At 44.0% G+C, this 144,179-nt stretch overlaps 5 protein-coding genes across 5 annotated transcripts in view; 4 read left to right on the top strand and 1 right to left on the bottom strand.

Moving 5' to 3' along the window:
• Positions 1-15,748, top strand: part of SLC34A1 (solute carrier family 34 member 1) — an 18,497-nt gene extending 2,749 nt beyond the window's left edge. The window contains exons 4-11 of the mRNA XM_075273550.1: positions 156-267; positions 5,363-5,558; positions 6,445-6,540; positions 8,109-8,229; positions 8,442-8,609; positions 9,524-9,640; positions 14,975-15,099; positions 15,182-15,748. Coding sequence (XP_075129651.1) covers positions 156-267; positions 5,363-5,558; positions 6,445-6,540; positions 8,109-8,229; positions 8,442-8,609; positions 9,524-9,640; positions 14,975-15,099; positions 15,182-15,748 — 1,502 coding nt within the window. The remainder of the gene's footprint in view (positions 1-155; positions 268-5,362; positions 5,559-6,444; positions 6,541-8,108; positions 8,230-8,441; positions 8,610-9,523; positions 9,641-14,974; positions 15,100-15,181) is intronic.
• A 6,020-nt stretch (positions 15,749-21,768) lies between these two features.
• Positions 21,769-35,963, top strand: LOC142203089 (epithelial sodium channel subunit beta-like). Its single transcript, XM_075273548.1, has 11 exons — positions 21,769-22,214; positions 23,857-23,978; positions 25,464-25,627; positions 27,568-27,672; positions 28,251-28,371; positions 28,467-28,539; positions 28,809-28,866; positions 29,307-29,365; positions 32,887-32,962; positions 34,218-34,521; positions 35,929-35,963. Exons 1-11 carry the CDS (start codon positions 21,868-21,870, stop codon positions 35,961-35,963), a joined length of 1,464 nt encoding a protein of 487 aa, XP_075129649.1. The 5' UTR covers positions 21,769-21,867.
• Positions 35,964-51,070: 15,107 nt separating this feature from the next.
• LOC142205077 (alpha-2Db adrenergic receptor-like) lies at positions 51,071-52,933 on the top strand. The gene has a single exon (XM_075276430.1). It carries the CDS (start codon positions 51,422-51,424, stop codon positions 52,616-52,618), a length of 1,197 nt encoding a protein of 398 aa, XP_075132531.1. The 5' UTR covers positions 51,071-51,421; the 3' UTR covers positions 52,619-52,933.
• A 19,661-nt stretch (positions 52,934-72,594) lies between these two features.
• On the bottom strand, positions 72,595-91,615 carry F12 (coagulation factor XII). The gene is made up of 14 exons (XM_075276429.1): positions 91,556-91,615; positions 88,681-88,717; positions 88,468-88,567; positions 86,274-86,344; positions 84,117-84,224; positions 83,799-83,930; positions 82,251-82,355; positions 82,002-82,176; positions 80,856-80,953; positions 79,940-80,243; positions 79,290-79,426; positions 76,196-76,336; positions 75,941-76,089; positions 72,595-72,789 (listed from the first exon to the last, which is right to left on the bottom strand). The coding sequence occupies exons 1-14, from the start codon at positions 91,613-91,615 to the stop codon at positions 72,634-72,636; spliced, it is 1,773 nt and encodes a 590-aa protein (XP_075132530.1). The 3' UTR covers positions 72,595-72,633.
• Positions 91,616-100,701: 9,086 nt separating this feature from the next.
• GRK6 (G protein-coupled receptor kinase 6) lies at positions 100,702-132,729 on the top strand. The gene is made up of 17 exons (XM_075274998.1): positions 100,702-100,766; positions 101,191-101,587; positions 104,189-104,284; positions 106,392-106,504; positions 106,589-106,666; positions 115,122-115,222; positions 115,393-115,485; positions 117,265-117,328; positions 121,174-121,314; positions 122,465-122,655; positions 123,525-123,562; positions 123,923-124,012; positions 124,089-124,297; positions 127,572-127,709; positions 129,286-129,423; positions 129,505-129,639; positions 131,714-132,729. The coding sequence occupies exons 2-17, from the start codon at positions 101,536-101,538 to the stop codon at positions 131,762-131,764; spliced, it is 1,728 nt and encodes a 575-aa protein (XP_075131099.1). The 5' UTR covers positions 100,702-100,766; positions 101,191-101,535; the 3' UTR covers positions 131,765-132,729.
• The last annotated feature ends 11,450 nt before the right edge of the window (positions 132,730-144,179 follow it).

The following is a 144,179-nucleotide window of genomic DNA, read 5'->3' as shown; positions in this document are numbered from 1 at the left end:
TCCAGATGTCTCCGCTTTTTTAGCAGTCCATCTGCTCGTGGTTCTGATCCTCTGATGGATCCAGCACAGTTGTGAACATAGACTAAGAATGCTCGAAGGTAAAGTCGGAGTAGAATATCTGGGGATGTACAGCTACTATGTTTTTTATTTCCTAGTACTTGAAGTAAGGTCTGTCACCCCCATCATTATGGGCTCCAACATTGGCACTTCTGTCACAAACACCATTGTGGCGCTGATGCAAGCCGGAGATCGGGATGAGTTTAAGAGGTAAAAAGTTACATGGGGATTTATCTCTACAGAAAATAATTTTATTGAATATATCAATGATTTATTATGTAAGGTGAGGTGTGACAGGTAGAAAATCTCTAGAATTAAAACCAATTTACTAATTGCTCAACCTTATTGTGGTTAAAGAGGACCTTTCATGAGTTGGGGCGCATGCGGTTTTATATACCACTGAAAAGCCAACAGTGCCCCAAGTGAAGAGCTATCGGTGCCGGTACCGAAGCTCTTTACAGTCTGAAGGGTGTTCCTGACAGTCAGTCAGGAACGCCCTTCTCCACAGCAGCGCCTATAGCACTGTACAGTGTGAGCGGGGAGGAACGCGCCCCTCCCTCTTCTCACAGTGCTCGTCCATAGACGAGTATTATCAGGAGAGGAGGGGGTGTTCCTCCCCGCTCACACTGTACAGCGCTATAGACACTGCTGTTAGGAAGGGCGTTCCTGACTGACTGTCAGGAACGCCCTTCTGACTGTGAAGAGCTACAGTACCAGCACCGATAGCTCTTCACCTGGGGCACCGATCGTGAAAGCCGACAGTGCACTGAATTCAGCGGCTTTCCAGCGGTATATAAAACTGCATGTGCCCCAACTCATGAAAGGTCCTCTTTAAGGTAATCTGTGGGTCTACTTGGTTTATGGGCCAGATGGGAGCTGCACTCTCAATAATGATGCCAGTGCTTATGGGCCCCCTAAGGCTCCTGGGCCCCAATGTGAATGCACCCTCTGCACCCCCTCAAGTAAAGTTTAGGGTAGAAAAAAAACCACATGTTTAATTTTCTGTAGGGTTTTACGGTTTTGATGGTTGGCGATTATTTAATGGTACAAAAGGGGAGTTCCAGAGGATAGAAGAGGGGCAAGAAAAATATTGGGGTATCTAACGTGGATGTCATTGGCAGTGCACAGGTATGTCCGTCTATGAATTAGAAAAGATGGAGAAGAATTGGATAGGGTTTATTGGTTAGGGGGAGGAAACGTAACAATAATAATAATAATAATAAATAAAATATTGCCCCAAAATTCCAGCCATAAAATATAAAAAATGCTGTTATTACAGTAACTGGAGCAATATCTTGTTCTTAATGTTAATCTCGTCAGTAAAGGTGAAAAATGAAAAAAAAAAAAAAAACCAAAAAACCTAAATCCCGGGATTTATTATCCGAATGACTTAGCATCTACTTTTGCATATAGTTTCTCAGAAGTAGACGCCTGACAGATCTCTACGATGGGAAAGGGGCTGGTATTTATAGTATCACCCGAGTTACTCTCACTGCGGATTTAATAGGACTCATATGGATTTTCTTATCCTCAAACTTCAAACCATTTCCAGACTTTCAGTAAATCACGCAGCGACTGCTGTAACACCAACATATTAGAGAGCAGATCTCCGGCGCATCCTACAAATATTCCCATGAACACAGAAGCCCGATCACTTCTAGTGCACATTTTATAGGATTTCCATGTTCTATCCAAAGCAAGTCATCTTCATAAAACACAAAATATAACACTGGGGTTTTTTTTTTTTAGATGTGCGAGCCCTAAAGCGAAGCCCTTTGTGTGTCAATCCTACAGAACAATGTCTGTTATTGGTAGTAATTGTCTAGCGCTGACATATTTATTAGAGGTGGAAGTCGCCAAAAAGCTAGTTATGATGGAACAAATGAACTACTGTGTGCGATACATATCCTTCATTCGTTTCCCTTTAATTTGTTTAACCCCTTCCTGCCCTGCATTGTATCATCACACAATTCATGAGTAGATAGACTGGAAATATTAGGATATGGAGATGGCACATATAGTTGGCATCACATTGCAGTAGAATTATAGAGTAGCTGTAATTGTTAAGGTGGGTTCACACTATCGTTATATCAATGTCCGTTGCTGTCATCCCTAACAGGATGACGGCAATGGACATTAAACGACAGATGCAGAGAGCACCAGCCTCCTTATTTTAAGAAATAAATTCAGGATTTCTCAGAAAGGAGCCAAAGTTACAAAATACAATCACAGGTTGTCTGAACGTTTAGTTACATATAGAGATGAGCGAACAGTAAAATGTTCAATATTCGACTACTCTAATCGAATATCGAATCCTATTATACTCTATGGGGGAAAAATGCTCGTTTCAGGGGTAGGCAACATTTGATCAAATTACACTTACCAAGTCCATGAGTGAGGGTCGGGCTGGATCCTCCGAGAAGTCTTCTCTGCACAGCGTCCCCGCGGCATCTTCCGGCTCTGAATTCACTCTGCCAGGCATCGGGCCTGGGCAGAGCCGACTGCGCATGCCCGCACTACAAGAAAATGGCCGCTTACAGTCAAAGTGGCCATTTTCTTGTAGTGCAGGCATATACAGTCGGCTCTGCCCAGGCCCGACGTCTGGCAGAGTGAATTCAGAGCCGGAAGACGCCGCGGGGAAACCGCATGGAGAAGACTTCTAAAGGTAGGAGAAGAACCAGCGTTGATTGGCTGACTGTATAGCATTCGGCCAATCAATGCTGGTTCTGCATCGAACTTTTCCATTCGAATAGTGAGTGGTACTCGATCGAGTACGAGTATTTCGAATACCGTAGTATTCGATTGAATACCTACTCGATCGAATACTACTCGCTCATCTCTATTCATGAAGTGAGTGCGAACACCTTTAACAAGCAGATTGGAGTACTGTGTGTCCTCTGATGTGATACTGGCACATACATGTATTAGACTGAGCCAAAATAAATGACTTGTTACATTGGGAACAATTTTTGTTGTTTAAAAAATCATCCTAATCTTCAATAAATATTAATCTTTCTACATAGTTATACGTTTGGTCTAATATGGCAAGTAGAACAAGAACTTGACACCTAAATTGAGCCATCATGGTTGGGTTGTGATGAATTTGATGCATTCAGTTGTAATGGAGGTTTGTTCCTTCAGTAATATTATGTAATGCCAGTCTGGTTTCTCTGCAGTCGCCAGAATGTTATCATTATTAAGATTTGGAGACAACCCAGACCAGATATATTTACATGACAGAAAACCAGAGCGAGGGATTGCTTTGTATAAACATGTTTAGAACCCGGTGTAATAATGCTGTTGTTTGAGATTTCATGTCCAAGTGAAGTATATTATGGATATTAGTATATATATATATATATATATATATATATATATATATTTATATATATTAGTCTCTGGGGGATTTTTTTTTACTTATTGAATTATTTCTATAATCTGTTAATATAATAAACAGAATAATCTAATAGTTGTGTGTACAGCATAGATGTGTTCTTCGTATACCTATGGCTGAACATAACCAAATATATGTGACATGAAAGGACATGCTTAAGAATATAAGATAAGATAAGATAATCCTTTAATAGCCCCACCATGGGGAAATTCAGTGTGTTGGATAATACAGTAATATATTGCAAGACAGAACACATACAAGATCAGAATAGCAGATAGAAAGGATACTAGGAGTCAAAGCAACTAAGAAGAATAGAAAGACTTCAGGATCATTTAGTTCTCTGTGCGGAGTGATCTTTGCTTAGTCTGATGTAGATTATACAGCCTCACCGTGGTTGGGAGGACGGATCTCCGATAGCGCTCCTTCTCACACTTGGGGTGAAGCAGTCGGTCACTGACAGTACTGCCCAGTGCTATCACGGTCTCATACATGGGATGGGAGTTGTTCTTCAGCATGGATGTCACCATGGAATATTGGATTACTAAACCAAAGTTAAGATAAGGGTGGGCACATGTTTACCTGTTCAAGACCACAACAGGACCTGGCAAGGTTGTGCCAAAGCTGGAGTCACCTGCAGCTACATATTGAAGTTGTTGTAGTTCTCTGGGGGTTCCTCCCTTTGCCCACTACTGCATATTGCAAGCTTTGCTGGATCTCAAACACTGCACCATTTCAATGGAAGGCAAAAACATTAGTAGGATTACAACTAGAAGATTTGGCATTGTCTTTGGCTAAATATCTATATACATGTACTGTACTGTATGTCTAAATGGTAAGAAATAGTATAGTGGAGAAGAAATGGGACCTTAAGGCCATGGCCCCACGTTGCAAATCCCGTCGTGTGAACAAACCCTAAGACCTTCCCTTACATTTCTCATTCCTTTTGTGGCCACTCTTGCCTTTGGCCCAAAAAGCCGGAGCAAAATCTGCAACAAACAACGCTGCGTTTCCACAATGGCAAAGCACCATGAATAACCTTACTGGTACCACGCCAAGGCGCAGTCGCCAATGCCCCCGCTGCTTTTCTTCAATGTCAGAAGATTCATTTCACACTTTGGTTGCGTCTTATTTTCGTCACTGTGCCATTTTGTTCTTCTTTTAATAGTCTGTCCTCTTTATTTCTGGATTCTGTTGACACGGGTTCAAGTTTCCATAAAGAAATATTTTTTAGTTATTATTTGCTCCCGTTACTTGAGCTTCATCTTCAAGATACATTTTAATCTTATTAAATAACCACAAATGAAGGATAAATAAAGATGGGAGGATTTTTTTAATAAACGAATTCTGGAATATTTTAGCAAATTTCCTCCGCAGAATTTTTTGTTAAGAGCAAATAAGGACAAGTCAGATTTCAGGAAAGTTAAGATCAATCCTTTATATAGTTCTTCCTTTGTGCGGAGCTCAGGATATCCTCAAGATTGAGTTCAGCACTGGCAGGAGGTAATAATAGCGTATCTGTAATCTAACAACAGAAATCTTTACACCTGCTAAGTATTCCTTTGTACGAGCTAAGGAAACTTGACAATGACAAGACATGATCAGTATCAAAAATGGGTTCTTGCTTTGAAGAGAGTCTGACACCAGGAAACTCAATATCAAAGCCGCCAAAGTGCATTGTAGGGGACATTATGGGGAATCCATTATAACCGATGCACCAGTTCCAGTTTTTCCAAATGTAGAAATGAGAACCAAGTATAATGGGATCATGCACAAGACTCCAAGAGTGCACGTGCAAGAATTGAACAAGTCCTAGCTATGGGATAGGAAGGGGCTGTCGGGCGCTGGAAATCAAATTTACGTCACCAAATGTAACAAAACCGAATGCAATGAATGTGTTTGGATCTGTTTTAGGGCGTTTGCCGGGGCCACAGTCCACGACTGCTTCAACTGGCTATCTGTGCTGGTGTTACTACCACTAGAGGTGGCCACCGGTTACCTGAACTATATCACGGGTCTGGTTGTCGGCACCTTTAAGATTCAGAGTGGTCAAGATGCCCCAGCGTTGCTATCAGTCATCACAGAGCCATTGACCAAGGTGATCATTCAGGTAAGTTTGGTTTATTAAATCATTGAGGAAAATTGGAGGTGTGAAATATCTAAGATAAGATATGATAAGATAGTCCTTTAATAGTCCCACCATGGGGAAATTCTAGAAAATAAGATATCCTAACTAGAGATGAGCGAGTAGTATTCGATTGAGTAGGTATTCGATCGAATACTACGGTATTCGAAATACTCGTACTCGATCGAGTACCACTCGCTATTCGAATGGAAAAATTCGATGCAGAACCAGCGTTGATCGGCCGAATGCTATACAGTCGGCCAAACAACGCTGGTTCTTCTCCTACCTTTAGAAGTCTTCGTGCAGTGTCCCCGCGGCGTCTTCCGGCTCTGAATTCACTCTGCCAGGCATCGGGCCTGGGCAGAGCGGACTGCACATGCCCGCGCTACAAGAAAATGGCCGCTTTGACTATAAGTGACCATTTTCTTGTAGTGCGGGCATGCGCAGTTGGCTCTGCCCAGGCCCGATGCCTGGCAGAGTGAATTCAGAGCCGGAAGACACCGCGTGGACGCTGCACGGAGAAGACTTCTCGGAGAATCCAGCCCGACCCTCACTCGTGGACTTGGTAAGTTCTATTTGATCGAATGTTGCCTACCCCTGAAACGAGCATTTTCCCCCCATAGAGTATAATAGGATTCGATATTCGATTTGAGTAGTCAAATATTGCGGGCCTACTCGAAACGAATATCGAACCTCAAACATTTTACTGTTGTCTCATCTCTAATCCTAACCTTACTTTTTGGAATGCCGTCTATCTCTCGTAAAGATTGATGATCTTGATCGAGATTGAAGGATTTGCCCCCTTTATGTCTACATAGAGCTATATCCCCATTTACTATTTATATGTATGAATATATGTTTTTACTTCTAGCTGGACAAGACGGTTATCACTGGTATTGCCACTGGGAATGAGGGTTTCCGCAACAAGAGCTTGATCAAAATCTTCTGCCAAGAAAAGGTTCCACAGGTAAAGTGGTTGGTGAGAAATTGGCTTTATCAATATGTTAGATGTTGGGTACAAACCTAGAAAAGGTTCATATGGTTTTAAGGATCATTTCTGGTATCAGGTAATGTTAAGGCTAATGCCCCAAATTGTGGAATTGCAGCTTTTTTTTGGTTCAGATTTTGCAACTTTTGTGAGCCAAAGCTTAGAATGGCTACAAAAGGAACATATAGGAAGTGCTTATACTGATCCATTTTGCACAGTCCACTCCTTGGATTTTGCTCCCCTGCACGACACCACTGCATACAAAGGCAACAGTAACCAGCTAGCAATAGTAGTGCCCATAATGGGTGCCATGATATCAAATTTCCTTCTGCTAAGCACTTAGTAATAGTCTGGACAGGGACAGGAGTGTGTAATGAAGATGCTACCTGTGTCTGGATGGTGGATAAGGAAACTTTGAGAGCTGCTCATGCTTGTCTGTGTGTCAAACAATCCTCTTGTCTGGTGGTCTGTCTGTGCCTCCCAGAGCCGGTTCACCGTGCCCATGTCTCCTCACTTAATGACACTCCTAATAGCTAGGTTAGAACGGCCTAGATGGTGGGAAAGTTCAACAAACATAACCCTTTTAACATCTGTAAACATTGTGTGCGTTTTAGAGGTGTGGCTAACAGCTAACAATTTCTCACCGAGAGGTACACTACCCAAAAGTAGCCTCACACTTGGGGTGAAGCAGTCGGTCACTGACAGTGCTGCTCAGTGCTATCAAAGTCTCATGCATGGGATGGGAGTTGTTCTCCAGCATGGAGCTCACCATGGAATATTGGATTACTATACCAAAGTTAAGATAAGGGTGGGCACATGTTTACCTTGCAACTCAACAAGACCTGGCAAGGTTGTGCCAAAGCTGGAGTCACCTGCAGCTACATATTGAAGTTGTTGTAGTTCTCTGGGGGGTTCCTCCCTGTGCCCACTATTGGATATTGCAAGCTTTGCTGGATCTCAAACACTGCACCATTTCAATGGAAGGCAAAAACATTAGTAGGATTACAACTAGAAGATTTGGCATTTTAGAGGTGTGGCTAACAGCTAACAATTTCTCACCAAGAGGTACACTACCCAAAAGTAGCCTCTCCAGCATGGAGCTCACCTGCTGATTCTTTTATAGGTCAGCAGGTTAAGCACTTTTATGTTCCCTGGTGGCCAGACCCAGTGTAATGAGACCTTGCCTGTAGAGTTGAGCCGATCTTGAGATTTCAGGATCGATTTTAAAATCCGATTTCCGATCATTTTCCAACCGATCCCAATCGCGATTGTGAAATGTGCTCGATCGACGATCGGGATCCGATCTTTCCTGATCCTGATCGCTCAACCCTATTCATGATATATACATTAATAGGGTTGAGCCAATCTTGAGATAACCTCTGACCTCAATCCCGCCGGAAAAGATCGGGATCCCGATCGCTCAACCCTACTCGCCTGTCACATATCTATAGGAGCAATCTGACATACTGTATCTATCTGAGTCCTTATTTATATAATGTTCTTTACTGTCAGGTCTGCAATACCAGATTTTATCCATATTCCTGCAGGTATTATTCAACACTTCCTTGAAAGGACTTCAGCACTGTAACATCTCAGGGTTGTGCTGGCAGAACGGGAATATCGCAACGTCTGGAGACAACAATTCTGTCCTTGAAGGAGCAGAAAGATGTGAGTGAATAGTCAGTATTATATACTAGATAAGACAGCACTGTAAAGTTTTTTGGCAATAAGCCACACGTACCAGTTTCAACCCAGGAGGAACAAAGGAGTTGTTTGTTCTTCCCTGTATCATTGAGAGTTTTTTTTATCCAATTATATCATCAAAGCTGTTATATATTCCTACTAGAGCAAAAAAAAATTATAATACTTCTCATTTCCAGGTAATCATTTGTTTGTAAACTCACACCTACCTGACCTGGCCGTGGGACTGATCCTCCTGGCTGGATCACTTGTCACATTGTGTACGTGCCTAGTGTCCTTGGTTAAAATTCTCAACTCTGTCCTAAAGGGTCAGGTTGCCAAGGCCATCAAGAAAGTCATTAATACAGGTAAGGCGACCATAGCATGCAGTAACTATATTGGGAAGTAGAGAGAGCCTTCTGCCATACTTGCCAAATTTGGTGTCTAGATTCGTGGAAATTAAAATTTTTGGGTGGTCATACCTCTTCCTCACTCTCTTTTGGAGCTTGACAGCACATACATGCCTATATCACATAGGACAGGACCAAGAGCCTAGTGGATTCAATAGCATCGCTCCATGTCTGAAAGATTTGCCCAATTTTATGGGATTCTGGGAAATCATCCCTTTCTATAATAATATATATGGATTGAAAAGCGATTACCTTGGAAAACACGCAGACCCCATAGACTACAATGGGGTTTGCGTGGTTTTCGGTTGGTTTCCGCACAAAACTTGCAGGACTTTTCTCTCCGCATGTTCCATATGGAAACCACACGGACCCCATTATAGTCTATGGGGTCTGCATGTTTTCCCAGGTAACCACTTTTAATGTGTATAGGTTTCCATTCGGGGGGTCCCCAAGTGGACTCCCCAAACGGAAACCCGAACGCAGATGTGAATGGGGCCTAAGAGGGTCCTAAATTGTTGGAAAGTGTGCATGATACGTTGGCTAAACAAGTACTTAGCCTACCGCTACCTACTCCACCATAAATATGCAACCAAGAAGTATATGTGTACCCAATGTTGGAGGAAAGGAAGCCATTGCCAGAACCCTCTGGGGGCAGATTATCTCCCCAAGGACATTGTGCAGTCGAAACCAATTGCCCAATTCTTATCTTTCATGACCTCTGCCATCGCGGGAGAAGTGTAGAGCCCCAGAAATACAACATGGTTGTCTGTCCTATCAAAATTGTCAGGATCAGCAACAATCATATAATGTGTATGGTCAGCTATAGATGTGAGAGTTGCTATTACTAATTGCTGTCTGAACTTTAATAACAGATTTCCCATATCCATTCACATGGGTCACCGGATACTTAGCAATGGTTGTGGGCGCTGGCATGACATTCATTGTACAGAGCAGTTCTGTGTTTACCTCGGCCATTACACCTCTAATCGGTAAGTGACTTCTGACTTTTTTTATTATTTCAACTCCATCCAGTCCCCAGGCTGCTGATGCGGTCACCTCTCAGTAAGGCCCCTTGCAGACAAGGTGTCTGAACGATATGGCTGACCCACTCATTCGATGAATACGAGCCGAGTTTTGCAGCCTGGACTATCGGCCGGCACACGGGACCATGTAATTCACAGTTGTGTGCGTGAGCCGACAAAATATGATTGGGTCAGCGTGCTATCAAGGAAAAACCCAAATATCACAATGAACCACGCAACAGACGTCTGCAAAGGGCTTAAGTGAAACACAGATTCATTGAATTACTAGTCAAGCGGCAAGAATACGGCACACCAGTAATTATATCTAGCTGGAATGACTCGTGTTTCCATTACCAAGAAGGACGGCCAGTGAACTGGATGCAGCTATAGCCAATTCCAGGCACATCCTGTAGCACCATTCTAAGTATAGTCCACATGCACACAGGCCCTTCTTGAATATACGGGTTCCTTGTTGTATACTATTGCTTAAAATCAAGTTTCTACTAAAATAACTATTTGAATCACCCCCTACTAAAGAAGAATGCACTATCTTATGGTCTCCAGTATAAAGTGGGGAGAAGGAAAGGAGACAGGGTTAGTAGTACAACTTGAGCTCCTATGCCCCAGTGCAAAACCGGCAACAGGGCTCCCAAACTAACATACCAAGTCACCGTAAAAAAGTGGTTGGAGCCAATGCCAGCGCCAAATTCAATTTTGTAAAAAACATGTTACCAGATGTAGAGGAAGATGAACTTGGTGTAGGATGAGGTCTACAACCCATCATGGATCTGGAGGATCCTCCGTCACCACAGTCAATATGAATTCACCCATTTATCTGGCAGGGGGCTCTGGAGCCCTTCCAGGTCTACAACCTCTGTATCCTCTATATCCACAGTACATGATTTGGGATATTACCAGTTATTAAAAGTGGCATCTGTTGGATTACCCAATAATGGTGAATGGTCCGATTAATGGAACTATTGCCTACCAGTTTCTACATGACTGTAAAATGGTGTGTAACTATGGACATACACATTAGGTTCAGAATTGGGTATCATGGTGTATCTTAGTTTCCCTGCCTGCACAATAAGTAAAGGAAGTTTACTCGGTAACCTATGGCTTTGCTACAGCCTGTACCCTTGGCATGACGCCATGATCTGGGTGGTAAGGTGGTCTAGTTGAACAGGATATCATCTTTATTCCAATATCAGTACACGCTGTTCTGAGAACTGGGTTTGCTGGTCTTTACCTCAATGTTTTGGGACTCATTTACTGTCATTTGTTTCATTAAAACATACAATGGGGAAATAACTAGAAGACACGAAACAGCCCAGAATAATGTTGTCATGTACAATATAAAAGAATAGTCCACATTCTCTGTGAAGGAGGTCAATGAAACAAACGTACGACTGATCATTGGTTTCAAAATGAAGTCTGGGAGAACCGACTGTAACAAACAGCGAGTGTGACATTGGGGCATTCCCAAGGGTGCCCTCGAAATGGCCTCCACCCTTCACCCTTTGACCCTAGTATAGGAAGCTGCTGTATCTGCTGTAGGCCTACCAGATGGCTACCTCCCATAGTGGTTCCAATATAGGTACCAGCTGGCCCGGGGACAGAGAGATGCCAATGTATAGAACCAAGCATCAGGCAAGATAGTTGTCCAATGTGGACCAAACTCATGGGCCGATACCATTCAGAGTTGATGCAGGCAGCACAGGCAAGCCAAGGTCAATAACAGGAATCAGGCAGATCATGATGAACAGAGAAATAAAGAGTCGGAAATTAGGCTAATGGACGATACACGGGAAAATCACTCAGTACAAGACAAACCAGTTGATACCCTCACAAGAGCAAGCTAAACTAACCTTCATCCACAGAGTGCCCAGGAATAAGAAGTTTATATAGGATTGAGGAGTCGGAGATTGGCCCATGAAGAAGACAAGAGCAGGCAAAGGAGGAAATAAATAGGTTGATGTGGATACCAATGGGTTGGGCAGTGGGACGCAGTGAGGTGCAAGAGACGGAGACTACGAGCATTGTGGTAGTCATAACCTGCTAGGGTTACACAAACCTTCTGGATTATAGTGTTTGAGTTATCAGTGCTCCAAAAATATTTCACGCAAAATAACAGAAAATGTGATTATATAGATCTGACACAATATAGACAACATTAGAGCAAGTACTATACGTCTCCATAAATTCACAAACACGTTCATGTCCTCTGGGGCTACACATTATCTCACTCTTCAGTTTCAGCAGTTTTTGGAAGAAATCTGTCTTTTGTCACCCCAGGCAGATATACTAATCCTAGTAATGTAGAGTAGACAGTGTGAGATTTATCACAAGGGTTCACCTTGGAGGACACAACTAGACCTATTCTTTGATTTACTTTGCAAAGGGAATTTGTGGCATAATTTTGGCATAATTCCATTGCCTATCCCCTACGTTCCACCGTTGCCTATCCCCTACGTTCCACCTCTTTTGGCAATTATCTTCCTTTTTCTACTTCAGGACTTGTCTGATAAGGCTAAAAACTGTTTACACACATAAATAAAATGGCGCACAGAGTGTTGGGCAGATTCTTGGCACAAATTAAGGCTGAATTCTATTGCCTTTAGTTTAGTAAATCTGTCCTACAATCTTTGTAAATATATATTGGGCTCGGAAACTTGGTGGAACATCTTTGCCCGTCCGGGCTTTGGCGTCATCATCCGGTCGCATGCTGCGGCGCAGGAGACACGTTCGGCTGTGATTTCTTCTTTTGGGTTTGTTTTGCATTGTCTGAACACTGTCCTATTCCTTCACCTTGTTAATTGATTTCCCACCACACCCATCTCCTTCACCTTCATTTCTCTCTACTCCTCTATTAGTTAAACTTATTCTTGCTCTGTGATTGACAGCCTGCCTTCCTATCAAGTCCAGGGCGAGTTCTTCCTCCCTGTTTAGTCTTGGCCCACATTCACATTGGTGCTTGCTATTGCCTTGTGCGTGCTGGCTTTTTCTCTCACTCTTATTACTTATATTCTGATTCTTGACCTCTGGCTTTCCCTATTGACTTTTCTTTTGGATTCCGATTTTGACACTTCATTGCTCGACTGTTACTGACCCCTGGCTAGCTGACCTCCCTTTGTTGTTATTGTCCTGTCTGCGTTTTGTGTGCCACGTATATAGGTAGGGATCGTCTCCAAGTTGCCGCCTATTGCGTAGGATAGGGCCAGGCATGAGGAAGGGACAGTGGGGGGTTTCAGCTTAGGGCTCACTGTCTCTTGTGCTCCCTTCTCCCCAGGGTCCCTCTACGCACTGGGGAACTGCTGTGTGCACCTTCCTAACACTTGGACTGAGAACTAGATTTTGCCAGTGCAGGGATGTCACTAATAGTTTAACCATGGTACAAAGTACTGGGCCACCAGGTCACCAATAGGGGCATTTTGGCTGTCGTCATAATGGGTCACCATACCTGTCACATCCATGTTGGAACATTATGGAAAAAAGGGAATCAGTGCTCCCAACCACTGGCAGGACCCTATACCTCATTGAAGGATCAAGGGTACCCCCGTCCATTACTATGTGATCAGTTGTTTTGTGTCTTTGTCATGCTGAATATATGGCTTTTATATTTATGAGGGTAGTAAAAGCAAAAATTTGCAATAAGTCACATTTTTTTTGTCCTCTCCCCAGATCTCTATTTAGGTAAAATTTGTAGAATTTGAAAATTTTCCAAAATGCATTTTAAACAAAGCGTTAGTATAGATCCCAGCAGAAGATGGGGGAGGGGAGATACTGAGTTATAATACACTTGTATAAACAAGCTCGTAGACAGTCATATTACATTACTAAGGGAATATGACCAGAGCATGCCGGGGTTGTGACTTATATACTGCAGCTCAATATTCAGTCCCATCTGTTGCTCATAAAGGAGACAGGAAGAGACGAGGGACAGAGGAAATACTTCCTTCATTACATGGCTCAGAAATATCAACATGCAGTTACAGTTGTTTTTATTGAGTATTTGCATTGCAGTGTATGGCAGGATCCGTGAAAACAGGTAAAAAATAGAACATGACTTGTAACAGACCATCAAAATATTGGTCATGTGAATAAGCCCCATTCACACATGGCCGATATTCACTGTAGTGTGAATATAGGGATATTCAGCTTATGGCCTTCTTCCCTTACATAACATGATACTGGTATACACGGCTGGATAAGTCAGGAGCAGATAGGTACTGAGGAGTAGTAACCCGAGGTGCGGATTAAAGTGTAGATCAGTATTGAGGAGTCGAAACAGTCTGGGGAAGACAGTTCCAAGGAGCAGGAGACTGGAACAAGTCGCAATACTCAAGCAAAGGCTGTACTGCCTCATGGGTATAAATAGGCCCAAACAGAAATCAAGATAGCTTCACATTGGTACAGATTGGCCATCTTTGTTAAGGCAATTAAAACAGCAGCACCAGTGGTGAGGAGTGGAAGTGCAACAATATTTCAGAGTGAAAAAAATAGTGGCAACTAGTGGTAGATTAGCAAAGTACAGCAAAGTGCATGAAAAACACACTAGACTTGTAGGTGCTTTAAGGTGCAAGCAATATGGTAATATGGTGCATGCGGACTGGTGTATAGTTTACTACTCTGCACCAGGAACATAGGCAATGTTAGTAATAGCACAATCCCTGCAGTATTGACTGCTCAGGCCAGTGATTGGCTGCCGTGGCCAAGTTATGAGCCAATGATGTCATCACTGGAGAGCCAGAATAAGAAAAAAACAGAGGATCGGGGACCACTGCTGGGATGGCAAGGCAATGAAGAGGTTTTTTTCCTAAAAAATCATAGAGATGTGGTGCTCATGTCACTTAGCAGATCAGTAAGGCTGGTGTCCATCACATGACTACGACAGATGTATATCCAATGCAAGTAACCAACAAGGATTCAAGCAGGATGACTGCAAAGAGAGATCTTAAGAAATGAGACAAAAACTGGGAAAGAAAAATATTTTTCAGAAATAAAAAAAAAATCATATATTTGCTGCAACCGGAAGACCTGTTTATTTAATAGTCTTATGGTTAGTAAAGATAAGCCATAATTGTCCTCCTCGAGGGCCCAGAGCTCTTCCTCATCTGGGAATACGGTTTCGGATGCTACATTCCATTCTCGTTGCTCCTGTTCTGGGAATTTCTGTGCAGACCTTCTGCTTTGCTGTGCATTGTACTGCTGCTATTTTTATCTATATTACCATCACTGGCCAAAGGAATTTTGGGATTCTGCGAATTATTCTCAACCAGAGCACTTCCTTGTATATTCCAGGCATTGGTGTGATTAGCATTGAACGTGCATACCCCCTCACCCTGGGCTCTAACATTGGGACAACCACTACCGCAATCCTTGCAGCTTTAACAAGTCCAGGAGACAAACTGACTAACGCGTTTCAGGTGAGAGGTCTTCCAAAATCTTCAGAATTTCTTTCTGTTGTGGCATTATAACAATAATACATAAATGTCGATCTTTCCACAGATTGCCCTGTGCCACTTCTTCTTCAATATCTCTGGTATTTTGTTGTGGTATCCATTACCTTTCACCCGATTGCCTATTCAGATGGCAAAGACTCTCGGTAGGCGCACTGCCAAATATCGCTGGTTTGCTGTTCTCTATTTGACCATTTGCTTCTTGCTTCTACCATCATTAATCTTTGCCATTTCTATGGCTGGCTGGAAGGTTCTTGTCGGTGTCGGGGCACCGTTTGTTGGTCTATTGCTTTTCCTTGGAGCTGTGAATTTACTGCAAGTCTACAATCCACAATGGCTACCCATTCGACTTCAGACGTGGGATTTCCTCCCAATTTGGATGCACTCGCTGAAACCAATGGATAGGATGATTACCAGCGCCTCCCTTTGTTGTATCGATCACCAAACCTGCTCCAAGAAGAATGAGGATAGAGATTCTGTGCTTGGTGATGAAAGATCTCCCATGGATAAAGCAAAGATGGCATTTGACAACCCTTCCATATCTTATGTAGAAGAACTTTCCCTTTCCTTACAATCTTTACGGCAGTGTAATACCCAGAAGACTACACACCTCTAGTTTGGGTGATATGTATAAGCCACGTAAGAACCTCACCAGACTCTAAAGGGTTTCTATCATTAGAATTCCATTTTGTAACTAAGTACACGTCGGAATAACCTTAAGGAAGGCGATTCTTCTCTTACCTTTAGTATTCTCATCCGTGCCGCCCTTCCTGAAAAATATCTTCTTCCTTCCGTATGTAAATGAGTTTTCAGACAGCACTGGGGGAGTCCTCTGAAAACTCTCCAGTAGCGCCTCCATCTTCTTCTCCGCCTCTTCTCCTGCCTCACCGTCGCGTTTTCCTCCAAAAGCGCAGACTGCGCATGTCCATCAGCCATTTTCCTCAGACCAAATGGGAAAGACCACAGATAATGGCTGACGGATACGCACAGTCAGTGCAGTCGGCCATTTTCCTGTGGCCGAAAGAGAGAGGAAGAAGAAATTTCTCAGGAATGGTGGTGCAGACCAGAATATCTTTCTTAAGAATGATAGAATCCCTTTAATACGGATCATCCCGACAAACTTCTCTAGAGATCTCTAGAGATCTCTTTTGATTATCTTTTATGCAATGGATACATGATAGATAGAGATAGATAGATGGATAGATATTAGATAGATAGATAGATAGATAGAGTAATAGATAGATAGATAGATAGATAGATAGATAGATAATAGATAGATAGATAGATAGATAGATATAGGAGATAGATAGATAGATAGATAGATAGATAGATAGATAGATAGATAGATAGATAGATAGATAGATAGATAGGAGATAGATAGATAGATAGATAGATAGATAGGAGATAGATAGATAGATAGATAGATAGATGATAGATAGATAGATAGATAGATAGATAGATAGATAGATAGAAGATAGATAGATAGATAGATAGATAGATAGATAGAAGATAGATAGATAGATAGATAGATAGATAGATAGATAGATAGATATATGATAGAGTATTATATTATTGTATTACTGTATTTAACATATCTTGTACAAACTATTAAATGGCTTTTGTATGTTTCTTGACATAAGGACCTTCACAAACCCTTGTCAGACTGGGAGATTAAACACGCCACTCTTTGCATAGTATTAACTAGGTACAAGGCTTATGGACAGGAAGCGATTGGCTCATTGGGGGAAATACCAGTCTCAGCTGGATTAACACAGAATATAGTAATTACAGTGAGGACGCCAGGTAAGCTCGGTGAAGGTGTAGGAGGCTGCCGGCTACTTTATTCCTCAATGCAAAGATATTCTTCAGAACAGGATCCTTATTTCCCGAGAACCGGGCTCCATAGCGCCTGTAACGCTGAGCTATTCCCTCCATTCAAATGCAATGGAAACAAATGCAAAGATATTTCACTTATTCAAATGCTCTGGTTCTGATTGTGAATATTCTATTAGGTTATTCTATTATGACCAATTCTTTCATATTATGACAGTGCTCACATTCAATTCACCAATAGAATTTTTCGGACTATAAGACGCACTTTTTTTCCCCCAAATTTCGGAGGAAAATGAGGGTGCGTCTTATAGTCTGAATGTGGGTTTGCAGCATGGCCGCGCTACTGCCACCGCTGGTTTTCTTCAGCGGCAGTAGCGCGGCAATCCGCAGGCCCCGGCAGCTAAGACAGTCCCCGGCATCTGCTGTAATAGACCGGCGGATGCCGGGGAGTGTCTTAGCTGCCGGGGCCTGCAGATTGCCGCGATACTGCCACCGCTGGTTTTCTTCAGCGGCAGGAGTGTGACAATACTGCAGGCCCCGGCAGCTAAGACACTCCCCGGCATCCGCCGGCCTATTACAGCAGATGCCGGGGACTGTCTTAGCTGCCGGGGCCTGCGGATTGCCGCGCTACTGCTGCTGAAGAAAACCAGCGGTGGCAGTAGCGCGGTCATGCTGCAAACCCACTGCTCCTCCGCAGGTCCCGACAGTTAGTTAGCCCCCCCCCCCGGCCCCATACCTTTAGTGATGCAGGCCGGCTCCTGCACGGCGAGGCCGCAGGAGCCGGCCTGTTCCGATGACAGCCGGGAGCCTAATGAAGGCTCCCAGGCCTGTCATAGATATATATTACTATCGCGGCTGGTCTATGACCCTCCGCGATAGTAATGTATAGAATCTCCCATAGACGGCAATACACTTGTATTGCCGTCTATGGGACTTGCAATCAAATGATTGCAGGTTCAAGCCCCCTAGGCGGGGGATATTAAAATAGTAAAAAAAAAAAAAAAAAAAAAAAAAAAACACTTAAAAAAAATATAATAAAAAATAAAATAAATAAAAGTTCACCTCCTTTCCCTAGAATACATATAACAGTATAACATTACTGTGAAACATATACATTAGGTATCCCTGTGTCTGAAAATGCCCGGTCTACACCTGGCCCCACAAAAAAAACGCCCTATACATCCCCGTACAGCTGCAGGGTCACCTGTCAATGTGGCCTTGCAGCTGTTCCAAAACTACAACTCCCATATATTAAATATTTTACCATTTTTTGCCTGAAAATTTTTTTTCCCTATTTTTCTCCTCTAAAACCTGGGTGCGTCTTATAGTCCAGTGCGTCTTATAGTCTGAAAAATACGGTAATCTAATACTAATAATCCCATTATGACCTTAAGATCAGATTCTCTCTGCCAGTAGTTATCATTCCTATCAGCCCGTGTAATGTAATATTTATTGCTCATTTCCACTCGTCGTGGTCACCATATATATAAGAAGTAGGTTACAGCACACAGAAGCCATAGTCTGCTGACAGCATCTACAATGGATGTGCCCGGCCCTGGAAAACTACCGTACCGATAGCGCTCCAATCTGAATGTATTCCGTTTCCCTGCTGCTTTATATATGTATATATGACAGAGCTTATCTTCTCTCCTTCTATAGGAGGCTGTTCTTGCATTGATTTTTTTTTTGTCTGTTTCTAAGAACAGCATGCTATACAAGGAGAGAAGTTTAGCCTTGTCATATATAGATTGCAAAGCAGCGAAAAATGATGTCATCCTTGGAGAGACAGCGAGAGTAAGGCCTCATGCAAAGAGAGTCCAATTTTTTTAACTGAATGCAGTCCGTTATGATGTCATCTGAGTGCATTCTTTCCTCCATTGATTTCAATAGGGGCAAACGTTTGCCCGGGGCCCCCTCGCTAGAGCAAATTCTTGATAGTGGCAGTTACAGGTGCTGCAGCGATAACTCTGATACTTGAAAGGGGTACAGCTTTAGTACCCACAACTGCAGTTATCAAGAGTGCGGTGAGTGAGCAGCGCAGCGCCAGGCATGTAAACAATACTGGAATAGTATTATGCACTCCACAGCGGCCCATACACAACATTATGTGCTCCACAGTGGCCTGCACAAAGCATTATGCGCTCCAAAGAGGTCCCACATTGCATTATGCACTCCACAGCGGCCCCACAAAGTATTATGCACTCCATTGAAGCCCCACACAGCATTTTGCGCTCCACATCGACCCCCAAAGAGTATGATGATCTCACAGTATTAAGAGCCTTGGGGTCTCCTCAGACTCCAGAGTATAATAATCAGAGGCTCAGGGAAGTGATTAAAAATAACAAACACTTACACTCACCTTGCCTTACTTTTCCTCTGCATCCTCGCTCTGCTTTTGTCTTGCGACCAAGGTCCTGTGCTCCAGGCGTCACCGCTGGCACCTGTGATTGGTCCTCAGCAGTCAGCGTGATGACGTCATTACACTGGCCCACCCATGTGACCACTGGGACCAATCACGCTCCTGCAGTGAGGTCTGGTGCACATAACCTCAGAAACCGGCCGGAAAAGCCCTGGCGTGGATAGTGAGCCCAGGACAGGTGAGTATACATAATTTTTTTTACTTTTAGTCACAAACCCTAGGCTGGCATAGCAGCTGGGATGTATAGAGGTTGGGGAATGCCTGGTTCCCTGACCATTATCATCGTGGTCTGGGGCCTCAGACATTTCCAGTTGGCTTCAGGCCCCGTACCCCTCCGACCACAGTCATTACGCCACTGAATAGGGGGTTCCGTTTAATGCTATTCCATTCCGAATACATGGATCAGAATAGGATTTGCTCTATAATTATCAGAACGAAATAAAGCATCAGAAACCCCCTTGGAAGAGCCTCAGGCTACACACTGGGTCACGTACATGAGGCCTTACTCTCAGTGTCTCTCCTAGGGGTCATATCAGAATTTATTCTGTTTTTCACTTCCACAAATCTATATATAGGATGCTGTTCTCAGGGCTTGTTCACATCTGCGCCCGGTCTCCGTTCTGCAGTTTTCCGTTTCCTGCACAAAACAGAGGCAGGAGACGGAAAGCTGTAGGACTCTTTCACACCTATTCATTTGAATGGGCTTGAAAGGTGTCCGGCCGTGAGCGCCGGTGAGCGTTTTATGCTCTCTGCCGCGAAACCGTTTTTTTAAAATCGGACACAGAGTCGGACATGCAGTACTCTGTGTCCGGTTTAAAAAACCGGTTTCGTGGCGGAGAGCATAAAACGCTCACCACCGCTCACTGTCGGACCCACTCTGACAGCTTTCAGTCTTCTGCATGCAAGTTTTTGATTTTCTGGTATCTCTGAATTGTGAAGCAAGGGATAGACTGAAAATGCAAGATTTCACAAAAAGGAGCCAAAATGTGTTAATAAAGTATATTAGAAAATGTATTAATGGCACAAATACTGCCCGAAAATCAAAAGTTGTCCAATAGTTTATTTGGCGAAGCTTTAATTTTCAGTATCGTATTGTAAACACCTAGGCAATAGTCCTTGGTGCTTGTGTTTAGGCTACCGCTAGGACTTATGTGACAACTAGCCTCATATGGATGCACAATAAATCCTCCTTACATTAATGACTGTATAAATCCTATCCACGTTGGATTGGGAATCAGGATACTTTGAGTCCAACAGAAGAAACGACTTGTGTATAGAACAATGGACACATCAACTATAACTACATCGGAGTCTCCATTATAACTGTTCCATAGTTAACATCATGAACAAAAACTACCTCAAAAAGTAACATAATGGTATGTGATCTGTCCTGCTGGTACCTTCAATAGTGTTGTTTGCACTGATCCTCGTAGACGCTCTTGTAAGTTTATTCTGTTAAGAATGGGCCCAGTCTTCTTGCCATTGGGCCATTGGCCGATCATCTTGTCCTCATTACTCCAATCTCTAACGAACGCAGGACTATGTTTTAACGAAATAGGGCTTGGATAATACACTGTCTACCAATAAGTATTTGGACCCCTGCGGTAGAATAGAAAAACAACATTTCTTCCTATCCAATAGTTGGTAGACCCCAGCAGATGCTTCCTTATGGATGGTATTGATGGACACAATACTTCCGGATGCCTGGTGACACTCCTGGTGTATGTGAGCCATCGGTTGGGTGCGGTTTCTCTGGCCAGCACTCGTCGGTCTCTATCTCCCAGTTTCGGAGGTCTGCCGACTTGGGGCACTGTTCACCTTCCACTTCGTAATGACATGGGCCATTGTCGATTTTGGGTAATTCAGTTCGCTTGCTATGTCCCAACCATTTCTGACTATACAAATACTCTACCACTAATACCAACAGAAAGGAATAAGCCAGCACTTCAACCAAGTGTAGGATTCATTCCCCTATAGTTTACAACGTTATATTTCAGTTCCTCAATGGATCCATTGTCAAAAAAATTGCACAACACATAACATAATTTAATATTCTATGCAAAAATAATGCGATATAGAAAACAGGTTGAAAAAAAAGCGCTAAGCTTCTACATCTCAAATCCCCGTGCTAGGACTTCTCCAAACTCAGCTTTCTTTAGTCTTAATTGCTCGTCTACTAATTAACAGTAGGATGTCGTCTCCTGAGATGGCGCAGACATCAATTAACATAGATGGGCTATATAAAGCACCTGACTGTACATTTTATCATTCCTGTTACTGGACCCAGTTGCACATAGGAGATGAATGCTTGACACTTTAACCTTGGCACAGTCATGGGGTGGCAGCAGAGGACTACATTACGCTCGATTTGCAGCCGGACTCTTCGTCACACTAGTGCTCATGGCGTGCCTAACATCATCCATTCACAGAACCGATGGAGGAGCTGTTGTTGGGCGGCCTTTGTGTTCCTTGTACTGGGCTGCATGATATGGCAATGCAGTCAGCTCACCGCCACGTATATGCGATACCCCACACAAGAGAAGGTCACCCTTGTGAACAGTGCCCGGCTTCCATTCCCAGCCATAACTTTTTGCAATCTTAACCGTGCTCGCAAGTCCCAGCTTAATTCATCCAGATACAAGACTCTAAATGACCAGCTGCCATTGATGTCAGATCATGAAAAGGAAAAGGATGTGCTCAGTAATACAAGGGAAAGGAACTTTGCTTTTGCCATGTCTCAGCTAAGTACCCAGGAGCAGATGGCACTAGGACACCGGCTAGAAGACATGCTGATTTCCTGCGTCTTCCATGATGTCTCCTGCAATGAAAGGTCAGCACACTAAAAATAAAGCTTCATCTTGGAACTGCTTAGAATATAGAATAGGTTGCTATTGGATCTGCTTCCTTATAGAATGCCAATAATAACTTTCCTGCAAAGATTTTAGAAACCCGCACAGATTCCCTGCAGTCTTGTCAGCAAACTACGCTGCATGATATTCATGAAAGGTTTGTTGCTAGAGTCACTTTAGTACTTGAGTTATACTATCTTGTTACTAATATTATAAAGCCGGTGCCACATGTGGTATAGTCATAGCGGGAACCCGTCAATGTATTGCTGCAGGGTTGGACCATTGCAATGTAAAAATTGAATGTCTCATTCTAGTGTATGGAACTAAGCCATTGTTTCCCAATGGATCTGTCAGGATGGGTTCACAACTGTATTGGAGTTTCCATTTTGGGAGTCTGTTGATTAGACCACCATTAGACCACCAAAGATTGCCAAGTCCACATTTTTCATTTTTCATTTTAAAAGAATGGCCACCGATGAATCCCATTATAGTCAATGGGTTCCATTGGGGCGCCGTTGGTGTCTGATGGACCAGATCAAGGTCACACTGGTGAAAATGTGAATATAGAGGGCAGTATATTATAACTACAGAGCTGTAGAGCTAGAATACCAAGGGCACAAACAAATCTTGCCCTGTCCTGCACCTAGCTGCTCTCAAAGAGTATCAGGCGGATAGTATACACCTTGTATAGTATGAGTCCTGCTGTATTCACGAGCAGAGCACTGACACTGCCTCCCCCGCCTATCATAGAACCCATAACAGGCTGCTGTTACAAGGGGCGACCAGATTCATAGTATGAGCTCAATGTATTCTCTCCACATGTTTCCTGCGGAAACTGAACGAAAACCACATGGACCCCATTATAGTCTATAGGGTACACGGGTTTCCTTAGGTAACTGCTTTTCAAACGTATAGATTTCCAATCAGGGGGTCCCCAAGTGGATTCCACAAACGGAATACCGAATGCAGATGTGAACCAGGCTCAAGATTATAAGTAGGGTTGAGCGATCGGGATCGGAAAAGATTGGATTCCGATCCCATTATTTTTTTGGCGGGATGGAGGTCTCACATTAGTGCCCACAATTTTTGGCTACTGGCCAATCATTGTGGGAAAAGCTAAGAACATTGTTTGCTTTTCCCACAATGATTGGCCAGTAGCCAAGCATTGTGGGAACTAACGTGAGACCTCAATCCCGCCAAAAAATATTGGGATCGGAATCCGATCTTTTCCAATCCTGATCGCTCAACCCCAATTATAAGTCCACCTTAATTCATAGGGTCATTACCCTTGTACGTTAAAATACTCATGCAACTAGCTATGTGAACGTTGGAATAAGAGCAAAAACATGACAAATGCCATACAGCTTCCTTGTCCAGGTAAATGTCCTATAAATACTGAGTATTTCACGATACACAATGACATATTTTTGAAGTATGCCACTGTTGATTTCTTCTTATTGACTTTGTATCCTCTGCCAGATCCCTTTAAGGCATTAGGTCTGTTTACGACCGGATTCTGCCATATTACATTCACCCTTGCGTGTATGGTGTACGTACTTTAATATGTTGATGTTAGATCATAAAATGCACTATTCCTATAAAGGTCTATGTCCTCTTTTTCAGTTTCTTTACTCCTTTCTTGAACCCCAAGCTTGGCAACTGTTATACTTTCAATGGTCCAAGAAATCAAACTGCAAGAAAGGAAGAAGAAGTCCTAAATGCCACCAAGGCTGGATTTAGCTATGGTGATGTCATAAGGTTTATTTTTCCTGTATAGCTTGTATTCATTAATCTGTTTCAATGAATGTAGGATTAGAAGATCAGGGGTATTCTAGGTCATTGGAATAAGATTATCCTATAAATTGTATGCAGAATAGAGATGAACGAGTAGTATTCGATCGAGTAGGTGTTCGATCGAATACTACGGTATTCGAAATACTTGTACTCGATCGAATACTACTAGCTGTTCGAAGTTAAGATTCGATGCAGAACCAGCATTGATTGGCAGGATGCTATACAGTCGGCCAATCAACGCTGGTTCTTCTCCTACCTTTAGCAGTCTTCTCCCTGCGCAGCGTCCCCGCGTCCTCTTCCGGCTCTGCATTCACTCTGCCAGGCATTGGGCCTGGGCAGAGCCGACTGCGTATGTCCGCACTACAGTGTAAGCCGCCATTTTCTTGTAGCGCGGGCATGCGCAGTCGGCTCTGCCTAGGCCCGATGCCTAGCAGAGTGAATTCAAGGCCGGAAGAGGACGCGGGGACGCTGCGCAGGGAGAAGAATCCAGACCAACCCTCACTCATGGACTTGGTAAGTAGAATTTGATCGAATGTGGCGTACCCCTGAAACGAGCATTTCCCCCATTGACTATAATGGGGTTCGAAACCTGTTCAAACAGTTGAACAGTGAGCGGCTGTTCAATTCGGATTTCGAACCTCAAACATTTTAGTGTTTGCTCATCTCTAATGCAGAAGAATGAGTGATAGGATCAAGTCGTTAGGTCTGCTAGAACTCCAACTACTCAAGTACAGAACTATCCAAGCCCAATGGTTCCCAGCAGACAAAGGACTCCCAGAACCCACCCATTGGCCTGTGATGGGCTAGAGCTGTACCAAGTGTGAGGGGAACAAGACAGTGGGGAAAACCAAACAGGGAAATACAATAAGGAGAGCTGCAAAACCATACATACATTTAACATAAAATACATAGACAGAACATACACATCCAGAGAAATTAAAAGCAGGAGCACTCTGGGATGCTGCATATATAAAAATCTTTTATTCAAATCTAAGGGACATTAAAGGGATTCTCCCATCTCCCTCTCTCAGTTTGCCTGCTTTCTTCTTACTTCCTGTATTCTTCAACAAGCTGGTGGGCAGGCTTACACTTTTTGATGGAAAGGACACTATGAAGTACCTCTTTGGTACAGATTGCCTTTACCATGAGAAATTATTTATTATGATTACTAGAGATCTAATATAAATGCATATCAAGTAATAGGCACAGCAAATGTATATTACATTACACCGGTTTAGAGAGAAAACACAAATGAGCAGAATAATTTCACATGGCGGGTACACAACACTTGTTTTTAAAACAATGTATTTAGGAAAACTAAATTAGCCATTTGGATAGGACTTTGTTTTATATGTCTGCAATATGTGTTCTACAGTCCTAAATAGTCATCAACCCAATCTAGCAACATATACTGACTGCACGTTATTTACTGACAGGTCTGACAATGGAGCTTTTTATTGAGCAACATGAATACATTAGTAGCCTGAGCACAGCTGCTGGACTGAGGGTGGTCCTGCATGGACAAGGAAAGATGCCATTCCCTGAAGACGAGGGAGTAAATGTCCCCCCAGGTCAGGAGTCAGACATTGGTGTAGTGAAGGTATGATATGCTAAAAAATTCTCTAAGAGGGGTTGCAAACTGTGTTCCAACCAAAAGTGAAGATACCTATTTTGTGTACTGCTAAGAAATTCAGTTTTTATTCCATATGCAAATGAGCAGTCTGGACACGCCAACATCTCTAAGTGTTAGGTATTAAAGTAGTAGAGACCAGGAGACAGGTGGAGGACCTGTGCAACATGGAAAAGTAGCCACAAGGGATTGGTGAGATGGCTATTGCCTCTTACTTTTAATGAAGTAACAAAAGAAAGACATGGACTTCACACCTCTGTATTACACATTGATCTATGCTTCTCAGAAATAGCTACAAAAACGAACATGAGGTTCTTAGAGTACAGTATGATCACGGTGTATAAGCCCACTAGCCACTTCCCAGGGACCTCTATATAATTGGCCCCTATACTATTGGCTGCCTCTCTTCTTGGCCAGCCTGGCTCTTTTGGTGGACAATGTTCCCATCAGCCTACCCTTTCCCCTGGTCTTATTTTCCATAAATGTATGATGAAGGGGAAACACCCAAAACGTTGCATTGGATACAGAACAGCAGACACTTCTCAAGCAGTGTATCTTTTTAATGTACACTATCTTACTGAAGTGGGCGCGTCCACTGGAATTATAAAATAATAAAACATCACAAGTGACACTATTACTAGAAATGAACGAGTAGTATTCGATCGAGTAGGTATTCGATCGAATACTACAGTATTCAAAATATTCGTACTCGATCGAGTACTACTAGCTATTCGCAGTAAATATTCGATTCAGAGCCAGCGTTGATTGGCCGAATCTTATACAGTGTATAGCATTCGGCCAATCAACGCTGGTTCTTCAGCAGGCTCGTCCTTGCTAGTCAGGAGAGCTGGCAGTTTGCTGTTATGAGGGAGCTTACTTTTTCTCATAGGAATGAATTGACCAGCGTTGATTGGCCAGTGTGCAGCATTCGGCCAATCAATGCTGGTTCTGCCGGAGGCTCATCTTTGAGGAGGCGGAGTCTAAGATCGGACCACAGCAGTCTCCATTGTGGTCCGATCTTAGACTCCGCCTCGTCACAGACGAGCCTCCGGCAGAACCAGCATTGATTGGCCGAATGCTGTACACTGGCCAATCAACGCTGGTCAATTCATTCCTATGAGAAAAAGTCAGCTCCCTCGTAACAGCAAGCTGCCAGCTCTCCTGACTAGCAAGGACGAGCCTGCAGCAAATCAATGCTGGTTCTGCAGCAGGCTCGTCCTTGCTAGTCAGGAGAGCTGGCAGCTTTCTGTTATGAGGGAGCTTACTTTTTATCAGCGCAACTGCAAACACTGTGCAGTTAAAGCGCATGGACCCCATAGACTATAATGGGGTCCATGCGCTTTAACTGCACTTCGCTCCTAATAAACACTCTCCTCCTGCTATTCGTGGACTTGATGACTTTCCTTTAGTCGAATAGTGGTTTCCCATGAAACAAGCATTTTTTCCCATAGGCTATAATGGGATTCGATATTCGATCGAGTAGTCGAATATTGAGGCTCTACTCATAACGAGTATCGAATCTGGAATATTTCACTGTTCGCTCATCTCTAACTATTATGCTTGGCGTGTGGTTCCATTTTCCACTCACTACATTCCTTTAAGAATGTGCACCCATTGAAGGAGAATCTTGAGTGTGCCCCATGATACCCGTTCTGTGTTCTATTAACCTGCGGCGGCGTGTGGTGACCACGATCATTGCAACACAGTACCCACAGGGGTAGCAACCCAGTAGCCCAAAAGCACCCTTGCTGCAAGGTTAAGTCCGCAGGCTTCGAGCAAAACTATCCCAGAGAAACCGATCTGTTGCCTTTTGTGCAAGACATTGTGATCCAGCGTTGATATATCTAATTTCTTATGAATAGACTGTATAAGAATTAAAGGTAATAAAAACGAATGTTTCTTTGTGACAGGTTCACGTCAAGCGTTTGCAAGAACCGTACAACAGTCGCTGTAGTAGCGGCCAAAACATAAGGAACTATTATACTGATGTTTATGGCACAGACTATAGTAGAGAGGTGGGTATGATACCAATTCCTGGGCATCTTCTTGAAGACGTTCTAGTTTGTTAAGGTTAGTGTTGGAAATTTGTTGTGGCTTTTTATAGCATAGCTGCAACCAAATAGCCAAACTAGCCATAGCAGTGCAGTCAAGCATTTGGTCATTGCCATCTTTTGAGTCCTGCACAACAACTTTAAAGGGACTATCAATGGCAAATTGGTTATAACCCTAACCACAGTCCCTTGTAGAGGTGATTCTACAGTTTCCAAATACAGTATGTCTCTGTTGCTCAGCTTTGCAGCCCCATTCTCATGTAAGCCACCATTCATTATTTATATGCAAATAAAAGTAGATTTCCCACCTTCTGGATTCAGAATGATCAGTCAATGATCCATGACAAAGAAAAGACCTAATATCATTTTTACTGGATATGAAAGAGTGATACTGTGTATGGGAAAAACCAGAGATCACTTGCAACGAAAGAGTCGGAGAAGGAGGAAGCCATAAATCCAAGCCACAAGTCTGTTTGCACATTTGAAGTCTCGTTGTGTATATAGTGTGTCAAATAGTTGTGTACGTTTGCTTTCCTCCACAGGCTTGCAAGAAGAGCTGCGCTCAAGCTAAGATGATCAAGAATTGTGGCTGCAGAATGTGGGAGTTCCCTGCACCCCCGGGGTTGGATGTACCTCTGTGTAATATCAGTGAGCCCTCCGTGAGTAAGTATGTATTCCCACAAACTATAACTTCATTAGGTTACATAACCACTTGGTAAGACCACCCAGTAACCTGAGATGGTGCTTTCTCTTACCAGGTAACTGTGTGGAGCTGTATGAATATAAACTATCCCACGACAAACTCAAATGTGACTGTCCTCTACAGTGCGAGTGAGTATCAGCTACGACATCTCCTATTCACATATACATCATATATCCATGTATAGTGGATACCAAGAAGGGAATAATCCAAGGTCACATCACTAGGTTTGTTTAAAGTCAGGCATTGATATATAAGGAGCTACCTCCCAAAGGGTGGCACTAGAGCATTTTTTTTTTCTATTAACTATCCACATCATTTCTAATTCTCCTTATTATATATTGTGCGTTATAATAGACCAAAATGATCCAAAGATGGTGACTTGTTTTTCTGTTAATAGTGAGGAGATCTTTGAACTTACTTTGTCTTCATCACAATGGCCCAGCAATACCTACTTGGTAAGTTTCCTTCAAGGATTGTAGACAGATGAGTAGAGTGATTTACAGTAACTAGATGATAATAACAAATGACTTTCTCATGGGATTTCAGATATAAGATATAAAATTGTTATGATATTTCCTATTTATGTACATATATAATGCCAGGTCCTCCAGTAACACTATCCCACTAGCACTACCTTATACAGGGAAAGGTACCATAGAGGGTTCTGCCTAAAAACCATGACCACAGGTACCTCTTATACATGTGCCTTTGTCTGTCCAACCAGTTTCTTTTACATCATGGAAGTCAGATGTGCATATTCTTCCCATGTTCCTTTGCACAGTGGAGCGCTCATGGCTTAATAAGACTCCACACACCTTAATGGTGGTTCTCTCCTTATGGAATGACGATGTCCCCTTCATCCAGTTTCTTGTCATTTTCATCTATATTATTTTAGAACCTCTTCTCAAAGCGTCTAGAAAGTAGAAGAGGGTATCAAGACATGCAAACCATCAGGTAAGCCTAAAGATTATTATTTCTTCAATATCCTTTTTGTTTATGAACACCATAGAGTTACTTATATGCTAGACTGTAAAGATGATAGTATTGTGGGGAAACGGAGGAAAAGATTTGCAGTATCGATGACACATTTAGACTAGGACTACATGCCAGGCTTTGATGCTCTGAAAGCCCTGTTATAGCTTGCAGTTGTTATGCTATCTTCTATAGCCCTGGTTTCCCAACTGGGGGTTTGCGTAGAGACTTCCAGGGGGTCTTGAGTCTATATGGCCACTATTAGAAAGGTAGGGACATATGACCCACCACCAGTGGCCAAGTCGTGACCGCAGTGCTGCATATTCACTGCCCTAATAAATGTTGAGGAGGTTTATTGGCTGTTACTAGCTATAGACCTTCTGGGAAATCTTCTCTTTAATAATAGAGTCTCTGTCAAACTGAACTACATTCCCAGAGATCATACCGGTAACACCTTCATATGACTGTGCACAATGCGGTGTCTGGCAGGCAAGTGCAAGAGCCAATAGCACTGGTTTTATAAGAGGCAGAAATAAGACACAGAATACGAAAGGCAGAATAGGAAGCAGTATATAGCATAATAAGATGAAGAATACATCCAAATAAGAAACAGAATAAGATGTAGAATCCAGTGGAATAACAGGCAGAATACAACAGAATAAGAGGTAGAATCAAGTGGAATAACAGGCAGAATACAGCAGTATAAGAGGTAGAATCTAGTGGAATAACAGGCAGAATACAGCAGAATAAGAGGTAGAATCTAGTGGAATAACAGGCAGAATAAGAGGTAGAATCTAGTGGAATAACAGGCAGAATACAGCAGAATAAGAGGTAGAATGTAGTGGAATAACAGGCAGAATACAGCAGAATAAGAGGAAGAATCCAGTGGAATAACAGGCCGAATACAGCAGAATAAGAGGTAGAATCTAGTGGAATAACAGGCAGAATACAGCAGAATAAGGGGTCATTCACACGGGGGGCGGTGGGGCAGATTTTGGCACCGAAAGTGACCCACCCACTTGTCATGGTCGCGGCTTCCCCCTCCGGAGTCGGCTCAAATGAATGGGCTGACTCCGGAGGTTGCTGCTGCCAGGAAAAACGAATGCTAGTGGTCTCCATAGACCACCATTGTATAGAGGCAGATTTTTGAGGCGAAATCCGCTATCAAAATCTGCCACCTTGCCCCTGTGTGAACTAGCCCTTAGAGGTAGAATCCAGTGGAATAACAGGCAGAATACAGCAGAATAAGAGAGTTAGAATCTAGTAGATTAACAGGCAGAATACAGCATAAAAGAAGGCAGAGTACAGCATAATAGGAGGCAGAATACAGCTGAATAAAAGGCACTATATAGCAAAATAAGAGGCAGAATACATCCGAATAAGAGGCAGGAGACAAAATACAGTAAAATTTGAGGCAGTCTACACCAGACTAAAAGGCAAAATACAGCAGAATAAGAGAAAGAATATAACAAAATAAAAGATAGAATACAGCATAGTTGGATACATAATACAGCTGAATATGAGGCAGAATACAACAGAATAAGAGGAAAGTACAGAAGAAAAAGAGGAAGAATACAGCAGAACAGAATACAACAGAATAAGAAGCACAATACACCATAACAGGAGGCAGAAAACCTCAAAATAAGAGGCAGGAGGCAAAATGGAGAGAAATTAGAGGCAGAATATAGCCGAATAAAACTGAATACAACAGAATAAGAGCAAAGTACAGTAGAAAATGAGGCAGTATTTGGAAGATTAAGAGGCAGAATACAGCATAATAACAGGCAGAATACAGTGAAATAACAGGAAGAAAACCACAGAATAACAGGCAGTATATAGCAGATTAATAGACAGAATACAAAGGAATCAGAGACAGAATATAGAGCAATAGGAGACATCATATAGCAGACTAAGAGATAGAATACAGAGGGATAAGAAGTCATATACAGGGGCTATTATTTTTGTACGGTAGTGGGGATCCCGAGCAGAATTCCAGCCTTCAGAAAGTGTGGGAACCACTTTTTCATAGAAACAAGCTGTAGGGACTGGGATTTAGGATTTGGCATCTCAGCTTTGTCTTGCTGCATCTTTTGCTTACAGCCGGTCATTCCAGTTTCTCTCTGGTCCTATGAAATATAAGAAGACAAACTGGACATTTTTAGTTGTTTTATTAACTTACTTGATCCTACTTCATTCTCAATCCACTGTATATTCTAAATCCTAACAAAGTTTGTTTACTTCCTTTACTCCATTGTATTTTCTGAGAATATTTGGGTTTAATCACATTTTATTCCATTGTGACTTATGCTTCGCATGTCATATAAATCATGTAATAATAGACAGCACTAAGGATGAAGAATAGAACAACTCAGCTACTGACAGATTTACAGACTGTCTCCCTATGAAGTGCTTTGACTAAATAGAATTTATTAATATGAGCATCTGGCGAGGGCAGAGTAACACAATGTTGTATCATAAAACAGATTACAGTTGTTTAAGTCAAAAAACATGAATCATTTCTATAGTTGAGTCATTTCTATGGCAGGCGAAGCGCTTTCCCACTCACATGCTGGGCTTCACATTGACAAATAGATGGGCACAATACAGGAATTTGTTGGGGAAGGAAAGACGGATATATTGTTATAGTCTTAAGAAAAAATAATAATACTATGTACCGTCATGTAGATGCAAAATGTTGCCTTTCCCTCAGCTATTAGATTCTATGAGCCACATATTTGCTACTTGGATCTTTTTCTTTTAGAAAGCTAGTAGCAAATACATGTTGTATAAATGTTGTATACAGGTTGTGGACCCACTATGGTACCAAACTGGCTAACATTAGGGTTACCATTAAAGGGGTTGTCCCATCTCAAGGATCCTAGCTATACTGGTAGCTTATGAAGACTTTTCCTATTATATTGCTTTAGAAATACTGCTTTGTTTGCCTGCTCATGTGAACTTATTCCTCACATTGTTTACACAGCGTTGCTATAACTATGGACCTGTGAGATAAGACAAATGACATCACTTACTCATTGCCGAAAAGACAACCGGCTCAGCTAATTGCAGTCCCTTTATGTACTCTGTCCAACTGGCCCTGCTGGTCTTCACCCTTTAGCCCATGTATGGCATCTGGACTTCAATGCAAGGGAACCACTACCTCTTAAAGTAATACCTTTGTTGTTAACAGGTCTGAGACTATAGTGCAGTGCACCAAGGAATCAGGGAAAAGCAGTGTGTGAACACAGGCCGAGGTCAGGATTGGCAGCACAGGATGAATAGAGAGTGAACAGGCAGGTGGTCAGTAGTAGAAGATAAGAAGATATAGGGAACAGACAGAACAAGGCCAAGTAAAAAGCCAAGGTCAAACACAGTAACATACAGGTAAACCTAAGCTGGACATTAGATAACTAGGAACCTTTTCTCATACAGGGTGTGGCAAGTGGGGCCTCAGCTTACAAATAGGGATTTTCTAAACTACTGTGATTTTTTCTTTTGGATAGAGACAACGTCGTGAAGGTTGTCGTGTATTACCAGCAGCTAAATTATGAACTGATAGAAGAAGTTCCTTCAATGCAGGTAAGACTAAGGATCTGGGCATGCTTTGTATGCTAACATGAAACACGTTGGAGTCATACATAGGTGTGCTAAGAACACCTAAAAAAGCTCAAGATCACAGGAAATTGACATTAAATAAAAAGTATAGCCAAATTGGTTAGCCATCTCTTTCAGTTAGTTTCGTACTGCCGGACTAGTAAGATTCCGGGTGCTATCCCATATCACCACTCATGTGTCCTTATAGAAGATATGAATTTATAGGTGGATACCAACCAAATATTATAAGGTCCCATACATACTATATAAACATTGGCTGATCCTGCTGATTTGAGTGGTACCAACCATTCACCTAATGCGTATGAGGTATGAACCTATTGTTCCTGACCGCAGAGGTGAAGGAAACGACTGCGGGAGTTTAATATGACCAATACATTGGTCTCATGGGAGATAAGACAAATTGACAAGTCCACCCATAAGTCTCACCCTGTTAGATTTTAACGCCTCCAAACCAATGGTAAGGGGGGTATCGTCACTCCCTGGGGAGAGACCTATATGGTGGTCTCTCCCCAAGGAGTGACGATACCCCCCTTACCCTGTCTAAGCCTCTCACCTCTACCAGGTTATTCTTCTCTACACCGGGCTGACGAGATGCAATAACATCGAAACGGCCGTCCTCGGTTGAGAGACTATACCTGGTATTAATCCCAGCATCATTGCAAAACAAAGGCCTCTTGGAAGGTCGAGCATGATGTTAAAGGGAGCAGCCTTTATTGGGCTATTTCACTGAGATTCTGTCTTCCTAATTACATCAGGGAAGACAGGCTTGCACATTCCAGTGAGCGCCTTCTATTGGTTTGCAACACTGAGGCACCTGACTTCCTAATTACATCATGGAAGACAGATTTGCATATTCTTCCCATAGTTCCAAACCAATGGTCTATCATTAGATCTGTCCAACGTAAAGCAGCCCATTGTTTATGTAGAATGGATCATTGCCCCACCATAATACCTACGCTCCAGTTCTTATAGTATTCCATGAAATCTCTCAAAAAGACAACCTATTTGAGAAGATCCCCCCCTTACCCACATCCGGTGATGAATTTTCAGTTTTTCATATTAACCAACCTCTTTCAGAAGATCTTCTCAAAGAGGTTGTGATGTATATGAACCTTCAACATTCCTCCAAACCCCTCGGTCATCACCACCGTTCAGTGAACACTTTAACCGTTATATGGAAAAAATTTTCAATAAAACCATTTTTCTTCTTTTATCGTAGCTTGTTGACTTGTTCTCAAGTATCGGAGGTCTAGTAGGCCTTTGGATCGGGGTCTCAGTTTGTACGGTGGCCGAATTTCTAGAACTGATACTAAATCTATTGACATTTGTCATCATATGCATCCCGAAACGAAAAGAAGAGTCACCGGAGAATCCATATAAAACCTCAGACTCAGAACCTGAACCTTTCTCACCGATCCTATCGGCTGATCACTATCTTCTATGGAGGTCTGTTGAAGATGTCTCCAGTTTGCTCAGTCATAATGTTGAGGATGATCAATCTCTGCACAACCCCTACCAGAGCTGTGAGACAGTGAACTATCCCAGCTACAATATATAGGATGGAAGTGGGAACGGATGGTCAACACACGTCTCAGATTTGTTCCGAGACCAGGTACTTGCCTCTTTACCAAGTGGAAGACATACCAATTATTAAGGCCTTCAGTGTCGAGGCTACGTCCCATGGAGAACCTAGGATCAAGATACGGTCTATACGTTAGAGAGTGTGTCACCTAGCTTTCTATAACATATGACATATTTATTCCTTACTGTATACCAGATATCTGGCCTAAAATTAGGGTTGGTGACTTTGTCTAAACACCAGTTGTGACAATAATTGTTGGCGTTTTTTGCGCCTCCCACGCCACTTTTATGAGGTTGAAAGTGCAGTGGGATTTGTGTTAAATGTAATATCATTTTTGCCATTTCAGGGCACAAATAATTATTGAAATCTATCCCAACTACAAGCTACAAGTAAGGCTAAATTCTCACGGGGAGCATAATGGCGGATTTTGGCTCCCCGTGTCACTCTCGGGCCAAAAAACGCCTTCCACAACTGTCGCAGCTTCCGACAGTTGCGGCTTCCCCCTCTGGAGTAGGCTCAAATGAATGGGCCGACTCCAGAGGGCAGCCCGTAGCCATAGACCATAGCCATAGCCATAGGTCTCCATAGACCACCATTGGCGGATTATGACGTGGATTACGCGCCATAATCCGCCCCCTCCGTGCCTGTGTGAACTAGCCCTAAGAATACTTTCAGAAACAGAAATATTATTAGTTTTTTGGGGGAGTTTCAATTAAAAAATGAATTGAGGGAAGAAAAGAGAAGCTTAAATCCCATCAATATTTGGTGTGACCATCCTTTGCATTTTACACACCATCAATTCTTCTAGGTACACTTGCACGCAGCTTTTGAAGGAACTCGGCAGGGAGGTTCCAAACATTCTTCTATGAATGTCGGCTTCCTCAAATCCTTTTGTTTCATCATAATCCCCGACAGACTAATCCGTTTGGGGAGTCCGCATGGGGACGCCAGAACTGACTATCGAAGGTATTGGTAAGCGGTGTGCAGTGAAAGCACACAGACCCCACAGACTATAATGGGATCCGTAGGCTTGCCACACACTGCCCGCACGAATCATGTGGAAAAGGAAAGTAGATTGTCCTTATGTTCCCTGCAGAGATCTCGTGGCAAGCACACAGACCCCATTATAGTCTATGGGGTCTGTGTGCTTTCGCTGCACACCGCTTGCCAATGGATTCGGTAGCACATTCGAGGGGGTCTCCATGCGGGCTTACCCAAACGAATTACCGACGCATATGTGAACGAGGTCTTAATGATGTTGAGATCAGGGCTCTGCAGGGGCCGTATGGTGGGCGGTCACAGCAAATATTAATGTGATTAAGGTTTCTCTTTTGTTCATTCCCTTCAGTGTTTATTGTTGTCAATTATCACTTCTATTTTTGAAAACATTCTTACTTTGTATCATACTTATAAAGGTTATGGAAAAAAATGTTTGGTCGTAAAAAAAAATACAAAAAAATGGTTTGGTTCTAAATAGGTAAAGCAAAGTTGATTTTCCAGTTTCCGTCCCTGTATTTCCGTTTATTATAATAAATGGCCCTCACATGAGCGAACGTCACCTGATACGACTGCAATCCTGTGTCTATTGCACAATCTAGTCATTTGGTTTGTTATTTAGGGTTTAGTTTTCGTCTGTGTCTGCCGTACTGAGAATTGAAATCCCTATTAATATTAATCACTCCGTCTTCTGCTTCTTATCTTTGGCTCCGCACCACTGAGCTGGAATGTGAGTGGCGGCATTTCATGCAGCGTGATACAAAATGGTCCAGCATAAGAAGCCATCAGATAACCCGACAACACAAATATACACAAAGGCCGGCCTATCAGCGCTGTTATCATTGTAATGGCGGCTCTATATAGATTTTCATCTGTTCTAATAGGAATCCATGTAGTTCTCTCCGTGGCTTTCACTTGCTGTTTATGTTGAATACCACTGTACAAGAGGAACAAATCTTTCTACAAGAATTCAATAGTCACTATTCAGTTAGGAAGGTTGTAGGACAGGGGTCCTCAAACTATGGCCTGTGGGACACATACAGCCCACCGTGGACATTTTTCATAATGAAGCTCCTAGGGCCGTGATGGTGAACCTATGGCACGCATGCCAGAAAGAGCACGCAGAGCCTTGTTTGCTGGCACGCACGCCATTGCCGGTACAGGATTCCCTGTTAGTGAGAAATTGCTGCTTTCATTTGTATGTGCAAATGCACATATAGCTGAATGCAGTCAGTGCGGTCCGTGCAGCTGCAGCCTACACTGACTGAAGAGTATGGCCTCTGCCCCGGTGCATGTGCAATGACGTGAGTAATCAGCTCCTGCAGTCAGAAAAAGGAGGACATGTGTAAGCATGGGTAAGTGTGTGTGGAGGGGGGGAGGTGCATACTGAAGAGCATATAATACTGTGTGGGGAGGGTGTACTGAGGAGCATATAATACAGTAAGGGGGGTATGCTGAGTAGCATATAATACAGTGTGGGGGGTATGCTGAGGAGCATATAATACTGTGGTGGGCGCGTACTGAGGAGCATATAATACTGTGGGGGGTGTACTGAGGAGCATATAATACAGTATGGGGGGGTATACTGAGGAGCATATAATACTGTGTGAGGGGCGTACTGTGAAACATATAATACTGTGGGGGGGCGTACTGAGGAGCAGATAATACAGTGTGGGGGCGTACTGTGAAACATATAATACTGTGGGGGGGCGTACTGAGGAGCATATAATACAGTATGGGGGGTATACTGAGGAGCATATAATACTGTGTGAGGGGCGTACTGAGTAGCATATAATACAGTGTGGGGGCGTACTGTGAAACATATAATACTGTGGGGGGGGCGTACTGAGTAGCATATAATACAGTGTGGTGGGTGTACTGAGGAGCATATAATACTGTGTAAGGGGCGTACTGAGAAACATACAATACTGTGGGGGGGGCGTACTGAGAAGCATATAATACAGTATGGGGGGGTATACTGAGGAGCATATAATACTGTGTGAGGGGCGTACTGTGAAACATATAATACTGTGGGGGGGCGTACTGAGGAGCAGATAATACAGTGTGGGGGCGTACTGTGAAACATATAATACTGTGGGGGGGCGTACTGAGGAGCATATAATACAGTATGGGGGGTATACTGAGGAGCATATAATACTGTGTGAAGGGCGTACTGAGTAGCATATAATACAGTGTGGGGGCGTACTGTGAAACATATAATACTGTGGGGGGGCGTACTGAGTAGCATATAATACAGTGTGGCGGGTGTACTGAGGAGCATATAATACTGTGTAAGGGGCGTACTGAGAAACATACAATACTGTGGGGGGGCGTACTGAGAAGCATATAATACTGTGTAAGGGGCGTACTGAGGAGCATATACTACTGTGTGGGGAGGGCGTACTGAGGAGCATATAATACTGTGTAAGGGGCGTACTGAGAAACATACAATACTGTGGGGGGGCGTACTGAGAAGCATATAATACAGTATGGGGGGTATACTGAGGAGCATATAATACTGTGTAAGGTGCGTACTGAGGAGCATATAATACTGTGTTTGGGGCGTACTGAGAAACATATAATACTGTGTGTGGGAGTACTGAGGAGCATATAATACTGTGTGAGGGGCGTACTGAGGAGCATATAATACTGTGTAAGGGGCGTACTGAGGAGCATATAATACTGTGTGGGGAGGGCGTACTGAGGAGCATATAATACTGTGTAAGGGGCGTACTGAGAAACATACAATACTGTGGGGGGGGCGTACTGAGAAGCATATAATACAGTATGGGGGGTATACTGAGGAGCATATAATACTGTGTAAGGGGCGTACTGAGGAGCATATAATACTGTGTTTGGGGCGTACTGAGAAACATATAATACTGTGTGTGGGAGTACTGAGGAGCATATAATACTGTGGGGGGGGCGTACTGAGGAGCATATAATACAGTATGGGGGGTATACTGATAAACATATAATACTGTGGGGGGTACTGAGGAACATATAATACTGTGTGGGGGGTGTGTACTGAGGAGCATATAATACAGTATGGGGGGTATACTGAGGAGCATATAATACTGTGTGAGGGGTGTACTGAGAAACATATAATACTGTGGGGGAGTACTGAGGAGCATATAATACTGTGTGGGGGCGTACTGAGGAGCATATAATACTGTGTGGGGGCATACTGAGGAGCATATAATACAGTATGGGGGGTATACTGAGGAGCATATAATACTGTGTGGGGGCGTACTGAGGAGCATATAATACAGTATGGGGGGTATACTGAGGAGCATATAATACTGTGTGGGGGCGTACTGAGGAGCATATAATACTGTGTGGGGGCGTACTGAGGAGCATATAATACTGTGTGGGGGCGTACTGAGGAGCATATAATACTGTGTGGGGGCATACTGAGGAGCATATAATACAGTATGGGGGGTATACTGAGGAGCATATAATACTGTGTGGGGGCGTACTGAGGAGCATATAATACAGTATGGGGGGTATACTGAGGAGCATATAATACTGTGTGAGGGGCGTATTGAGGAGCATATAATACTGTGTGGGGGCGTACTGAGGAGCATATAATACTGTGTGGGGTGCGTACTGAGGAGCATATAGTACTGTGTGAGGGGTTATGAGGAGCATCTAAATTTCAGCCCTCAAATGGTCTGAGGGACAGTGAACTGGCCCCTATTTAAAAAGTTTGAGGACCCCTGGTATAGGAGATGGTATATAGTGTGTATATGTCTCATACTTCTGCTTTTATACTCATATTGGGTAACTGTTACTAGACCAAAGTACCATCATTTGGATCTATTTGGCCTCTATACACAATAATAAATCTTCTGCACACATGTACAGTACTCCTGAGATGGAGCTCGGAGTTCACTCCTTGTCATAAAGATTTCGTGTGGGTTGTATTCTCTGTCACCGAGCCATGATCCCACATCCAGCAGCAGGTATGTCAGGTCTTCATGTATGAGTTAGTAGAACTGTTGCTAGGAAAGGCTCTGTAAATCTGTTTTTAGCAGTCAATTAGCAATGGCAGGGCTGTACTTTCCAGGTAGATGAGCAGCCATCTCATTAGCCACGGCTCCGAGCAAGCTCCTAATAATTGATGATACCGCCGCTCGCTGCTGCCCTCGGAAAAGCTAAAACTTCAGCCATGCTATAAAGACAGGAGGTGCATGCTAAATCATTATTATATGCCAGTGAAAAAAGTATCCAATGCTTATACAGTATACCAATTATATCGCATGAGTCACTCCAAATACTGATGAAGTAATGTCTACAATTGCCAATTTGGCTGTTTAGGAATTCGGTCTATACTCGAATACAATGGGGCAAATTTATTAAGATGGCATTTTATACACCCGTCTTACTAGAGGGCCCTTGCAAAATTTTGGGCAAAATAAGATGCGCAGGCGTTGTAGGGAGGTCATACAGGCACATAGAGGCCACATACACTACTCAGCCTCATTTTGACATGTTTTAAGGACATTACATCAAAGTTGGATCATCCTGTAGTTTGTTTTTCACTTTAATTTTGGGGGTAACTCCAAATCCAGGCGTCCATCGGCTAATAAATTTGATTTCCATTGATGGTGTTTGGGTGATTTTATTGTCATCACATTCAACTTTGTACAGAACAAAGTATTCAATGAGAATATTTCAATCATTCAGATCTAGGAGGTGTTGTTGGAGTGTTCCCTTTATTGAGCAGTGTATATATAGATATATATATAGATATAGTATGCTATACACTGTACAAATATACAGGACCGACCACTAAGTGCTTTCTAGAAGGAACCAATAAGTAATTGCATGTTTGTAACATTTTCTAAAGGACATTCTAGGAAAAATAAAAGGGAAATCCATATTCGGAACGTCTCTGTATATACACATGTGACTTTATGTCATTGCTTGTATTTGCACAGACCAAACTTTTCAGAATATAGTACAAAATAATATTCCATAAAGATTAACCCAACCGAGGCATAGACTGAATGTAACATGCAACTTAAGCAAACACTAGCACCAGCACAGAGCACTTACAGAGGTATTATATCCCTCATTTATCTATGGAAGCCTTAGGCAATTGGCAGATGTAGCGGTGATGGAAATTATATATATATATATATATTACTACCTCCAGTACAGAAGAATCATTGTGTGTACAGTGACATACTGCACTATTCAGGACTAGGATAGAAAAGTAGATATTTGTAAACTAATCTAACCTAGTGCTGAAATTGTAACACCCTATACTGGCACTATAGACTAGATTCAGTGGCATAACTACCGCCATAGCAGCAGCAACAGGGCCCGGGACATTAGGGGCCCGGTGACAGCCGCTACTGCTGCTATCATTATAATCATTATCATTATTATCATTATAATGACTGGTGGACCGGGAGAGGTAAGAAACATAAAAAACACTGTTACTTACCTCTCCACGGTCCTGCCAGGCCTCCTTCCTGACATCCTTTCTGACGTCTCTGACGTCATGTGACGTCCGACGTCATTGAAGAAGGACAGCAGCGGAGAAGACAGCATAGGAGCCGGGGGACAGGTAAGTAGCAGTAGCTTTTTATGTTTTTATTCCCCCAGGTCTCCGATTATTATACTCTGGGGTCTGAAAAGACCCCAGAGTATAATAATTGTTTATGGGTGTCCACAGTAGGACATAATACTGTGTGCAGGGGCCACTATGGGGCATAATACTGTGTGCAGGGGCCACTATGGGACATAATACTGTGTGCAGGGGCCACTATGGGGTATAATACTGTGTGCAGGGGCCACTATGGGACATAATACTGTGTGCAGGGGTCACTATGGGGGATAATACTGTGTGCAGGGGCAACTATGGGGTGTAATACTGTGTGCAGGGGCCACTATGGGGGATAATACTGTGTGCAGGGGCCACTAAGGGACATAATACTGTGTGCAGGGACCACTAAGGGACATAATACTGTGTGCAGGGGCCACTATGGGGGATAATACTGTGTGCAGGGGCCACTATGGGGGATAATACTGTGTGCAGGGGCCACTATGGGGCATAATACTGTGTGCAGGGGTCACTATGGGGGATAATACTGTGTGCAGGGGCAACTATGGGGTGTAATACTGTGTGCAGGGGCCACTAAGGGACATAATACTGTGTGCAGGGGCCACTAAGGGACATAATACTGTGTGCAGGGGCCACTAAGGGACATAATACTGTGTGCAGGGGCCACTAAGGGACATAATACTGTGTGCAGGGGCCACTATGGGGGATAATACTGTGTGCAGGGGCCACTATGGGGCATAATACTGTGTGCAGGGGTCACTATGGGGGATAATACTGTGTGCAGGGGCAACTATGGGGTGTAATACTGTGTGCAGGGGCCACTAAGGGACATAATACTGTGTGCAGGGGCCACTAAGGGACATAATACTGTGTGCAGGGGCCACTATGGGGGATAATACTGTGTGCAGGGGTCACTATGGGGGATAATACTGTGTGCAGGAGACACTATGAGGGATAACACTGTGTGCAGGAGCCACTATGGGGGATAATACTGTGTGCAGGGGCCACTATGGGGGATAATACTGTGTGCAGGGGCCACTATGGGGGATAATACTGTGTACTGGGGACACTATGGGGGATAATACTGTGTGCAGGGGCCACTATGGGGGATAATACTGTGTATAAAAAAGAACGTTCACAGCCCTGTGGTTTTTCTCGTGGTCTTGGTGCGACAAAATATTCTTTTCTGTGCTACTACCAGTGCACGGATAACCATGGAATCCTGCCGGTGCAGGTACCAATACAAATTTCAAGAAAAAATCCAAAAGTAATCCAGCAACCAGTTTTGCATTAGATTAAAACATTATGTTTTATTAGTCCATTTAAAAAAAGGGAGTAATTCCTTTGCTTTGACAGTAAACCAGTGACAATAATTATGAAAAAATGACACAGCACTTACATGAAAAAACGTGTTCGGATTACATAGGACAATAGACACACGATGCTTAACCGCCTACGCGTTTCAGGGTCCAAGCCCCTTCCTCATGGCGAAGTGGAGACTGAGTGTGAGAAGGAGATGATTTATACCTTCCCTAACTGAGTGTTAATTAGCTGTAATTGGACACAGGCGTATTCTGGCCCAAACCCACACTCAGTCCATATCTAAACATGAATGCATGTACATACATTTAACCCACACACAAGACATACAAATATAAACCATACACAGATATAAATTATAAAATACCAAAAATGTGTTGAAATTAAAAACATGTTCTATTGATCTCATATACCAGTCTCATTTATTTGTCCTAAACAGTTATTTCCATTATGTATCCCTCAATTTAATTATGCTCACTAAATTCTATTCTCGGAGTTTTATTTTTCCCGTAATCTACTAGTGTACGAATTATCTGGTCTTTAACCTTATACCCTACCTGTTACGGAGTTAGTACGCATATTTTCTACTCACATTCTCCATTCCTTCACTCCTAATGCATTAGTACGTACTGCGTGAATCACATGTTGTCCGGTCACATGATTCTTGTTACCACAGTAACTACTCATGTCATGTGATATCACATATGAGAACTTATATCAAGTAATATCATTTTGTACGTACTATGGATAGAAGGAATATTTCTACTGGACCGAAATGGCTAAACCTATGTTTCCTACTGGTAAGTATTACCTTTCACTCAGCTAAAAGGCTATCGTGAAGTTTTACTGAGATGATTTTGTACGGAGAAAATTAGTGTTCATGTCAATCTGTATATTACTAAATGATGTTACTCATTAACCAAATGAATATCCGAATATAGAAACAAATATTTGCCCTATTGCGGACTATATCTAGCTCCACTCCGTGCTACTTGATATTTTTATTATAGATACTTCGTACTTAGTTTACCCTTGTATGCTTTTTAATAGAGCCGAGACCAAAGTCAATAAAAATATGACAAATCCGTTCTGTAATTTAAACCCATCGGGAATCTTGTACCTAATTCTAGAATCCAATAAAATTCTCTCTTTCTTAACTTTCTCTGCCAGTCACCTCCTCTGGGAGGTTTCTCCACTTGCTCTATTGCCCAGAATTGAAATGTTTGCAAGGATCCCTGATGTTCTTGGGAGAAATGTTTAGATGCACCTGATACATTAGTCAAAGTAGCTTTAGAGATGTCAGATATATGCTCGGCTATTCTGATCTTAATCTTTCTAGTTGTGCATCCTACATAATATTTGTCACATGTGCTACACCAGATTATATATACCACATGGTCCGATTTGCAGTTCAAAAAACTTGGTATTACATATTTTTTATGGGAATTTTTGTTAAAGAAAACATTGATTTTTCTTGCATATTTACATGTCTGGCACCTCACTCCTCCACATTTATGGAAACCTTTATAATCCAGCCATGTTTCCCTGGTATTAGTTGATAATTTTGGAAGATTACTGGGTGAAAGAATATCCGACAAAGATTTACCTTTTCTAGATATAAATCTGCATCCTTTATGTAGGACTTCTGTAAGTATTTCATCTTGTTGGAGTATAGGCAAATATTTGCGCACTATACTTGTTATCTGTTTGAAGTTGTTATTATAATTAGTGCAAAAATATGTGCCTTCAAATTTCTCCCTATTATTTTGTCTGCTATCTTGTAGCAAAGATGTTCTATCCTTATTGTTGATGTTATTCTTGGCTCTACTTAGGGACCACATTGGATATCCTCTTTTCTTGAGTCTATTTATTGTATTGCTTGCTTCCTCCTGAAACTTGCTGTCACTTGAACATGAACGTTTCACCCTAACCATCTCCCCCATAGGAATTGCCTTTTTTGTGTGGAAGGGATAATACTGTGTGCAGGGGACACTATGGGGGATAATACTGTGTACTGGGGACACTATGGGGGATAATACTGTGTACTGGGGACACTATGGGGGATAATACTGTGTGCAGGGGCCACTATGGGGCATAATACTGTGTGCAGGGGACACTATGGGGGATAATACTGTGTGCAGGGGCCACTATGGGACATAATACTGTGTGCAGGGGACACTATGGGGGATAATACTGTGTACTGGGGACACTATGGGGGATAATACTGTGTACTGGGGACACTATGGGGGATAATACTGTGTGCAGGGGACACTATGGGGCACAATACTGTGTGCAGGGGACACTATGGGGGATAATACTGTGTGCAGGGGCCACTATGGGGGATAATACTGTGTGCAGGGGCCACTATGGGGGATAATACTGTGTACAGGGGCCACTTTGGGGTATAATACTGTGTGCAGGGGCCACTATGGGGGATAATACTGTGTGCAGGGGCCACTATGGGGGATAATACTGTGTGCAGGGGCCACTATGGGGGATAATACTGTGTGCAGGGGCCACTATGGGGTATAATACTGTGTGAAGGGGCCACTATGGGACATAATACTGTGTGCAGGGGCCACTATGGGGCATAATACTGTGTGCAGGGGCCACTATGGGGCATAATACTGTGTGCAGGGGCCACTATGGGGCATAATACTGTGTGCAGGGGCCACTATGGGGCATAATACTGTGTGAAGGGCCACTATGGGGCATAATACTGTGTGCAGGGGCCACTATGGGACATAATACTGTGTGAAGGGGCCACTATGGGGCATAATAGAACACACAGGAATGCGTAGGAGGGGGTCGGTTGAGGTCTTCGGCGTCAGCCGGGGGGGGGGGGGGCCATGTCAAAAGTTCGCCACGGGGCCCCGCCATTCCTAGTTACGCCACTGACTAGATTGTAACCGCTGCTACCCCAGTATTAACTCCCTGCTTAGAGCTCACTCTTGGAATCACACCACATGGATGGATAGCACCACCTTCTCCCAGAAGATACTAGACCAGATGAATCAGCATGAAGTTCTGCAATAATTCATTGGCATATACACAACACTAAACAGTATAACATATGAATTTTGTGTAGTGCACCCTGTTCATTTCCAGCCCCCGACTCCCAGTATTGGCATGCTATTGTGGCTTTCGGCCTTTGATAAGACCCCGATGAACGATCAGCGAGGAGTCTTGAGTCACAGAATTCCCAGCAAGTTCAACCAGGACTTTTTTCAATGTCCTGCTACAATCTCTGCCTCCATTGAAAACAATGGAACGCAAAATCAAAGCAGAATCATATAGGGATTGCAATGTACATTTTCTTTACCTATCAGTATGTCTTTGTAGAATGGGAGGAAATCCACACAAACACGGGGAGAACATACAAACTCCTCGTAGATGTTGTTCCTGGTGGGATTCAAACCCAGGACTCCAGCACTGCAAGGCTGCAGTGCTAACCATTGAGCCACTGTGTTTTCTGCAGCTATTTTGGGTTGAAATTCACTCTAAAATCACCAGTGTCTAAGACTTATGAAGCACAAACAAAGCACTACAAGCCCCTAGCAAAGTCACCCATCTAGAGATTACTCTTTCCAGCGAATGTTCCAGAAAATGAACAGAAACTGAATTCAGAAAAATAAAGAATAGAATAAATTCTTGTAATTTCCATGTAGCCAAATCTATTGCATCTAGTTTGTGTAAAATGAATTAGAAGGATATACCTGCTGTATCCGACTATGCAAACATCAATGGAGGAAGAGCTCTTGCTGGATATACAGATGTCTCATACAGTTTCCATGTAGAGAGCCGCCATTACATGCAGAGGATATCTATTCCCCTCATACACCTCAATGATCTGGCTCGACTATTGCTGTTTGTGGTCATCCGCTGTAAAGCAAGTCACTAAATGCTGTTAACAGAGCAGCGGAGAAGCCCAGGCAAGATGGCCGACCCCATGATCGTGTTCAGGAAATAGAACTGAAATCATCTACAACAACAATACAAGAACAGGTCACAGAACTAGGACAAGTTTCACTATCTGATTTTAATAAGTTCATTCTTCACATGGCCCTATATTCCTTCTGACTAGTCCGTGACCGACTTTGTTACCCACAGTAAAGTAGGAAAAAAAACAGCGGCAGGTGCGACGTCGTGTAAAATCGTAATGAAAAGCTAAAAGCAAACCAATAAATAGGTGTCGTCTCAGCTTTGTTTGTCGTGACTTGGTTCTAACAACTTATGAAACCTTTACTGGGATATTGGAAATGGAACGACGGAGCGGCGGTCAACCATTAACCAATGGCAGGCCTAGCGGGACGTCAAAAAGCAACAAGTTGTAGCCAAATAGTGAACCCAGAGCAAAAAATATAGCTCTGATCCACTTCGATCATCGCCATATTGAAATCCAAACACACAACGCGTTTCGGGGTAAACATCACTTTATCGAGTACACAATGTTTATGACATACAAATGCAGCATCCCAGAGTGAGTCTACTTAGATTGTCTTTTTGTCTTACGTGATTGTGTTATATGTATTTCATGTTTTGCAGCTTTCCTATTGTGTTCGCCTAATGGTTTCCTCTTTGTGTTGGTCACTCCTTTACCTTTGTACTCATTCAGGACACATGCACTCTTGGCCAAGCCACATGTGTATGAGGCAGAAGGAACAGATGGCTTATATTGCCACAGTATTCGAGGAGTCTACATAGGGACCCCCCGAATGGAATACAGAACGCATTGACAAACGGTGAGCTTATGAAAGCACACGGACCCCATAAACTATAATGGGGTCCGTCATTTTTACGTGCAGTGTCTGCACGAGTCATGCAGAGAAAAAAATTGTTCATGAAGGGCTTCTCTGTCCGGATGTTCTGTGTGGACACCACGCAGAAAACACACGGACCCCAATATAGTCTATGGGGGTCCGTGTGCTTTCATAACCTCACCGCTTGCCAATGCGTTCAGTATTCCGTTTGGGGGGTCCCCAAGTGAATGCAGATGTGAACCAGGCCTAACAAACAGAATAAGTAGCAGGAAACACACAGAAACGCGTATATATGAGCCAGTCTCCCAAGCAATTGTCTCAGGTGCATTCACAGAATAAACTTCAGCCTCTTGTGCTGCGATGACAACTTCCCAGGAACATACTGAGCCAACTAACCTGATCGGACGCCATACACGAAAAGTGTGACGACTGCACATTGTACCGAACACCCTCAGCTTGGCTACACCCAACAACAAGCCACAACTACTTGCACAACTTCTGTTCTGCATCCTCCTGCCATACCTATAAAAGAATACAGCGCAGTACAACAGCATGGACATCAAGAAGAGTCAAAGAAAATCCAAGAGAGCAAAATGGGAGCAAATTGTCCGGGGCAGGGACTCTACAGATCTCCAGCTAGGGTTATTGTTCGTGGAGGTTAACTCTTCACCCCTTTTGAATAGGTAACCAATTGAAGAAGTCTGGGACCCCCATGGAGCAGAGGTTTTATGCTTCATAGATCGAGTAACTTCACATTCAGCTCAGTCCTATACAAGTGAAGGGGCTGAGCCGTGAAACCAACCACACTTGAGCACAAATGTACGGCACTGTGCCTTGTAAGAGGCTGCAGTGCTCACCCAAATAGCTGATCAGTGGGGGCCCCGGTGTTGAACCCCTGCTGATCTTGAATTGATGGCTTATCCTAGGCACAGACCATGAATAAATAAGTCCCAGAAAACCCCTTTAATGTACCCTATATTATATTCTCATAAAGGGGAACCTCTTTGAAGTGTATAGTGCAGTGTTTACAGATTGTCTTCATTCTCACGCATACAGTGTACTATCTATAAAAACACATGCACGATACTGACAGATAAAATGACATGCAGTAAGCTTATCAGACCTACTACAGCAAACGTTATTTATTACTCGTTGCAGACTTGGAAATGGGTTCAGTATTAGGCTGAAGAGCTCACACTTGTCTGCACCGCTTACCAAACAGGCAAAACACAGGGGTTGGCGCTAGATACGACTGTCACAAGACACTGCTTTATACTTATTGAAATCCATATTGATGAACTGCTGTAAGACCAGAAGATATCAGCGAGAATAGGGCCTACTGTCTGCCGTAAACGCCGCGTATATGCTCATAGTAAAAATACGTTGCGTAAACACAACGTAAACGCTGCCCTCGGCGATCGAGCAAATTTCACGATAGGATGGAAAAATCGAATTTTGAAATCTCAAGATTGGCTCAACCCTACTGTATATATAATACAGATCGGATCCCGATTGGCGATCAAATAAATTTCACGATCGGCTGAAAATTAAGTCGGAAATTGGATTTTAAAATCGGTCCTGAAATCTCAAGATCGGCTCAACCCCAGTCTATAAAGTGAAATTTGGGTGCACAAGTATATAACTACTGCACACGTATGTGTCCGTATAAGCGTCTTTGATCCGTCTGGTGTGAGTGTACGGTATGATCACTTCATTACAGGCACAATTGGAGCTCCCTTGTATAGACATTAGACATGTCCGAGTGCTCGTAAAATCAAGCAGGCAAGTCTTCTGTGGCTAGACAAGCGAGGACAGTATTTCAAAAACTGCCTACCATGTGAGGTTTTAGTGTGCTATAATGTAGCGAGTGTACCAAGAATGCTGTGATCGCCAATAAATATCCAGCAAAAAGGTCAATGAAAGTGGTCAGAGGAGGGTGTTAAAAAATCATTGTGATGAACAACAATTTTGCTCAATACTATTACTAAGGTGGCATTACACTTTACTTAGGAACACTAATGGGGCATTATACTGTGTGGGAGTTCTAAGGGAGCACTATATTGTATAGGGGAACTAAGGGAGCACTATTTTGTGTGGGCACTAAGGGAGCATTATACTGTGTGGGGGATTTCTAAGGGAGCACTATATTGTGTGGGGGCACTAAGGGAGGACTATATTGTATAGGGGAACTAAAGGAGCATTATACTGTGTGGGGGCACTAAGAGAGCATTATATTGTGTGGGGGCACTAAGGGAGCACTATACTGTGTGGGGGCACTAAGGGAGCACTATATTGTATAGGGGAACTAAAGGAGCATTATACTGTGTGGGGGCACTAAGAGAGCATTATATTGTGTGGGGGGCACTAAGGGAGTACTATACTGTGTGGGGGCACTAAGGGAGCAATATACTGTGTGGGGGAGTTATAAGGGAGCACTATATTGTATAGGGGAACTAAGGGAGCATTATACTGTGTGGGGGCACTAAGGGAGCAATATACTGTGTGGGGGAGTTATAAGGGAGCACTATATTGTGTGGGGGAGTTCTAAGGGAGCACTATATTGTATAGGGGAACTAAGGAAGCAATATACTGTGTGTGTGAGTTCTAAGGGAGCACTATATTGTGTGGGGGATTTCTAAGGGAGCACTATATTGTGTGGGCACTAAGGGAGCATTATACTGTGTGGGGGATTTCTAAGGGAGCACTATAATGTGTGGGGGAAATAAGGGAGCATTATACTGTGTGGGGGAGTTCTAAGGGAGCACTATATTGTGTGGGGCACTAAGGGAGCAATATACTGTGTGTGGGAGTTCTAAGGGAACACTATATTGTGTGGGGCACTAAGGGAGCAATATACCGTGTGTGTGAGTTGTAAGGGAACACTATATTGTGTGGGGCACTAAGGGAGCAATATACCGTGTGTGTGAGTTGTAAGGGAACACTATATTGTGTGGGCACTAAGGGAGCATTATACTGTGTGGGGAGTTCTAAGGGATCACCGTATTGTGTGCAGAAACTAAGGGAGCATTATAGTGTGTATGGGAGCTTTAAGGGAGCACAGAGATGCCCTGAAAATATAATATGGGCAATGTGAATCAATGAACCCTTCCTCTAAAGGTAGAGCGATGCCCTGGTGATGCCTATATAGATTAGGTTTTGTATATACCATAACTATTGCTGTGGTTCTGTAAACTAAAGGAGCTCCAATGCACAACTACATGGGGGTCTCAAGTAAAGTAGCCATTCAGTGTACTGTATGTATTTGTATCTACATTGTATGTACATGTATGTATACAGTAGATAAGACTAAGTAAAGCGGCTGTGCATGTGTTGATCTGTATATTACTAGTTTATCTGTTTAGATCCAGTCCCTGACACTTCCTGGCAAGTTTGCACTTGAAAAGCGACCGTCCATTAATGCTGTCATCCCATACAACAGACCAAAATGCATTATAGCAAAGGAAGTGAGGGACGATTCTCAGCAGAAATGTATCCCAGAGATATACATATTTCCACAGATATGTCCGCAGGGCATTCACCTCTATAGGGGTTTGCACAGAGGAAGTACATATTAATAGAAATGCAAGGGAAAATGAACTTGACATCTGTGTGACAGGGAGGCTTATGTGAGAATGAGTGTACGTGACAGTCAGAACAGTGTTCAGCATGATCCAATCTATCAATGAGCCCCTCAATACTAGGAGCTGACACTGGGCTGAGTGCTAGCATTCCCTCCCACCACTTGTATGGGCGGTGCAGGCTGCTCAGCTGTCAGGAGGAATGCTGCTCACTATAAGCTAGCGTCTAAGCTCACCTGGTGCAGTCCTGGACAAGAGGCTTCTGCTGGGACTGGCAAATTCTAGTGCCAGGGCTATCATCTCCGCTCCATGCTGAAAGACCTATGGACTGTGAAACTTCAAGCAGCTACTCCCTCCTTCTGACTATACACTGAAGCACGAAGGGAAATGCACCCAGTCTGCTGCCAAGTAAGAAAAAGCAACAAGAGCAAGCTACACTCAAGACGTAAAGGCAAAGAACATGAGCTGGTCAGCATGACCTGTAGCGGGTGCATGGGATCCATCTGTGAGTAGACACAATGCAATCCTGATCCCCTGGCTACAATGTGCTGGTGCTCTTATAGCTCCTATGACCCACCAGGTGTATTGACTTGCCACTAACATGTGACGGAGATGGAGTTTACAACTTTAGCTGCTGGGATCTACAATGTTTCTGGAAACAACAGCCAGCAGGAATTTAAGAGCTGGCCCTATGCAGCATGGGAGAGCGCCCTGATCATCATGGCGGTGGGGTCTATCATTTTATCCACCGTTATTGGGAACATTCTGGTGGTTTTTTCTATATTCACCAGTCGGGCTCTCAGGGCACCGCAGAACTTGTTCCTGGTCTCCTTGGCATCGGCCGACATTCTTGTGGGGGCTTTGATTATTCCGTTCTCCTTGGCAAAGGAGGTCATGGGCTATTGGCACTTTGGAAACGTGTGGTGCAGCATGTACCTGGCGTTAGATATACTTTTCTGCACCTCATCCATTGTCCACCTATGTGCCATCAGCATTGATAGGTACTGGTCTGTCACCAAAGCTGTAAAGTACAACTTAAAGCGCACACCGAAAAGGATTAAGAGTATGATCGCCATCATCTGGGTAGTATCGGCAGTCATCTCTTTCCCACCACTGCTGAAAACCAATACCCATAAAGAATGGAGGTGCGACCTCAATGATGACACCTGGTACGTCTTATTTTCATGTACTGTATCCTTCTTCCTTCCATGCTTCATTATGATATTCCTATACTGCCGGATCTATAGAGTGGCCAAACATAGGGCTTCTACAGTATCCAACCTCAAGAATGGTCTTTCTGGCTGTAGTAATGTCCCACCAGGTATGTGTTACCACCAAGACTGCTTAGATCACCACAACCACCATGATGGAGAAGAAATGGACCTTGAGGACAGCAGCTCTTCAATTCACAGGTTCCCGGAAACAACCCATCCCGCCCCAGCCAATGGTAACAACACTACAAAAGTTCAAAGGCTTTCATGGTCCATGAACCGAGGACAACAAAGAAGAGACAGATCTATCTCAATCTCTCAGTCCCGTCTGCAGCAGTTGAGGGAGAAGAGGTTAACATTTGTCCTGGCCGTGGTCATCGGTGGCTTTGTCATCTGCTGGTTCCCCTTTTTCTTTACCTACAGTTTGGAGTCTGTGTGTCGAGGGAGATGCGGCATTTCTGACGCCCTCTTTAACTTTTTCTTCTGGATTGGTTACTGTAACAGCAGCCTCAATCCCATCATATACACTGCATTTAACCGAGACTTCAGGAAAGCTTTCCGAAAACTCCTCAGACGCACTCCCAAAAGGACCGTGTGAGCGGAACGTGACAGTGACGAGGCAGAGACATGGTATTAGGTGCTGAGCATTGCCATAGATAGACGGCGCCGCCATCGGACTTACAACAACGTGGCGAGGACTCTAACAAATAGATACATGTCATAACATTGTGTTATCTTTGTGACGGGTTGTAAACGGTTAAATATTCAGCGATTGAGCCCGATCTGCCATGAATTTAATGCAAAAAGTATCATAAATAATGTCATATTATAGTAGAAGTTTTTTTGGTTGTATATTAACAAGTTTGTCTGGTTACAAGACCACCACCATTGCACTAATTTGCAACCAGACAAAACCTCGTATCATTCCGTATTAAAATAAGATTTTCCATATACTATGTATCAAGATTTCATTTCTCTAGATCTCTGCTTGCAGTCAATGAAACTCTTCCACTAGGTAGAATCCTGTCCTGATCATATGTAGCACGGCTCGGAGCTGTTTGCAAAAACTTCATCAAAAACCACAGTTTTTCCGCCTCCCATTGGCTCCCATTGTTTTTTTCAGGCGGAATCCGCCTTAGGAAAGGTCAGCTCTAGAAATGAGTGAGTACTGTTCGGATCGGCCGATCCGAACAGCACGCTCCATAGAAATGAATGGATGCACCTGGTACTTCCGCTTTGACCGGCGGCCGGCCGCTTAACCCCCCGCGTGCCGGCTACATCCATTCATTTCTATGCGAGCGTGCTGTTCGGATCGGTTGATCCGAACAGTACTCGCTCATCTCTAGTCAGCTCGCTTCTGCTTTTCTGCTAACGGAAAAAAAAAACACTAGTTTGCAAAAAAGCTGGCGGATCCTATATAAGTCAATTGGGAGGTGTTTTTATGGAGGCAGATTCCGCGTCAAAATCTGGACCAAAAAACTCTGTGTGAACTCATCCTGTATGGGCAGAGTCTCCCTGGCAGTGCTTAGTTAGAGCACTGCTAATGGGAACTTTACCACCTGTTTTATACTAAAAGGAAGTTAGATAGGTTAATAAAGTATATTACAAATATACTTTTGCATTGCTGACTGTATTGCTGTATCTACCGTATATGACTGCTGCGGTGACATGCCGTATATACCACTTGACCACTGTAACCAATTACTTATCTCAGCAGTCTTATGCCAGTCTCTGGCTTCAGTGGTCACATGGGCATAAGAGCAGCTCAGCAAACAAATCTTGGCAGGGAAAGCTACAGCGGTGAAGCTTCAGCAGTTCACTATAGTTCAGTACAATTTATTGCCGCTACTACATATTTTTTAACCCTTTCGCATTGCAGGCATTTTTTGATTTTTGTTTTTGACTCCCCTCCTTCCAAACGCCATAACTTTTTTATTTTTCCATTCTCAGAGCCATATGAGGTCTTAATGTTTGCGGGACAAATTTTTCTTCATGATGCCACCATTAATTATTCTGTACAATGTACTAGAAAGCTGGAAAAAAAAAATAAGAATGGGGTGGATTTGAAGAAAAAGCGCATTTGTGCGACTTTCTTACAAGCTTTGTTTTTATGGCATTCACTGTACAGCCAAAATGACATGTCACCTGTATTCTATGTTTCAGTACGATTCCAGGGATACCAAATTTATACAGTTTTATTTAGATTTTAACAAAAATTCAAAACTGTGCCAATTTTTTTTTTCTAAAAGTCGCCATCTTCTGACACCTGTAACTTTTTTATACTTTTGTGTACAGGGATGTATAGGGTGTTTTTTTTTTGTTGGTTTTTTTGCGGGACCGGGTGTACTTTTTAGCTCTACCATTTTGGGAAATTGTTATTGCTTTGATCACTTTTTATTCAAATTTTTATCAGAGACAAAACAATGAAAAAAAAAATGTCGTTTTGGCACTTTTGACTTCTTTCCTACTACGGTGTTTCTAGTAGGGGAAATAATTTTTATAGATTTGTAGAGCGGGCGTTTTTGGATACAGGGATACTTAATGTGTATGTGTTTCCCGGTATTTAAGTACTTTTATATGTGTACTAGGGAAAGGGGGGTGAATTTTAATAATTTTTTTTTATTTTTTTTTTTTTTTGCATTTATTAGACCCCCTAGGGGTCTTGAACCCCAGTGGGTCTGATCACTAATGCAATACAATGCTAATGCACTGCAAAAATACAACAGTTATGTGTAGCCTGCAATAGAATGTATTGAATAACAGGCCAGAGAGCCTTCACAAGGCTCCCAGCTGTCATAGCAATGGGAAGCGATCCCTGGAAAAAGTGGCGGCACCCACACACTGCCGGCAAAATGGTCAAAGTTGACCGAGACGCTAGAGGGGCTAATGTCCGCGATCTGATCGCGGGCATTAGCACCAGATGTCTGCTGTATAAAACAGCTACAGAGGCTGCCCGGCTCTTCAGCGGCTGCCATGTTTAAACACCCGGCATTCGTACTAGTACAGCGGATGTCGGGAAGGGTTTAATAACTCAACCTAAAGAAAACACACTCAATGTATTAAATAATTTGTATCTGTCACACAGATTGGGCAAAGATTGGGTGTCCATATGAAGACAACCTATACGGTTTGCTATTGATAGAGTAATTACAAATACGGTATTATATCACCAGTGTAACTAAAGACTCAAGGCTGTGTTCACACTACATGTAATGTTTAAAAAAAAAATCACATGGCTTACTTTCTTCATCTGTTGTCTAAAAGATGTCATCATCCCGTCCATTAGTTTTATCATTGTCGTCAATGGGATGATGACTATAAGAACTAGATCTCGTAACTGATACATGTTATTTCCATCCATCATATCTTTCATCCCATCCACTTCAAAGGGAAAATAAATGGATGAGATGACAGATGAAAGCGGTATTTTCCCCGTCCATCAGAAATGACATTAATTGCAACGACAGACAATAACTGATAGTGGAGAGATGGAGTCATGTGAACAGCACCATAGATGTGTCATGGCATGGCGGATCATTATGGACTAATGTAAGAGAGGACGCAGCCACAAAAGAATCACGGTACGTATGACTAGTTCACCTATGTTACGGTACAATTCCAAAGATACCAAACTTATATAGTTTTATTTACATTTTAACCCCTTAAAAAATCTAAAACATTTTTTTTTATTTGATTAGCCCCCCCTAGGTGACTTGAACCTGCAGTACAACTGTATGGGAAATTCACTACATAGACCAGCCTAAAAATCTATAATGCAATGACAAAGCCTGCGAGCCATCATTAGACTCCCGGCTGTCTTAGGAACAGGTCGGCTCCCGTGATCTCGCTGTGCGGGAGCTGACCTGTAATGAAATGTTACAGGGCCGCTGGGGACTGCGGGGGTGGGTTTTGGCCTGCGATCAGGATAAACTTTGATCGTGGGCATTAGTGTCGGGTCTCCGCTGTAGAATACAGCGGAGACCCGGTAGCTATGATAAGATATCAGGAAATGATATAAGGGCAGATACTATATGTTTAACCCTATCTATCCTTATATCTGCAAATATGACTCCCTATAGGATCACAGATAACATTTAAAACAATGAAAACCTATATGTTAATAGGCCCATATACATTTTCATTTTATCTGATACCGCCTTGTGCTTGTGGTTCTCCGGCTACTGAAATGGGTCCAGTGTGAAATTCTTTACAGTCGGTTGCCAGAGGACCTGCACAAAGTAAAAAACTGGCTTGGATGGGATGTTATTGTGTATCACTGGTGAATAATTGGTAACCATCCATTGAATGCAAAAAACTGCAGCAGCACTCCGCATCAGGGCATATGGAAATATAAACCTGCGTTGTTGCCGCAGTTTTTCCCGCAGCATTTTTTTGCTGCGGAGCCTAAGGGCCCCTTCACACTTTGGATACGCTGACTGATTCTGAACATTAAAACACATTCAGAATCAGCGCATATAAAGCAGATCCCATTCATTTCAATGGGAGCCGGCAGACGAGCGCTCCCCATTGAAATGAATGGGCTGCTTTTTTCTCTATGGGCCCCTTCACACGGCGTAAGCGCTCGGCTCATTCCGAGCCATACACGCGAGCGCTTCTAAACACTTCCCATTCACTTCAGTGGGAGCGCTCGTAGAGAAAAAAGCAGCCCATTCATTTCAATGGGGAGCGCTCATATGCCGGCTCCCATTGAAATGAATGGGATCTGCTTTATACGCGCTGATTCTGAACGTGTTTTAACATTCAGAATCAGTCAGTGTATCCGAAGTGTGAATGCACCCTTAGACAGTTTTTTGGATTTTTTTTTTTTTTGCTGACCACTTTATGTGAACATATTCTTACAGTCTAATGGTCATTGTGCGATCCCTGAATGTCCCGGGTTGGTGGTCTCTGCTTACTATAGATTCCTAGTATATTCTTTAGATGGGTAAAAGCTCCTTATCTCTTCCTGGGGTCAGAAGGTCTGGACACTCCTCACTACTTACAGTCTCATTTGTCAAGATAATTGGGAACTGTTCAGAATTGTTGCTTTAATGCATTTAACTCGCCTTTATATGTTATTATTTACTATATATAATATTTCCCATGGGTGAATGTATATTGACTTAGTAGGACTCTGACAATATAGTATGCTCCATGAGGTTAGTATTAATGTCTATTGTCTGCCCACATTATATTCTGCAGAACTGACTATAGGAACATTCCTTTCTAAACCTTCCCGGAACCTTTATAGTTACAATATTTACATCAATATGCAATGGTCGTACAAAAGTAGACACCAGTTGTTCATACAAGACTGGACAATGGTCCGTGTTGTCCAAAGACAACATGGACAATCATAGGTGTCTTTACCACCTACATCATATTAGTTGAAGGTTGTTGATCCATATCATGTAAGATAGCTGATCGGCAAAGTAATAAATACTCGATTTTAACTTGAGATGCCGTTACTGGTGAACCAACCATTCATGTTCTGCCACCTAGCAAATGGTGTCTTAAAAGATAACAGTATGGTGGTAGATAGATACAGGTAGGTAGATTTGCCACAAGACGTTTCGGAAACTGAAATATGTAACTGAATACATCGCTAGAGAGAGAAGTAACCGCGAAGAGAAACAAAGTGATATGCAAAATAATTAAGAGTATAAATATACCCTACTAGAATTCCCCTATGATGTAACAGTCCATCCATATACCGCGTCTTTGTCCTCAGGTGTTACCTTTGTAAGCATTTGCACTATTTGACACTATTTGACTATTTTCACACATTATACACCAGAGCGGTGTGTTTTCCAGGACATGGTGACCTCAGTGTGTATTATGTGCCCCTTTTTTCCAGTGGCTTCAATCACATGTATACATATGTGGCACTGGAGCGATGAAACCTAGAATATATACTTTGATATAGTAGTATGTATGAGAGGCCGTACGCTTAGAAATTGTTGCATACTCTCTTATATTTTATACCCTTCTTTGTCACCTACCAGTTCTAAGGTAAAGGAACACTAAGCACAGAAATGCAAGCTGAGAGTACAGATGATATATTAACATGATATATGTTACTCTCCTGTGCACCGACTTAATCCACAGGCCTACAAATATAGGGGGGACGTAGACAGGGGTGGGGCTTAAAGGGGTTGTCTGCGACAAAGTGATATTTCTAATGTAACCTACCTACTTCCCCACCACCACCTGCCTAAATTACTTAATGTACCAAAAATAGAATGTCACCTAAACTAATCCCCCACCACCACCACCACCACTACATCGTATTTACCTGTCTTCTGGTCCGGACCTTCTGGGCACAGGATGTTACTTCCTCTGGGCAGCCAGCACCTCTTCTTCTTGACACCTGTCCGCCACTGACGCCTGTGCAATAAAGCCAAGTTAGTTAGTAGTTGAGTTAGTAAGGAAGAGCTAGTAGCTGGCGGTCTAGCTAGGTAAACAGGGGGAGGGAGGGAGGGAGAAAGAGAGGGGGGAGTGAGAGACGGACATGGTTTGAGTCAGATCTGTGTGAAGCCCAAGGCATCATGGTAGTTGTAGGAAAACACAGAACAGATGTCCATGTAAACAAATGCAGAAGATGCCAGGAGCTCACAGAGAAACCCAGAAATCACTCAAGACACTGCTAAAGGTATTTGGTTGCAGACAGTTATTAACCTGAATGCAGAATTGAATATATGGCCTGAGATGGGCGTCTAAGATACTGAGTTTCCACCAGCACCATTGCCAGATGTCCATGGTATCTACCCAACATGCCATTTTTCTGGCCAAGCACCTAGACCAGGGGTCCTCAAACTTTTTAAAAGTGGGCTGGAGGCAGAGCAGGTCGCACAGACATCGGGAGCGGTGCCCTCCAATAGGTAAAGTGAAGTTCGCTCCATGGCCTGGCCCGAGCTCCCCAGGAGCTTCATTATAAATGCACGCCTGCAGGCGTTGTCGGCGGGGCCAGACAGAAGTGCTTGGCGGACCGCATGTGGCCCTCGGGCCGCAGTTTGAGGACCCCTGACCTAGACTCAGCCTATTACATCGAGCATGACAACAAAGTACTAGGATGTTTCTAATAAAGCATAAGGATGTATAAGAACGGATAGAGCACTTCAATGTCCCTATAATTGCAAAATTTCATCGGCATACAAATCACAGTAGGTACAAAGAGGAGGAAGACACAGTTGAGAATGATATAACTTCATTGTGAAAGGGTTAATTTTAGACAGGCGGTTCTCTGTGTCAGCACCGAGCTGATAACATATAGATAGATAGAGGTGTTGTACTGGTATGTTTCCATAGGTCTGTCACAGACTTCTGCAGGTGGAGATAACTTCGCCATTTGCGCGCATGAAAATGACAGTAATAATGGCTTCTGCATTTCGTGATACATCTCCACCATGAATCAGTTCTTTTCCATCTGAATTGACCCTGTAGAACATCTTCATGAATGTAAAAATATATTAAGTCATTATTCTCTTTATGTAGCTTTCAGCAACTGAGATAATGGTGGGAAAAAAACGTATCGGAAGAGTATACAAGACTATAACAAGTCATGATGTAATTGGGGTTGAGCCGATCTTGACTTTTCAGGATCGATTTTAAAATCCGATTTCCGATCATTTTTCATTTGAACCCGATCTCGATCCCAATTCCGATCCCAATGCAAGTCAATGGGATTTTTTTTATTAATCGGAGATCAGATTTTAAAAGCAATCCTATTCACTATACAGTATGGAGTCTAACAATTGAACGCTTTAATTGTTAGAATCCACGCTGTGTAGTGAATCACTAAGTAGCCAGAGGATTTTTTTTAAAATCCTCTGGATACTTAGTCCCCCCTGGTACCACTTACCTGCAGAGATGGCTGGTTCGCTGCCCAGTGTTCTTCTTCGCCTCGCTGCCGCTCCACACTGCTCTTCTCGCCTCGCTGCCCCCTGCCTCCCAGGTTAGGAGAGTGTGGGCGGGTTAGGAGAGTGTGGGACGTCACGTCTTCCCGCCCACACTCTCCTAAGCCACAAGCCCCGTCTTCCTAGCTCTTTAAACACTAACCTGGGAGGCGGCGGCAGTGAGGCGAGAAGAACACCAGGCACTGCAGACCAGCCATCTCTGCAGGTAAGTAGCTACTAGAGATGTTAGTTTAGTCTCCCATTAGAATGAATGGAGGCAGCCGGCGTGCAGGGGGTTAAGGCTGTGTGCCGACTGCTTCCATTCATTCCTATGGAACCGCAGCGGAGCCTTCACACTGAATATACACTCTGCTCAGAATGAGAATGCATTTCTTTTTTCACCCTGCTCTTAGAGTCATCTTGTTGGTTGACCACTCCTGCGAAGGGTCATTGTAGTCTTCATTTCCTTGCTTTCGTACACAATCTGTCTGTGGTTTGGTGGAGTCAAAACTCTTTGGAGGTTTTAGAGCCTTTTCTAGTCTGATGAGCATCAGCAACACTTCTTCTGAGGTCCTCAGAAATTTCATTTGTTCGTGTCATGATACACTTCCACAAACATGTATTGTAAAGATCAGACTTTAATAGACCCCAATTCCTCAAATAAAATCAATCAACGCTCCCACCCACTTGTCATTCCATTGATTGACAAAAACAGACTCTAATCTCTCCTTCAAATTAGTATAAGGAAAATGTTGTTTGTGTACCGTGTTAGCCAGTGGGTAGGAAATATAAAAAAACAAAAAACTTGATAGTCTTTAGCAGTTGATTCCTTTTTTAATGGCTAACTCATAATGATGACAGATTATAACGTTTCGAAGCTCTCGGCTTCTTCTTCAGATATATCTAAAAACAACGCACATCGCCATACAATTAGAGAACAGAGAATGGACCTTCCTGTGTCAAAACATTTCTGAAACGAAGATCATAATATCACCAATGACATGAAAATTTAGATTTTAAGAGGGAATTTTAAATCCAGGAAGAACAGACGGATTTATGAGTACAAGTGCATGACCTTATTTAACACTCTGGAGAATGGGATGAACCTTCCACATGGGTTCATGGCATCCTACAGAAAACACTGACCTGAGAAAACCATAAAGACACTCTGAACTGATAAGAACCTGGGAACTGTGGATTTGTTTATTTGTACATACCAATAAGCCTCTTCCCCTCTTCCCCCCTCCCTCCTAAAATTCTATCCCTATGTGTCCTGTTGTACATATGCAGACTTCAGAAATGTTTTGACACAGGAAGGTCTATTCTTTGTTCTCTAATTGTACGGCGATGTGCGTTGTTTTTAGTTATATCTGAAGAAGAAGCCGAGAGCTTCGAAACGTTATAATCTATCATCATTATGAGTTAGCCATTAAAAAAGGTATCAACTACTGAAGACTCTCCAGTAGGGTTGAGCCGATCTTGACTTTTCAGGATCGATTTTGAAATCCGATTTCCAATCATTTTTCATTCGGACCCGATCTCGATCCCAATTCCGATCCCAATGCAAGTCAATGGGATTTTTTTACTAATTGGAGATCGGATTTTAAAAGCAATCCTATTCACTATACAGCATGGAATCTAACAATTGAACGCTTTAATAGTTAGAATCCACGCTGTGTAGTGATTTTTTTTAATCACTAAGTAGCTCCTCTGGCTACTTAGTCCCCCCTGGTGTCCACTTACCTGAAGAGATGGCTTGTCCAGTGCTTGGTGTTCTCGGTCTTCTTTGCCTCGCTGCCACTCCATGCTGCTCTTCTCGCCTCGCTGCCCCCGCCTCCCAGGTTAGCGTTTAAAGAGCTAGGAAGGCGGGGCTTATAGCCTAGGAGAGTGTGGGCGGGAACAGGGCGGGGAGCCGTGACGTCTCCCCTCCCAGTACCCGCCCACACTCTCCTAACCTGGGAGGCAGGGGGCAGCGAGGCGAAGAAGAACGAGAAGACCGGGCACCAGACCAGCCATCTTCAGGTAAGTAGCTACTAGAGATGTTAGCTAGTCTCCCATTAGAATGAATGGGAGACTAGCTAGCAAAGCATTGTGGGAAATGATCACTGATCTCGATCCCACCTAAAAAGATCGTGTTCGGGATTCTGATCGCAATCATGAATTTTTCTCGATCGCCGATCAGAATCCGATTTTTTCCAAACACGATCGCTCAACCCTACTGTCAAGTGTTTTGTTTTTTTATATTTCCTTCAAATTACCGTATCTGAAATCCTAAAGGTTCACATCCTTAGCCACTTACAGATATTGTATCATCATCTTCTATAAATAAATGAAATGAAATGAAATTTGACTGATTTGTTTGATTTGTTTCTCTTCATTTACATATATGACTTTATAGGTCAAATGTATTCAAAAATATAGAAAATTCTGAAGGGATCGCAAACTTCCAAGCGAATCTGTCAGATGGACATTTTCACAGGCATATCATCTGCACAGAAGTTCATCCATCTGATAAATGGGTTCTGTGTATTTCTTCCTGTCGATCTACGGCTACATAAACAGTGCAGCGGGGTCATTCAGAAGACCAAAGCCATAAAACCACTCATGTAAAGGATGTGGGAAAATATACAATGTGTATATTACGATATCCCTTGGTCCCTGCGGCCACTTATTCATTTTATTCAAATATGTTTAGGTATAAATATTAACGGTGATGTGAGATTGGATGGAGATATAGAACGGCCTTTGTATCTCAGGTATTGTCTTTGAGATGTTGCAATAGAACTGATCATTATCGCCCACAAATCCAGTTAATTGGTGTAATGTTCCAAGAAATCTTATCAGACCTGCGTAATTGTCATGGAATTACTATATATAGAATTTCCTAATGAAATGCAGATTAAGTAACAGGACCAGCTGACAGCAAGTAAATAAGCTACCTATAATCCTAGAGTCTACAGTTGTCCCCAGGTAGTCACCAGAGACCACCGCAAGGCAGGATGAACTTCACCGCTCAGGACTAGGGTCGAGCTGATCTTGACTTTTCAGGATCGATTTTAAAATCCGATTTCCGATCATTTTTCATTCGAACCCGATCTCGATCCCATTCCGATCCAAATGCAAGTCAATGGGATTTTTTTATTAATCGGAGATCGGATTTTAAAAGCAATCCTATTCACTATACAGCATGGAATCGAACAATTGTTAGAATTCACGCTGTGTAGTGAATCACTAAAGTAGCCAGAGGATTTTTTTTTTAATCCTCTGGCTACTTAGTCTCCCCTGGTGTCCACTTACCTCCAGATATAGCTGGTCCGGTGTCTTCCTTCTTCTTTGCCTTGCTGCCGCTGCACGCTGCTCTTCTCCCTTCGCTGCCCCCTCCCTGCCAGGTTAGGAGAGTGTGGGCGGGTTAGGAGAGTGTGGGCAGATACTGGGAGGGGAGACGTCCCATCTCCCCGCCCTGTACCCTCCCACACTCTCCTAAGCCACAAGCCCCGCCTACCTAGTGCTTTAAACACTAACCTGGGAGGTGGGGCAGCGAGGCAAGAAGAAGGAGGGCACCGGAGCAGCCATCTCTGGAGGTAAGTAGCTGCTAGAGATGTTTAGTTTAGCCTCCCATTCGAATGAATGGAGGCAGCCGGCGCACAGGGGTTAAGGCTGTGTGCCAGCTGCTTCCATTCATTCCTATGGAACTGCAGCGGAGCCTTCACACTGAGTATACAGCGTATACTCAGTGTGAAGGCTAAGCAAAGCATTGTGGGAAAAGATCACCGATCTCGATCCCACATAAAAAGATCGTGTTCGGAATTCCGATGGTGATCGTGAAATTTTCTTGATCGTCGATCGGAATCCGATCTTTTCCGAACACGATCGCTCAACCCTACTCAGGAGTCAGGACCAAGGTTGCAACTCTAGTTTAAGGTGCACTGGTAGACTAAGAAATCCTATTACAGACCAGAGAATAATATACAAGCCAGCATCAAAACCAGGAGGTGAGTCTTTGTAGTATGGGGTCCAATCTAAAGAGGTAGACTTGTCGCCGGCAGATGGGCTCACACAATGTGATCGAAGTGGGTGCTAAGAACTTTTCAGTATTTATATATACAATAGGCAGTTACAACCCCGCTATAATCCCACTCTTCCCATAAAATGGCTGCTTACATGGATTTTATTGTCCCTTTAAGCTTTTTCTATTCGAGATCTAACATGCCACTTTATATATTAGATTTGAATACTAAAGTAAATTGTGAATCTGCTATTCATCTTGCAATGTTATGTCTGTGTCAATGCCCTGAATAGATGTGATGATAGCAATATTGTCTCGCAAAGTGAGAATTCCCATTTTATATTAAACATCTGGCATGCTATTATTTATTTCCTGCCAACAGCACCTCATAAAATGACAATGGTGGAAAGAGAACGCAACACAATGCCACAGCGAGGAGATAATATATGGCACACAAAGATATTGCTCCATTAATTCATTGACCGCTGCCAAATATTCTCACTCACTACTTGTTTTATACAAGGGGACAAAATAGCTGCAGAACAAGAATGACACAAGAACATGAAAAATCCCCATCCGTAATGCAATACGTCTAGATTCTAAAGCAGTGTCGGCCTGGTGAAATTCATTCCAGGGCCTACTATACAGCAAACATTACCTAACAATCATTGGCAAATTCCGAAAATGTCGCCAACATAAACGTATTTCTTTAGTATTACCCTGCTACCTAGTCCTTGCTTCTGACTGTTTCTGTCCTGGTGTCCTGTCAGTCGTCTGCAGCCTGGGTCTTGTCTTTGCTGTCTGAGTCAGGGATATGTGACCACACAGTAGCAGGCCTGAGACGTTGCAAGATTTGGTGATTGGGACCCCTGCAGTGTTATTGAGAAGATGGTGGAGGACGGGAGACTCTGCAGCGCTGTGCGAATACTGCCAGCCTTCTCCTCGCTGTGCTCCCGAGTCCCCGCTTCTGGGTTTCGTGAGGCAGGCCATGCGGGGGTTGTCGGTCTCCTTTTGAGCCAGACACAACACCATGGCCACCTACCTGGAGAGAATACGCCACCCCAAACACAGACAGACCCTGAGCCGGTACAGACTGAGCGCCCACAACCTAGAGATAGAGACGGGACGACACAGGCAGACGTACAAGCCACGGGAGAACAGACTGTGCCAGCACTGTGACCAGGGGGCCCTAGAAGACGAGACCCACTTCCTGCTACACTGCACCAAATACTCAGCTGTGAGGGCTGTCTACTACCAAAGACTCTCTGCCCACATCCCAGACTTCACATCCTAGACGAGAAGAGAAAACTCTACATCCTACTGGGAGAAGAAGAGGCCACTGTGGAGATCGCTGCCCAATACGTGTCCAGCTGTCACCAAACAAGAGGAAAAGACCTCACGGACTGTTATACCCCAAACCACCCCACCCCCCTATATAGCGGTCACCAACTAAGAGGAAGATGAGACTCCACGGACTGTTATACCCCAAATCAACCCCCCCACCCCCCCATACCCACCACTCTCCCCCCGACTCCAACTCCCCCCCACACACACTTTACTAACTTTGGCAATGCCAAATATCCATTCAGACGTGCCAATAAAGCCTGTTTGATTTGATTTGATTTGATTTGACAAGGGACTTCTGGTTTCAGCCTAACTGCTGGCCAGAGCTTATTTAAGGATGACTCTGACTCGGGACCGCCGCTGGCTATTCAGTTGATCTCCATATCCTGGTGGTAAGCGTTCCTCCTGACCTGATTACCTGTGTTCCTGACGCTTTTGTCTTGGCCTTTGACCTTGCCTTTGCCTCCTGATTCCATACTCTACCACCTCGGCTTGCTTCTAGACCTCCGCTCCCTGAACTCTGCTTTGTACTCCGTTACCATTCCTATTACCAACTCGGCCTGCCTGGCTTTCCATTTGGATTTCCCTCTGTACTGTGTTGCCCTCTTGCTGACGACCTGGACCGTACAAGTACAATTTACTCTCTGCCGCCACCTTATGACCACCTGCCACCTTCTGACCACCTGCCTCAGCCTTCTGTATCCCTGGACCAATGTCGCAACCCTAAACATCTGCTGATAAGAGATCTCAGTGTCTGGTTTACTGGGTTGTTTCTTAAAAATTCTTCCCAGTATACTGTATTATCTGTCTGAGATGCCATATGATGAGAATATATATGGATACAATGAATCCACTGCGTTATGCCAGTGTGAGCTAAGGGCCCACCTAGCTCAGGGGCCCAGTGGGGGCTTCACCTGGGGGCCAGTCCAAGCCTCTTGTAAATGAGAAATCACTACAAACTGTCCTTCTTCTTGCCACCTTTATGGTGGGTGCACGATATAATAAGGTATATATACATTTTACAGCTATCCTTCTGTGACAAGTATTCTCAATAATCTACTGATTCTACTTTCCTAGTAAACTTCTCTAGCAGTTCTTATCTTCAAGTCTTTTGCTGTTTTTCGCGTGAGTCTATCACGGTGTGTCCTTATAAGGAGACTGACTGTACACATAAGGATGGTGACCCAATAAACTTAATATGTAATGACACAATGGCCAAGATTTTATAAGAACTGACACTAATGCTTGTTAGGCACATCAGCATCAGCATCAGTGAACTGGCGGGCTACATACGCTGGTAAATATACAAACTGCCCTAGTGAAAACGCGTTGACGTGACTGCCTTGGCATGCTGCATTTCTCGATCTTGTTCTAACCCCTTAACACTGAATTTATTTTGGGCCATAAAGAGAATATCCAACAGGGAAAAAATTATTTCATTTGTCTGAAGGGAAAACTCAAAGCTCTACTCTTGGTTTCGGTGGACACAACAAGAGCATGACCGGTGCAATGTCTTCACAGGGCTGGCTTCTATATATAAGTATGTTATTATACTGATATGTTGTAGATTACTTTAATTTCTTTACCACTAATGTACTTTGCTATTACAGTCTGATGTAAGCAATGTATAGCTGAGGTCCATGTCAAGCCGCTTCCCTTCAAACTAACGATGCATACAGGGTTTGGACAAAATAACAGGAACACCCTAATTTTACATTGTCACACACCTACCATTACCAGTGATGCCATCTTTCTTTTTCATGACTTCTTCTTTTCTTACTCTTCTGTATGCAAACACTAGCAAATTAAATTCAGACAGAAGCAGCTGTGGTAGAAAGTCAAAGCTTGACTTTAGTTTGGTTATTGCAGCACTAACATGGATATCATCTTTGTACAGTGAAGGCCTATCCCATGGCTTAGCCTTATCTATGTGTAACCCTTGTAGTACTGGGGGCTGGGGGTGCCAGTTAAGGACACATACAAGATCTGCTACTATTCCCAGTTCTTGAATTTTTTTGTATTTGTTCAAATACAATCGAGCAAGTTGCAAATCTAGGACCACTAGGTGCAATAAAACGTACTGCACACATTGCACCACCTTTTGAAACTTTCTCTAAAGTAATAAAACCATCAACTGCCTGCTTTGTTTTGCAGGAGTCCGGCCACAAGTGAAAATGTTGGGAGATTAGGTAAAGGGGATGTTGCTGACACTAAAGTTGAAGTTTTACCTTTGGATACTTCTTCCCTCATAATATCTGAAATCTGAAGCCACTCACCTGAACAAATGCTGAGGTTGATGGTGGATCTGGAGAAGAGGCAGTAGCAGTAAGCTGGTTTTAGGTGGTGGCAGAGGGTATACAACTGTATAAACGCGGTTGTACGGTCCAGTCAGCAACAGGAGGAAGTGCAGTACAGAAGGATGAGGCGGGAGAATCGTCAGCAGGCCGGGTCTGTAACGGGAGGTCAGCGAAGTACAGAATCAGAATCAATGAGGGGCGGTCTAGAAGCCAAGCGATGGTCACAACAGGAAGACGCAGAGGTACAGATTCGGCAGCCAGAAACAAGTCAGGGAGCAAGAAATCAGCCATCAAAAACACAAGGTGCAGATCCAGTTAGCTAACACACAGAGAACTGAATAGCTAGTGGTGCAGGAGTGGTGGAAGTGCACAGATATGGGTTCGAGATCAAGACAAACTATTAAGCCTTAAAGAGGACACACGCTAGAACTGACATGTGTCAGGAAAGGATCGGCAACCTCAAAGCACAACTGTAGAGGTCCCGACTCCAGTCCTAATAGTCCCATATCAACAGTCACACTAAAAGTAGAGCTCTATGGATCCAAGTCATAGCCCATGCAGAAATAAGTTGAACATCTAAAAGTAGATTATGGGGATAACGTCCATCCTTAGGGAGAGACCACCTTCTCAGGTGTGTGGAGACTTATACAGCCATAGTTGCTCCACTGTAAGGGAACATGGGAAGAATATGCAAATCTGTCTCCCAAGATGTAAATAGGGAGACAGTGCCTCTGTTATGCTGCCCTCTATGGGAAGCACCCTGAACATCATGCCCGACTTTCCCAGAAGTCTTTACTGCATAATGCGGGGTTATAACCAAATCAATTTCTCAGCTATGGACGGCACTGATTCTGTCTGGTTGGACTTCATCAGCGCAGCCTAGAGAGAACTGATTTGGTAGAAGTGAGAGGCTGAGAGACCAGATTATGGGGATAACGTTCATCCTTAGGGAGAGACCACCTTACAGGGTGCTTCCCATAGAGGGCAGCATAACAGAGGCACTGTCTCCCTGTTTACATCTTGCATATTCTTCCCATGTTCCCTTGTAGTGGAGCCACTATGGCTGTATAAGTCTTCACACACCTGAAAAGCTGTCATGCAACATATGTCATGCAACATAACACCAGCATGTTCTCTGGACTCCGGTAGGTCGGTGTCTTCAGGGAAGGAAGGGGCCATGTTAAATCTTCGCCTTGAGGCCCCTCCATTCCTAGTTACACCACTGCCTCCCAGATGACTCGATCAATAGTGATCACAGCATCTGGGTAGTTCTATGACAAGATGCCCACCCTCTCCCTTCTAGTCCTCGGACTCATTGCACTTGGGATCAGAAGATCCCAGGTTCAAGTCCCCCTTTGTGGGACAGGAATCAAGTAAAAAAAAAAAAGTTAAAATAAGTTATAAAAAATAAATAATTTCAAAAAAACGAAGTTTGTCAATGGAAACACATAAAGTATCTCTATGTCCGGACTATCCGAAAATAGTTCCTGTATGGTGAACGCTGTAAAAACATAAAACCACAATTTGTAAAATAATGTATTTTCATCACCTTACTGCCCCCATGAAAATAGCAGTAAAAATAGGGTCAACACGGTGGCTCGGGTGGCTTGCAGCGCTGGAGTCCTGGGTTCGAATCCTGCCAGCAACAAAATCTGCAAGGAGTTTGTATGTTCTCCCCGTGTTTGCGTGGATTTCTTCCCATTCTACAAAGACATACTGATAGGAAAAAACAAAAAAACAAAAGTATGTTGTGATCCCTATATGGGGCTCACAATATACAGTAAAAGAAGTCAAACATCAAAAATCGGAACCAATAAAAACTACAACTTGCCTCATATACAAAGCCCTGACATAGCTCTGTTAGTAAAACAGTAAAAAAAAAAAATCCCCAAATGGTGCCAAATAATAGTCGCGCATAGAATACGCCCTCACGTAGCTGTGTCTATAGAAAAATAAAAAAGTTATGAAGTTTGGCAGGCAGGGAAAGAAATTCTGAAAAAAGTCGCATTAACGCCCAAACTAAGCTGCGTCCTTAAAGGGTTAAAAGAACATGTCTGCTTTGTTTTAGCTCTTTGTACTGAAACGTATACTCTATATACTACGTGTTATTGAAATGAAGGCACATTTTTGGTTTTTCGAGGGCGAAGTGTCATGGTGATGTTACTTGTACTATTATCATTAGGAAGGGTGAGGACTTAGCACCACCTAGTGGATTCATCTAATAAATCCCATAACTTGTAGATCCTGATCATCAATGCAAAATCTGTAACAGGCCTTGTTACCGAACATGTGCCATTTATAATACTGGTGTATTTTTATGTGATATGGGCCCTGGGTGTAAGTGACATGACTGTACCCCCGATAGATACATATCTGGTGGTCTTTCTTTGTAAATACAGGACACATAGAAATAGAGTAGAGGTTCTTGGTCGTATATATTTGATCAAACAGTAAAAACTCATCTGCATTGACAAGACCCATTCAGATGGGACCCTATACTAAATAGACACACCTCTCCTGGGACCAAGAATAGACCTACAATGTGACTACTGATCAAGTAGCATCCACAGCAATGCTCTATTCCAATAACAATGGCTTTAGGCAGATGGGAAACTGAAGTAGAATCTGAGGGTCTACAACCAAGAACCTCGAAATTCTATGTGTAGATAATTTTATATGGCCTGGTGCCCTTTTTTTGTGGATAAGACATCGGAATAACCTTTAGAAAGGTTATTTGTCTTTTACCTTTAGATGTGATCTCTTCCGCGCCGTTCCTTAGAAATACCGTTTTTTACCGGTATGTAAATTAGTTCTCTCGCAGCGATGGGGGTGGCCCCCAGCGCTGGAAATGCGATAGGGGCGTCCCCACTGCTGCTCGAGAACAGGCTCCAGTGACGCCTCTATCTTCGGCTGGATGCTCCCCTTCTTTCGTCGTGTTTCTTTGGCATCACCTCCGACGCCTGCGCAGTTGGCTCTGCCAGTGAGACACTAGTAGAGCTGGCTGCGCATGTGCGCAATTGTGGTCTTGGAACTATGGCCGCCGGCATGCGCAGTCAGCTCTACTAGTGTCTCACTGGCAGAGCCAACTGCGCAGGCGTCGGAGGTGACGCCGAAGAAAGACGACGAAAGAAAGGGATTATCCAGCCAAAGATAGAGGCGTTGCAGGATCGTGTTCTCGAGCAGCAGTGGGGACGCCGCTATCGCATTTCCAGCGCTGGATCCTGTCCCCATCACTGCAAGATAACTAATTTACATACTGGTAAAAAACGGTATTTCTAAGGAACGGCACGGCGGAGATCCCAACTAAAGGTAAGAGACGAATAGCCTTTCTAAAGGCTATTCCGACATCTTATCCACAAAAAAAAAAAAGGGTTTTAATGGTAGAATCCCTTTAAAACAGCCCTTCAGGACTCTTCAGGCTGAGGTTCCGAATTACAAAAAAGCTGCATTTTTTGCAGATTTTTCGACATGTTTTGTGCGGAAACGGCACGGACCCCATTATAGTCTATGAGTTCCGCGTGTTTTCCCAGGTCACCGTTTTTCTATGCGGATAGGTTTCTATTCAGGGGATCCCCAGGCAGACTCCCCAAACGGAAACCCGAAGGCAGATGTGAACCAGAACTAAGATTAAGGCCCCACGTAGTGAAATGCAGTTAGAAACGCAGTAGAAAAAAATGAAGTGGGTTTTTTTGCAACGTTTTTCTCTACATTTTTTTTTTCAAAAATACAGATTTTCCGCAATTCTCTTTTTCCACAGTCATTTGACTGATACCGTAAGACACAATGGTTTTTACGTTGCCATGTTTCCGCAATGTGGGGTTTTCATGTCTGAGACATTTATAACATATCCGCATATAGATGTAGATCCCCCCCTCTGGGCCTTAAGATGTCTTTACCGCACTGCCATTCCATAAATGTCCCGGTTTTCTTTGTTATGTAAATGAGTTCTCTCACATCACTGGGGGCGTCCCCAATGCTACAAGAAAACTCTCCAGTGTTGGCCTCTGTCTTCTTCTGCAATGCCCTCTCCGCGACGTCTTCTTCCGGATTCGAGTGTCACGCATGCGCAGTCGGCTCTGCAATTGTGCAATTTGGCAGAGCTGATTGTGCATGTCTGCTGCCACTTTCTTGTGGCCACCTACACAGTACGGACACAAAAAAATGGCCGCAGACCATGTAGGTGACAACAAGAAAATGGCAGAGCCGACTGCGCATGCGTGGCATTCAAATCCAGAAGAAGCCATTAGAAGAAGACGTTGCAAAGAGGGCATTGCAGAAGAAGACAGAGGCCAGTGTTGGGTCACCCCAGTGCTGTTTGGACGCCCCCTGTGCTTCAAGAGAACTCATTTGCATTCCGATGAAAACCAGGATATCACCGGAACGGTGGCGCAGAGAAGACATCTAAAGGTAGGAGAAGAATAGCCTTTCTTAAGGCTATACCTACGTGTTAGTCTTAAAAAATGTGTGTCAAATAACTGAATCCCTTTAACATTACAATAGATATCACCAGTGCCCTATAAATTAATACAACAGTGTGTTGCGGTCTTCCATGATTTCCAGAGTTTTAATGGGAACAGTAGCGCTAAATGCTGCTAAACCGCAACGGTTTTTGAAATCGCAACATGTCCGCCGTGCAAGTTTTCCCGCCATGTGTGGATGGGATTTGTTGATCCCATCTACTTTGCAGGGACCGTAAAATGCTGTGGGGTTTTTTTCCCACGCGTTTCCGCCACACGGGATCCGGCCTTAAATGTGAATATCATCAAAGTTGAGAAAGTTATAACCTGAGGATATTCTACGCTGAAAGAACGCTCTATATACACCGCAGACATTACATGTGACAGATACGTATTTACTTGTTATTATATCATTAGCTTTTATTCCATTATTACATAATTAGAACATAACACAATCTTTTTATTCGGCATAGAAAGAGACAGCGCTCGCCTTGTTTAGTAGATAAGACGACAACCCACGTGTCAAAGATTCTATTTTTGGTTCTACGGGATTAAGAAAAATGAGCTCTTGTGGATTGTGAAGAAATGTCTTGACATTTTTCATAAGACGTCGCTCAGCTGATGTTGGTTAAGATCCAATCGATGTACTTGGATACATCCGTGTACACACCAGGCTTATTCTCTTCCGCACAGCCAACTCCCCAACTTACGATGCCAAATACATTTACTCTGCCGTCCACTTCACATGCCAGAGGTCCCCCCGAATCTCCCTATAGGGAAGAAGGTAAATTGGGGTCCTGGTTAGTAATGATCCATCTCCAGTAATACCAACAACTGAATGGAATTGAACATCCAAGTAATGAAGCCTCTTCAAAGAGCTGATCAGTAGGGGTGCTGAGTGTCGGCCACCACCAGTCTCCTACCAATTTCCTATCCGTTAAATGTTGTTTCCCATCTTATAAAATTGTGGCATATAGCTAAGATATGCCATCACTTTATAGACAGTGCGACCAGAGGTGAACCTAGGCCCTTTGTTGGCTGAGGCAGACTATAGAAGGGCTGCCCCCCACCCCTCTAAAAACAAAATACCCAACCTGGTGACCTTTACTTACATGATGGGGCCACCCTAATTAAAATTGTAGGCCAAGCGCCTCCATTTGCAAATCAAAAAATCGCTTTCCTTGTCTCCTACACAGTATAATGCCCCCCCCTTTACTGACCCTACAGTATATTGCCCCCTTTACTAGTTTCCACATAGTATATTGCCCCTCACAGTATATTGCTTCCCCCACTGACCCCCATGTTATATTGCCCCTTTTACTGACCCCCAATCGGTATATTGTCCCCTCGCAGTATATTGGTCCCCTTACTGATCCCCACAACATATTTCCCCTTTACTGACCCCCACGATGTATACTGTCCCTTTACTAGTGCCCACACAGTATATTGTCCCCTCACAGTATATTGCTCCACTTACTAACCCCACAGTATAATGTACCCTTTACTGACCCCCACACAGTATACTGCTCCTTTTATTGGTTCCCACACAGTATATTGCCCCCTTTACTGGTCCCCTCACAGTATATTGTCCCCTTTACTGGTCCCCACACTGCATACTGCCCCCTTTACTGGTCCCCACACAGTATATTGCCCCCTTTACTGGTCCCCACACAGTATATTTCCCCCTTTACTGGTCCCCACACAATATATTGCCCCCTTTATTGGTCCCCACACTGCATATTGCCCCCTTCACTGGTCCCCTCACAGTATATTGTCCCCTTTACTGGTCCCCACACTGCATACTGCCCCCTTTACTGGTCCCCACACAGTATATTGCCCCCTTTACTGGTCCCCACACAGTATATTGCCCCCTTTACTGGTCCCCTCACAGTATATTGTCCCCTTTACTGGTCCCTACACTGCATACTGCCCCCTTTACTGGTCCCCACACAGTATATTGCCCCCTTTACTGGTCCCCACACAGTATATTGCCCCCTTTACTGGTCCCCACACAGTATATTGCCCCCTTTACTGGTCCCCACACAGTATATTGCCCCCTTTACTGGTCCCCACACAGTATATTGCCCCCTTTACTGGTCCCCACACAGTATATTGCCCCCTTTACTGGTCCCCACACTGCATATTGCCCCCTTCACTGGTCCCCACACAGTACTTGTCCCCTTGGAGTATATTGGTCCCCTTACTGACCCCCACAGCATATTGCCCCCTTTACTAACCCCCACAGGCCGCTCTTGTTTTTGGTCCCCATACAAAACGCTGCCAACTTTTTGGTCCTCAAATAGTAATATGTCAGTCTTGTATTCAATCCGAATTTTCCAAAAGTTTCAAGCTCGGCCCAAAGTCTAAAATTTTGGAGTTCATCACCCATGAAGCATTATTAACCTCTGAGGTGTCCTTAGACCCTAGAGTATAATAAGGGGAGGCCCGGGGAGGAGAGGAAAAAAAAACACTTATACTCACCTTGCTCCACCTCTCCGAGGCATCTTCCCAGCATCTAATGCCATCCTCAGGTGCTGTGTGATGTCATGCACCATGGGGGGGGGGGGTCACCTCTGAGGCCTGTGATTGGGTATCTGCAGTGATGTGGGGTGTATCCAGTATCCTGACATCATTAAGCTCAGCGTGCTCCCACGTGGGCACCCCAACCATTATCAGACTAATGGAGGACTATTACAGGATTACACCACACAGTAGCTTAGGGAATACTACTACCACCACCATCATCATCTTCACTGCAGAACCCCCTCACCACTTGTTGCACCATTCCCTGTGGAGTACCAGCCTACTACAACCACCATAAGCCCAGCTGTGACCGACTACTACTACCATCTTCCTCCACTGGGTTGCTGCACACTCTGATCTGGGTGTGCAATTCTCCCATTTCTTTATGGAACCTGCAACAATAAGGCCTCGTTCGCATCAACGTTCATATTCCATCCGGTAGAGTCCGCATGAGGACCCCCCCGAACGGAATACCGAACGCAACTGCAAGCAGTGTGCCAGTGAAAGCACATGGACACCATAAACTATAATGGGGTCCGTGTGCTTACCGCCAGATGTTCCATGCGGAGAGGAAAGTAGTTAACAATCTACTTTCCTGTCCACATGTTTAGTGCGGCAAGCACACGGACCCCATTATAGTGTATGGGGTCCGTGTGCTTTTACAGCACAGCGCTTGTAGTTGCATTCAGTATTCTGTTTGGGGGGTCCCCATGCGGTCCCCCAACAGAATACCAAACACAGATGTGAACCAAGCATAAGAGAGGAAAGGGCTAAAAGAATCAGCCAGCAGCAGTGTTCTCAGATCTATGTAAGAAGAAGCAGGACAACCAGCTATTTACAGGAGATGCACAGACCATACAGAAGCAAAATGTTAGACTCAAGCAACTTATTACAAAATTGGCCTAGTGGTATCCATAGTCTGTAAACAATGTAGATCCCTTTAATAGTCCCTGTTGGCAAAACCATGAATTTGCAGACAGCATGTGCCTGGTCACACTGTTACAGTGCTCTAAATACATGTGCACATATAGGAATACTTGAAGCATATTGGCACTTGCACTTATTTTTCATACACTCTGTAACAACGCCATTGCCACAAGATGGCAGAATTGGCCTTCACCTATACCACAATTGTCTTCTATGTGAATGCTAGGTAACCCTATAATGCTATGCAAAGATTGTAGTGAACTGCAGCACGTCATGCCTCTCAGAGGCACATTGGGTCACATACCAGTTGTCTAACACTTTTCTTTGAATGCCACATTATACAATAGTAATGTTACTTTAGATTTGCAAGTCTAAGCTACTGTGGGCTGAATATGGCTCCTATTAAACCCTGTTTGATGGAAAAAGAGTGCAGATTCCCAGAAGACTAATGGCAAGATTATTGTCACTCACCTGACACGCATCGACACCCCCTTCTAAGAAGCCAGCACACATCATTCCAGGTAATATGTTGTCACCATGGATAGTGGGAGACTGACACTCGGAATTCGGGACGATCGGCACATGTGCCTCCTGCAGAAAAGTCGCATAGTGATCTGCTCCTACAGATACACATGAGGTAACGAGCATAAGCACATGGAAGATTATGTACATGCAATAAGTGCTTTATGGTCATTATGTCCGCCATTATGGCCGTGATGTCCTTACCCGTGTGCTGGTAGCCCCAGCCAATCACTTCACAATGTTGGGCACTTGCGGCACTTTTGCTGGCTTGTGGCAAACAGGCAGGTTGCACAAATTTTGAGAACTCGGCACAGGTACCTTTTACATCCTGTAATTTGACCAAAGCTGTAAAAAACATACAGTTAATACAACGTATTGGGATCCAAATTTTGTAACAATTTTATCTTACCTAGAGGAAATCTCCAATTTAGTAAATTTTGTAATTCCAAAAACTTGGATTTTCTCGATTTCCTCCATAGCCACTATCGGTGGCCCCAGTGCCTGGGCTTTCACACAGAATGTTTATCTGGATACTGAACTTACACCGGATGGAGAGGGAAGAGGGGAGAAGGTGGCTGCGGACGGCTAGTTAATTGACTTATTGCTTCAGCCTTGGCAGTGGTAAAGGATGACCGTAGCGGCGCCCTGTAGGGAACATGACTAGAGGCGGGCAGTAGGGGGACCAATACAAGGCTCCGGCGGGAAGCCGGTTGGGGCAGAGCCAGGTTTGACTAGGCCGCGCGGCCAAAAGTGCTCTCTCGTGAACCGCACGGCCCAACTAGCAGTTGTTGCTTCCTCCCTCCCTCCTTTTTTGTAGGACAGTTAACTTGTCTTTTCAGATTGTAGTATGTCACGGTGGCCGTTGTGGGTGTAGTCCTGGGTGTTGGTGGTAAATCGGGGAGAAAACGGGTGGAGTCAGCAGTAGGCTCCACCTTCATCATTCCGTGGTAGTTCATCGGTGGTTGGTAAACAGTTACAGGGTGTTAGCCCTTCGAGCTGCTACATTGAAGAAGGTGCTCATCTTTACTCATGGTGCCGGTGCTAAGTCGGTGGTTGCGGCTGGCGGTAAGTATATATATGTGGTTATGGTAGCGCCAGACCAGTGGCTTGTGATCTTCGTTGGCAAAGGACTCTTACCCAGGTAATTTATGTTAAATTTTGTTAATTTATGGTAATTTTATTATCGTTATTAAACCGTTTATGTTGTTAATAAATACGTCTGCTGCGGCCGATTAAATCCATCCTGGGCGTGTGTCTTGTTTTACAAGGGGTTACCGGGTTTTAGGTGGTGGTGGAAAAGGTAGCCGGGGTGGGTTCTTGACCTGTAGCAGCATTTGTATAGGATGTTACATGGACCCCCATAATCTGCAATGCCTAGTCAAGCCTTATTTTGAAAGACACAGCAGTGTCATATGAGCGTTCCCACCCACAGTTTAGCAGCTGCAGTTATTTGTGTGTCTTTTCAAGCAGCCACCTCCTGCTCCTTCCCTCTCCATAGACTTCTTTATGGACTATTCATTTATAGAAAGTAGTTTGATAATTGTTGTAGTTTGACATTCATCGCTAATACTGAACGTCATTGAATGTATTTACATTGTAAAGATAAGTGTGGGTAGGTTTGGTAAAGTTATAGTAAAATGTAATTTACCCAACACCCTTGTCTGCCCCCCATCTTTTGTGTTTGTGCAAGGCATGGCGTGCTATAGACTAGCCAGTGATTTTATGTTCTGCTTGTGGTAGCGATGTGTATTTCTCTAAAAGGACATCTTGGGTTTTGAATATTGTGCAGATAAAGAAGAGGAACAAAGACATCCAGCCGAGAAAGAAGGATGTGGACAATGCCGTGACTGGAGCAGAATGAAGCATTTTTTCACTTGGGTCAGAGTGTTAAAAGGACCTTTTAAGTCCTCGGGCATACACGGTATTATATACTGCTAGAAAGCCGACAGTGCGCTGAATTCATACATTATTTTTCAGCTACTACTTGCACTGGGGCAAACACAGCCTTAAACTTCAACCCACCCCCCTAGGGTACAATAGAACAAAAAAATTGTGACTTTTCAAAAAGTTGTATCTGCTAAATCTGCCGTACATCAGCTTGACAGGTTCACCGATACCCATTTGTCAGAAGTGGAGCAAGTGGCATAAAATTGTAAAATGTCCCAACATTTTTGTACATGTGAGCCCAAAAAGTCGCTAAACACTATTTTGTAGCTTTTTTGCCACCAGAATTTTTAGTGCAGATCTAGATAAATTCTCTGCAAATTGCTAAAAAAAAAACGTAGACCAGTGATGGTGAACCTTTTAGAGACCAAGTACCCAAACTGCAACCCAAAACCCACTAAATTTATCACAAAATAGCAACATGGCAATTTAACTTTAATACTGTGCAGATCCACAATGGTGGACAATTACAGACTGTAATAATATAACTTGTCTGCCATAAAACAGATACTGTGTGATAGAAATAGTGAAGGGCCGCCACATAGAACAATCTGTCCCACAGTGACCCCCACACAGTACAATATGCTCCATAGTGGCACCACACAGTACAATATGCTCCATAGTGGCACCACACAGTACAATCTGCTCCACAGTGGCACCACACAGTACAATCTGCTCCACAGTGGCCCATACAAAGAACAATTTGCCCCACAGTGGCCCTCACACAGTACAATATACTCCATAGTGGCACCCACACAGTACAATCTGCTCCACAGTGGCCCATACAAAGAACAATTTGCCCCACAGTGGCCCCCACACAGTACAATATACTCCATAGTGGCACCCACACAGTACAATCTGTCCCACAGTGACCCCCACATAGTACAATATGCTCCACAGTAGCTCCCACACAGTACAATTTTCTCCACAGTGACCCCCACACAGTACAATATGCTCCATAGTGGCCCCACACAGTACAATCTGCTCCACAGTGGCCCATACAAAGAACAATTTGCCCCGCAGTGGCTCCCACACAGTACAATATGCTGCAAAGTGGCCCCCACACAGTATAATCTATTCAACAGATGGGTGCACACATAGAGGGCGCTCTGAGTGCCACCTCTGTTACGTGTGCCATAGGTTCGCCATCATGACCATAGACAAATATAGCTAAAACATGGGGGCTCTGTGAGTTTAAGCTCAGCACTGACATAGGAAGCCAACTTTGCCATAAGTCAGTTGCATTTCGGGACAAGATGTGTCCTCAGTCCACTGTACATGGAGCAATGATACTTGAGACCATGTGTGGGGGATACCAATGCATGCGGCATCTATATGGCTCCTTATATCTTACCTATATCATTGTGAAATGTTTCCTCAACATAGGATTCGTGAAGAATGTATTTCTGTACAGGAAACATGACGGTCCGCTGATCTGTAGTGTTAAACAGGCTCTGTCCTAGCACCACAGTGATCTGGTTCACGCTTGGTCTGTAAAGAAGAGCAGCAATGTATTAATATAAAGGCCTTCTCTATTATAGTCTGTTTTGTGGATCCATCAAGCCCATTAACGCCTATGGGTATGTTATATAGTTGCCTAGTAGATGAGGTTGGATGGAGACATCAGTCCATCAAGTCCAACCTATAACCCTACAACCCCGTACAGTGTTGATCCAGGGGAAGGACAATAATGGGATACATATAGATGTTCTCCGTGTGCTGAGCATCTATGAAAATAGTATCACATGCAACAAGCTAGGAAGCAGAATAGGCTGAACAGTAATGATTCAGTATACGGTAACTTTTTTCATTTCAAGGGGATGTCCAGTTTATAACCAGTATTGAGACAGGGGACAGGTGACAGCCCTTGTGAAAAATTTGGCGCCCAATTCAGCCTTGTGGCAAAACTTATCAGGCTAGATTCACATCTGCGTTGGAGTCTTGATATACCGTAAGTGATAAACATTACTATGTATTTTTGTATATTTTGTCCAGAACTATTACCTACGATCCAAGCAGTGAGCCGCGGTTAAAACCCAACAGGATGAAATGAGCGTCCCACCACAAAAGATGTCCTTTATATAGATCGCTGCCATGTAAGGATGAGATGCAGGGAGCGCTACCAATCCACCGACAATACGTGGGGTTATAGATGGACTCTTCCGAAATGTCACCCCACAGTCTGCAGGTATGCCTCGTGTGTTATCTTTAGGACCTTCTGAAGTGGGTGGACTATGAGTAGTATGTACAGGTGGCGCAGTCTGTATTGTTGGCTTGGGTTTATTGGTTGGTGGAGGTGAAGTACTAGCTGTAAAGACAAAAAATTATCACTGTATTGTTGTCTACGGCACTTCAGATGAAACTTGGTTATGTTTTTGAGAGACATCCTTTGGGTGGTATCAAGGTATCAAACTTCAGACTGAAATGTTCTTCTCTGATCTGAGTATGATTTCCAAAAAGACGACCTTTGCCAAGGCAAGCCATGTCTTTAGGACAGATTTATTAGAAATTACATTAAATATACATGTCGTGTTTTGTCGGACACTGGATATTGATGGCCAGATTGGTTGTGGTCAAGAACCAAAAACATCCATAGATCACTGTTCTCAACACAGTGTGAAACAGGTGTAAGTATACACCATCAATATCCAGTCTTGGACAACCTCCTTACTGATGGAAACTTGGACCAACCATGGTCTAACCATGGGATGATCTATTCCATGGGTATCACATATATGTCAAATTACAGTATAGGCTTAGATGAGTTGAAACGTGTGGCTCAGATGGACCGAAATGACCTATACTGTCCTTCTGTCTTCTCTATATACAACAAGTACTTGACTTTTTGCTTACACATTTCAAGTATTTCCTCTGATATAGACTTGCTGCGTATAGCCATTTAACAACATATGTCATGTACCTGGTGCCTGGTGGCAGGGTGGGATAAGACAATGTTCCCAGGTCAGTCCTTCATTCTTCATTGTGAAACACCAGGGTTGTGTATCTCCATCTGGGTTTCTGAACATTGGGAAGACACAATACTATTAGAACAGTGTTTCATGTTTCTGTGTCTGCCTTCACTTTTGCACTATTCTGGTTTACAAGCCAAAGACGTCATCTTGTAATTGTAGCAGGCATGACTTTACCCTGAGGGGTACCTCTGTTTTCTTTAAAAGTTGAAATATGTGCAGGGTCTTGGCAGGCAGTCAGTTATAAGACTGTATAAGCCTTCATACATGGTGTCCTATAGGTTATCTACTGCTAATAATCATATTATCGCTCAAACACTTTTTGGATTTCTGTCTGAGGCTGTAGGCATGTACAATAAGGATCGGTCTGCCCCCTCTACTATCCATTGCTTATATTGTTCTACCAAACTGCCAGGAGTGACTGTACAATTGCAAGCAAAAGAGAAAAGCCCAAGTGACCATAATATAAGAGATCCAGGGACATGGGACTGCAAATAAGGGGCAAATACATGCAGGCATGACATAGGAAAAGAGCAGTCTATGATCACAGTCAGTAAAGCTCCTTGTTGTCTGTGAATAATGTCCCATCTGTATCCCAACAAGCAGCCAGAAGTAGATACAAGTTCATAGTACTTTTCTTACATTGCGTACCTCCCAACTTTCGAAGGACAGCAAATTTAGCTCTGCCCACTACTATGTTGACTCTGCATATTCCCTTCCATTTCTCTTTGTGCCCCCCACACAGTATAAGGGGGCATTCACACGGAGTAATGCCGGGCGTGTATCACAGCCGTACACGCCGGCGTTACGGCAGACTGCCGAACACTTCCCATTCACTTCAATGGGAGCGCTCGTAACAGCGGCGTTTACGAGCGCTCCCATTGAAGTGAATGGGAAGTGTTCGGCAGTGTGCCGTAACGCCGGCGTGTATGGCTGTGATACACACCCGGCGTTACTCCGTGTGAATGCCCCCTTATACTCCTACAGCCATCCTAATATTATATGCCCCACATTAAAAGTACGGTCCCTGGTGTAGGTGGTATAATTTGCAATTTACCAAAATATGATGCCATAGTGTCACTGGCTTACAGTATTACCTGCAGTAGGCGTGAGGTCCTAGGCCATGTCTTTCGGCATGCTTTCCGCTATACCATGAAACCTCATGTTGTATGATGTCAGACTCCCAATTCAAGCAGACTGTTCCGGTTACGGTGACATTGGCTGTGCCCCTGTATTTGGTGCCATTGCCATGATAGCAAGTTTCTTTCTGATCTTAAAAGAACATAAACATTCTCAAGAACGGCTACAGGCAAATATGTAAGTGCATATGTCACATTAATACTTACTTATTTCACAGCGCTTTCCTGAAAATCCCTGGGCACAGCCACACACCAAATGTTCTTTGTGTTTTAAGCATTGACCACCATGATGGCAAGGGTTGTGAGGACAATCTGCAAATCCAAAGCAGCAATACTTCTGATAACGTACTATCACATATATGAGTAATATGTATGTAGAGTCCTCATGATATACTGCAGGCTGACACTCAAGTGACCAGTACATGAAGAGAAAGTGGAATAAGATCATTATTTGATAAAAAATTATGTATATGTAAATTGCCAAGGACTAGGAACTGGGACCTGTAGGTTTTGCATCCTAAACCAGCTCTATCACACGTAGCGTCAAGTAACATTCTTCCCTAGGGTGCACTCAGTAAGATTTCTGTTGCTAAAAAATAATGTTGTAAGATTTTAGAATCTGTCACTGCATAGCGCCTGACCTGGCCAGTATTTAGATAGGGTACTGCTCTGTCATCAATAAGTTAGATAGGGTACTGCTCTGACATCCATAAGTTAGATAGGGTACTGCTCTGACATCAATAAGTTACAGATCGGTCGATCACATCTCACAGAATGTTTAGCGACCTAATAATGTGCCTAGATGAATCTGCTTTCTGGTCGCCTCCTTCTTTTCAGGAGAAAACTTAGGAGCAGTACAAATGGCCAGATCGCAACGGTACTGAATGGCCAGGTCCACAATTGGCCAGATCGCAATGGTAATGAATGGCCAGTTCCATGATTGGCCAAATCGCAATGGTAATGAATGGCCAGTTCCATGATTGGCCAAATCGCAATGGTAATGAATGGCCAGGTCCATGATTGGCCAGATCGCAACGGTACTGAATGGCCAGGTCCACAATTGGCCAGATTGCAATGGTAATGAATGGCCAGGTCCATGATTGGCCAGATTGCAATGGTAATGAATGGCCAGGTCCATGATTGGCCAAATCGCAATGGTAATGAACGGCCAGGTCCATGATTGGCCAAATTGCAATGGTAGTGAATGGCCAGGTCCATGATTGGCCAAATTGCAATGGTAATGAATGGCCAGGTCCATGCTTGGCCAAATTGCAATGGTAATGAATGGCCAGGTCCATGATTGGCCAGATCACAATGGTAATGAATGGCCATGTCCATGATTGGCCAGATCGCAATGGTACTGAATGGCGAGGTCCATGATTGGTTAGATTGCAACGATACTGAATGGCCAGGTTCACAATTGGCCAGGTCGCGACGGTGCTGAACTGGCAGCTTCATGACAGTTCAGTAGAGTAGCAATCTAGCTATTTGGGAGCTCATCATGAAGTGCATCCTATAAGGACCATGCTTCAAAGACCGTATTTCTTACCGAGGGACACCACAGAGAATATTGCTACTTGATGCTTGAGTTTAAGGTGGAAAAGCCACCTGACAAGTTCACCTGAAGGGACTACCCAAAACATTCAATGCCAAGAATGCTGTAGAGAGTAGCGCTAATCATATATATATACCACAGTAAGCACTGCATAGACTGCTATGGCCTCACTTATTAATTTGTCTCTTTTGTCAACTCACGTTTCCCAGTGATAGGTTTACACACTTTTCCTTTTTCGTGGCAGGTGCATTCTTCCAAAGTTGGGGGTATATACCTGAGCCATTTTTCCTTGGGTTCAAAATACTCTTGCAAGGTTCTATCAAAGCACTTGTCTAGAAGATACAGAGAACAGGTTTCTACCAATCAGATCTCAAGACAATTTATAAAGTGCATAAGGAGCAAGTAGATATAAGAAACTTTGCAATACATCTTATCCGGCTTCTTTCCTCCTCCCTCCCTGCTTCGTAAATTGCAAAATCAATCTGAGATCTGAGATTCTGATGGGAATTTCAGCTTACCTTTCTTGCAGTCCTTGCCAGTGTATGGCTCATCGCATATACAATTATGACCCCTTAAAGTGCTTTCACACACACCTCTTGGCTCACATGGATTGTTCTCACAATGATCTGTCAAAATGCATACTGGCATTATATTAAAGAACAACATCAGGGTAACTAAAGTTTTTATCGACACAGGGCCTGTATAATAGAGAGCAGTCTTCTATTATTACTACTGGTTTATTTACATGTAATTCTGCCAGGAGTACGGGACAAAAGCAAAAAGTTGAGAAAAGCCCAAGTAAACATAATATAGGAGATCCAAGTAAACTGGAGTCCAAATCCAGGTTATGATGTAGCTAAAAAGATCTCCAACACAGAAAAAGAGAAATCTGAGCACAAATGGGAAAATACATAGACTTTCCTTAAACTCTTTGTGAGTAGTGAGAAGCTGCAGACTCTTCTCTAAGCAGTATACAGTCATAGAAAGCTGTGAAACATGGAAAGGTAATGGAGAGAGACCTGTCCTTTCCCCCCCTCCATCTCTATTATTCTCATTATTAGCATGCTGGTTTCTAAAGACAGAACTTCCTTAGTAACAATTTTAAACAAAGTGCATTACATTCTGGTCCAGAATCACATACTCTATTACAGTAAATGGGACTAAGTTGTCTGACCACCTAAGTTATTCAGAACTTACATGTATCACGAATGACACAAATTGCAGGTAACACTTTAAAGGGAGTCTGCCACCAGAATCCAGCATATCGATCCAGCCTAGTAGATAGATAGGTCAGGGTCACCTGTATCAAACAATCTTTTCCTCCTTGCCTCCATTGCTGAGATATCGCTGTTTTTGTCAATATGCAAATGAGCTCTTACCCGTTTACCTCTTTGGTGCAATGGTAACACCCTCTTTGCTCCAATGAGCACATTTGTATATTGACAAAACCAGTGATATCTGGGCCATGGTGGCAGAGACTCACAAGGAGAATACACGGTTTCAGTGGAACGGCCCTGACCTGTATATGTTCAGCTTTTTATAGCGGTTTTATTGGGTATAGTTTAGAGATGAGCGAATAGAGTAGGTATTCGATCGAATACAGCGGTATTCGAAATACTCGTTCTCGATCAAGTACCACTCGCTGTTCGAATGGAAAAGTTCGATGCAGAACCAGCATTGATTGGCCAAATGCTATACAGTCGACCAATCAACGCTGGTTCTTCTGCTACCTTTAGAAGTCTTTTCCGTGCAGCGTCTCTGCGGCGTCTTCCGGCTCTGAATTCACTCTGCCAGGCATCGGGCCTGGGCAGAGCCGACTGCGCATGCCCGCTTGTAGTGCGGACATGCGCAGTCGGCTCTGCCCAGGCCCGATGCCTGACAGAGTGAATTCAGAGACGGAAGATGCCGCGGAGACGCTGCACGGAGAAGACTTCTCGGAGGATCCAGCCCGACCCTCACTCGTGGACTTGGTAAGTGTAATTTGATCAAATGTTGCCTACCCCTGAAACGAGCATTTTCCCCCCATAGACTATAATAGGGTTCAATATTCGATTCGAATAGTCGAATATTGAGGGGCTGCTCGAATCGAATCTCGAATCTCGAACATTTTACTGTTTGCTCATCTCTAGTATAGTTACGTTGGTGTTATTTAGTTTGTTTGGCAGTATTAATAGTACTCTTTGGTTATTGAATAGTATATGGAACAATCATATGGATACGGTATTATTTCAGAACTGTGCCGTGGTAGTATTTCGGTCCGTACACTCGATAATGTAAGACCATAACAATGCCCCTATTGTTATGTTCCTTTTAGGTCAGTTCTGCAGGCAAAAAAGCAGCTCCAGTGTAAGGATCAGCAGAAAAATTTCTCGGACGTCAGTACATTCTTCTTCTAGAGAATGCCTACAATTTTTATTTTAGCCCATTATAAGCTGCGGTATTACCTTCACGATACAAACATGGGTAATTCATTCTGAAGACGTATTCTTATGCGTCCATTTGTCTGCACATCAATAGGTTTCATAAAGAATCCTTATGGTTTGTGAAACCTTTAATGATCCATTTCATAGCAAGAAAAATAATATTACCATATTAAGAATAGAAGTTTTGCAAAGTAAAGGCTGCAATATAAGAGTTACCTGGAGATCGGAAAATCAATCATCTAATAATAGTACCTCTCACTTTGTGATCCTCCACGCAGTAAGACCAAAGCTTGTCTTTATCATAATTCTTTGTGAGGGAACACCTAGGGGAAAATCCATTATACAAGACTGAGTCATAAGATATGGCAGAGATAAATAGCTGAAAACCTGTAAAGCATGAAAGAAATGCAAGCTGAAGGGTTACTTTTCATGGATGACAAGGGCGCTCTCTCTAGGTATGGTATTTTTGAGGGTTTTGACAAGTCATTGACTTTAGGGAACCTGTCGTGAGATATCCAGTGTATATAGTAATGGTATGGGGCTGTAGATGCCAATGTTTAAGTCCTCAGTAAGGCCATAGGGTCGGAGATAAGTGTCAGATTCCTGGGGGTCCGACCATCAAAAGGCCCCCATACCTCCTACTTTGTGAATGGAGCACCAGTGCGCTTGTATGATCGGTGCTCCAGTTACGGCGTATGGGGATGTCAGGACTACAATCTGTGGCAGCCCCATAGTACTGAATGCAGTTCTGGCCTCACAGATGGACTGGCCCTCCATTCACAAGGAGCCATGGGGGACTTACCAATCCCCACGATCTGATACTTATCCACACGGCCTCTTTACACGTTTTATTTTCATGGAACCATGGTCCATGAAAAAAAAAAAATGGTTGCCTGAACAAATACACAGTCCAGTCCATATTAATGTGACCACTGCCTACTTTTGACGTCAACGTTAAATAACCAATGTCATCAGCCATCTGGGTGCACTCATCATTGTGGAAGGCATGATGGATCAACACAAGTATGCATCTATCCTTGCGGACCATGTTCACCCCTATTTGCGAATTGTTTTTCCTCAGGATGATGGCATCTACCAGCAGGACAATGCGACATGTCATAAAGTTCGCACTGTACGTACGAGGTTTAAGGAGCACCAGGATGAGTTTACCGTATTCCCTTGGCCAGCAAATTCACCAGACTTTAACCCAATCAAGAATCTGTGGGACCAGCTTGATCGGTGGATACTCAACCGCGTAACCTAGCACAGCTGGCCACGGCACTGGAGTCGGCATGGCTCAACATCCCAGTGATCATCATCACAACATCCCCTCTCTTCCTGCACGTCTCGCAGCGGTCCACTCTGCCAAAGGGGGTTATTCTGGATTTTGGCAGGTGGTCACATTAATGTGACTGGACTGTGTAGATTGAAATGAATGGACATATATGTGGACAGCATATGTACATGAAATACAGACGTGTGAGTAAGGCCTAAGGCCATTGTAAGCCAAAACCAAGAGTGTAGAGTGGAGACTACACATAGATATGGTACAAGGGAAAGATTTACACCCCTTCTGCGTTCTCAACCCAATTCTGATTTTGGCTTATAATCACGCATGGAAAACACTAACCAAAATACTGATGTCTGAATAAGGGGGCGATCACACTACCGTTGCTGTTCCTAAAACCCGGGGAAACTGGACAGGGGATGGCTTGCTGGCGGTCAGCTTTAAAACCCATTCATTGGAATGGGTTTTTAAAGGTAACCGCTAGAGATGAGCGAGTACTGTTCGGATCAGCCGATCCGAACAGCACGCTTGCATAGAAATGAATGGACGTAGCCGGCACGTAGGGGGGTTAAGCGGCTGGCCGACGTCAAAGCGGAAGTACCAGGTGCATCCATTCATTTCTATGGAGCGTGCTGTTCGGATCGGCTGATCCTACCAGTACTCGCTCATCTCTAGTAACCGCCAGTGTCCGCCTGTAAACCGTTTTTTTTTTTTTTTTTGCACGGACACAAAGTCGTACATGCAGGAATTATAGCGAATCCCACCCACACGCTGAAATTTTTGGAAAAATTGCGGTTTTGGAGTACACAGCATATCAATTATAACTAACTGGCGGTTTCCATACAGGTATAATGGAAAAGCGCTGCGGCCCGCTACGTGGGGCTTTAGTCTTAGACATCTTTAGGTGCAAATTACTCCAGAATTCTGGTGCATTTGGCCCCAAAGTGTTAACTTTTTCAAAATCCATAAATGGTGTGTCCTCTCCTCAGTGCTACCCTCTGTGGCTGCCAATTCTTTCTACCCCTTGTTCCAGTCCATATTTAATACAACTGACAATGGAAAACAATTTTGGTAAGGATGAAACATACTTCTGCAAAAAATTGTAAGAAAACAAACAAGACAAGGCAGCTCAATGTTACAGTGTGAACATAGCCCTACCACGGCCTGGGTCCATGCTTGCCTTTCCGGATACAAGTGTGGTGGAGCATGCGGGCATGGTGAAAAGGGAAATGGCACAGCTGCCCGCTCTCTGTCAAAACTAAAAGTTACATAACAGGATACTGTTATCATTCGTACAACAAGGCAAACATACAGAGCAGGATTATTCAGAATCAAAGGGTAGAAAATAATAGGGGAAAAAAAAGTTCTTACCTAACCCAGATTTATGGGCTTGCTTTTCTTTGTGTTTCTGAAACAATAAATGAATTAGAATTAATAATTGATGGAATAAAAAATAAGACAGTCTGACAGCGTATGTCTGCCCTTTATATTTTAATGAGGCTGCGCTGTCAGAACAATCACTGATCAGGTTGTGTATATACTCAGGACCCCGGGCCTAGCCATAGGGGTACAGTCATAGCAGCCACTACCGTGCCCTGGAATCTAAGGGGCTCTAAAGGGTCCCCGGACACAAAACCATACCACTATTAAATTGGGACAGGGTAAGTAGAGGCCCCATCACAGATTGTGTTTTGGTGCCCAGAGGTTTCAAGTTATGCCCATTAAAGGGGTTGTCCATGTTATGGCTTGTATATTGTATAATGTAAAGTTATACAATTTTTCATCAATTCCTCACCATTTTCTATTTACAGTGATTTTGTTGCTGATTTTGTAAGTTTGCCCACTGACAAAGACATGAACAGTCTATAATTTTAAAGGTAGGGTAATAGAATAGAGAGATAGAATATCAAAAATAAAATCCAGAAAATCACTTTGTATAAATTTTATAAATGTATTTGCATTTTGCACAGAGAAATAAGTCTTTGATCCCTCTGGCAAACAACTTAATACTTGGTGGTAAAACCCTTGTTGGCGGACACAGCAGTCAGACGTTCTTTGTAGTTGATGATGAGATTTGTGCTCATGTCAGGAGGCGTTTTGGTCTGCTCCTCCTTGCAGATCATTTCTAAATCGATAAGATTTTGAGGCTGTCACTTGGCACCTCGGACCTTCACCTCCCTCCATAAGGTCTGGACACTGCTAGGCCACTCCATGACCTTAATGTGCTTCTTCTTAAGCCACTCCTTTGTTGCCTTGGATGTATGTTTGAGTCATTGTCCTGCTGGAAGACCCAGCCATGACCCATTTTTAATGTCCTGGTGGAATAAAGGAGGTTGTCACTCAGAATTTTACAGTACATGGCTCCATCCATTCTCCCATTGATGCGGTGACCATGGCCTGCGTCCCGGGTCATGTGACGTCTGACATCATTGAAGATCGACTACTTCGGAGGCCAACAGCATAGGAGACGGGAGATAGGTGAGTAACAGAGTTTTTTTATGTTTTTCTCCCCCTTGGTCTCCGATTATTATACTCTGGGGTCTGAAAAGACCCCAGAGTATAATAATTGTTTATGGGTTTCCACAATGGGGCATAATACTGTGTGCAGGGGCCACTATGGGGGATAATACTGTGTGCAGGGGCCACTATGGGGGATAATACTGTGTGCAGGGGCCACTATGGGGGATAATACTGTGTGCAGGGGCCACTATGGGGGATAATACTGTGTGCAGGGGCCACTATAGGAGATAATACTGTGTGCAGGGGCCATTATGGGGCATAGTAGAGCGTGCAGGAATGCGTAGGAGGGGTCAGCCGAGGTCGTCGGTGTTGGGGGGGCCATGTCAAAAGTTCGGCACGGGGTCCCGCCATTCCTAGTTACGCCACTGATGTACAAAATATATTCCAGTCCGCACTCCTGAGATGTCCTTTCTTTAAAATTTAACTTTTAATTTTCCATATAAAAAATGGGTAAATATAATACAAACAAAACAAATGTGACAGTGAAGACACAAAAGTGTGTTAAAATCCCATATTAAAGGTCTGGCTGACGCGTTTCTGGGTACGCTTTACCCCTTAGTCATAGTCATGGCTGGCTAGGACTAAGGGGTAAAGCGTACCCAGAAACGCGTCAGCCAGACCTTTAATATGGGATTTTAACACACTTTTGTGTCTTCACTGTCACGTTTGTTTTGTTTGTATTATATTTACCCTTTTTTTTTTTTTTTTTTTAAATGTAGATTGTGAGCCCCACATAGAGCTCATAATGTACATTTTTCCCTATCAGTATGTCTGTTTTGGAATATGGGATGGAAATCCAGGCAAACACGGGGAGAACATGCAAACTCCTTGCAGATGGTTTTATGCCCTTGGCGGGATTTGAACACCAGGAATCCAGCGCTGCAAGGCTGTAATGCTAACCACTGAGCCACCGTGTGGCCCCATAGTTACCCATTTTTTATATGGAAAATTAAAAGTTAAATTTTAAAGAAAGGACATCTCAGGAGTGCGGACTGGAATATATTTTGTACTATTCGTGTTGCCGCTTGCCCTAGGAGTCCGGGATTTTCCAGCCGTGCACCCTGAAGATTGGACCATAAAACGGGGATTTGGTGAGCTACTACTTTACTTCTACTGTTGACTTTATACGCCACTGATGTGTCTAATGTATATTATGACTTGACCCTTCCTTGTATCTAACTGTCCAGTCCCTCGAATAAGTCTACAGAAGTGTTCTGCTTACAATTCTTATTGAAGTGGTTGCTCAATATGATATGTGACTATGTGTGACAACCAGTAACAGGTGCCTTTATAGGAGAACCTCCTCCAGCACCTACATCAAGGTGTATATATGTAAACCTACCTGTCCACTCTAATCTTAAGTGTCATTGTTAAGTACTGGGAAACATGAAATATAATTGCGATAGTGGTGTCAGTATCCGACTTGTTGGACATAAATCTAACATTTCTAACAGCCGAGGAACTCGCCAAACCTGCTCGTCCAGGTTCTTACAGTCGGGAAAGAAGACATGCACTTACACCAAACGTGACCTCGGCGCTTCGGCATAGCTCACATGTTTCATACCGTCCTCTGTAAATGTCAGCGAGCACACGCTGGGCAACAACACCATAAACAGTTTAGCGACATGACATTTCGCTCCGTTATCTCCCGTATATCTATGGCGCAGGCACGCGTCCTGCCAGTAGGTTTACCTATCAGATGGCACAAGGCATAGAAGGTACTTACTGGTTTGGACAGTACGGATCCTAGTAAAACAAGACAGAAGAGCAGAGATGGAAGCTTCATGGCGTCTACGTAAAAATGTTACTAAGCTCAAAGTGAAAAATCAAAGGTTAAGAGATTGCAGGGATGAGAAAGGGCATTGCCCCCTTACCTCTGTCCTGTCCTGCAGGTTTGTTTGTTCTCTATGTCGTCTCTCATGCAGCCATACTATATGGATAAGGATGACAAGAGAGGTACAGGTATAGCATGCCATACGCTACCGTATACAAAAGCATACACTAGAAGGTTTTCTTTGCAAAAAGTTACTCTTTTGGGAACAGGTGAAGCATAAACTCACATTTTTCTTACTGTTTTCCTGCATTTTAACCACATGAAATATTATTTTATACATTTCTCCAATGCATCCTAGTAGCAAACACTTTTTCTACAGTACCTGTAGCAAAAAAAAATAAAAAAAATTATACATATATATATATATATATATATATATATATATATATATATATATATAATATATATATTAGAAATAATGTATAGTATCCAATTATTTTATTTATTTATTTATTTAATTTATTTATTTATTTATTTTATTTATTTACTTTTTCTAGGTAAAAGTGTTCTGCTTTATTGATGTCCTGGCCCGGTTCACATCTGCGTTCGGTATTCAGTTCGGGGAGACCCTCCAAACGGAAAGCATTAAAAAGATCCAGTGGCGTAACTAGGAATGGCGGGGCCCCGTGGCGAACTTTTGACATGCCCCCAACCGACGCCAAAGACCTCGACCGACCCCCTCCTACGCACTCCTGCTCTATTATGCCCCATCTTTTCAGACCCCAGAGTATAATAATTGGAGACCCATGGGGAGAAAAAATATAAAAAACTCTGTTGCTCACCCATCTCCCGTCTCCTACGCTGTCGACCTCCGAAGTAGTCGATCTTCAATGACGTCAGATGTCACATGACCCGGGACGCAGGCTGGGGTCATGAGACATCTTACCTCTCCCGGTCCGCCAATCATTATACTCGGGTGTCCAAAAAGACCCCCGAGTATAATGATAGCAGCGGTAGCGGCGGTCACCGGGCCCCTAATGTCCCGGGCCCTGTGGCAGCTGCCTCTGCGGCTATGGTGGTAGTTACGCCACTGTAGAGATCCTTATTCATAGCAGCTACGTTGCTGCTTTTATAAAACTCTGTCCACAATTGCACCCTTCTCAGACGTGGACAGTTTCACAAGGACAAATCACGGTGTACCAAATCACCTGCACTAAAGCTGGATTCACACCTGCCATTTCTGATGAAGTTTCTTTTCGCCGAAGCCGAGAGCAGATCAAAAGGGAAGTAAAATATAAAGCAAACACTGTCAGCAAATTTACAGGCGCAGATTTGATCCAGAGATTCCAGCGTGTGTGACTATACCCTGACACTTTCGCCTCATCTGTGTCCACTCCTGTTTGGTTCAGAAAATACATTGAAACTGCAACAAAAACATCATCGGAAGCGACATGTCCTAAACTGTCCCGGTCTGCCGTCGCTGTGCACTTATGTAGAGCATAGAGATATGAATGAGATAACATAAAGTGCTTTCCTCTTCTTAAGCAGGAACTGTGTGCTCCAAAAGTAGCCTAGGAACGGGTGTGATACCAACATACAAAAAGTGATAACTCTTATTGTGTCTGCCATAGTGGCCGCAGGACCCCAGTCCTTTCCATCCATCTCCTGTCATGATGCTCCACTGATGACATCACTGGCCCACAACATGGCTGCTGCATCCAGCCGCCGGTCTCCGCTGTCCCTTACCATAGTCGGGTCGCGGTTGCTGCTGCGCCAGATTCTCTGCAGGGATGCCGTGGATTAACACTGAGGCCAATGTCTTGCTGCAACAACGGTGTAAAGTGAAAAACCGGACTGAAGAAAAGGTAGCGCTTATTTATTTGACCCCCCGCCCTGTGCTATTTTTATTTTTTTTTTGCAATGCCGCACATTGCATGTCGCAGCAAAAAAGACAATGTGGAAAGAAAAATAAAAAAAATCACAGCAGAAACGCGTTGTGTTTTCCTCTGCGGACTTTCTTTCCCTATTATACCTATACGGAGTGTTTTTGAAAACGCAGCTTGTGTATTATTTTCTGCAATATATGGATGGGATGAGCCCAAATCCCATCTACTTTCCAGGTACTGCAAAACGCAACGGGTTTTTTTGCCGCAACGTTTCCAACGCAGCCTGTAATATATAGCAAGCAGTCCTGTCTCTTTAAGAGCAGGGACTCATAGGAACACATACTTCTTGAAGACATTACACAGCCCAAACGCTGCTTTATCGCAGGGTGGGGACCCAGTCAAGTATATGAACCCACCAACAAGCATAACAATCCTTGTAGGTGAATAGTGTGCACTTAAAGGGATCCTATCATTCAAAAGCAATTTTTTGTGACTAACACGTAGGAATAGCCTTAAGAAAGTCTCTTCTTCTCCTACCTTTAGATGTCTTCTCTGCGCCGCCATTCGATATAAATCCCAGTTTTCGTCGGTATGCAAATGAGTTCTCTCACAGTTCTCTCTTGTGCCCACATGCCACAAGAAAATGGTCGCTTACTTACTGTGTAAGCGGACATGTTTCTTGTGGCCACAGGCATGCGTAGTCGGCTCTGCCCAAGGCCTAGTAGTTTGACCCCCAGCGCCTGAAGAAGTTGCTTGAAAAGGCCGTTCCTGAAGAAGCTGGAGATTTCTCTCGCAGCATTGGGACCGCCCCCAGTGCTGCAAGAGAACTCATTTGCATACTGACAAAAACCATGATTTATACCGAACGGCGACGCGGAGAAGACATCTAAAGGTAGGAGAAGAATAGCCTTTCCTAAGGCTATTCCTACGTTTTAGTAACAAAAAATTGCTTTTTAATGATAGGATCCCTTTAAAGAAATCCATGAATTCATTTTGTAGCTCTGTATTTCTTCAGTTTCAAATGTATAGAAAACGCTTTTTCAGTAAGAACGATGTCGCCATCGGATGTTGTTTCATGAATTGCTTCTCAAGGGAATAGATCAGTAATAGCCGGCCGTACGGACTACCCTATAGGGGAATATGAAGTGCTTATGAATATGGAGCCGTAGGGATTCCATATGTGCGTACACGCCGCTGTGTACACAGGACCTTACACTGTTAATAACTCACACCAGTCCTTCTTAGTGGGTGGGAAAATCACATTGACAAGAATTATTCATTGTTAATCTGCATTTTGTTTGACATTTTTGGGCTTTCCTCAGTTCCCTGGAAAAAGAGAGTTTGCTAAAGGCCGGCTATATTGCCATTACATCATGACGCCTTCCTTGATACTGCTTTACTAAAACAAATATTCCCTTATGTAACTTCTTTTCAGAGTCTAGTTTGTTTTACAATGGTGGCTATGTGCACCCTTAACCTTCTGGCACCTGGAACTTGGTTCATTTGACTGCATTTTATAAGCCCTGAAAAATATAGTGGCGCTGATATGGGTGTGTTATTATTGCACTATTGGGGGTACTGTAGAGGGACACTATTACATGGCTGGGTATATAGAGCTGCGGTGTCTTGTTGTGCTATGGGGTACAGGCTGTCATCCGTTACAGGAGCAGGGAGCAAATGAAATAAGACTGGAATAGTGTACGTCAGTCTTATTATATGGCCAGTCTGGAGCAAGGGGCAGCACAGTGGCTCAGTGGTTAGTATTACAGCCTTGCAGCGCTGGATTCCTGTGTTCAAATCCTGCCAAGAGCAACTTCTGCAAGGAGTCTGTATGTTATCCCCGTGTTTGCGTGGGTTTCCTCCCACACTCCAAAGACTTACTGATAGGGAATGTAGGTTGTGCAAGATGTCCTTCTTTTTTGGTTCCTCTCCATCCAGCATATTTAAAGACCCACAACATCCAATATAATAGTAGAGCAGATGTCGGAAGGGGTTAAAGTTCCCAAGATGCTGCCCCCTGTCCATTAATGTCCTAATTACTTGTCTATTTGGCATCATGGTAAATCCAGTCCTATATACAGTGTGTACATTGAAAGCTAGGGTTACCACTTTTTCCACCAAAAATTGCTGACTATATAAAAATGGGACATTTCGTGGTGTACAGTGGTAGGCACTTTGGTTCATATCTATGCATGGGTTTCCAATTGGGGAGGCCATTTGGGGATCCTCCCCCCATTGGAAACCTAATGGAGTCCGTATGGCTTCCACACGAAAATTGCAGAGAGAAAAGTGCTGCGTGCAGGAATTTCCTCTCCACATTTTTCATGTGGAGAGAGGAATGGAATGGCCCAAACACGGATGTGAACCGGGCCCGAGAACGCTGTGACTGCTTTTGGCAGGTACTAACCACCACATAATGGCATCTCTCCTAGTCATCTATCCATCATAACTTCATCATTGTCAAAGTCACTCCAATCCTTACATTGGCCCATTTTTCCTGCTTCCAATATATCAACTTTGCGCACTGTCTGTTCACACGTTACCTAATATACAGTATATCGTCCCTTGAGAGGAGTCATGGTCACAAGATAATACAATATTTTTCCTGATTTTAATGATATTTGTGGTCTTTCTATGTCCATAGTATAAACCCAGTGGCATAACTACCGCCATAGCAGTGGAGGCAGCTGCCACAGGGCCCGGGACATTAGGGGCCCGGTGACAGCTGCTACTGCTGCTATCATTATACTCAGAGGTCTTTTCGGACCCCCGAGTATAATGATTGGCGGACCGGGAGAGGTAAGAAACATAAAAAACACTGTTACTTACCTCTCCACGATCCTGCCAGGCCTCCTTTCTAGTTGTCTGACGTCTCTGACGTCACATGAACTCGGCCTGCGTCCCGGGCCATGCGACGTCCGACGTCATTGCAGAAGGACGGCAGCGGAGGCCGACAGCGTAGGAGCCGGGGGACAGGTAAGAAACAGTAGTTTTTTATGTTTTTATTCCCCCTGGTCTCCAATTATTATACTCTGGGGTCTGAAAAGTGGGACATAACACTGTGTGCAGGGGCCACTGTGGGGATAATACTGTGTGCAGGGGCAACTAGAGGGGCATAATACTGTGTGCAGGGGCCACTATGGGGTTCAATACTGTGTGCAGGGGCCACTATGGGGTTCAATACTGTGTGCAGGAGCCACTATGGGACATAATACTGTGTGCAGGGGCCACTATGGGGGATAATACTGTGTGCAGGAGCCACTATGGGCATACCTCCCAACCGTCCCGATTTCCGCGGGACAGTCCCGATTTGGGTGACATGTCCCGCGGTCCCGGTTGGAGGGAGGTATGTCCCCATTTCAACTCAGATCTGCGTCCAGAGGACGCAGATCTGAGTTGAACACATATGCGGCTGAAGCAAGGAGCTGACACAGGTCAGCTCCTCGCTTCGCCGCTGCTCGCCTCTCTCCCTGACACATGCGGCTGAAGCTGCTCGCGTGCTCGCTTCGCCGCTGCGTCTCTCTCTCTCGCTGACACATGCGGCTGAAGCGAGGAGCTGACCTGTGTCAGCTCCTCGCTTAGCTGCTGCCGCCGGCTCCTGGCTTGTAGACGCGATGTACAAGCCAGGAGCCGGCGGCAGCAGCGAAGCGAGGAGCTGACACAGGTCAGCTCCTCGCTTCAGCCGCATGTGTCAGCGAGAGAGACGCAGCGGCGAAGCGAGCACGCGAGCAGCTTCAGCCGCATGTGTCAGGGAGAGAGGCGGGCAGAGAGCGGCGAGGGAGCGGAGGAGAAGGTAAGTTTAATGTGGAGGTGGAACGTGAATCTGGGGGCAGATGAAGGAGAGGACGGCATGACACTGGGGGCAGAGATGGAGAGGACATGAATCTGGGGGCAGAGATGGGGGACATGAATCTGGGGGCAGAGATGGAGGAGACATGAATCTGGGGGCAGAGATGGAGGGACATGAATCTGGGGGCAGATATGGAGGGACATGAATCTGGGGGCAGAGATGGAGTGGACATGAAACTGGGGCAGAGATGGAGGGGACATGAATCTGGGGGCAGAGATGGGGGGACATGAATCTGGGGGCAGAGATGGAGGGACATGAATCTGGGGGCAGAGATGTGGGACATGAATCTGGGGGCAGAGCTGGAAGAGGGACATGAAACTGGGGGCAGATGAAGGGTGTATATGAAACTGGGGGAGAGATAGAGGGGGGGACATATAATTTACGGGTGACTGTAGGAGGATTATACTGTGTGCGGGCACATGAAAAATTAACGAGTGGGCGGGGTCAACACAAAAGTGGGCGGGGCTAAATTTGCCGCGGCGCACTATGCGCGCCGCACATTTTGTCCCTCTTTCGGTTCTTCAAAAGTTGGGAGGTATGACTATGGGGGATAATACTGTGTGCAGGAGCCACTATTGGAGATAATACTGTGTGCAGGGGCCACTATGGGGCATAATACTGTGTGCAGGGGCCACTATGGGGCATAATACTGTGTGCAGGGGCCACTATTGGGGATAATACTGTGTGAAGGAGCCACTATTGGGGATAATACTGTGTGCAGGAGCCACTATGGGGGATAATACTGTGTGCAGGGGCCACTATGGGGGATAATACTGTGTGCAGGGGCCACTATGGGGCATAATAGAATGCACAGGAATGCGTAGGAGAGGGTCGGTCGAGGTCTTTGGCATCGGTCGGGGGGGGGGGGGCCATGTCAAAAGATTGCCACGGGGCCCGCCATTCCTAGTTACGCCACTGGATAAACCATCACTCTGGTGACCATTTTACCACTTTATGGTGAGGCGCCCTTGTTGTCAGTATCTGCCCCGACCACCTAGTGCACCGGGGCCCGGGCCCTTCAGCAGTCTGTGTACTGGAGCATACTGGGCCGGGTTTTCTGGCGATTTCTCTTCCATTCCAGTTAATATTTGGACACGGCTAATGTAGAATATATTATTTACAGGAAGATCTTGCAGGTACATGCTAATGTCCACTCTCACTAATGCACTACGCATTTCTCATTCTTCCACATATGCCCATTTAATATTAATTCCAATGGCTTCACAGTACATTTCCTCCCTCGGCTTGATGTAATGTAAGTAATGCACTCCGCAGATCTGTGGTAGAGGGGTGTGACTTTGGTGAGAAGGGGCAGAGCTGTGTGCCAGCCGAATGTTACGAAAAGAGGGGAGGATAAAGGATCTCCACTACTCGGACCAATCTGCCAGCTTGTCAATTACTCCCAGCCTCAAAAACTCAGCATATGGCCCCCTGTGATGTCACTACACACGTGTTCCAGCAGGCTTATATAGGACACAAAGCGTCCCCGGGGGTTCCGCAAATACGGGCGGCATCGGGTGACCAATCTCTTTACAGATCTGACCTAAGGCTTCACCTCCTCAAGGCTGTTCACGCAATAATCGTAAGAGCTGGATCACAGCAACTAAAAGCGATGAGAGCCATGTGAACAGGAATACAATAAAGGCGAAATCCGAATTCTTACTGCAGTTATATTTATTAGAAAGTCATGAATAAGTAATGATCGTGGCAATACTGAAGAGATCAGCGAGCTAGATGTACTGATGGGCCAAATAATCGGACGTTTGGGTCCACTATGGCGCCTTTAGCAACAACCATCTACGATATAAACCCTGAATACACAATTTTAGAATATTAATATAAATCTAGTGTATTATACAACATATAAATAGTATCAGGGGATATTGATCTACCCCTTTTGTGGGTTATGTTTTGAAATTCCGAAAAACCGAAAAAAAACAAAAACCCAATCGTCCTTAAAAAAGACTATAATGGGGTCTGAACAGTGGCGTAACTAGTCTTGTGGCCCGGGTGCAATCTTATGTCCGGGGCCCCCTACCTCATCCCTACAGCGGATTCTTGATAGTGATGGTTATGGGTACTACGTAGTCTAATCACCTTAGTGGGGTTAGGGTAATCTGTGGGTCTCCTTGGTTTATGGACCAGACGGAAGCTGCAATCTCAATACTGATGCCAGTGCTTATGGTCCCTGGTGTGACTGCTCCCTCTGCACCATCTCAAGTTACGCCCCTAGGTCCGAAGAGTTTCCACCTGAAAAATTCTTCCACATTTTTCAAGCAGAATAGGGGACAGATTCCCGGAACGGAAAGTAAGCGCTGGTGTGAACCCAGCCTTATAAGTATGTGACAAACTATATCACAATATATGATAGAACGTATACCCCCAGTGTGATTGAGTAGCAACAGGATTGCAACGCTAAAACACCAAGAGTCATATTGGATTCATTCATCGGGGACTCCAAATGGTTCAAATCTTGAATGCGACTTTCTGACCTCGTAATAATCTTGACACCCCTCATGTCCTTCGACATTAACACTCCTATCAGATATTAATTAGGATCATTCTGTTGCACTTTCTGTCTGTGATGTCTAATTATGTGTTCCATTTTCTTCTATTGAACAAACCTTGAATATATTTGGAGTGGGTTTTTTTCATGTAGATTGAGAGCCCCATATAGGGATCACAATGTACATTTTTGGAATATGGGAGGAAATCCACGCAAACACATAAACTCCTTGCAGATGTTATCTGGATTTGAACCCAGGACTCCAGCGCTGCAAGACTGCAGTGCTAACCACTGAGCCCCCGTATTGCCCCGACTTTTGGAGTGTTTGAAGTTTGGATCCACATATATGATGTTATATCACTATGGTATGCTATAACGTGTATTTTTATTTGGGAATAGTCGTAACACTATGATGCCTCCCCCTTCTTTCCGAAATTAGTTTATCCCCATTTTTTATCTGTTTGATTTACAATTATTATATTATCCTTTCACTCTCGGAGACGTTACGATAGTCCTCAATGATATAACCTAGGATCTTCTCTTTATATGGATAATATGCGCTCTACCATTTTGATAACTCTAATTCGTCATTTACGATGTCATTTCTACCCGTAACGTTGCGTTATTAGGTAAATCCCCTATACATATGTATATATATATATATGTGTGTGTGTGTATATATATATATATGTATGTATATACATTTAGTCTAGATCTACCCAGCCACTAACGAGTTAAACCTTGTGTCTCCTGGCTGCGGTGCGCTCAGCCGCCACACGGTGGCTCTCCACACACTGCTTTTTCTTCTGTGTCATGTGACCCTATGATGTCATCGGAATGCACCGTCTCCACTATAAGACGCTGACTCTGACTGCTGTGACGTTACAGAGTGGCATGCATCCCTGCTCTACTCATGGCCGGGTAAGATCATCCTGGTAAACGTTACTTGTGTCTTCTCCATTGCAAACCTATCTATGGTCTTCCATAGTGAGCAGCGGCTTACTGACATACGCTATATAAGTGACTGGTAGAAACAGCGTTCATGTCTCTGATAGGACTAATGCATTGGGATAGAGCGCCCTCTGGTGTTTCTCTTTTTGCATGACAATTGTTTGGCAGATTCTAATAGCTATATACCTGGTTACATTCACCTGGTTAGAGCTATATACCATCGCGACACGTGACTGTATTACGTATATCAGACTGTGTGGCACGGGTCGGTTTAGCGGAGTATTTAATCGCCTTTAATCGTTTGGTTGTTCTATATTTTTTGTTACTTTGCAATTGACTTTGCTTCTATATTACGTCCTGTACTAATATTGTGTATTTACGTCTTCTATTGCAGGTGGTCGTAGATAAAGGTCCCGTAGCGGACCGAAACGTCCGATGAATTCTGCCATCTGACAAGCGCTGTGGATTTAGCAATTTTTTGGACTACTGGATTACCTAAGCCACAAGCCCCCCCGGACATAACCCAGAGGAGTGCATTACACCTATATATTTTTTGGTTTTGAACGGGAATCCAGCTAGTGCTGATTGTAAAGGACAGCCAATCAGCCCTGTGTCCGGGGGTGCGGCTGATCGCTGATTGGCTGGTGTGGGTGGGGTCTGTCACTGACAGCAGGGTGCTGACAGTCTGGGAGAAAGTGAGTGGCCGCCTGAGGCTCGGAGCCCCCGGCCAGGCCAACCTATGGAGCTCGAGAACATAGTGGCCAACACCGTGCTGCTGAAAGCCAGGGAAGGTGGGTATGTGCATGCACTGGCGCGGCAGAGGTGGGCACTAGCCAGGGGAAAGTTACATATGTCTTCTATAGGCTGTTCTAGTATACATGGGAAGACACAACTCTGTGCAGTGATTGGGGCTCGTAGGTGAATGTGAGGAAATCATCATATGGGGGAGCAATTGTAATGTTGTGATCATTAAATAGTAACCTATAGGAGCACTGCACTGGGGTAACAATTATAATGGAGCATGATCATAAACATACATGAGAACTGCACTGGGGTAACAATTATAATGGAGCATGATCATAAACATACATGAGAACTGCACTGGGGTAACAATTATAATGGAGCATGGTTATTCTATCATCATGCATGTGCACAGTACAGGGGGTCATAGTTATATTGGAGCATGATCATTAAACATCATACATGAGCACTGCACTGCGGTACGTTATAATGCGGTATTATTATTATATTCTCATACATAAGCACTGCAATGGGGTACGTTATAATGCGACATGATTATTATACCTTCATATGAGAGCACTGCATTGGGGTAACTGTTATAATGGGACGTGATCATTAAATAATCATATAAGAGCACTGCACTGGGATAAGAATTATAATGGGACATATATTATATACTTCTACATGAGCACTGCAATGGGGCAACCATTACAATGGGTCATAATCATTAAATAATTATACATGAGCACTGCCCTGGAGTAACAATTATAGTGGGACATGGTCATTATATCATCATACATGTGCACAGCACAGGGGGTAACAGTTTTATTGGTGTATGATCATTACAAATCACACATGAGCACTGCACTGGAGTAGCAGTTATAATGGGACGTGCTGATCGATCATACATGAGCACTGCACTGGTTTAACAACTATAATGGGCCATGAGAATTAAACAGTCATACAAGAGCACTGCACTGGCAACAATTATAATGACACATGATCCTTATATTATCACACATGTGCACAGCACTGGTTAGCATTTATAAAAGGGAATGATTATATTGTCATACTTATGCACTGCACTAGGGTAATGGGCATGAATCTTCATCATGTATGTGTATTGCGGTAGGGATTATAATGGGACATGATGTTCTTATTATCATATATGAGCAATGCACTGTGGTAACGATTATAATGGGACATGATCATTATATCATCATATATGTGCACAGCACTGAGGTAGCAATTATATTGAGGCATGGTTATTATACCCCACCATATATGTGCACTGCGCTGGGGAAGCAATTATAATGGGGCCTGATTATTAATCATATAATGAACACCTCACTTGGATAAGAATTGTAGTGGGCATGAATCTTCATCATACATGGGCACTGCAATGGGGAACGATTATAATGTGATATGATTATTATATCAATGTGCACTGCACTGGGGAACTGTTATAATGGGTTATGATTAGAGATGAGCGAGTACTGTTCGGATCAGCCGGTCCGAACAGCACGCTCGCATAGAAATGAATGGACGTAGCCGGCACGCGGGGGGTTAAGCGGCCGGCCGCCGTCAAAGCGAAAGTACCAGGTACATCCATTCTTTTCTATGGAGCGTGCTGTTCGGATTGGCTGATCCGAACAATACTCGCTCATCTCTAGTCATGATTATATCCTTGTGCATGTGCACTGTACTGGGGAACTATTATAATGGGTCATGATTATTATATCCTTATGCATGTGCACTGCACTGGGGAACTATTATAATGGGTCATGATTATTATATCCTTATGCATGTGCACTGTACTGGGGAACTATTATAATGGGTCATGATTATTATATCCTTATGCATGCGCACTGTACTGGGGAACTATTATAATGGGTCATGATTATTATATCCTTATGCATGCGCACTGTACTGGGGAACTGTTGCAATGGGTCATGATTATTATATCTGTGCACTGCACTGGGGAACTATTATAAAAGTGTATGACTATTATATCATTGTGCATGTGCACTGCATGGGGGAATTATTATAATGGCTCATGATTAAATCATCCTACATAAGAATTGCACATATAACATCATCTGTGTGAATTGGAGGATCTTTAGGAGACATGAGAGCTCCATGAAGGGCCTTACCCGGGGCTATAAGTTTGGATGATAGGAAAATATAATTAAGATAGCAAAGCGTGTGCCGGAATACCTGTGGTGCAGGTTTTCTGTCCGCTACAAGCAAGATTATGCTGCGGGTTGTTGCAGCTTTCACCTTCCACCACGTTGCGGCATACCCACATTGATTTCCCAATGAATTCTACTGCAGTTGAATTTGGGCAAATCCATTGCCGATTTCCTGCAGAGTAAAATCATCAGCGGACCCCCCCCCCCCCCCCCTTGTGTGGACTCTTTTTCACCCATAGTTCCAATGTAAATCCTGGTGTTGATGTTGTGACAGAAATGAAAAATGAGATGTTTGTAAACTCTGCCGTAATTTTCCTGGATTTGCATGTTCACAGTGTTTGTCCTGAAAAGCGTGACAGGGCAATCCAACCGCAACCATGGATTTGCCTAGATCATCTGCTCATCCCTAAGCTCCTGCCCTGCACAATAATGGCTGACATGTCATACATTTATCTACAGGTGGTGGGGGGAACCGAAAAGGAAAAAGCAAGAAATGGCGGCAAATGTTGCAATTCCCACATATCAGTGAGTGTGAGGAGCTGAGACGTACTCTCGGTGAGTCCAGTAGATCACCCTAAAACTGTGTTTTCTGACGTACCCAATAAGTAGAGTTGTACATCATCTCGCCCACTATGTGATTCTTGGTTTGTCTCCAACGCAGCTAGGGTTGGCTAATCTCGTTTCATCGCTTCCTCTTGCTACGGTGTTCTTACCACTTCCTCTACAACTGTGTAAATGTGTGATGTTGCATGTTTCACAAGCAGCCATGAGTGTGAAAAGGTCTCTGGACGTGCGTTCACCGGTAGATTGAGTTCAGTATATGAACCTTACACTTAGGCCTTGTGGGTTGAAGCCAGAGAAGACAATCATGGAGAAGTCCGTGCATACGTTGTCCTGGTCGGATGTTGAAATTGGGATTCCAAGTGTTGTACGCTAGTAGTGTCAGCCAGCAGGACACTATGAAATTGCCATTTATGATCATCCTAATATCTTATGAAGAAATGTTGTAGATAGTTCTAAGCAGATCTTCCACATAAATATTCTCCATATATATATATATATATATATATATATATATATATATATATATATATAACATTGGAGGTCTCCACTCCAGCCATTAGGCTAATGGGAACAAGAAATAATTTCAGTGGACTCCTATTTATTTGTTAGGATGGCGGGGTGCTCCCACGCCTCTCCCTGCACCCACCTGCCGGTCTGTGACTGCTAAGAATGGGAAAGAAGGGTGCGCCACCCCACAAATGCAGCAGTCTCAGGATGGCTTCCGTTTGCCATATGTGATAATCCTAGCCAGGTGCATTGCCGTAAGGGCTAGTTCACACGTAGTTATTTGGTCCAGATTGTGATGCGGGAAGCCGCGTCAGAATCTGGGCCAAAACGCGCCTGCTGCGGATAGCCGTAACTGTCACGGCTTCTGACAGTCGCGGCTTTCCGCTCCGGATTAGGCCCAAATGATTGGGCCTAGTCTAGAGGGATTGTCTTGACGCGGACGCAAATCCGCGTCAGGATAGGGCAGGTCTAGAGATGAGCGAGTACTGTTCAGTACTGATCAGCCGATCCGAACAGCACGTTCGCATAGAAATGAATGGACGTAGCCGGCATGCGGGGGGTTAAGCGGCCGGCCGCCGTCAAAGCGGAAGTACCAGGTGCATCCATTCATTTCTATGGAGCGTGCTGTTCAGATCGGCTGATCCGAACAGTACTCGCTCATCTCTAGGCTGGTCGCTTCTTTTTTTTTCCGTGAACAGTAAAATACCACTCGTGGAAAAAGGAAATGACCAGCACCCATTGAATTCACTAGGAGGCAGTTTTTTGACCCGGATTTTGACGTGGAATCCGCGTTAAAATCCGGACCAAATAACCACGTATGAACTAGCCCTAAGCCATCTCTATCCGTGTCTGATGCAGACATGGTGATTAGAGATGAGCGAGTACTGTTGGGATCAGTCGCTCCGAACAGCACGCTCCATAGAAATGAATGGATGCACCTGGTATTTCCGCTTTGACGGCGGCCGGCCGCTTAACCCCCCTACGTGCCGGCTACGTCCATTCATTTCTATGCGAGCGTGCTGTTCAGATCGGCTGATCCGAACAGTACTCGCTCATCTCTAATGGTGATCAAATGCAGCCAAAGCTAGAACGCTTCATATCTGCGCGACGTGTCTTAAGAAGACGGACTCAGCCAAGCTTAGGAGGGGCACCAGCCACAGATTGGCCCCAACCCAGGACTTTATAAAGGGACTACAGTGCTTAAAGTTCACTTTCTGTGTTGCCAAACCTGCACACAAATAGAAGACGTATTTGGGAACACAGGCTGGTGGCCTTTTGGGGGCATAATTCGCCATGATAGGTTCCCTGTACAAAATAAATGCACTAAAGGCTTCTTTTCAGGTCGCGTTCCCTATGTAGTAAGTATCCAGGGATAGAGTTGTATGCTGGCTACTATTTGAGATGACAAATGTCACTGTTCCATCTGTTTGTGTAGTCGATCTCACTGCCCCTTTTGTTCTGCCCACACGGCGGGCGCTTGGCTTGGTCGCACTATTCGCTAGCGGCCTGTTATTCTACGTACTACCAAGCACAAGCTATCTTACAAGTCATCTTATCTTTTACTAAGGGTTTCTTTCTGTGTCTCCAATAGAGCGTGACTATCACAGTCTATGTGACCGCCAACCAATTGGGCGTCTCCTCTTTCGACAGTTCTGTGAGACTCGACCGGAGCTGCAGCGCTGTGTCCAGTTTCTGGATGCTGTGGTAGGACGTTGGGTTGATCGGGATATATTCTAGCCTGGGATTTTCGGAGATGCATCTCTGTTATCACATTCTATTTCTTTATAGGATGAATATGAGGTATCTCCAGACGAGAAGCGTAAAGAGTGCGGACAGCGGCTGGTCGAGAAGTATCTTATCGGCACGGTAAGGAATCTGGAATTTGTATAAATGGTATCAAAGTATTCTTCACAAGTTCTCCAGAAGGAGTATTATTAGTCGGCAACTGCCTGGTTGTGTAACGTAATGTGACCTCTGCTAGATGCAATGGATCCAGCAGATGATGGGGCAGTTATAGACACTACTTAGTGCTCGATCATGACCAGGAGAAGGTCCGGAGACCTTCTGCAATCTTCTTCATGGGAGACTAAACGAGGATCTGGTTGCCAACTGGCATATCTACTGGACAAAGCTGAATTATGACAACAACAGGATAGCGCAGTCTACTGTAAGGCCCGTTTCACATCTTCTTTTGGGTTGTCGTTTGGGACATCTCCTTAGGGACCCCCGAATGGAAACCTATACGCATTAAAGGGATTCTACCATTAAAACATTTTCTTTTGTGGATAAGACGTCGGAATAGCCTTTAGAAAGGCTATTCGTCTCTTACCTTTAGACGTGGTCTCTGCCGCACCGTTCCTCAGAAATACCGGTTTGTACTGGTATGCAAATGAGTTCTCTCGCAACGATGGGGGCGGGCCCCAGCGCTCAAACAGCGATAGGGGCGTCTCCACCGCTGCCAGAGAAGTGTCTCCAAGCGCCACCTCCTTCTTCGTCCGCCGCGTCATCTTCAATGTCTTCCGACGAAGGCTCGTAACCGAGTAGAGCAGGCGCACAGGCCACGGGAAAATGGCCAATAACAATACTGTGCAAGCGGCCATTTTCCCATGACCTGTGCGCCCACGCAATCTGCTCTGCTAGAAGTTACGAGCCTGCGCCAGAAGACATTGAAGATGACGCAGCGGATGAAGAGGGAGGCGGTGCTTGGAGACATTTCTCTGGCAGCGGTAGGGGCTCCCTCATCGCTGTTTGAGCGCTGGGGCCTGCCCTCATTTCTGTGAGAGAACTCATTTGCATACCAGTAAAAACCGGTATGTCTGAGGAATGGTGCAGCGGAGACCACGTCTAAAGGTAAGAGATGAATAACCTTTCTAAAGGCTATTCCAACGTCTTATCCACAAGAAAAAATGTTTTAATGGTAGAATCCCTTTAAAAAGAGGTTACCTAAGGGTATGTTCACACGGTGGAATTTGCATTCCACGTGTGAACATTCCATCGTGGCATTCCGCTCCGGATTAGGCCTGAATTAATGGGCCTAATCGAGAGGGAACCTCGCGCCACGACTGAGTCAGCCGTGGAATCGGCAGCAAGATGGAGAAGCTCGCTTCTTTTTTCCACTACTAGCTAGCGGGAAAAAAAGAAGCAAGCAGCTCCCATTGAAGTCAATGATTTTGAGGTGGAATCCACACCAAAATTCGCTGCCAAAACTCAGTGTGAACAGACCCTAAAGAAACCACATGGACCCCATAGACTATAATTGGCCTGTGTGGTTCCGTGGAGAGAAAAGTGCTGTTTGCAGGGTCCACCGTTTTTTTAATGCGTATAGGTTTCCCCAAGCGGACTCCCTGCACGCAGATGTGAATAGGCCCTAAGAGCAGTTACAAAGGGAAAACAGTCGTGCCCCACTCAAGTGTGTAAATCAAATTGATCTTGACTCGTCTTACGATTAAAAGGTGGAACATGGCGGAAGCAAATACGTAATAGTTGTGCAGACAATTTTCCAGGGTTCCCTTCTCATTTCAGTTGCATTCTGGGAATTGTAGCAACCCAACACAGAGTACACAACAATCTTTCAGTATGCCATTATGTAACGCTCGGTTACGATCAATACCTACGCTGTTTCCTGTTTGCAGTGCGTGTTGTCACTTATGCTTTTGTCCTTGTAATCTCCCTGTTAAACTGGCAAGAAAAACTTTACAGACAAGGGTTACACCAGGTTTGTCATACAGCTAAAGAAAATGTCATTGAAGCCTCAGTTTACTGCCTAATATAGTAGGTTCATAGGTTTGTTCCCAACCCGTCGCATTGACTTCTGTTTATAGTACATTTAAAGGGCCCCTCTGGATTTACAGTACAAAAAATCTGTCAGCTGTGGAATGAATAGTAAATACACCTGCGGCCTCCTTTGACTCTTTGGGGAAGATTTATGGAGACTGGTATTTTCAACCCCGGAGCCGGTAAAGGGTGCGCCTCATATATAAGGAGACGCAAGTCCTTTCATAAATGAGGCTGGGCCGCACACCTAGAAGGAACTCAGATTTCTAGTGTAAATGATGATAAATCGTGTGGGGTCATTGGCCCCTGGCCTGTACTTTTGGGAAAGTGGTGTGGGTGGTGCAAAAACTCAAAGGGCGCCCTTTGAGTTTTTGCACCACCCACACCACTTTCCCAAAAATGGGGGCGTGGTGAGCGCGTACAGGGCAGGGGGCCATTGACCCCATAAGATTTATCATCATTTAATATTCAGAACAGTGCACCACACAATGTGCCAAAAGTCTGTCTCCCATAGTTTAATAGGGGCCCAAATCGAGATTTCGTACTGTCCAAAGTATAGGTCATCAGTATGTGATCTGTCGGGGTCCGAGAACCAGATCCCATACAGATCAACTGTTACGGTAGCCTCCAGTTGCTGGAAGCTGCTAGCGGATGGGAAGTCTATGCAGTGCCCCTCTTATTTAAGCAATAGGAGGGGTGCTGCAGCCCTGTCCACTGCATATTGGTGTTTCTGGGTAACTGCACTCCTATTACTTGAATAATATCGGTGCAGTCCGTTCAATATCAACTTCCATCACCCGTAAGCTGCTGCAACAGCTGATCTGTGCGGTGTTCGGATGTCAGAACCCCACCCTATCCCATGGATAGGTCATCAGTATGAAAACTCAATTTGGAGGGGCCACATGGTGGCTCAGTGGTTAGCACTGCAGCCTTGCAGCACTGGAGTCCTGGTGTTCAAATCCCGCCAAGGGCAAAAAACCATCTGCAAGGAGTCTGTATGTTCTCCCCGTGTTTGCATGGATTTCCATCCCATATTCCAAAGACATACTGATAGGGAAAAATGTACATTGTGAGCTCTATGTAGGGCTCACAATCTACATTTAAAAAAACAAACAAAAAAAAACAAAACTCAATTTGGGCCTGGACAGCCCCTTCTAGACTAAATATCCACTGTCTGAAAAGGGTCCATTGACATGGAGGAAAATGGCACGTTATTTGGTGCTGAATTTTACACGCCCATTGACTTCAATGGGTTCCATTCTATGCACGTAAAATGGAACCCATTGAAACGAATGTGGAGTCTTATCGGTCCCTTTATTTTAATTCCTCCCGTCCTGAAATCCCTCATCCTGACGGGTGCATTTTGCGTGGCTTTGAGCTATATTTGGCGATGATGTCGTTCGGAATTAAAGCACAAAGTTTATTAGAGCGTTTATTGGATTTTTATTGCCTAGTGAATGAGTTTTATTGCAAAGAAAACAAGACTGAGAAATCCTTTCAACGTAGGCCATGTGCTGTCACTTGCTAATGTCTTACAGGGATCTTTGATTCGTCTGTAAATTTCACGCCTAAAATTCCTGGATTTTTTTAAATATTTTTTTAACCGTTTTAGTTTTAGCCAATTTGGTGTACAGTAAACCTAATCCCATCACAGGACGGCCTTATACTATGTGATATAGGATGCAGAGGCAGAGGCAGCCATGAGCAGGAGCGGGGATCGGAAAGTTAAGAGGGCCAGGTACCTATTGAGGTTACTACAACAAGGGATGGCCCTAAGGTCCTTGGCCCCGGGGCAAGCGCTGCTGCAGAATTTACGTCACTGGTCTGCACATAACAATGGCCACCACTTAGTACAGAATATGTTTTGTTGCTGACTATTTATTATGGCTAGTGACCATTTAACATGGGAGTTTGGCTGGAATCTATATTAACATATGCCCAATAGAATTATATCGTGCAGCCATGTATGGAGTTCATATTCATATTTCGGGGGGGGGGGGGGGTTTGGAGAATATTACATCCTATTATTTTCTCATACTTGTAGTGCCTCTTCCTGATAACCACATTAAAGGGGTTGTCCCATCTCAAGGATCCTATCTATACTGGTTGCTTATGAAGACTTTTTCACTTTTTCTAAATCTATTGCTTTAGAAATGCTTTGTTTGACTGCTATGTGAACTTATTCCGCCTATTGTTTACACAGTGTTGCTATAACTTCATTAAAAATGTCCTATCCATTTGCTGCTCTAGAGTGCATCGCCTGTACATAGCTGCTTCTGTTACAGAACCCACAGCATGCTGCTTTTGGAACAGCTTTCTCTTTGCATCCTCCTCAGGCCCGGTTCACATCTCCGTTCGTGTTTCTGTTCTGGGAGTCCGCTTGGGGACTCCCACGAATGGAAACCTATCTCCATAAAAATTACCTGCAGACCCCCCTCCTGCAAGCACCACTTTTCTCTCCTCATTTTTCATGCGGAAACCACACGGACCCCATTATAGTCTATGGGGTCCATGGGTTTATTTAGGTAACCGCTTTTTTTATGCCGATAGGTTTCCATTTGGGGACTCCCAAAACGGAAACCCGAATGCAGATGTGAACCCGGGCCTCACAGGATATAGTATACGTATCTATTGGGTTGAGATGCGACCTTTTTGTTCCAGGTGTCACTCTTTGACTTTCGTTTGCCTGGCATGGCACGAGTCCCTTCCTTATTGCATAATGTTTGTGTCCGATTATATGAGGATGAACTTGGCTGCTGTGTCAATAGCCTCTGCTTATTTTATGGAGTGCCCTGGCAAAACCTCTTTGTACACAGCTTGTAAATATTTGTATAGCTGGCTATGTCGTCCGCGTTTCATATATTAATACACTAAGCTGAAATTAGTGAGAAGCCATTCCGCATAAAGCTTCCCGATCCACTTTGTCCTGCACAAATAAAACAACCCGCATATATATGATATGAGTCACAGCCCAATGCATTCAATGTTCGTCTGTGATCTTTTCTTTACACCATGCCCTTATCCGTTGTGTCTTTTCAAGATTTTAGCTGATTTGTAATGTTAGTGCTCTGTTGACAAACACTAGACAACTGTCCACACTGCAGTGTACACAGAGATTTCTGCCAAGCAAGGCCGGGTACATGCGCCTTGTTTAGATTTCCACCCTTCAAGTGGCCTTTCATCATGTCTGAACGGAAAATGTGTAACATTTCTAATTGACTTCAATTTGAAGTGAACTGTGCTCGAAACGCGTTAGCATACCAGAAACTAGGACACAATTGCAATTGTTTTGTGATTTTTATGTAATTTATTCAAACGTCTGGATCGACAGTTGATAGTATACCATGTTTTAATGCATAAACAGTATCTGTGTCCTTAATAAATTACATTTTGTAATATACTTTAATAACGCATTTTGTCTCCTTTCCGTGAAATCTTGCATTTCTTTATGGTTTCCCTTGCTTCTGTAGAGAGTTGACCCCTGAATCTCACAATGTACAGGCTTGTGTGTAATGAAGGGAAAATAGTTCTATCTCGGGCATTATAAAACATGGAAACATGATCCTGGTGTCATATGTAAGAGAAAATTCTCATCTGTTATATTTCTACCTGTATTATTTGCAGAGGTATCATTGGTTGGAAACACAGTCAGGACTGGGATATTTATATGCGGCTGCTCCCAGTCGTGTTTTTTCGACTGATGTCTCTGGAAGTACACAGTCCAGTGACATTAATGTGACTACCGGTCAAATCCAGAATAACCCCCTTTGGCAGAGCGGACCGCTGCGAGATGTGCAGAATGATAGGGGATGTTGTGATGATGATCACTGGGATGTTGAGCCATGCCGACTCCAGGGCCGTGGCCACGTGGTTGAGCATCCACCAATCGAGGTGGTCCCACAGATTCTCGATTGGGTTCAAGTCCGGGGAATTTGGTGGCGGCCAAGGGAGTACGGTAAACTCATCCTGGTGCTCCTCCAACCACACACGTACACTGCGGGCTTTATGACACGTGGCATTGTCCTGCTGTTAGATGCCATCATCCTCAGGAAAAACAATTCGCATGTTGGGGAGAACATGGTCCGCAAGGATAGATGCATACTTGTGCTGATCCATCGTGCCTTCCACAATGATGAGTGCACCCAGATGGCTGATGACACTTGCCTTCTGCAACGTTGACGTCAAAAGTAGACGCTAGTCATATTAATATGACTGGACTGTGTAATACAGGTAGAACTGCAGCCTTAGTGTCATATGAAAGATGAGAATCTCCTCTTTCCTACTATACTAGAACCACATTGCTATGCCCAAGATAAAATGGTTTGAATTGACCTCCCTATTTCCCCTACATTAGACACTGTACACCGGAAACAGGGTAGCTCTCAATACAGAAGCAAGGGGAAAAAATTAAACCATACTGGATTTCACAGAAAGGAGACAAAATTTATTATAAAGTATATTGCAATATTTATTAATGACACAATAGCAAATGTTGTTCAAAAGTCTGTTACAGGTTTAAAGTGTAACTAGTCACATTAAAATTGCAAAAACACTCCCAAAAATGTCCTTTCTTTTTATTGCAGCAATAGAAAATACATAGGTGCAATAGACAACCATAGTGGCGCCTTGGCGTGAGTGCTATTTATTCCATGTGCAACTTGATCGGGAGCCTGATTCTTAATATGCCAATGTGCAAAAAATAGTCAGTCATATGTATAGTAATATACATTCAGACAAGAATCCAAAACGGTGCAATAGTAATACTTATATATGGAAATCACCATATACCTTATCATTGACAAACACTGATCACATGTGGCGTACCTCATGTATAACTACTTACGCCTTGACCTGTGCTCCCGAAAGTCAATGAGAATGCGCCCTAAACAGCATCTATACAGGCCTACTCTGCTTGTCCAGAGGGGAAACTGTTTTGTGTTGGTATAGAGAGTTCCATTCCAATTATGGGCACCAATCCCATAGTATGCCAATGCACATGTGCAGAAAAACTACCGCGCCATCTTGGATAAGAGAATGCTCGGCTATAGCGATTCCAGCACAATAACAATAGGAAGGAGCGATACTAAAGTCCAAAAAAGACTATATGAGAAATATGCATCCTTCAGAAAAAATTTTTTTCGATATACCTCTAGAAGAAGCCCAGAGCTTCGAAACGTTGTAATCTGTCATCATTATTAGTTAGCCATTAAAAAAGGTATCAACTACTGAAGACTATCAAGTTTTTTATATATGAGAAATAAATAGAAAAAAAACAATCAGACATGCAGGATACACGGGTGACAGTATAATGACCCATAGCGTCTCCTCCACACAGTGTAATGTTTCACAGCAGCCCCTCCACACAGTATTATGTCCCATCGTGGCCCCTACGGTTTTCATTTTAAAAAAAATTGGGGTTTGGTAGAACTTGAAATTTTGGAGGAACACCACCCACCAAATATTATTGTACTGTAGGGTCTCTTCAGATCCCAGAGTATAATGATTAGACAAACCATAAAAACCAGTGTTACTCACCTCTCCTGGGCTCCAACGCAACGCCCTTCTGTTTTCAGCCCTTGTCAATGACTTCACAGTTATGCCGTTACTACAGAGGACTGAAAACAGAATGGAGTCACACAGGAGACCAAGACAGGTTAGTAACATTGGGTTTTATATTCACTTACCTCCCCTGGACCTTTAATCATTACCATGTCAGGTGAATATGCTCGGTGGAGGTGGTAGACTCCCTTTAAAGACTCAATACAATACTACAATACATACTATCACAACTTTTGACAGTCTGAAATAGCCGTAGTGCCTACACATATCCGTGTATACAATAGGTAGAATATTATATCCTATTACAAAAAGCTGCTCATCTTATTTTGGGACATGTGTCCTTCTTTACTGTTCCTCATGGCTAGACGTCTCTACCCCATCATGACTGTTTGTTAGAGATGAGCGAGTAGTACTCGATCGAGTAGGTATTCGATCGGATACTACGGTATTTGAAATACTCATACTCAATCGAATACCACTCACTGTTCGAATGTAAAAGTTTGATGCAGAACCAGCATTGATTGGCCGAATGCTATACAGTCGTCCAATCAACGCTGGTTCTTCTCCTACCTTTAGAAGTCTTCTCCGTGCAGCTTCCCCGCGGCATCTTCTGGCTCTTCATTCACTCTGCCAGGCATCGGGCCTGGGCAGAGCCGACTGCGCATGTCTGCCTCTAGTGCGGGCATGCGCAGTCGGGTCTGCCCAGGCCTGATGCCTGGCAGAGTGAATGAAGAGCCGGAAGACGCCGCGGGGACGCTGCAAGGTGAAGACGTCTCGGAGGATCCAGCCCGACCCTCACTCGTGGACTTGGTAAGTATAATTTGATCGAACGTTGCCTACCCCTGAAACGAGCATTTTCCCCATAGACTATAATAGGGTTCGATATTCGATTCCAGTAGTCGAATATTGAGGGGCTACTCAAAACGAATATCGAACCTCGAACATTTTACTGTTCGCTCATCTCTACTCTTTGTCTTTGTTTGGTCAGAGTGAAGACTATATCACGGAGGTCCCCGAGCAATTGGTCACAAAATGCAAAGAGAGTTTAGAAAACAATCCCTGCAAAGAACTTTTTAAGGACTGCTCTAAGTAAGTTACACGGTTGCATCTCATTCCAGGATAATGTTATTTAGCTCATAGCGTGAAAGGAAAGATTTACAGATGCATGAAATGAAGTTAGACACAAACACACGAAGCGGTCATGTGGAGATGAAGGGCGACACCTCGCTTCTATGCTTCTAACGTTTTGTTTCTTGCAGACTTGTCCATGACTTCCTTAGCATGGCTCCATTTTCGGATTACGTGGACAGCCAGTATTACAACCGCTTCTTACAGTGGAAATGGCTGGAGAGGTGAGTAACGGTATAGGTATAACAATATGAGGCGAGTAGAGAGTCATTGCACACCAAATATATTATTGTTTTTGTATATTTATACACGTGACCTCTTGATGAGATAGGACCAATAAGGACAGTTATAGCTGAATCTTTTTGTTTTTCTTTCTTCTCCTTTTATGTTTTTTTCTTTGTGCAATAATCCTCCTTACTGTTCTCCAGTTTTATGCCACTGGGTGAGATCTTATTAGGTTCTCTAGCAGTCTTTGTATTGTCTTGTTTAAAGGGTTTATCAGAGTTATTAAAACTGATGGTTTGACAGGAGATCGGTGGGGGGCCCGACTCTTGGCACCCCTGCTGATCAGCTGTGTGCAGGCTCTGCAATGCTTGTGTGAGCACCGCAGCCTCTGTACTGTATACATTGTGGGATTACCATTAGGTGTAATGCCCAGGACCTCATATTTCTCATTGAGATTGCTGAGAGTCCCCTCCAATGGATGGACTATTCATTTTAATAACTGGGATAACCCCTTTAAGGGAATGTGTCATCGGCAAATTTTAAATAATTAAAATATTTTTTTGTTTTGTTTTTACACATATTTTTTTTTATTTATTTTTTTTTTGTTTTTCATGTCACTTTTACATGTCACTGTCTACTTAAGAAATCCCCGAAATATTGCAGTGACACACCGAAAACTGAGCCTCACAATAAGCTGACACTTCCTATTCACAAACCGTTTCCGCTGACTAACAAGTCACCAGCGTTGGGAAATCACCAGAGAAAAAATATGAGCTAGAAGGGGCTAAATAACAACCAGAAGTGCAAACCAAATACCAGCAAGTACCCCCAAGCAGCACCAAGTACCCCAGGGTTTCACATCATAGCTGCCCAGAACCGCCATGTACCTCAGTGCAGCACAAAATACCTGCCCAGAAGCAGATAAGGCTGTGTCATTCATTCCATTGCTCTGATCCATCCTAGGAACAGAACAATGAACTGAAAAGCTGATGAAGACTGGAGACTAAAAACACATTTGAATCATGCAGAGATTGCAGGACTTATCTCTCCGCACGTTTCATGCGGAAACCACACGGACCCCATTATAGTCTATGGGGTCCGTGGTTTTCCCAGCTAACCGCTTTTTAATGCGTATAGGTTTTCGTTCAGGGGGTCTCCAAGTGAGCCCCCCAAATGGAAACTCAAACACAGATGTGAATAGGGCCAGGCAAGAATACACTGAAAGATATTACATATATATAGATAAAGCATCACACCTAGGAGATGGACACAGCTCACCACAACTCTCTATGGACCATTAGAAACAAAATTGAAAAAATATGTATCAGTATCTGGTTTTAATTAGTCAAATAAAATAAAGGTGATACATTCCCTTTAAGTAGGTGGTGCTGTTCATGTGTGTGTATATGTATGTATTTAGGTATATGTGTGTGTATATAAAAAAAATTGGATCAGGGGCAACTCGGTGGCTCAGTGGTTAGCACTGTAGCCTTGCAGCGCTGGAGTCCTGGGTTGAATCCCGCCAGGAACAACATCTGCAAGGAGCTTGTATGTTCTCCCCGTGTTTGCATGGATTTCCTCCCATTCTATAAAGACATAATGATAGGAAAAAAATGGACATTGTGATCCCTATATGGGGCTCACAATCTACATTTAAAAATAAAAATTAAATCTGTATTTTGTAATTTTTATTTTTTATTTTTTTTGTATATCTTAATATCTGCATTTCTTATATTTATTGTATCGCATATTACTAATTATTAATCGCTGTTCCGCAGGGAGCCTGTCACAAAGAACACATTTCGCCAGTATAGAGTCCTCGGAAAAGGCGGTTTTGGAGAAGTACGTTATGGGGTTTTTTTTTTACTTTATGCCGGTTTATAAAAGTGTTTTTGTTTTTGAGAGTTTTTTTTTTTTTTTTTTTTTTTTTTAAATGCATCTCCTTATATGCAAAGTTTTATCAAACTGGTTCTTCTCGCCACCATGAGCAGAACTTTCCTAGGCAACTGACAACCTGGTCATACTAGCGTGTACTTACAGGAGTGTGCAAACGTTATAGCAAGGGTAAGAGTAAGTTCACACTACCGTTATTTAATGTCCGTTGCTCTCATCCATTACTAGATGAGGGCAATAGACATTGAATGACAGATGCAGACTGAGACCCCTCCATCTAGTGTCCGCCTGCATTCACCTTAATGTAATAAATATGGCGGACTCTTTTTTTTTTTTTTTTTTCCCATCATGTTTTTTACTTTTGTAATGGAAGAAATAGTCTTCTGTTCTACTTCTCTGAACGTATCCATCATGTTTATCAATGGGAACGGATGGACAAAGAGAGAGGAGCCTCTATGTCTGTTACTGTGCCACAGTTAATATCTGTTGCTGTCTATGTTCTTGTTCTATGATGAATTCTATGACGAATGACAGCAAAGGACATTAATAACGGTAATGAGAAAGTAGCCTCAAAAATAGAAGTGCCAATGGTTTATTTTTTGTGAAATCTAAATCAAATCAATTAGAGATGAGCGAGTAGTACTCGATCGAGTAGGTGTTCAATGGAATGCTACGGTATTGGAAATACTCGTACTCGATCAAATACTACTAGCTGTTCGAAGTTAAGATTCGATGCAGAACCAGCGTTGATTGGCAGAATGCTATACATTGCCAATCAACGCTGGTTCTTCTCTTACCTTTAGAAGTCTTCTCCCTACACAGCGTCCCCGCGGCGTCTTCCGGCTCTGCATTCACTCTCCTTAGGCATCGGGCCTGGGCAGAGCTGACTGCGCATGTCCGCACGGGCATGCGCAGTTGGCTCTGCCTAGGCCCGATGCCTAGCAGAGTGAATTCAAGGCTGGAAGAGGACGCTGCGCAGGGAGAAGAATCCAGCCCGACCCTCACTCATGGACTTGGTAAGTAGAATTTGATCAAATGTTGCCTACCCCTGAAACGAGCATTTCCCCCCCATAGACTATAATGGGGTTCGAAACCCGTTCGAACAGTGTGCAGCTGTTTGAATCGGATTTCAAACCTCGAACATTTTAGTGTTCGCTCATCTCTAAAATCAATACTTGGTGTGATCATCATCCAGTTTGTCCGAGATTACATGAAACCGAAGGTTTAAAGGAAGCCTACCTGCACAGAAGATCTGTGCTTAGTTCTCCAAGCTGCCGAGTTCCTACCTAGAAGATTGTTTGCTGTTTTGAAGGCAAACGTTGCGCACGCCAAATATTGATTTCATTTAGATTTCTCATTGACAAATATAAACTATTAACCCTTCTATTTCAGAAAGCATTTGCAGTATATTGTCCACACCTGCCTAAAACTTGCACAGAAGCGCGCACTTTATTCGTTTGTGCGGCTGGAAGGAGATTGCAGGAAGTGGCCCCGTGGTCTAGATCTCGTTTAGAGAACCATGGTTACTTAATCCCTCGTCAGTTCTTCTTACGCATTTCCTCTAAAGCAAAAATTGGAAAGTAAAATACACATTTATAAAATCTCACTGAAGACTTCTGTTATGCAGCAAAAACAAAATCTAAAGGTCACTGGGGTTACTGCGGTTTCTGTAGTGCAAAGGAAATACAGGGTTTTAGTATAAGCGCATGTATGTTGTAGTACAAGGGGACGTGTTCACATGTTATGAAATTATTCTGTGGTGGAGATTAACCGGGCCCTGTCAGGGGGCTATTTGGAACAATAAGGGCTAGTTCACACGGTGTCGAGGAATTTGGTTAGGAAAAAATCTGCTCCGGACATCGTCAGGCGGTTTTTCCGCCTGAAAAAACCAATGGGAGGTGGAAAAACCGCCTCACGGTTTTGGTCGTGGTTTTTACCAATCCTACGTCCAAAAACCGTGACACGGTTTTTCCGCCTTCCATTGACTCCCGTTTTATTTTTCAAGTGGAATCCGTCTGAAGAAAGGTCATGTCCCTTCTTTTTTCCCCTAGCGGGAAAAAAACGCTAGCGGATTACAGAGGACTCTAGTGTTTTGAGGCGGATTCTGCGTCAAAATCCTGACCATTTTAGCCCTTGTGAACTAGCCCTAAGGGTCCATGCACATAGTTTTTTGGCACCGATTTTTGACGCCTAATTCACAACAGAAACCACATGGAAAAAACACCTCCCCATATGGGTTCCGCTTGCTTTTTTTTTTTTTTTTTTTTTTTGCCACTCGTGGAATTTTTCCTCTAGCAGGAAAAAAAAGCTTCCTTTAGGTGGATTCCACCTGCAAAAATCAACACAGTCAATGGGAAGCGGAAAATCCACATGGCAGATTTGGGTGCGCAATTGGCAAAAACCGCTAGCGGTTTTTCAAGGTCCATACACTGTGCTGAAGGGGAAAAAAAAAAAAAAAAGCCTCAAAAAACACTCCAAAAACTGTTTCAAAAAACCATTTCCTAATTCCTGAAGTGGATTTTTTCCTCACCAAAAAACTCCTTATGAATGGATCCTCAAACACATACAAGGCCCTATGGACCAGGGGATTAGTGTCCTGAATAGCCCTGTTGTAAAGCTGTTCACATAAAAATAAAAAACCTACCTAGAGTTGAGTCTCATAATACATCTCTGGCGCCCTTGCAAGGTGTCAGTGAAGCTGGGGGAATTACACCTAAGTTTTGCTGCGCATGCGCAATGAAGCTCAGTTGGGCTTTTCCTGTTCAGTCAATGGAAGTCTTTTTTTTTTTTTTTTTTTTTTTTCTTGGAAGCTTTTACACCAGGGCTATTTGGGATACTAAATCCCCAGTCCATAGGGTATTTCGTTTTGCCCAAATTACCCTGACACGTTTCCATCAACTGTACCAAGGCTGGCATTTTGTAAAAACTCTAGTGTGTATAACCAAGCAAAAGAAGCAAAAAAAAAAAAACACGCCCAATTGTGCAAGCTTTATTCAGAAAAAATTTTGCAATCAGCAAATACAAAACCACAAACATTTAAAAACATTCCATGACTCATCCTTTGCCCTTGCATAAAAGGGACCTCCTCCTGTGTGTGTACAGTGTCACAACCTTCAGATTCAGGACTTCGGTTGAACAAACACCCGCAACGTATACAAATCAAGAGATACCACAAGCATGTGGACATCCTATGGATGTCCACCATACATGGGTGTGTAACCCCACTGTCAGATTCATCGGGGGTGATCGAAGGCTGGTTGGCCTATATTATATACCCCTACTTCCGTATATACTCGAGTATAAGCCGACCCGAATATAAGCCAGGGCCCCTAATTTTACCACAAAAAACTGGGACTCGAGTATAAGCCTAGGGGGGAAATGCAGCAGCTACTGGAAAATTTCAAAAATTAAAATGGTCGGAGTTTTTGGGTGCAGTAGATGCTGGGAAAGGGGAGGGGTTTTTTTTTTTTGTTTTTTTTGGCTGATTCGAATATAAGCCGAGGGGGGCTTTTTCAGCACAAAAACTGTGCTGAAAAATTCGGCTTATACTCGAGTATATACGGTATATAGCCCACTCAATGTATGATGTGGTATATAAATAAAGCAACACATCACTACACAATATATACCTGCCAGCTTGAGAAACTGGATTCTACATCAACTAGAAGCTGGCGTACACTCCATGGTTTCTGGTGTATATTATTATAGATTGCTTGGGCTACCCAAGGTCACATGACCTGTAATAAGAAGAAAATATAAAATGCCTTAATAAATGAGATGTCGTCTTGTTACAGGTCTGTGCCTGCCAAGTGCGAGCAACAGGAAAAATGTATGCCTGTAAGAAACTGGAAAAGAAACGCATTAAAAAAAGGAAAGGGGAATCCATGGCCTTGAATGAAAAACAGATCCTAGAGAGAGTCAACAGCAGGTTTGTAGTAAGTACAGATCCATCTGTAGGTCCAGGGGAGGGCAATGGTAAAATGACATGACATGGTCACACTCTGTTAGGCTAGATGCACACGACCGAGATGCAAAACAGCCATGAAAAACATCCATTGTATTGACTCTGTGTCTCTATATGGCTGTCTGTTTGCACCTGCTAAACAAATGTCAAAAACATGTAAATGCGGCCTTAAAGAGGACCTATTGTGTACTCGGCGCATGCAGATTTATATACCATTAGAAAGCCGACGGTGCGCTGAATTCAGCGTCATGTGCCCCGGGGCAAGAGAAATTGGTGCCGTTTCCGATATCTCCCCACTGTCAGAAGGGCGTTCCTGACAGTCTAGTCTGACTGTACTCGTCCAAAGCCCTATACTGTCAGAAGGGGCGCTCCTACCGCCTTAACTATGAAGAACGCCTCCTAGTACTAGTCTATGGAGTACAGTAAGAGCGACCGTTCCTCACAACTTAGCGTCATGGCTGGGCTGTAAGGAACGCCCTCTCTGACAGTACAGAGCTATGGACGAGTACTGTTAGGAGGGGCGTTCCTCACAGCCCAGCTAGACTGTCAGGAACTCCCTTCTGACAGTGGGGAGATATAGGAAACGGCACTGATATCTATTGCATAACCGTGAATTCAGCGCACTGTTGGCAGTATATAAAACCGCCTGTTGTCAATTGAGATGCTCCAGAATTGTTATGGGAAATACAATTATTAAAATGTACATAATACAGGAGGTCACAGGTCCCGTTTTTTTCCTGGTATCTTCTATTTAGAGGCATATTGTCTGTAATCCATCCACTGAATGTTTTCATCATATTATGCCATCTAGTAATTTGTCTATGGAGGGCAGTGTTGTATAAGAGTCGATTTCTTAAACGTTACCAGTATTCTTACATTTCTGCTTACATATGAAGGATTTACATAGCACACTGTACATACACATGTACGCATTGTGATAGTTCATCTTGCATTAATAATGGATTAACCCTTTTCTGCTGCATTAACCATATTTACTCTCCACCCGAATAACCATGCCGCTGAAGTGTTGTACAGATCTTACATCGAATAACCAGGCCGAGATATTTCAGCATGTAACCAATGCGGAGATGAATCCTTATCCTGTCCCATTTATACTGCAGGTCAGCTTGGCCTATGCGTACGAGACTAAAGATGCCCTCTGTCTGGTGCTAACACTAATGAACGGTGGAGACCTGAAGTTTCACATTTATCACATGGGGGAGGCTGGATTTGACCTGGAACGAGCGGTATTTTATGCTGCAGAAATCTGCTGCGGACTTCAGGATCTACAAGAAGAGAGAATAGTATATAGGTAATGACATTGTAAGGTAGGAGCTGCCAATGTGGAAGGGCTTGGACCGAAATGATTCAATGCGTAGATGTCATAGAGAAAAAGGAACTCAACAGTACATTGTAAAGTCAGATAGCAGGAAGGCATTCCCTCGAGATGCTAAGTCATGGCTGGCTGCTTTTTAGCTATGCTCTATTAGATTCAGGGGTGAACCTAGCTCCTCTGCTGCCTGACATGACCTATAGAAAGGCACCATCTCCTTCCCTCAAAAAATACTCAACCCGGCCATCTTTGGTTCCATGATGGGCCCCCCCAGTTGCAGATAGAAAAACCCTTTACTGACACAGTATAACACCCTCTTCTCTGGCCCCCACAATCTATTACCAACTTTATTGGACCCAACACAGTATATTGTCCCTTTTTAGCCACCCACAGAGTATAACACCACCTTTATTGGTCCCACACGGTATATTGTCCCTTTTTAGGCACCCACATAGTATATTGTCCCTTTTTAGGCACCCACATAGTATATTGTCCCTTTTTAGGCACCCACATAGGATAACACCACCTTTACTGGTCCCACACAGTATATTGTCCCTTGTTAGGCACCCACACAGTATATTATCCCTTTTTTGGCACCCACATTGTATAACACCACCTTTACTGGTCCCACATAGTATATTGTCCCTTGTTAGGCACCCACACAGTATATTGTCCCTTTTTAGGCACCCACATAGGATAACACCACCTTTACTGGTCCCACACAGTATATTGTCCCTTGTTAGGCACCCACACAGTATATTATCCCTTTTTTGGCACCCACATTGTATAACACCACCTTTACTGGTCCCACATAGTATACTTAACATTTTTATTTTTTTATTTAACAGGGATTTGAAACCAGAAAATATTTTGCTGGATGATGACGGTAAGAATTACATAACACTAGTTAAGGGGGGGACTATTAAAGGGGAAATTTCCCCAAAGGGTATAGCATACAGACATGACATCAATGGAAAGCGGTGACGCAAAGATCTGAGCAAAGTGACATTGACCTGAGTGCTTACATGCCATGAGGTTATGTCATGGATTTTCAGTAGCTAATATATGTTTCTGGTGCTGTAAATCTGTGCTGTAGTGATGAATGGATTATCCAGATATCTATATCATATCTAACATGTCAAAAGATCAATTCTGGATAGATTTGTCCTTCTAGACTAAAAAATGTCGGAAGGTTGTGTCCCAAATGGCCGCCTGACTACCAATACTTTGTCTTTTGCTACCCAAGGGCACATTCGGATCTCAGATCTCGGACTTGCGGTGCACATCCCAGAGGGCCAAACCATTAAAGGAAGAGTAGGCACTGTCGGTTATATGGGTGAGTAAAGATGCCGAAGCATGACGAGTAGAATTACTTACGAAGAACTTCTAGATCACAATTTTCTCTCTGTTAGCACCAGAAGTGGTGAAGAATGAGCGCTACACGTTCAGCCCCGACTGGTGGGCGCTTGGTTGTCTACTGTATGAGATGATTGAAGGACAATCTCCATTCCAGCAGAGGAAGAGGAAGATAAAGCGGGAGGAGGTGGAGCGACTTGTTAAAGAGGGCCAAGAAGAATATTCGGCCAAGTTCTCTCCAGAAGCGAGGTCTCTCTGTACCATGGTGAGGACTGGGTTGGTAGAAGATACCCAATTGTCTGCCAGTCTATTTCCGCCTCTTGTATTCTACCCGCTATAAGGCTATTGTAGGCACACTTTCTGCATTCTGTACAGGACTAGGCAGTATGACTCCATTGTGGTTTCATGTCATTGTTACAAGAAAGCAAAAGTAAAAGGAAGTATTATTCCAAGTCATAAGATACACAGCGGCTTTATTTCTGTTGGCTTATGAATGTGAGCAGTGCAAATTATTTCAGATTACAGGGAAATGTTCTCAGGGTTTGCATATTAGTATGAGCTGTCATATCGCTAGGCGTGGCGCGGTAAACCGCTGCAATTGCCGAACATCTGCTGACAGGAAGAAAGATTTGCCCAGGCACAGTTATTACTTCAGAAACAGGAAGACGACTCAATATGTAACCTCTGACTAGATCAGGATTGTTGTGACGTCCACTACGGATGGATTCACATGGGGTTTTTTGGTTCGGAGGCGGAGTGCAAAATAAGCCAGTGCAGTGCACTCCGCTCCGGATTAGGCCCAAATGAATGGGCCTAGTCGGGAGGAGGCAGATTCAAGAGGCGACTTGGCCTGAAGAATGAGCATGTCCGGTTTTTTTCCCGGGAGCCGGAATAAACCGCTCCCGGAAAAAAAAAACTGACCGGGTCTCATTGATTTCAATGGGAGCCGTCTTTTTGGTCAGGATTTTGAGGCGGATATGGCCTCAAAATCCCGACCAAAATACCCCGTGTGAACTCAGCCTTAGACTTAGCTTTAAGGGAGTCTGTCACCAGGATGGAGCATATTAAACCAGCAACAGAGTAAGATAGGTCAGGCTCACCCGAATGTAACACCTTTTACCATTTGCATATTCTGAAATAAATTCTTGCAACAGAGGGACACAAAGTCATAGGGAAAAGAGCATTACATTCAGGTGAGCCTGACCTATCTAACTGTGTTACTGGTTTCATAGGCTTCACCCCAGTGAAAACCTATGAAACCTTTTCTCAGGATAGACCTTTGATATCAGATTGGTGGGGTCCCAGCTCTCGGCACCCGATGGTGATCAGCATTTAGAAGGGGCCGTACCACTCATACAAGTGCTGCGTCCTCCTCTTCATTGTTTATACTGCACCCTGTCTTTATGGAAAGCTGTTGCAGGACTCTGTACAGTCACTACTACATAAAGGATGTACAGTGTTAAAATTTTTTTAGAAGATGCAGCATACAGGACACTCTATATTCTAAACCTAAAAAAAAACACTTTAGACTAAGGTCCCACGTAGCAGGCCGCAGCGAAAAGGCGACAAACGCGTCACGGATTTTCCCGCAGCGCTTTTCACAGAGTTTTCACAGAGTTTTCTTCGGTGGACTTTCTGCTTCGATTATACCTATAGGGAAATCGCCAGAGGTTCTGTAGGTATAATTCACATGCTGCGATTTCCAATCACAACGTTTTTGGAAATTGCAACATTTCCGCTGCAGGTATTCTCTGCAACGTGTGAATGGGATTCGCTGCGATTTACACCAAGTGTGGCCCTGGCTTAGGCCAAGGCCCTGCATAATGCAAAAGCTGCTTTTTTTCTATGCAGGTTTTGGTGTAGGTTTTCGAGTCAAAGTCAAGTGGCTTGAAAAGGAATGCGAAATTATATAGAGAGCGCCTATACTTTTGTCTGTCGATATATCCACTCCTGGCCTTGGCTCAAAAAACTGTAGTAAAATCAGCAACAACAAAAAAAAGCAGCTTTTCCGCAATGTGAGGCCTTAAGGAGGACCTTTTATGTCCTCATGGAAGTGCGGTTTTATTTACTGCTAGAAAGACGACAGTGCTGAATTCAGTGGGCTTTACTGGGATGTGCCGAGGTGGTGGAGATATCAGTGCTGTTAATTTTTTGGGGGGGACGGGAAGATGCGGGGCAATGATGCTAAGCTGTGAGGAACGTCCTTCTGACAGTGGGGAGATATCGGTACCGAAATTAACAACCTCAATATCTCCAGCACTGGGGCACAGACTGGGAAAACAACAGGGTTTTCTGTAACTTACATATTGATGACTTATCCTTAGAATGTCATTTTCAATGGTCACATTTAGGGCTGTGGAGTCGGTAGGCTTAACCACTGGTTCCTCGATTTTCTACAGCCGTCTTATGCCTTCATGGTACCTGGTACCTCGAAATAAGAAATATCCTTCTATGGGCTCGGTCTCCGCTTTGCAGGTTTCCGTCAAGAAACTGGATTTGAAAACTGACTGCCGGTTTCCGTCTCCTGTCCATTCACTTGAATGGGTTTGCAAAGTGTCCGCCTGGGAGCGTCTTCTGTCTCTCCGCGGCAAAACCGGTTTTATTAACTGGACACAGACATGCAGGACTTTGTGTCCGGTTAAAAATAAAAAACAAAACGGTTTTGCCGCGGAGACCAGAAGACGCTCACGGGCGGACACGGACTGCCGGGTTTCTGTTTCCTGTCCAGTTTCTCGGGCTGAAGACGGAAACCCACAAAGCGGAGACCGGGTGCAGGTGTGAACTCGCCCTATGACTATTCCCTATGACTGACCCTTCTCTAGAGAGTGCTGGCCGTTCCATGGCTGAACGGCACAGACGGTAAATGGATGATATCCGTGTGCTGCCCGAGCCTCAACAGCCCCATTCATTGCCTTAGTGAATACGATCCAAAAAACAAACTGGTATAGGATGATAGTACATAGGAGTGTATAGGGGACCATAAAAACAAATACGTACGTTTGCTCGTCGTGAGAAACGCAGCATTGGTGTGCATCCAGCTTAACCGTTCCTCTTCCCATTTGATAAATTGCATGTTATGTATGAAGAAGTCTTTCCATGCTGTATTGCTTTCTACAGCCATAGTAGCATCCCTTCCCTCTCGGTCTTCTTCAGCATGGATATTCCTCTGTTATATGAATCATGCGGAAAGTAATTCAGTTACGATGGAGCCCAATATTTAATTATCGGAGACAACACCTTTCAGAATGCGGCCCTGGGGCCATCAGCTGACGTCGCCAGGACAAGCTATGACCAGTCAGGCATTTTCTCATCTAGTATTATATATTGACTCTTCAGATCCTGGTAATACAAGAACAGAGGGCCCTTTTATATTGTCCAAATTCCAATAGGGCACATGAACAGGGGCTGTGTTCACGAGACGTCTTCCTTTAAAGTGACTGCATTTAACGCTTTGATGACGGCTGTTCAGTATCAAAGCCATAGACCATATACGTATTCTACTGAAATAATGTTCTGTCTTTTCCTCTTGTTTTCCACAGTTACTATGTAAAGACCCAGAACAACGATTAGGGTGTCGTGGGAGAGGTGCTCAAGAGGTGAAGGAGCATGAACTCTTCAAGCATATAAATTTCAAGAGACTTGAAGCCGGGATTCTAGAACCGCCATTCAAACCAGATGTAAGATCGTCCTTCTATGGGGGCAGTCACACTACTGTTGTTGACCATCGTAAGATTTTAGCAATGGAAACTAGCTAAACCGTCACAAATCTGCTAAAATTTCCAATGATTTCAGTGGAATTTTATCTTGTGCGTGTTATATAAGATAAGATATTCCTTTAATAGTACCACAATGGGGAAATTTCAGTGATACAGTATATACCCAATCCGTCCGGCGTCCGTTATTTTTTAAGATTGAAGTCAATGGGTGACGGACTTATAATGGACAGTAACTGGCAGCCATCACTTACTGTCCGTTATTTTGTGTCCGTTTTTTTCTGAACATGCTCACTAGAGTTGAGCAATCAGGATCGGGAAAGATTGGATTGCGATCAGCGATTGGAATTCCGATCCCGATCTTTTCCGGCGGGATCAAGGACAGAGATTATTTCCCACAATGCTTGGCTACTGGCCAATCATTATGGGAAAAGCTAACATTACGGTTCAGCGATCGGCGATCGGGAAAGATCGGATCCCGATCGGCGATCGAGTAAATTTCAAAATCGCGATTGGAATTCCGATCCTGATTTTTTTCCGGTGGGATCGAGGTCTGAGATTATTTCCCACAATGTTTAGCTACTGGCCAATCATTGTGGGAAAAGCTAACATTAGGGTTGAGCGATCAGGATCGGGAAAGATCGGATCTCGATTGGCGATCGAGTAAATTTCACGAACGCGATTGGCTAGAAAATGATTAAAAATCTGATTTTAAAAATGATCCTGAAATCTCAAGATTGGCTCAACCCTAATGATCACAATACCAAAACAGGCAGTATACAAAACGGACTCTAACTGGCGCTAATGAGTCCATTAAATGCATTAAAAGCGATGCATTAACATCAGTTAGTGTCCGTTAATGTCTGTTATGATAGGAGTCCATTTTTTGGGTTTTTTTTTTTTTAACAGACACCTTCATAACGGAATCCAAACAGTAGTGGGAACCGGGCCTAATGTGGAACCAGTATGGAAACTATAAAGGTTGTTGATGACTGTTGAGGTCCTTGTGCCCCTGGGGCATCATTGCTGTGTTCTAAGGCCACCAGCATTGGCCCAAAGTGTCTAAAAAAAAAAAAAAAAAAAAAAAAAAAAAAAAATAATAATAATAATAATCCCTCAACGATGCTGTAGGGCACAAATTAACCTCTGTAACTGACCCTCTTTAGGGCGGGTTCACACCAGCGCCCGGTCTCCACTTTGCAGGTTTCCGTCTTCTGCCCCGAGAAACTGGACTGGGGATGGAAACCCGGTGGTCAGTTTTCAAACCCATTCACTTGAATAGGTTTGCAAAGTGACCACCGCCCATGTGCGTCTTCTGCCTGTCCGCGGCATGGGAAACCTAAATATGACTTGCCTGTGTTTCCTTTCTTGCCTGGTCACAAAGGAAGTCATTCACTCAGTAATTATGTATTTGGTATTTTCTGTAAATGCAATTTCCTAAGATATTAGTGAAGGTTCACTAAAGGGCCAAACACGTCTTACATGTTGCAATCACATGTATTGAGTTATTTGGGACTATAAGATTTCTGTTCTCTTTTAGCCTCAGGCAATCTACTGTAAAGATGTTCTGGACATCGAGCAATTCTCAACCGTAAAAGGCGTAGAGCTCGAGCAGACGGATAGCGACTTCTATTACAAGTTTGCCACAGGATGTGTGCCTATACCCTGGCAGAATGAGGTAGGTTGTAAGCAATGTGAGCAAGTCAATGTTAAGAAGAAAAACCCATCTGCATTCACGTTTCTGTATCCTATGTTGTAGATGATTGAGACAGACTGCTTTAGAGAACTAAGTAACATTCCTATGGATGGATCGGTCCCACCAGATCTGGACTGGAGGGGTCTTCCTTCTCCGCAACCAAAAAAGGGGCTGCTACAGCGATTCTTCAGCAGACAGGTATTAAGGAAACAAGGGGGTGGAGCATGGTATCATTGGTTGCTATAGTATATAACTTAAAGGGTTAATACCGTCTGTGCAAATGACTGTCAATATGGGACTCTCAGCCACCAGCGCCGAAGTTAGGGGCCCGTGTCCGCCTTTGTCACTCAGGGTGGACACTGTGCAAGTGTGATCGCCCCCCTTTGAGAAACAGGGAAACCCTGCTGCCCAATGCCGTTTCTGTAAATCTCATAGAGGTGAATGGAGGCTACAGAAGCAGAGTAGATGAGATGCTACACTGTTTCTGTTATTGCCAGTCACCTTTATGAAACTTATAAAATAGTGTTAGGCCGGGTTCAAATGGGGTATTTTGGACCAGAATTTGATGTGGAGGCCGCGTCAGGTTCCAGTCCAAAATACGGATAGCTGTGATGGATTAGGCCCAAATGAATGGGCCTAGTCAGGAGGATGGAGTGTCGCGAGCCGAATCCGCCTGAAGAATGAGCATGTCGCTTCTTTTTTCCAGGATCCAGAACAAACGGTCCCTGGAAAAAAAGAACTAACTGGCTCCCATTGATTTCAATGGGAACTGTTTTTTTGGGTGAGGGTTTTGAGGCGGATTCGGCCTCAAAATCGTGACCAAAATTCCCCCGTGTGAACTCAGCCTTAGAGCAACATTGATTGGCTGCTTACCTGGAAAAATCTAAATACAGTTTCAATGGGTTGACTGGACAAAATATTTCCTTTAGAAAACTGCTGAATATGTTATAAAATGACTAAATAAGCAGTGTTCCTCTCCCCGGTACCCCATCACTCTGCTTCCACCCCTTTACTGCCTCAGAATCTGGTCATGTGAGTGCTGACTTTTTTTTTCTAAGTTTCTGGGGGAACATGTATCTCATGCTGGGCAGCAGATCATGAGTATATAAGTAGGTGAGCAGTATCACAAATAGCAAAACAATTGCAAATAATGTAAACTCTATTAAAATGGTCCCAATAAAGCTTCATGTCAACCTATACAGGGTTCTTTGTCAAGGTTGTCCAAGTATGTCAGTGTATCCGGGGGTTTTTTTTTTGTTTTTTTTTACTAATGGCACACTGACCCATTCTTTTCTGTTTTTCATGGTAGCACAAAACTCAAAACAGGTCTTACTCCTGTCTGTTTTGCAGTCCGGGCCCATATATGCAGATCTCCTAAAAAAATGAAATTACTACACCCGTAAAGGGGCATTGTTAATGAAATGGGGGCTTTGTTTATGAAAGTGGAAAGATATATGGTCTTAGTGGTCTTTCACATTGGGAATCCCTTATATAGCAGGTCCTGGCAGCATGAAAACATGAAAAATAGCTACTTGTGGCATTTCGTATGGGACGTCACCTGGTGTGCATCTAGATACTTATTCTATATTTTTTTTGATAGCCTTAGAAATCCCATTTAAGGGGGCATTCACACTTGCGCCCGGTGTCCGCCCTGTGCCATTCCGACAGAATGGCAGCCCCAAGAAACTGGACAGGGGACGGAAACCCGGCGGTCTGCTTTAAAACCCATTCATTTGAATGGGTTTTTAAGGGCTAGTTTACACGTTGGGGGCCGCGCGGGTTTTGACACAAAGAGAGACGCGTCTCTCTCTGGTCAAAACCCGCCTGCCACGACCATCGCGGTCGCGGCTTTCCCCTCCGTAGCCGACTCAAATGAATGAGCTGACATAGGAGGGTACTGCCGCTAGGCGGAAGCCGCGGTCCAGCGCGCCGCGGCTTCCGCCTGAAGAAAGGGCTTGTCGCTTCTTTTCTCCACTAGCAAAATCAAAATCCGCTGTCAAAAACCTCCCCTTTGCTCACGTGTGAACTGACCCTAAAGGTGACTGCTGAAGTCCGCCTGCAGCCTCTCCACAGGGGAACCAGTTTTTTCGGCCGAACACAAAGTGCTGCTCTTAGGACATTTTCTCTCTGCATATTTCATGTGAATAAGCGAATGGAATGGACCGAACCATGACATGTTCTCAAATGTAAATTTTCCTATGAAATTTCATAAATTTGACACCATATATCCGTTCTCTCCAAAGCTACATCTACTTTTTCTTTATTTCTCCAGGACTGTTGTGGCAATTGCAGTGACAGCGACGATGAGCCAACTCGCCTATAGCCCTGAAGGGGGCAGCAGAGCTGAATGAGTTTACACTTTTTTTGCACAATTATTGGTCCACACTTTCCTTGCAGAGCGGCATTATGACACAGTGCTCTCTATTGTGCCTCAATCGTCTGCTAAAGAAAATGTGTTAACTATATTATTGTTATGTATAAATTAAGACCTATAAGTATAGGAATATATATTTTCCATGTTTTTTCGCCGTCTTCAATAACTCCTTTCCTTGCTGCCATAGGCCAAAGGACTGTTCAGGCCTCTCAGGAAGGACTGGCTGATGGAAATCCCACAATGTCGACTGTCCTCCTCTCTTTCTACTTTTGTCCTCTAAGATATGTTTTTATTTTGTTGAAGAAAATTGTATTTTTTTTTTTACGTATAAATATATATATATATATATATATATAAATGTATAAACCTATAGAGAGGAATATGTAGATTACTCAATGCAATGTCTTTCCTCCAGGCACATCTTAAAGGAGAACTAATGGTATATAAAACTTACTATAGATAAAAATGTGAAAGAAATCCTATTGATGGTTGTATTACAAGGCCAATACCTACAGAATATCTACCCCAGCATCAGTACAATACTCCTTCTCTATGCTCCAGCATACTAGTGGCCATATTGTCTCCATCTCAGCCTCCATTTTGGTGTGGACCGATTCAATACTCCTATGGCGGAGCTGAAAGACAGAGGATGCTGGAGATGTGATGAAGGTGTTGGGTCTGTAAGTGTTTAAAGGGATTCTATCATTAGAATCACATTTTTTTTTCTCGATCACATGTAGGAATAGCCTTAAAGGTGCTCTATCAGTAGAAGGATGCTGATAGAGCCTCACATGTGTGTGAATAGCCTTTAAAGAGGCTATTCGGGCACCGCTAAAGTTATATTAAACTGCCCCCCATTTTAAAATAAAACTCTAAAAAAAGAATATGTTAAACTTATCTATCGTGCACAGTGGGCGAGCATTCAGGGTCCGACGTCATCTTCAGCCACGTCTCCTCTTCCAGCGATGTCTTCGGGTCCCGTCTTCCTCCGGCGCTCGCAAACTGCCATTGATAAAAAATGGCGTGGGTGCATGCGCAGTAGCTGCAGTAGTAATACTGCGCATGCACCCGCACCATTTTTTATCAATGGCAGTTCGCAAGCGCCAGAGGAAGATGGGGACCGAAGACATCGCTGGAAGAGGAGGCGTGGCTGAAGATGACGTCGGACCCTGAATGCCCACCCACCATGCACGATAGATAAGATTAACATATTCTTTTTTTGGGTTTTATTATAAAAACATTGGGGTTGTTTAATATAACTTTAGCGGTGCCCGAATAGCCTTTTTAAAGGGTATTAACGCATATGTGGGGCTCTAACAGCATAATTTTGCTGATAGAGCCCCTTTAAGAAAGACTATTCTTCTCCTACCTTTAGATGTCTTCTCCGCACCGCCGTTCGGTAGAAATCCCGGTTTCCCTCGATATGCAATTGAGTTCTCTCGCAGCACTGGAGGCGTCCCCAATGCTGCGAGAAAACTCTCCAGCACCGCCTCCATCTTCTTCTGGAACAGCCTCTCAGCGCGTCTTCTTCTGGAGCTGGTTTTCAATCTTCTAGGCTATTTTCATGTGGCCCGGGCATGCGCAGTCTACTCTACCCGAGGCCTAGAAGATTGAAACCCAGCTCTGGAAGAAGACGCGCTGAGAGGCCGTTCCTGAAAAAGATTGAGGCAACGCTGGAAATTTATCTCGCAGCATTGGGGACGCCCCCAGTGCTGCGAAAGAACTCATTTGCGAAAACTAGGATTTCTACCGAATGGCGGCGCGGAGAAGACATCTAAGGTAGGAGAAAAATTGTCTTTCTTAAGGCTATTCCTACGTGTGATCGAGAAAAAATTTGATTTTAATGATAGAATCCCTTTAAAGAATTTCATCCACACAATGCAAGAAAAAATCTCCATATAAAAGGTGCCAGGGATTTTGCTGAGTTTTCTTTCTCCTTTCAATGTGTGGCCTGCGTGAATCTACCCCAATGTGTCATTTTAATGCCAATAATTTATTGTTGTTTCGGGTGACTCTGGGAATTTTTGGGTATGTTTGTTCACATGTTGGGGTGTAGGCGGTTAGTCCATGCACTGTGCAAGTTTCAGCGTTTCAGGAATAGTGCGGTTTATTTATTAGGGATCACATTTATTATGCAACCCCTGTGTTATGTAGACAATGAAATCCACCGTACCTCTTATTGTATATACTGTATAGCCATGTAGCACAAGTTGTGTAGCAATTTCTTACCTATGGTCTCACACTGTTAAGATTCTCCTCTTGGGGAGCCATGCGTTGCATGATGCGGCAGAGCTGTCCTAGTGCCTAACACTCCCTGGATTTACGTCCCTCCAGCAGGCTGGAAGACGTACCAGGCTCATACGTGACCGGGGTCTCTACGGATGTTTGGCTATATGTCTGTATATGTGAAATCTTTTACTACAGCACTGCTGCAATGTCACCAAATGCCTGAATTATTTTATTTTTTTTCCTTTTGTAACCTCGTTGATTTTATATATTTTTGGTTTTCTTACAAAAATTGTCTTGTGGTCTGTGTCTATTTGCGATGGGACAATGTCAGTAGCACAATACCAAACCGTGAAGATTGCCATGCCATCTTGTAATGCAGAGTGAGAGATCTTTGATTTTTTTTTTACCGTGGGTTTCCTTCCGTTGAGCGTCTCCAAGACGTCTTGTATAGACTAGTGTTATGCCATCTACAGGAGAAAACTTTCATTACAACAGTTTTTTCATATAAAGCTTCCTCCGAGTGATTTTATTCATACACAATATAGACAAGCTCAAATTATTAAATGGGCAAGCCGAATTTATTGGACGCCAACTCACGCTACACGGTGTACAGGTTTTCTGGTATTTGTATTAGCCTGATGGCGGACATTTTTGGTGGTGGATAGAGATGAGCGAGTACTGTTCGGATCAGGCGATCCGAACAGCACGCTCGCATAGAAATTAATGGGCTTAGCCGGCACGCGGGGGGTTAAGCGGCCGGCCGGCGTCAAAGCGGAAGTACCAGGTGCCTCCATTCATTTCTATGGTGCGTGCTGTTCGGATCGGCTGATCTGAACAGTACTCTCTCATCTCTAGTGGTGGAGGTTGAGTAAACGGAGCCCTACGCAGAAATGTGACATATATATAGACCAAGAGCATTTCCCGGCACAATCTGGGGCTCAAACCGAAGCAGGGTATAGCTCTCAACAGGGAAACGAATGCAGAATTTTCAGAAAGAATCCAAAATTTGTAGCTTTTTGCACAAATTCCGAATAGCTCAGACACTTCCAATAAAGTGGACCCCAAAGCCAGTCCACATTCCGGACCAAATCTGCATTCATGTCGGTGCAAAAGCTTCAAAAAGAGACCACATCTGAAGTATAGAAGGAAGGAGACGAATCGTTCCTCTTAAGTGATATGACTCGGGACCAAATCATTTAGTAAATATGGCTGCCATCATTCCAGTTAGGCCCTGTTTGGGTTTCTGTTTTGGGAATCTGCTTGGGGATCCCGCAAACGGAAACCTATCTGCATAAAAAAGCAGTTACTTAAGAAAACCCGCAGACCCCATAGACTATTGCTTGCAGCACTTTTCTCTCCACGCGGAAACCACAAGGACCACATTATAGTCTATGGGGTCTGCAGGTTTCCTTAGGTAACTGTATTTTATGCAGATGGGGACCTAAGCGGACTCCCCGGACGCAGATGTGAATAGGGCCTTACCTGGATATAGTTAATGTAGACACTCATTGAGCTTGGACGTAATGAGGCTAGGCCCAGTGAGATGTTCCAATTTTCTTTCTCACAGTAGATGATATGAAGACCCCAAATTAAAATGTCTTAAAGGGTTTTTGTTCTGATTTATTTATTTTTTTTTTAACTTAAAGGCACTTTTGGCTACAAAGGCTTAAACACAGTAAAAGGCACAATAAACTAAATGTTACACTCCAACGTATGTGACTACTCTCCTCTTTGCAACTTTACCTCAGGTATATCCCTCTGGGTCCCTAGTATGACCTCTCACTGACATGGCACGGAGCGAGGTCTGCCTACCTCCACCTTGTAACACACAGTGGCCACTCCAACCTGTAAGCTCTTGGACCCAAAGGCGTAGCTTAAATCTCTAATGGGCCCCTAAATAGTGTGTGCCATTTAGAATAACGGTATCTAGTATGTGGCAGATGGACCTTTGGGCCCCTCAGGTTTCAGAGCCCTGTAATGCTTGCTACCTCGCCACCCCTATTGCTATGTCCTTGCTTGGACCTTCTTTGTGTCTGTCTCATGACGTTCCTCCTAGTCTCCTTTTTGTTACCACTGGTCATCACCCTTGGGTTTACCCTTCATGCCACCTCGCTGCCAGTATTTCACTTGTCCATGTACCTGGTGTGTATCTGATAAATAAAACTGACGGAGTAATACCAAACTCAACCCATGGACAAGAGTGGCGCTGCTTCTGTAAAAAATAATCAAACCCAGGAATGTATGATAATGGACTTTATATATGGATAGGCTGAATGGAATCAAGAGCCCGAGGGGGTCTAATGTAATCAAAAAAAGAAAAAGTTTAAATCGCCCCCTTCCTTAGAATACATATAAATGGTAAAACTTAATATGTCAAACATACACATTAGATATCCCTGTGCTTGAAAACACCCAGGCCACAAACTTATATAAATATTTTTTCCCGTACAGTAACCGCTGTAATCTGAAATTAAAAAAATAAAAAATGCCAAACTGACGGTTTTTTGGGTTTATTGGCCGTTTTGCCTCTGATAAAAAAAAATTTAACAAAAAGTGATCAAAGTAATAGACATTCCCCAAAATGGTACAACTACAAAGTATATCTGGCCCCACAAATCAATAATCTTAAATCTTCACCATATCCATTGGCAATCTCTTAGGAGGCATTCACACTTGTGCCCATGTCCGCCCGCCGGGTTACCAACCCATTCCCCCCCCCCCCCCCATCGTTTTTTTTGTCTGGGTGTTTAAACTTGGTGGCCACTCGGGAACTGGGGCAGCCGGGTGTTTGCTGTTTTATACAGCAGACACCCAGAAGGTAATGCTCGTTATTGGTGCCCACGCCATTTTGCCAGCAGTGCGTGGGCGTTGCCATTTTTCCAGGGATTGCCGCAACCAACACAAGCTCTGGGTTCAACTTCCCATCATTATGACATCAGGAGCCTTGCGAAGGCCCCCAGGCCTGTCATTCAATACATTCTATTGCAGGCGACTCTATGTAGCCTGCAATAGAACTGCTATATTTTTGCAATGCATTAGCATCAAGACCCCTAGGGGGGCTAATAAATGAAAAAAAAAAAAAAAAAGGTTAAATAATTAAATAAAAAGTATTAATTCAAATCACCCCCCCCTTTCCCTAGAACACATTTAAAGGACTTACTGTATATACTCGAGTATAAGCCGAATTTTTCAGCACAGTTTTTTTTTTTTACTGAAAAAGCCCCCCTTGGCTTATACTCGAGTCAGCAAAAAAAAAAAAAAAATTATTTCTTTTTTTAGGAGGGGAAGGGGGGGGGGGGTCTATGACCAGCTGCAATATCATTGTATAGAATCTCCCATAAAATAGTGGGAAAAAAGAAGCTTTAAAAAAATAAAAGTTGTAAATCCCTCCTTTCCCTAGAATACATATATAAGGGCTCGTTCACATCTGCGTTCACTGTCCTTATTGCAGGTTTCCGTTTCCTGCATAAAACAGATGCAGGAGACGGAAGCCTTCAGGAGACTTTCTCACCCATTCATTTGAATGGGTGAGAAAGCTGTCCGGCCGTGCGCGGCAGTGAGCGTTTTGCGCTCTCCGCCGCGAAACCGGGTTTTATAATCCGGACACAGAGTCGGACATGCACTACTCTGTGTCCGGATAAAAAAAAAAATCCGGTTTCGCGGCGGAGAGCCTAAAATGCTCACCGCCACGCACGGCCGGACCCGGTCTATGGTTTCTGTCTTCTGCCATGCAGAAGACGGAAACCATAGAACGGAGTCATGAACGCAGGTGTGAACCCAGCGTAAGTAGGAAATGACTGTGACACACATACACATTAGGTCTCCCTGTGTCTGACAGTGCCCGGTCTACTGAATATAGGGGATCTGCAGTGCTCCTGTTCCGTCGGGAAGGGGTTAATAGGAGCACTGCAGATCCCCTATATTCAGCCAGACTGAATTCCAAGTGGGGGGAAAAAAACAGTCCTCAAGCTCAGGGAAGGGGCAGATGGACAACCAAAACACCCCCTCCCCTTCCCCAGCAACTACTGCACCCAAAAACTCCAACCATTTTAATTTTTGAAATTTTCCAGTAGCTGCTGCATTTCCCCCCTCGGCTTATACTCGAGTCAATAAGTTTTCCCAGTTTTTTGTGGTAAAATTAGGGGCCTCTGCTTATATTCGGGTCGGCTTATACTCAAGCATATACTGTGAAACACATACACATTCGGTATCCCTGTGTCCAAAAACGCCCGCTCTACAAATTCCTAAAAATATTTTTACCATACAATAGACGCCGTAGTGGGAAAAAAAGTCAAGTGTTTTGCCTCTGATAAAAATTTTAATAAAAAATGATCAAAGCAGTAACAATTCCCCAAAATGGTAGAACTAAAAAGTACACCCGGCCCCGCAAAAAAGACACCCTATACATCCTCATACACAGAAGTATAAAAAAGTCACAGGTGTCAGAATATGGCGACTTTTAGAAAAAAAAAAATTGTCACAGTTTTGGATTTTTGTTAAGGGGTTAAAATGTAAATAAAACCATATATATTTGGTATCCTCGGAATCGTACCGAAACACAGAATACAGGGGACATGTCATTTTGGCTGCACAGTGAAGCCCGTAAAAGCGAAGCCCGTAAGAAAGTCGCACAAATGCGCTTTTTCTTCAAGTCTACCCCATTCTGAATTTTTTTCCAGCTTCCCAGTACAGAATACTTAATGGCGGCATCATGAAGAAAATGTTTTTAAAAACAAATGGAATAAAACTTACATGAAATGGAAATGTTTACTCATCCGCATTGTCATTAGAAATTATACAACAGAAAAGCTACAATAGTGGATGAGCAAGCAAAGAGAATGCAAAGAGTAAAGTCAGAGGATTCCTGCTACGTACATTGTAGTTGACCCTTGATATGTATTATAGAGGCGCTCAGTTTTCGGCATATTGTGAAGAATTGATATACGGTATGCAACAATATTGAAGATCTTTTGGAGATGATTTACTCGGTTAAACAGCAAAAGGAAATGAAATCCCCGGAGCCTTATTATGCCGAGTCTTTGCACCCGCATGTTTCACTAAGCATAGCAATTATAGGCTATGGTATTATACATCCAAACAAATCAAAGCTCCCGAATTTAACCCCATAATACCATAAATGTTTTATATTTTAAGGACAAGTACAGTGGCGCAACTAAGAATGGCGGGGTCCTTTGGTGAACCTTTGACCGACGCCGAAGACCACGACCAACCCTCCCCCCCCCCCCCGCATTCCTGCGCGCACTATTATGCCCCATAGTGGCCCCTGCACACAGTATTATGCCCCATAGTGGCCCCTGCACACAGTATTATGCTCCATAGTGGCCCCTGCAGACAGTATTATGCTCCATAGTGGCCCCTGCACACAGTATTATGCTCCATAGTGGGCCCTGCACACAGTATTATCCCCCATTGTGAACCCTGCACACAGTATTATCCCCCATAGTGGCCCCTGCACACAGTATTATCCCCCATAGTGGCCCCTGCATACAGTATTATGCCCCATAGTGGCCCCTGCATACAGTATTATGCTCCATAGTGGCCCCTGCACACAGTATTATGCTCCATAGTGGCCCCTGCACACAGTATTATGCCCCATAGTGGCCCCTGCACACAGTATTATGCTCCATAGTGGCCCCTGCACACAGTATTATCCCCCATAGTGGCCCCTGCACACAGTATTATGCCCCATAGTGGCCCCTGCACACAGTATTATGCCCCATAGTGGCCCCTGCATACAGTATTATGCTCCATAGTGGCCCCTGCACACAGTATTATGCCCCACAGTGGCCTCGGCACACATTATTATGCCCCATAGTGGCCCCATCACCCAGCATTATGCCCCACAGTGGCCCCATCACCCAGTAGTATGCTCCATAGTGGCCCTGCACACAGTATTATGTCCCATAGTGGCCCCTGCACACAGTATTATCCCCCATAGTGGCCCCTGCACACAGTATTATGCCCCATAGTGGCCCCTGCACACAGTATTATGTCCCATAGTGGCCCCTGCACACAGTATTATGTCCCATAGTGGCCCCTGCACACAGTATTATGGCCCACAGTGGCCCCATCACCCAGTAGTATGCTCCATTGTGGACACCCATTAACAATTATTATACTCTGGGGTCTTTTCAGACCCCAGAGTATAATAATCGGAGACCGAGAGGGGATACAAACATAAACACTGTTACTTACTTATCCCTGTGCTCCCCGCTGTCGGCTATCTTCAATGACGTCAGGGACGTCATGTGACCTAGGTAGCGGAAAAAAAGAAGCGAGCGGCTCCTATTGAAGTCAATGGGAGCCGTTTTTTTTTTAAATGTAGATTGTGAGCCCCACATAGAGCTCACAATGTACTTTTTTTTTTTCCCTATCAGTATGTTTTTTTTTTTAAATATGGGATGGAAATCCATGCAGACATGGGGAGAGCATACAAGCTCCTTGCAGATGGTTTTATGCCCTTGGTGGGATTTGAACATCAGGACTCCAGCGCTGCAAGGCTGCAGTGCTAACCACTGAGCCACCGTGCGGCCCCTAATGGGAGCTGGTTTTGTCAATGGATTTTGAGGCAGATTCCGCGTCAAACTCCATTTCCAAAAAAACCCCATGTGAACTGACCCTAATAGTGAATGGAACTGGAAAGTATATTTTGGTTTTTTTGTACTCCAAAGGATCCAAGGATGGAACGGATCACAAGTGATCATTTTAAGCACCCACTGAAATCAAAGTGTGTCTGAAAGAATCCATTATAAGGACAGGTTCACATCCACGTTGGAGACTCTGTCGCAGATTCCATCTAAAATCAGTAGAGAGAAAAGTCTGTAAAAACCCGACGGACACCCGAAAGACCCCATTATAGTCTATTGGGTCCACTGGTAACCACTTTTTTAGCGGACAGCTCTCTGTCTCTGCCATCAACAATGGAGAGCAACACACTAGTGTGAACCTAGCGTAACGCCGGTCCTCTGCTGATCTTTTCCCCTCCTCCGGACATGGCTGCCCATCCTGTTCTTCTGGCCTTCGTCCTGCTTCACCGGTGGCGGATCTCGACTTATCTGATGGTGATGACCAGGTGGCCCCTCGGCTTTTGGATTCCGGACCTGCGGCTGGTGGAAACACAGCTTCTGCGCAGCCAGGTGAGTGTGTGTCTTTGTCCTCTTCTATACCTGCTATTTTTCGTACTCAGGGGTCGGGGGTGGCGGTCGCGTCTGTTGGGTCTGGGTCGATTGGGGGTGACGTCGCGTCTGGTGTTGGGGCGGAATTGCGTGAGATTTTGGGCAGTTTAAGGGAGATACTTGCACGTTCGGGGGGTGGCCCTGGGTCTGGGGGGGTCCCCTACTTCAGCTTGGGTGGGCTCCTCTCCCCCTCCCCCGGTTATTTTGTTGCCGTCTGATGGTTTGTTGCGTCGGGATGTGGGGGTGGCGGTGTCCGTGCAGACTGAGGGCGAGGGTGATGGTATCAGGTTTGATACGGGGGGAAGTGTATCTTTGCTATGAGGGACCCCTGCGCATTTGAAGAAGGAAGTGAGGGAAAAAATCTGGAAGGACGAGTAAGTTGAGATTTTTTCCCTTCTTCCTCTTCCTCTTGCTAAATTTAACCTGGACAAGGGTAAGCGGGACGATACCAAGAAGGAGGAGGAGGAGAAGAGGCGTTGGCGCCTTATTCCTCAGACGTTCACGAACTGGTTGCAAGTGTTTTCCATTTTGGCCAGTGTCATAGGGGAGAAGTATCCCGAGCATTGCTCGGGGTTATTCTGCTATCAAGATTCCATTGGGGAGGCGTATAGAGTTTATGGTGGGCAATGCTGGCTGCTATGATGAGCAGTTTCGGCAGCGCCGGGCCGTTCGTCCTTCTATCTGGTGGGACCAGAAGGATATTGCCCTGTGGGTTAGAGTTATGGTCTCTTCACGCTCTGCTCAGTCCTTTCCCGGTGCTGCCGGTTCGTCCGGCTCCACGGGTTTGGGATCCTCCGGCCAGGGCGCTGGGGACCAGAAAGGGGTGTGTTGGAAGTACAACGAGGGCCATTGTAAATTTGGCGCCTCTTGTAAGTTCAAACACTCCTGCTCAGTCTGTGGGGGCACTACCCATGGTTCCTCCCGTTGCTTTAGGAGGGGAAAGGGGAAGCAGTCCGGTGGGTCCGCTGGTCATGGGTCGGACGCCGGTGATTCTGCGCGAGATGGTGCCGTATCTAAATAGATACCCCAACCGCGCGGATGCTCATCTTTTGGAGGAGGGTTTTTTGGTTGGTTTTAGGATCCCTTCATCCCGGGTGGGTTCTGCCTCGCTTGTTCGTAATCTGGTTTCCACTCGGCAGTATCCTGCCGTTGTGTCGGAGAGGTTGCAGAAGGAAGTGTCCTTTGGGCGTATGGCTGGTCCTTTTTGTTCGCCGCCTGTTGCGGATTTAGTTGTTTCACCGTTGGGAGTTGTTCCTAAGAAGGAGCCCAACAAGTTCAGATTGATTCATCATTTATCGTACCCGAAAGGGGGTTCGGTCAGTGATGGTATTCCTTCTGACCTGAGTTCGATTGTTTATACGTCCTTCGATGCGGCACTGGGTTGGGTTCGGCGGTACGGTCGGGGTGCCTTTATGGCTAAGTCGGACGTGGAGTCGGCTTTCCGCCTCCTCCCGGTACATCCGGAGAGCCAAAGGCTTTTGGGTTGCACCTGGAATGGCACGTACTACGTAGATTGCTGCCTTCCCATGGGGTGTTCGATCTCGTGTGCTTATTTCGAAGCCTTCAGTTCGTTCTTGGAGTGGGTGGTCAGGGATCTGACGGGTGTAGGGTCTGTCATCCACTATTTGGATGATTTTTTTTGCGTTGGCCCTGCCGACTCCCCTCTTTTGCCTTAGTTTGCTTCGGACCTTAGAATGGGTGTCTTTCCGTTTCGGGGTTCCCTTAGCGCCGGGTAAGACGGAGGGCCCCGCCCCCTGCCTTAGTTTTTTGGGTATCACTATTGATACCGAAACCATGGAGTGTCGATTGCCGGTGGATAAGCTTGTGGCGCTTCGTCTTGAAGTGGGTCGTGCGTGTCGCTTGCGTAAGATTGTGCTCCGGGACTTGCAGTCGTTGTTAGGGAAGCTTAACTTCGCCTGCAGGATTATCCCCATGGGGCGGGTTTTCTGTAGGCGTCTGGCGGGTGCAACGGCTGGGGTGTCTTCCCCGCGCCATTTCATTCGCTTAACGCGTGATCATCGCGACGTTCTGGAGGTGTGGGCCAGCTTCTTGGAGCTCTATAACGGCCGCTCCTTGTTAATGTCGCCGGCGGTCGATACGGTTGACTGGGAGTTGTTCACTGATGCGTCTGGCTCGGTGGGCTTTGGGGCGTATTTTGGGGGGGCGTGGTGTGCTGGGCGCTGGCCGGCGGACTGGTTTGAGTTGGGGTGGGTGCGAAACCTTTGTCTGTTGGAGCTTTTCCCTATAGTGGTGGCGGTAGAGGTTTGGGGAGATCGTTTTCAGGAGAAGAAGGTTCGCTTTCACTGCGACAATCAGTCTGTGGTGTCGGCTATTAATTCCCTCACTGCCTCCTCTCCCCCAGTTGTTTCCTTGCTTCGTCATTTGGTTTTGAAATGTTTGTCGCTGAATGCTTGGGTGGTGGCTGTTCATGTTCCTGGGGTGTCGAATGTTATCGCTGATTCTTTGTCTCGGTTTCAGTGGGAGAGATTTCGTTCGGTGGCTCCAGACGCGGACGCCGTGGGTCATCCGTGCCCGATGCATCTGTGGGACATGATCTCGAAGAGGCGGGTGACTTGATCCGTTCTTCTTTGGCTGCCGGTAGTCGTTCGGCTTATGAGTCTGCCTGGAGGGAGTTTGAACACGTGTTGGGTGAGTTGGGGGGCGTGATGTCGGTGGACGATTGTCGTACGGCGGTTTTGGTTTTAGTTGGTCGGGGTTCTTTGAGTGGGTGGTCTGTGTCTCGGCTTTCTCGATTGCTGGCTGGCTTGGCTTTTGGTTTTCAGCTGAGGGGGGTGTGTGATGTTACTAAGGATTTCCTGGTTCGCCAGGCAGTTCGAGGTTTTAGCAGGGGCAGGTCGCAGCCTGATGGCCGACGGCCCGTTTCTTTTGCGTTGTTGGATAGGTTGGGTGCGGTTCTGGGCGAGATTTGTGTTTCCCCG

This window comes from Leptodactylus fuscus, chromosome 5, assembly GCF_031893055.1.
Source record: "Leptodactylus fuscus isolate aLepFus1 chromosome 5, aLepFus1.hap2, whole genome shotgun sequence".
Classification (NCBI taxonomy): domain Eukaryota; kingdom Metazoa; phylum Chordata; class Amphibia; order Anura; family Leptodactylidae; genus Leptodactylus; species Leptodactylus fuscus.
The sequence above is the reverse complement of the archived record's forward strand: the minus strand, read 5'-3'. Positions and strand labels throughout refer to the sequence as shown.

Bases quoted from the DNA above. Each gene is read 5' to 3' on its own strand.
- LOC142205077 (XM_075276430.1), top strand. From the start codon at position 51,422: ATGGAGTTTACAACTTTAGCTGCTGGGATCTACAATGTTTCTGGAAAC.
- F12 (XM_075276429.1), bottom strand. From the start codon at position 91,615: ATGAAGCTTCCATCTCTGCTCTTCTGTCTTGTTTTACTAGGATCCGTA. The intron at 82,177-82,250 runs GTAAGTATTAAT...TGTTCTTTTAAG, and splicing joins AGGAAAGCGCTGTGAAATAA to ATCAGAAAGAAACTTGCTAT. The intron at 76,337-79,289 runs GTAAGATATAAG...TGTTTTTTACAG, and splicing joins AACATTTCACAATGATATAG to CTTTGGTCAAATTACAGGAT.
- GRK6 (XM_075274998.1), top strand. From the start codon at position 101,536: ATGGAGCTCGAGAACATAGTGGCCAACACCGTGCTGCTGAAAGCCAGG. The intron at 104,285-106,391 runs GTGAGTCCAGTA...TGTCTCCAATAG, and splicing joins GGAGCTGAGACGTACTCTCG to AGCGTGACTATCACAGTCTA. The intron at 124,013-124,088 runs GTGAGTAAAGAT...TCTCTCTGTTAG, and splicing joins AGGCACTGTCGGTTATATGG to CACCAGAAGTGGTGAAGAAT.
- LOC142203089 (XM_075273548.1), top strand. From the start codon at position 21,868: ATGATATGGCAATGCAGTCAGCTCACCGCCACGTATATGCGATACCCC. The intron at 28,372-28,466 runs GTAAGTATGTAT...TTCTCTTACCAG, and splicing joins TATCAGTGAGCCCTCCGTGA to GTAACTGTGTGGAGCTGTAT. The intron at 29,366-32,886 runs GTAAGCCTAAAG...TCTTTTGGATAG, and splicing joins CAAGACATGCAAACCATCAG to AGACAACGTCGTGAAGGTTG.